This window comes from Schistosoma haematobium, chromosome 6 (genome assembly GCF_000699445.3).
Source record: "Schistosoma haematobium chromosome 6, whole genome shotgun sequence".
NCBI classification, from domain to species: domain Eukaryota; kingdom Metazoa; phylum Platyhelminthes; class Trematoda; order Strigeidida; family Schistosomatidae; genus Schistosoma; species Schistosoma haematobium.
The window spans coordinates 11,727,066-11,871,244 of record NC_067201.1 but is presented as its reverse complement, the minus strand read 5'-3'; the positions used below and the strand labels follow the sequence as shown (position 1 = coordinate 11,871,244).

The 144,179-nt window shown below is 34.5% G+C and overlaps 3 protein-coding genes across 4 annotated transcripts in view; 1 reads left to right on the top strand and 2 right to left on the bottom strand.

Annotated features, from left to right (window-relative positions):
* The window catches only part of MS3_00008527 (uncharacterized protein), a 39,868-nt gene extending 12,392 nt beyond the window's left edge, over window positions 1–27,476 (top strand). Inside the window, exons 6-11 of one of the 2 annotated variants that reach the window (XM_051216856.1) lie at window positions 1,523–1,885; window positions 6,258–7,317; window positions 11,696–12,507; window positions 16,213–16,509; window positions 18,388–18,834; window positions 21,004–27,476. In XM_051216856.1, the coding sequence (XP_051065476.1) occupies window positions 7,041–7,317; window positions 11,696–12,507; window positions 16,213–16,509; window positions 18,388–18,834; window positions 21,004–21,654 (2,484 nt within the window). In that variant the 5' untranslated portion in view covers window positions 1,523–1,885; window positions 6,258–7,040 and the 3' untranslated portion in view covers window positions 21,655–27,476. Of the gene's footprint in view, window positions 1–1,482; window positions 1,886–6,257; window positions 7,318–11,695; window positions 12,508–16,212; window positions 16,510–18,387 lie in introns of those variants that run through there. The other variant, XM_051216857.1, reaches the window with a different exon arrangement.
* Window positions 27,477–78,029: 50,553 nt separating this feature from the next.
* MS3_00000590 (uncharacterized protein) lies at window positions 78,030–84,131 on the bottom strand. The gene has a single exon (XM_051208298.1). It carries the CDS (start codon window positions 80,186–80,188, stop codon window positions 79,826–79,828), a length of 363 nt encoding a protein of 120 aa, XP_051065474.1. The 5' UTR covers window positions 80,189–84,131; the 3' UTR covers window positions 78,030–79,825.
* Window positions 84,132–84,645: 514 nt separating this feature from the next.
* On the bottom strand, window positions 84,646–142,820 carry TEKT3_2 (Tektin-3). The gene is made up of 8 exons (XM_051216855.1): window positions 142,765–142,820; window positions 141,224–141,751; window positions 138,006–138,229; window positions 120,564–120,634; window positions 111,851–111,994; window positions 110,499–110,721; window positions 104,343–104,497; window positions 84,646–86,325 (listed from the first exon to the last, which is right to left on the bottom strand). The coding sequence occupies exons 2-8, from the start codon at window positions 141,735–141,737 to the stop codon at window positions 86,109–86,111; spliced, it is 1,548 nt and encodes a 515-aa protein (XP_051065473.1). The 5' UTR covers window positions 141,738–141,751; window positions 142,765–142,820; the 3' UTR covers window positions 84,646–86,108.
* Window positions 142,821–144,179: the final 1,359 nt, after the last annotated feature.

Genomic DNA, 144,179 nt, shown 5'->3' with positions numbered 1-144,179 from the left:
AAGTTGCAAAATCGGATGATAGTTCGTCATAAGTTGTAACTCGACGAATAGTGTTCGAGTGAATGGCCTTCACACGGTTTATGTAATTCCGAGGTACGTCTTTCAGTGACAGACACTGCCACAGAACCTCTTGTTCAGCAGAGTCAAATGCTGCTTTCAAGTCTAGGAAAACTATCATTGTCGGACGCGGGTAAGGATGCCTGTGTTCTAGAACCTGACCAGTGGTTAATATGTGTTCGACGCAGCCACGACCAGGTCTGAAGCCAGCCTGACTTTCTCGTGTTTGCAGTTCACGAGTCTTAGTTAGGCGTCCGATAATTATTGATGCTAGTATTTTAGATGCTATATTAGTCAAACCAACCGCTCTATGGTTATCACAGGATGATTTTGACTCCTTATATATTGGAACACTCAGTGATTGCGACCAGTCGGGTTGGATTACGTCCAACTCCCAGATTTTAGCTAAAATATTAGTCAACCTAATCGCTAAAACTGGACCACCATCCTTAGAGACCTCTGGAGCCAATCCATCTGGATCAGCTGCTCCTCCTTGTTTCAGACTAGTTACAGCTTTTTAAACTTCAACTCGAGTCGAAGGACCTACTTCAATGTTCCATTCAGGCTGTTTGTGAATGTTGGGTAGTTGTAGGGTAGCTGAAGGCCAGCTGAACTGCTCTTTGAAGTGTTCCGCCCGTCGTTCTAAATGTCTGGGCAGAGGGCAGATAAGAGTGTTGTCTTTTTCTGAGATCGTCTCACTCACTCATGACTTCTCAATTCCAGTTTTTGAAAAGCTGTCTGGTGTTGCCCACAGCCATTGCCTTTTCCATCTCTTGCTTGCAGTGATTAAACATGGGGAATCACTAAGAATTGTTAATTTGAACCGACCAAGTTCTTGTTTATCATTGTCACTCATGTAACCTGATAAACAAACTTCCTTTTACAATTCACCTTGAAAAGTTAACACTAATACACACCCTTCTCATTTGCACAAAATTTTTGTATTCAGTTTGAAAGCTAAGATTCTGCTATAGACCTCATATCTAGTATTCTCCATCATTATTACTATGAACCTGTCTTTTCGTTTATTGTTATTTTGTTCTACACTAACCCAAACGTGTTGTATATTAATAGCCATCTTTTCTAGAAACACCAAAACTTCTTATAAACGATTGATTTTTTATTAATTCACATTTCGTACCAGTTGCGGAATTAAAGCTTGATGTACACCCTATTAGGTGAAGAATGTATATTTGTGTATATCTCCTGCTGATTGCATAGCGTAGCGTAATGTAACAAAGCCAAGTTGGTTGCCTAAAGTTTATTCCATACTCGACAGGGCAGATTCTTCCATCTTACCAGAAATCTATGATTAAATGTTTAATAGGGAGTTATAACTGCCTCGTGCTTGTTTTAAGATTTACCTATATATTTATCAGTAAATAATATCCGATTTCAAACATTTATAGCTGTGCTCTCTGTTTGTTTTGAATATACATATTGTTCTCTTTATATTTTGTTTCAGTTAGTACCAGTGATCATTCTGGAAGATGTTCTCATATACCACCAAACCCTATGACATCAAACGTGATATCACCTCTCGGTTCAGCGCCAAATCAATCGTGTATTCGTGGGCGTCGTCTTGCTCGTTGTACATCCCCCCGTACAACAAGTTTGTGGCCCACGTTCAACTTGATCGCTAATCCTGGTAATGATAGGCAGCATTTTACTCAATTACCAGGTCCATCAAATTCAGATGCTAGAATTGGAGCATGCTCTTCCTTGGGTGTTTTATCACCCAGTGCAGTTAGTTCAACTTGTTCTCCGATTCAGAATACTCACTTTTCACATTCACGAAGTCGTCCTATACCTGGCCAATTTCATAACGGTAAGTAAGCTTGTCAAATATTGTTCAGAAAGAAATTTGTTTATCGTTTTTTTGTTCAAAAATAACTGGTTATCATTCAGAAAAGATTGTTTAGAAAAGTCGGTAAATAATACACTTTGGTATATATAGTAGTAGCACAATAGATCCCATGTTATGACTGATTAACACTGGTCGTGTTCATTTTGCAGAAGCGTTTTCGTTATTCGAATTGTTAAAAATACTGTACGCATGTCATATTTAGGTTACTATCCTAGCTGATGGTCAGGTGTACTATTATTTTTTTATCAATAGTCATTTTGGAACTACGAAATAGTACTACTGTAGTCTGTCATATGTGGTAAAATTTGGAATCTCAACGTAAACTTATCTTTTTTCTCTTATTTATACTTCACCGCTTCAGTATATGGAAGTATATATAATAGAGACAATGGTGTTGGTAGTGATGGTTAATATCATTACAACATTGTAATGATGCGTATTTCTTTTAGCTTGTTGGCTTTAAATCCAAATCGTCAGTCGTCTTGATTTTTTTTTCAACGTTCAAACTCTAAGTTGGTTATTTTGATCTGACTTTAAATACTAACTCTATTTTTTCTTTGTTTTTGTTCGTATGCTAATGCCACTAATAAGAATAAGGTGATGGCCATTAGGGATGGTTAGTAGTATTAGTGATAAACAAATTATCGATCCTATCAAACAACAACAAAATGTATTTATTACTACTACTTTGTACTTCTCTTTTCCTTTGCACTTTTTTGCACTAATAATCAATTATTTTGTACTTGAATGGTTTTGTTCACTTTCCTTTTCTTCCTATTTAACTAGTGCTTTTTTGTCTCATGTGATTTCCGTTATTATGATGGGTTTTTTGTCTATTAAGTTTAGTTTTATGTAGATTATATTATTATATGACCAATAGTATAAATTAAATTTTGATAGAAAATTTTCACATAGTGTATCTGTGACAGAATATAGTTGTTCTCGAGTGTTGTTAGGAGAACTAAAGTGGTTGTCACTTCCTAGTTGTTCACACTGTAGAAGAATATTTCTCTTTGAAGTTACGAAAAAGAGAACTTGGTTAGGAGAGGTCGGTTATACAACTTTTTGCGAGTACTTTTAGATCGTGTTAGCTCTGTACTTTTCCAATTTTACTATCATACAACACTTTACTGTCATCACACGCGTGAATAGTCGGGAGTACAACCCCTCCCTTGGACCATGAGTTGGCTGAGTTTCATCGTACCAATTTGTTAAAGGTTAGGGAGTTCTTCAACCACTACGTAGTAGGTTCAAACCTCATTCTACCTACTTCGGTTTGGGCAACCAGATAGTATCACCCTCGCATAATTAGAGCATTACTCGAAGCCCGTTATGCAAATCCCTAAAAACGTTAAATAGTAAAAAATAATATGACTAATGCTTAGAGACCTGAAGTTATGTATTTAAAATTGTATTTTAAACCGTTTATGGTGAACAATGTTAGTGTTTTTTCTTATCATTTTTACTATGTTTACACAGATTTAGCTATTTGTCTTTTGTAGAAAGGAACAACCGTGTGATGAAAGATAGGCTTTTAGATGTTGTATAAATTATGTAAACTGTAGTGTTAGTGTCATCATCATCTGGATCGAAATGAAAAAGAGTTAAGTTATCATCAGTCAGTTCCATACTCGTATGTGTAGCTCTATGCCATACTGTGGATATGAAGGGTAATAGTGATACTTATTTATTTGAACACAAATATTGGTACAGATGGCCACCAGTTACATATGCGCCACACAATAATAATAATGAGAATGTGAAGAGATAAAGAATGTAAGGTGCGTATAAGAAAAGGGAGAACAATAACGGATAGAAATTAGTGTATGATAATGAAATAATAATAATGGAAGAGACAGTTCAATTAGCAAAATACGGCCAGAGAGAATTCTTTCAGTTAAACGAGTTACGTCCTTTTTATGGAGAAAGTAAAATAAAGTTACTGCAGGATCGCCACTTGCCTCTATTCTGAACCATATCCGATAACGTCTCTAGCCACTGTGTTGCACCATCTCTAGGACCCCGACCAGGCAGTCGTGAAGGACCTAAAGAAGCCAGCCCTTTACAGCTTTCTTTCATACCACGACACCATGTCATACACTGACCACTTCCCCGCTTTTTCCAAGCAGTTCCAGCATCGGCAAATAATTCACGACGTGGAATTCTCTGGGACGACATTCGTAGAACATGTCCAAACCACCGAAGTCGATGATTCAAGATAGTGACACCAAATGAATTATCGTCACTGTTCCCGAACACAGGATGCCGAACCTCTGCATTACTAATATGGTGTCGCCACCGGATGTCAGCAATCCTTCGGAGACAACGATGATCAAACACAGAAAGTCGTTTAACATCCTCAATTTGGAGAGGCCAGATTTCACAAGCATAGAGCAAAACTGATATCACCGACGCGTTGTAGCTTCGACCTTTTACAGCCAGACTAACATCACGAAGGTGCCAAAGATGACCCAGATTGGCATAAACCATTCTGGCTTTCACTATGCGTGAATTGATCTCACAACCCATGCTACTACCAGCACTTATGCAGCTACCCAGATATACGAACTTCTCGACCACTTCTGTCTGCACTTCAAGACTTGGAGTTCCTTGCGGACTACTGCCTCATTTGGTGGATCAGTCGTCACAGGCCATAGAGGGTAAGAAAGTCTAATCGATGTTGCCGGAGCAACAGATCATTCGAACTGCCCCTCGAAAAACTCTACCCATCCTGCAAAACATCGATAGATGTTAGTAGTCAGTATCCTGCCATCTTCACAGATTGTTTCGCTTACACTAGACTTTTTGGTGCCAGCGGCTTGGATGAGTTGAAAGACGTTGCTCCGCTGTCTAATCCACAAGGCAGTAGAGCAACTTTAGGAGATGCAGTCCCATGGTAGCCGGTGACCAACAATCGTTTCATACGCCGTTTGTTTCCTTAGGATCCTGGTGACCATGTGCACTATTGGTTTGGAATCAGGGTTCTCCAACTCCCTTAAGTAGATCCTGTATATCCACTAACCCAGTTGAAGCCCCAGATATTCTCGCTTCGTCCTCTCGATTTCGTAAACAACACCCACACCGAGAGAAGGCAGTGAGTAGGACTTCCCTGATCGTGGTCTTATACACATGGCCATATGTAAGCATTTGGAGAGGAAGAGCTAACTCTCCCCGCCCTCCGTCGTACCAGGGGGCAATTTTTAAATGTATCCGATATAATGAATAAAATGTTATGGTTGTTACATACTTTTCATTACGTGATATAATCAAATATTTAGTCCCATGTGTACAATGTAAATCGTTATAGGTAAACTATATTAATATTAGATAACTATAAGAATGAATCAACCAGCTGGGTTTTTAATAATCGTCACACTAACTAAATTTTGTTAACCCTTTTCTATCGCATGTGAAACTAATATCAACAACTGACCACTTTTTTTCTCAAATTGATGTTTGAATTGTCTTTTTTAGTCATTTTCATTATATAGTGAGATATGTGTTTGTGTATATCCATCTTCAGTAGGTCTACCTCTGTTCATAATGTGGCAATCATAGACATCATTCTTTACATTTTGTTGCTTTACCATGTGAATCACATTCAACTAGCACATGACTACAAAATAAATATGCATTAAACAGGTTCTTTTTTCTGTTAGTGTAAACCTAGTTGATGTAGGTGCCTTGATATTATACAATTAATATATCAATCCACATATGAATGTTTATTAATAAGTAGTGGTGTCCATAAAAACTAGTGGATATGATACGATGCTATAAATTAAATGTATTCAGTGGTTAGAACATTCAACCTTCAACCATGTAGGTCAAACGTTCGAATCTCATTCCTATCTACTTAAGTTCGAACAGTTGATGAATATCATCAGCCCTCACATTAAATGATATCCCTCAAAGTTCAGTGATGAAAAAGATTGGATGTTTTTGTTGATAATATATTCTTTCACCTAGTGTAAGTATGAAGATTTTATTGTCTTGCTGGACAACATTATCATCACCTACTTCGTATAAATATGAACTTTTCAGTTATTCATCAAGTGTTAAATCATTTCTTTCTGACGGCTTTTTTATATTTGGTCATCTTCGTGAGCTTTTTTGGTCTTCATTTGTTCTTTCGTTTCTAATGACTCAACGATAACAATTCTACACCCTGACAAATTTCATTTCGCCATGATACATTATATAACATTGATTTATTAACAAAAATTTTGGGTGATTTAACTTAATTCTTTCACTTTTTCTATTGTATTTCCAAGTTTAATTTCTACTAACTATTAACTATAATTTCAATTTTATTTATTGTAATTTTTTTCAGTAGTTTTAACTCATTCTATGTCAACAGCTGGTTATACACGAGATACTAATAATAAAGGTCGTCATCGTAGCGGTAGTTCTATGTCCTCTGAAATTGGACAATATTCTATGAATGTTAAAGAGTTGACTTCTCCTCCTACTGCCTATCTGGATTCAACTTCAACTTATCCAGGTCGATGTGGTTCTTATAGTGGTGGTTGTGTTGTGGGTAACTTGAATAGAACTGCTACTTCCTCGGCTGTTGTTACAGTTGGCGGCGGTGGTGTTAGTTTACCGACACCAAATCAGAAGCAGAGTTTGATGGGTGCGGCTACTTCCAAGCCTGTACTGTTAGGACAGCTCTCTGGGATTTATCAAAATGTGGTCACTCGTAAAAAGCAACAACAACCTAGTAGGTGTTGTAATTACATACATTTCGTTTGTTTTAATACTTATCCTCACCTTATCGCTCCTCCACCTTATGCGTTACTAGTTTAAATTATCGTATCAAAAATAATGACTTCTTACATCTCCGTTATCGTTTATATCATTTCCAGTAAATAGTAACTTCGAGGTTTGTATTTTACTTTTGATGTATTTAGTGTATAGTTATGGAATAAATGAATACAGCGTTATTTAAAACACACTGGGACATAGTCAGTCAGCTATATACACTCCCGTGTTTACTTTGTTACATTCTTTTTACTTTGAATAATTACTACAGTTTTTATTACATTGGATTGTTTTTTCTTAATCCATTGATTTATTGTCGTAAATTTGCTTATTCTTCTTTTGTGTTTAAGATATGCTATGGGATAATTTTGAATCGACATCTAGTACAGAACAACAATACTTCTCGCCTAGTTGTCCATGGTCTACAATGAACATAAGTGGTACTGGTAATAATGATAGTAATGATGGGATTAATGAAACAGAAAATGATTTCAACACTTTTTTGGATCAATATCATATGCCTATCGGTATTGCTAGTACATCTTCTGTTAGTAATTGTGATGATACTAGTCGTGATAGTGGTTTAGTTCTTGATATGACATTGCCTCCAACTTCACCGCTTGAATCAAGTAAGAGTTGGTTTTTTCCAAATCCCTCTTTAAAATAACCAAAACTAATTCTAGTTGATTGTGTGAAAGTAGTGATTTTTTTTCGTTGTAAGCATTGTCTAGATTACTATTGCGAATATCGTGATATAAAAGACATCCGAGTTAACTTTTTAATTGGTTAAACCTAATCATGTAAACCAATGAATCCCGGTTCAGTGGCCTAAAAATTGAAAACTCTCCATGAGGTATGAAGGTACTGGGTTCGATCTCTTTTGATAAGGTCCAAGATATACACTTAATGAAGTGGAGTCCCATATATGAATGGAACAATTGTTCACTGCTTCTAGTTTATCAATGGTTGTTTAGCTAAAATCAGTTGATGATGAAGACTATTTAATTTTTATCAACTGTTAAAATGTCAGTTTTAGTTCATAGATTCGACGGATGTCGTACACAAATGTGCTCCATTGTATGGTCTGTACAGTGTGCTGTCATTAATTTCTTGTTTGACCTTTTTAAGCCTCACAAATTTGTATCTGTACTTTATCTATTTATTTCTATGAAATACATTACACTACTGAGTCTTTAAAGAGATTTTTGCCTGTTTAAGTAGGTAAAAGTATGTAATATCTAAAGTAAATGTTTAGTGCCCCAGAGCTTTCAGTATTTATTTGACTGATTTGACCACTCTTATGCTGAATTTTCTGTAAGTCATTCGAATGCACAAATGTACTATAGTAAGATGGTGGTTTCGTGAGAATTTTCTATAGTTTGGAAATGATTTCACCATAAGTTAGTCAGTTTCAAAGCCATTTTGAATTAGGAAGATTTTATTGCTCTGTAGTAGAATCGGATGCCTCTTATAATATTAAGAATGTCAAATCATTGAATTTTGATATATTGGCTAAGTAGTATTATATCCTCCTTGAAATCTCAGGCCTTTGTTGGGTTGAATTTCGAATTGTATTGTGGATGCATATTGATGAGGAATTCCACAATACAACAGAACAGCTGTCTTATGCTCTCTGATTTCAATTCTTCATGGAGTCGGATCAGTTATATCTCCCATTCTTTATTTCTACTACAAATTTCGTCACGTGACAATGATGATATCACCAACTGTGTTATTGATTTGCAGACTTTTTTGTTATTATTTTGTGGTATGATTTGCAAGATATATATATTGTTTTCGTTATTGTTCCTTTGTTCTTTGGGTTGTCTGTATATATGTTTCTTAGGCCTCGTTAACTCGGAGATATACGTAACTTCACAATTTTGTCAATTAATCTTTTTTCTTACTCTGTCCTTTCTTTAGCCTTTGTTTATCATGTTCCTAAACACTCATTTTTATTTACTGACGTGTTTATAGGCATCCCAAGTATATATATATATATATATATATATATATATATATATATATATTGAGAAAACCATGTCAGCTATTTTCCTCGTTATGTGTTAAGTAGGTATATACACCTAACTTGATGAATTGAGATGTTCTTATTCGGTGATTGTTTAAAACGTTTAATACAATAATGGGCATATCCTAAATTCTCCATTATTTTGTTAATAGGCTCAGTTATCAATTATTGTTGGATTAAGACAATTTTTGTAACACTCTCACAAACACCTATTATACTCGTACACAAGTTGTGTATGAAGCATACACATAACTACTCTTGTGCTTCAGAAATTGAATTCCTATGACAGATTACTATATTAGTATTAATTATTATAGTTTGTATCAATCATTTTGGTAATTTCTTTCAACTAAAAAAACGACTATAAAAATTAGTATGGAAATTCATCTTTAAGCAATTTTCTCGGAGATTTAACTGGAATTTGTTTTTGTAATTTTTTCCCTCCTCATCTGATGTAGGTTATACTACTACTTTAGGCTCACTAATATTGTATTTAGTAGTGTGTATGAGATAGAAAACTTCACCTTGATGATATTGATCTGTTACCCATAGAACCGCTATTTATTTAATACATTTTTAAAAGAAAATCTAAATGATGAAAGCGCAAAATTTAACATAATACTGTACAGATGTATTTTATTTCGTTACTTCTATTTGAAATGCAACTTCACATATATTTAAAATTTCAATAGTTGAGATCATGAGTCAATCGAAGCTAGACCCCCATGGAAAACCTGAAAGCACTGGACAACCATCTCGTCCTATTGTGGGACTCCTCAGCACTGCACATCCACAATCCCGCCTCAGGAGATTCGAACCGAGGACCTATCAGTCTCGTGTGTGAACGCTTAACCTTTAGACCACTGAGCCAGCTGGCATCCAACATTGTTAATGTCTAACTGCAACTAATCCACGAAATTGAGCGACACATCCACCGTTGTCTTTAGTGAGTTACTATCTCACAACAGACCCAGTTGAACTCCTGTGGTCACTGCTTCTCATTATAACTCCAGGAAATACCTCTTGAAGCCAGTCACTAGTTTGCATGTGTTGATTCATATCAGAAGGGTTTTTGTGGATAGTGTAGTAATTTAATAGTTGAAATCATGAGTCAATTGAAGCTAGACCACCATGAAAAACGTGGAATCACTGGAAGGCCATTTCGTCCCATTGTGGGACTCCTCAGCAGTGTCGTCCAGTGCTTCCAGGTTTTCCATAGTGGTCTAGCTTGAATTGACTCATGATCTCAACTATTAACATTACTATAATATACACGAAAACCCCTTCTGATATATATAAGGTCATTTAATACTAATTTAAAATGAATATTTTCTGAAGTTAAGAAATTTTCTCCCACCATAGATATAAGACTTATTAGTAGGAAGTGCGGCAAATTGTCAGACGTCCTCTTGTGGTTCTTAAAGTCTGATTAAGAAGACAATAGTTTTAATCCATAAGCTAAGGGAATTAACAGAGAGAGAGGGGGGGTAGGTATAGATGGTAAAGTTTAGCGTGTTAAAATCAACATGGATATTGATCAAAAATACAAAAATAAATGAACTGTATTTGAAGAGAATAGTTGATATATTATTTTCTGTATGTAGAGATCATATTGTACTATATCTGTTCATATAATACGATTGAGTCATGTCAACCATTACATCTCCGTTAGTAGATAAGTTTACACAATGTATTTGTATTTAGAAATGTCTTCATGAAAATATTTTTAGAAATAATTAACCAAGTTTTCATTATCTCCATTATTACTTACTCCTGTTACCCCTCATGAAGGCGCATAAGCCGCCCACCAGTATTCTCCATCCAACTCTTTCCTGAGCAATCTTTTTCATGTCTGCTTCCAATTCTCAACATACTGTGTTCTTCGACCTTCCTCTTTTCCATTTACCTTCGGGATTCCAAGTTAGGGCTTACCTTGTGATGCAGTTTGATGATTTCCATAATGTATTTTCTATCCACTTCCAACGTTTTTTCCTAATTTCCTCTTCATCTGGAAGCTGGTTTGTTCTCTCCCACAATAGACGGTTGCTGATGCTATCCGGCCAACGGATATTGAGTATCTTGTGTAGACAACTGTTTATAAATACCTGTACATTTTTAATGATGGTTGTAGTAGGTCTCCAAATTCTAGCTCCGTACAATAGAACTAACTACTTTGACGTTCGTATTGAAGATTCTGGCTTTGATGTTGGTTCGCAGACTGTTGTTTTTAGTTCTATGTGTTCTTCAATTATTTGAATGCTATCCTTGCTTCGCCAATCCTCGCCTTTACGTCTGCATCACATCCTCCACGTTCGTCGATAATGCTTTCCATGTACGTGAGACTTTCCTCATCTTCCAGAGTTTCTCCATTATGTGTGATTGGGTTTGTGTCCCCCATGTTGTATTTGAGATTCTGGTTTTCTCCCTTGTGTATGTTGAGGACTACTGACGCTAAGGTTTCTGCTTCACTTCCATCTCCATTATGGCAGTCTATAAAATATGTATATATTTTTGTACATTTCTTGTCCGTTTATTTTAATAATAATATGCTATAAATTATATGATTGTTTGGGATAAAATACGTGTCCATGAGTTTGTAGCACATTTACTTTTCTATGTCAAATATATATGAAATATCTAATATTCTTCTGTTCATTTAGTCAATGAGTCGTAAATATAAGAACATAATTTTCGATAGAGGTTTCATTTCAATCTACAAGTTTGCTTTACTTGAATTTCTCATCTGGCAATTCGGGACGCGCTACAGTGGCGTGTTCATTAGGGACATATAAAAAGCTTTAAATAATTGGATTGAATTCCCCATTAAAAATTACACCTATTTGTAACGCTGTCTGACACGTTAAACAAGCGAGAAAAATGTTTGAAAATGACAGATATTGCAATTCTACTAAACATTGAAAAAAAGATAGTTATCATCCTCATATGCGTGTCTACATAAGTATTTCTCTATTTTATAGATTGTGGTGGATTTTTAAACAGTAATCTCGATGTCGATCTATTATCTCAATTGACACAATCGCAACGACAACAACATACTTCATCTAACACTGCTGCGTCTGCTGCTGCCACCGCTTTCTTCGATGATATTAATGCAGTTTACCCAACATTTTCTCAAGATATGGTTTTTCATTCACCATCTGATGATGGTTTCATTTCGACACATTCTACTTCCGAGGAACTAGATCATCCTCAACATCGTCATCATCATTCTTCGTTTTTAGTTACTGTCACTACAAGTAGTAATGTTGGTGTAAGTGATTGTTCATCATTGCCAAATTTTTACGCATCGAATCCAGTTAGTATACCTGGTAGGGGAGGAAATAATAATAAAGATATAAAAAGTTTACAAATGCGTTGTGAATTCTTGGATTCTATCACATGTCAATCGGATAATACTTTACCGCAATATGATTCAGCGCAATCGACTAATTTACAACAGGCTGGTAGTAGTAATAGTAGTATTATTCGATCGAGTAATTTTATCAAATCAAATCAACACATAGTAGGCTGGCCTTCAACTTTTATTGATGAAACTGGATATCATCGGCACAGTTCTCCTATATCTTCTCCAGTATCACTAAGTAGTAAGAGTAATAACAATCGATTTTCATCAATTGTTGGTACACCCCTTGGACGCGTTAATCTGCCAATTTTGGCGGCGGCAGGAGTCGATTTAAATGCTTCTGGATTAGCCAGTAGTGCTAGTAGTAGTTCTACCAGTGCTATATCATTTGGTACCATTGGTTCCCGTGTTCATCACTGTTCAATGGTTAGTTCTACTTTTTGTCATATTCACCATTTTCTTGTTTTGATCACAATATTTGTATTGATCTTGTTATTCTATTATTATTTAACTAACTAGGCTACAATTTCGAAGGGAAAACTGAAGGTGTTATTCGGATATGATGAAGTTGGGGATCCTCATCAACTAAGTTGAGACATTATTATGCAATGCCTAACTATCACTTACCTCGATACGGGATGTTTACTGATTTCGAAGTAGGTTAAAAGAAAACTGGAGATGGGCAATTTAAAACGCGCCATCAGTCCATAGAATTATCGACTGTCGAAATGAACCATGTTGGTATTTGCAGACTATCTGGTTGGGGTCCGCGCTACCATTGTAACTGATAGCTGATGATGTCAGATGAGAAAGCCTAGAATACGTCTGAGTGACACGGATGCATTCATCCTGCCTCTCCTTAAATGTTCAGTTTCAAAATTATCTAATACTTCCACAAAACAATTGTTTTTTTCTCGAATAATATTGTCCCTAATGTTTCCTACTATCATTGATGCTGTTACTACTTCTACTCTCGTAATTATTTTGATAATTTCATCTTTGTGCTGATGTAGCGTAACAAATTGAACCGGGGCGTACATGCACGTAGTTCTACGTTACTTATGACTAAATGACTAGTTATTTTGAAGACATTAATCGAGGTCAAATGAGTATTAGTAGTAACATTACTATCTCGTACACAATATATATAATTTTGTGGTACTATAAAGTTATTTAAATGAACTAATCCATTTCATTGGGATTAACCACTTCTGTTTCTTCGTATATGTTATTTTGTTCAATTATCACAATAAACTAACCACTAGTCATGTTACTGGTTGGCAATCAGGGTTCTCTTTTAATCTACGGACAGCTCACTGTGAAACGGTTTGGACGGTTTTATTAAATCCTGTGACTTACTTTTAAAGTAATTTATATCAATATAGCTATGGTGTTCATGAGTATTAGTGGGGTGATGGCTTAGTGGTTAAGTCATTCGTCTGTTAATGACCGACTAGATGGCTTACTTAAATACTTTTGTAAACTGAATTATACTGAAATTTTATTAGTCACTTGAACTAACATAACTGTGTACACGGGACTATTTTATTCCACAGTGTAAAATTCTATGTTAATAATGCATATTTCTAAACATTAAGTCATGCGTAGTCTGTAAGTTTTTAATCATAGCTGTCTTCGAAGTATTGCTCGTGTTTCGTGGAATCATCGATTGAGCACTGGTTGAAGTTAGGCGTATACCACTTGACAAAGATGAAAAGTCGCTTGGTCAGTTAGTGTGTCTTCATTGACTGAGGTGTTTAGGACTTGTGTTAAGTATGACTAACTACCGCCTACCTTGAGAAACGATGCTCTATGTTGATGACACCCGTGTCTGTCTATCTAAAGCATAAATATAATATTACATTTTTTGTAATACCAGGTTTTGAACTGTAAACAGTTCCACCTAGAACTGTTGGAGCTTTTTAACTTAGCATAGTTATAAAACTTTATATTTAATGACTTCTACTTTAAGAGCAAGAACAAAGATTCTAGCAGAATAGCATAAATTCTTTTTTATTTCGTAGGTTCTCGTCAGCTGCTTACAACCTGTGGTATTTAAAATTATAATTACATAATGGGTTTAAATTACTTACATGAATGAGTTTTGTTGGAAGTTAAATTGAATACATATTCGTGTAGTATAGTAAGGGTGTAAATAAAATTAATAGACTGAATATTGTAAATATATACCTTATAAAAATGGATTCATACTATTTTACTAGAATCTTTGTTCTTGCTCTTTTTAAAATAATAAAGGGAACTATATGTATGAAACTTCTGCTTTACTTAATGCCCAATTTATTCTGGATACTACTCGTTTAAATTTTGATGATTGTTTACAAAATAAATGTTTTATCATCTAAATCCTTCCATCGACATTTCCTTTCTCTCTGAAGTCCATATTTATGTTTTAAGATATTTAATAAGCATATGCAATCAAACATTCACATAATGAAAGATTAAAACTATGAATATAACAATTGTTATTATCCTTCTTACAATAATAACTTGTATTATTTTCTTTCTCTTTAATATTCATAATATTTCTATCGTTATTGCTTGCTTAAAACCACAAAATCTATTAAATAAATATAATATCATACAACTTTATTTTCCTTTCTAAACTCCGGATACTCAAAACAGATTCCTTTTTTTATTTTTTTATTTCACATATGAACAAATGTTGTTTTTTTTTAGTTGAAATCATTTTATTTTTCGTATCCTTGATGAAATTATTGATCACAATTATTATTACTATTAACGTCCTAGTGATAATAACAGATTGGTCATGTGATCTTGTGTTTGAAGGTTATTTTATTTCGTTATTATTATTGTTATCGTTGTCCTTCACTGTCCATTTTATCTCAATTTACTTGAAGTTGATTGGACTATTCAATACGTAGCGAATGATAGACAAACTAGCAAAAAGAGACATATTAACAATGCACTTTAAATCTTAGTCAATTTACGTTGACTTTATTGATTATAATCGATATTTATTAGAAAAAATAAAGGCCAACTTTGTGACATCCTACCTAACCATTATTATTATTATTATTATCATTATTATTATTATTATTATTATTATTATTATTATTATTATTATTATTATTATTATTATTATTATTATTATTATTAATCATGGTCGGTTTTCATTAGAGTACGTAATAAGTACATTTTTACAGTTTCAGTATAACAGATTTTGTAAGGAACAAATGGTGATCTAACATCAATCGGTTCATGATCTGAATGAAAAACTTAACAATCTCCAAAACCCTTAAACAACTTAGTAGTTTGAATTTTTCAATCTCTTAAATTCTGAGGCATATGTAGTCAGTTTCATGATGAATTTTATTCACATTTAGTTTTTGTATCTGCGTTTTTGTATACAAATTACTTTCACTATTGGCTTTATTTATGAATTAATGAGTCATTCATAAGTTACTTGTAATGAAATTTTGTCAAACTACTCACATGTATGTAATATTGAAATTGATATCTTTCTTTTTTAGGACATAATATATTACAGCTGTTTTGTATACTTTTTTATTACAGTCAACTTACTCAAGTGTTTTTTTTCATTATTATCTCAATATTAAGTAATCCTTGCAATACATTGTCTAGTTTTCTTTAGTAATGATTTATAAATAACTTAGTTTCCAACTCTTGTATATATCTGATGTTCTACCTTATTAGTTTAACATTTGATTAAGAAAGCATTTCAGGTTCAATTACCAATAGTTGAAAGGAAGGATTAAAAAAATGTGCCATAAATTTTATCGTCACTATATCGCTTGGGACTCATATTTCAATATTATTTACGGCCAAATCGAATCTAGTATCCAACCCATTTATCAAGTACAGATTTGTATACTTGGTTACGAGCCACGCTATGTTTAAAGACTAGTGATACTATCCAGTTCCCCTAAGTTGGGCAGGGTTCTAGTCTACAACTTAATGGCTGAAAGTCGCATGCATCAACCTCTGAGCTACCATTCCACATAGCTCTTAGTGTTCCATATGATCATGGTCGTGTTAATTTAATTAAACTTAGTTTTTTTAACCTTGTCATCGTCATATTCCAAAACCCAATATCTAACTATCTAATGAAATTGTAACTTTCAAATATAGACATCGGAATCCACAGACCAACCGGACAATAACCAGTCAACTAGATCACAACAATATTCAGAATGTTCAACTCAGGGTGGTATTTCTAATGTGTCTTCAACTTCATCTCCCAATCAACTGGATCTTGGTGGAACTCGAACAAGTTCTAGGATTTTCTCACATTCAATAAATGATAACTTTACCAACTTACCGCAGTCACCTATTCTTTTATCGTCTCCATTCAGTAATCCAGGTTGTGATCTAGAGCGTATAACTTTACGTCGTGAATTAGATGAAGTAAAACAACTTTTAGATTCAGTAAGTTGTCTTACATCACCATAGTCACGTTTTGTGTGTTTTGAATTTTTTTTTGTCTGTGTTCATATTTACTAGCTTAAGTTTTGGCAGATTAACTTTCTAGTCGAGGAAATACTCACCTCATCTTTCAATAAACCATAACAGACACATTCAGATAACATATGTATCAGACCAGTAACTTTTACATAAATAAAGTTATTGGGTTTTTTTATTCCTCATGTTTATTTTAATATACGATGATTGAAAACAAGTGGTATATGGTACCAGGTTTCTTCCTCTCGCTTCTGTCTGAGAGACAGTAGAACCTGTGCTTTCATTAATATGCAAGTATTTATCACTTGACTAGATGATAAGCGAATTCACTTGTTATCAGTATGAGGATTGTAGAGGTTGTTGAATGTTGTTGAGATCGCGAACAGAGAAGAAGATATTTATCCTAGTGTAGGACTCCTGATTGACAATGCACACCCACGATCTCACAACCGGGAATCTAACTTGAGACTTTCGTGTTGCGCGTGAACGCTTAACCTCTGGGTCACTGAGAAGGAATTCAGTAGTGTACATGTCGAACGTTGATTATCGCTCAATATCGCGAATTTATCGAAGTAGAAGTTTTCGCTCTGAAGAATATGATTAAACCATCCAGCTCAGAGGACAAAACTACAAAAATAGTTCACCTGATTTAAAAATCTACATTTTACAAGTATAGATAACTTTTAGTGGTTAGTAAGTACTTCGCATAGCAAATCGTTTCGAAACCTCTTTTGATCAAGTGTGTAGTGGGTTTTAAATCATATGTAGGTTAAAATATCTACGTTAGTTTTATTGGTGTTATATTTTGAAATTGGATTACGCACAGGCCCATGATACGAAACGATTGAACGTATTCTTATGCAAACGTGTTCGATGGCGAACTCAATAGAACAACACACAATAACATTTCAACGTCAATATTGCACGTGCTAATATATGATAAAGAAGCTGAGACTTTCAGAATAGTTTTTTATTTAGAAAAGGAGTCAAAAATTAAAGTAGAACAAAAACTCAATTTATACAGTAATCAAAATTAACTAGATATATTGAGCTCTCTAGGAATGTTGAACTGCATTTACCCTCTGGAAATTGGGATCGTGCAGAATTTCATCTGGATATGGTGGAGATTTTTAGCTCAGGTGGATGATTTTGATTGAGTTTTGTTCTCTGAGTTGGATGATTTGGTCGTGGAGCTTTCATCATTCTTCTGAACGACATCATCAGCATAAACTTCATGTAGAAGTGAGGTGTTCGAATTTCTCCACATGTGACCCACAGTTTGTCCTGTAGACCTCGATTTTGGTTGGTTATTGTTGACCCTTAATGTGTCATCGTTTAGTTCTTTATTTTGATTGTATCTTCTACTGATGTCATGGCATGGCATATCCTCACTTTTATCAGTGTATGTGGACACCCATTGGATTGGGGAAATGTCGAGACCTTCGATAAAGGTAATTCTAAAAACACCAGTGAATTTTTAAAAGCTTGGTACTCAGGTCAATCAGCAGTCAACAAATACACTGAAATCGATCCAATCTATCAAATCAGAAAAATTATGGACAAATAGGACCAAGAATCAAATAAATGGGAGATACAATCAAAATAAAGAAGTGAACGATGACAGGCTAAGGGTCAACAATAACCAATCAAGACCGAGGTCTACAGGAAAAGCTGAGGGTCATATATGGCGAAGTTCGAAAGCTTCATGACCAAGCCATTTAGCCCAAAGAAAAAAAAACTACCGAAATTCTGTCCACTATTAAACAATTACACACTCATGCACAGGGGTTCAATTATATTACTATTAATAATTTTACATTCTCTGTTTTTCATTTCAATTTGTAGAAGGAGGGTGAAGTGGAAGTTTTAAAAAAGCAAAGAGATTTTGTTACAGAACATTTACGTGATTCGCTTGGTGTAATTCGTCGTTTATTTCATTCATTGAATATATCGCCATCAGCTTCGACTGATTTATTTAAACCATTATTTATTGATACCGAAATTAATAATATTAGTAGTGAACAGAGTACCGGTTGTTGTTATGCTCAAAGTTTATCATCAGAATCAAATCCATGTGAGAAATTTAAAACGTGTATGCAAACTTCACCTATGAAAAGTCCTAGTCCAAGTGGACCAATTGATTCAGTTAGTCGAAACCCTCTACAACAACAAGAAGCATTAGCAGCTCTATTCGCTAACCCACTTGTATCAGCACTTTTGAATAGTCATCATAATAATGATATTGATACGACAGATGATGATGGTTCCAACAAGACAAAGTCTGAAACGCAGGTTTGTTGTTATTTAAATTAAATAAATTTTTGTTAGCTATTCCTATGATAAATGGTATTGGTCACAAATTGAACTCATTTGGTATACTATTGAAAATTAGGGAGTGCTTTATAATCATTGCATCCTAGTATGGAGCTCCTCTGCAGTGCACACCTATAACCCTATCAGCGATCGATCTGAGAACCTTCAGGGTTTGTAGTAAATGCTTAACTTTTAGAATCATTGTGTTGACGTCCATCACATCAGTTAGTGGCTCTATAATCTCACGTGACATCTCGGTTTAGCTTCTCATGATTTTCTTCTGGCATATTCCTGCATCAACAAATATCACACATTGAAGTAGTTAGTGGTCGAGGATGCATAATACACACACAGATAGGCAGTATTTGAGCATCTGTGACACATATCCCAACCATTTTGGTGAATGAGGATTTACTAACTGATCAACCGATTCGCCACCTAATATTTTACGTCTAACTTCAGCATTGATCATTCAATACTCTCAGCATACCTGAACAATGCTTTTAAAATATGTATGATTAAACACTGGTAACCTACGAACACCCTTTCAGTCAGTCGCAACATTGAACTTGATATGTATATACATCGGTTCAAGTTGCTATACCCCATTAGCACAGAGATGAAAATATCAAGCCAAACCCATAATAGTAAATGGGTTTGGCCTGATGAACATTGATTCTTCAAAGAGCCACGACTATCACAACTATCAAATACCAAAGAACAAACTATTGGGTGATATACTTGTCCTTTGACTAAGAGAAAAATTAATATGTCTCATGTGTCATAAAAAGTTATATAATTTGATATAAAGCTCATTAGATTTTCTCAATTTGTATTGAGATTTCATCTGATCTTATTCCTCTTTTAAATACTAACTTCAACAAGGTGGGCTACTGGCCGGTCATAGTTTCCAATGCGTTTCCATCCATTTCATATAATACTACTACTATTCTCTCTAGTTGGTTATATTACTATTGTTTGCACGAATCTATCTATTCGTGCAATCTGTAATAATTTCGTATACACTATTCTTAATTATTTATATTTGTGTGTATGCCTATGATAGTACTTCCTAATGTTATGTGTTGTATAGGTAATATATGTGTATACAATAATAATACCATTATAGAATAAATTAGTTTTCTGATGTTTGTATGTTATGTTGAGTGTATTGTGTTACACATGATTTTCTATTCTTTCCTCTACCTTTTTTCGATAAATCTAGAGAGATATTTAAAAAAACGTGTTCACTTAATAACAACAACATAATTATGTACTTTTTAAATATATATATGATTCTTTTTTTCATAAGTACATTGCACATGTTTGCTTTGTTTATTCATTCGTTCACGTGGTGATAAGTACTCTCCTGTTATAAAGAAAAGGATATTGTGTGTGATTACTCTGGTCATTCCGTCCTTTTTTATAAAGTAAAAACTGTAATTATAATCATTCCAATCAATTTTTTATATTTGCCTGCATTTTTTCGTTCCCCTCTCCTTCTTTTCTGGTAGGTTTTTATTATCGTTGTATAGTGTTAGTGATTAAAAGTTATCAAACTATGTCCTGTTATATGTGAAAAAAAAATCAGTATTTCAGCTCTTATTCTTACATGAACTTGGTAATCAGTCGCCTCACTGTTATCGTTACTTTAGTATCTAATTGTTTGTGTGTAGTATTCGTCAGGGATTGATCTCATTTAGGATAGTAATACTGAAAAACAGTGTTGTACCGGACGACCCTTTTGTACTTCTGCGGAGTCCCATGCTAAGACGAAACAATTGCATAGTGGTCCCTAGCTTTCAGTAGTATCTCAAGTCGTTTTGACCCTAGCAAGGTAGGTAGTCATTTCTAAAATACTATCTCTAGTCTGTTTCTGCCGTATCGTAGTTTCACTCTATTTGTCTCTTTTGTTAAACGTATGTAATATGAAACCAGAAATGTGTGTGTGTGTGTGTGTGTGCAGTTTTTCCTACAAGCCACTAATCTCCTATCTTTCTCGCTTTGGACACCGCATTCATTCCTGATAGATAATAAAGTTTTCTTATATTTTCTCATTTATTCTAATTCATGATTTTTTTCCTGCAGTAAATAAACGTTTATTTTATTAATATTTCTTTTCTAAAAAATATCTATATTCAATTTTAGTTTCAAAATTGGAATTTACCAAACAGTAATTATAATACAGATTGTATACAACATGATAATGAATCATCTGTGCACGAACTCAAAGAAACTTTCAATAATTCATGTTTATTATCATCTACTTGTGCTGGTGTTGATGATGGTGGTACACATAAAAATTCTGATTATAATGATGATGACGATCTATTCTCTGCATCAGGTTTGCTATCATTATCTAATCAAGAATCTTGTGATTTAGATCAACAAATAGTAGAAGGCAGTAATACAGAAGAATTGTTAACACATCATCATTCGAAGATTTTTGATGTGCCCACTATCGCTAGTACTTCTGTTTCTGAGTTGACAACAACCACGACGGCAGATACATTGACAATATTAACTAATAATACTACGTTTGAAGAATCTATTGTACCGACCACTGAAATGACAGTTATCGAAGAAAACTCATTCCGATCGAATACAATAATGAATACTACTACTGTCGACCCTGTTACTACTTCTACCAGTACTAGTTTTGTATTTCAGAATTCATCCCTAGATATACAACATCAGGAAAGTAATAACAATGATAACAATAAGAAACAAAACAACAACTGTTGTTTATCAACCTCATCGTCATCTAAACATATAACTAATGAAAAACAACCTGTCTAATGTTTGTTGATATCACAAACACACACACAAAGAGAACTACATCATTATCATGCTTAGTTTTTTTTCTCTAGGCCCTGTTCCACAATATTACTATTATATAATGATCATATATAATTCATAATTATTAGAGAATAAAAATAAAATTAACAAAGGATAATTCTAGTGGACGAAACCGATCAAAAGTATGTGAGGTGAAACAAGCTATACACAATAAAATGTAAAAGATGATCCCTAATTAGATTCAGATTTATTAGACAAGATTCTTTTTGTTTTCTTAATTTATTCTTAGTGAAATATTTGATTACAATATTAACTATTAGCATTGTTATTCTTACTTATCGTTCGACATTGTTTAGGTGTCTATCTGATTTTACGTATATTATTATTATTAATACTATTACTATGATCTATTTTCATAAACATTTTACATATATACACATGGTTTCATTTAATTAACTGAGCCGACAATTAATTCATTGTAACAATATTTTCCCATTGTTGTGTTTTCGCTGGCGTGTATATATGTGTATGTTGCGATTTGTACCTTTCTCTCTCGTCATAAATCATACTTTTTCTTCTTACTTTCAATTAGTGCTATTCAGTAGTCTGTCACATTTATGATAAGATAACAGAGATAATTAAGAATAAGGGTGGGAGGAATGGTAATTCTCTCTCTTTCTTTTTCTTTTCTACTATGTTTATAAACAAACAAGCAAGTAAATATTATCACCACCCTGAACATACATCATTTATTAGTTGTAGTTGTAATTTATTTATCCATTGTGCAAATTCAATACAATAACCATACAATACACGCGCATACACATAGACACACATAAATGATAATTTCTTTTTTTCTTTTTATTCGTCTGTTTGTAAAATATCTACTAGTATTGTTTGTTGAGTATTTTCATAGTATCAGTTTTCATATTCATAAATTTCTATGTGCACACATACAACGTGTGTATGTGTATGATAATGAATTGTGATTAGTGATTTTGGGTTTACATAATTAGTCACTTTATTACATGTTTATTTGGGATAATTCTATACTTGTTTATAACTAACAAGCTTTTTTTCGAAACAATTCATGCCTCAACTACTATGAAAACATACATCATATGTGTTTGTGTTTATTATTCATAGAAGATGGATGGATGATTACAATAATAATATTGAAAAGTAACCGCTGTAATTACTCCCGACGCTGTCACCGCTGCCAATAGCCTACTAACCAATAAACTTTAATACTGCATACTAACTTACAAGTCATCTTTTAGATATCTTGCGTGCATATATCTTTTCAGTTATGTGTTTATATGATTATTATTATTATTGTTATTATTATTATTTGAATCAGAATATGAGAAAATACATTTTGATAAGTATGTTATCATTAATGATAGCAATTTAGCGCCAAAGCTTACTAGAGATATTACTATTATTCATTGTGTTCTATTTGTTTTATTCAATTAAATCTTTTTTGAGTTTGCTTTTTATAAACAGACACACGCTGAGACAGTGAACAAAAACATGGAAGCAAATCAACTTACACAGTCAAATTACATGATTTTCTTCTTTTAGGTTATTGTTTATTTGTCGCTCACTTATGTATCGGTCTTGTATTATTATTACTATTGTATGTGTGTGGTCTCCCACCATTTTGTTGCATTGCCCATTTTGCCTACACTATTTATAGAGATACTTATCTTTTTTTCGTCTTTTTGTTTGTTTTTCTACATAACTATATCAATTATATTACGAATGATTGTGTGATATGGACACAATTATTATTATTATCGTTAGTAATAATGTGTTAATTATAGTCTTATATTTTACATAAACATACATTCACTTAAGTGTAATGTATCTAATTTCTGATTAATTTGTCCTGTTTTTGGTTGTTTAGTGATTCAAATAGAAATTCTAGTTATTTTTCCTATTAGCAAATTCATTTAGTTGAAAAAATGTTTTTAAAGAGATGTGTATGTTTTTTTAATATGATGATAGACAGGAAGAGACTTATACATCTTTTGCCTTTATTTTTTTGCTCCCCTTTTCTTTGGAAAAGTTATCTTTCTATCTGCTTTTCTTCGTTTTTTGCTAATTGTTTCTTCTATCATTAATGAGCTGATATGTTTGAATGGTAACGAATGATTTTTCATTGTTCTAGCTTGTTTTTACCATCGATTTTTTGCACTTATTCTACTATGGACATCATATTAAATAGGAGTATTTTCTTCGGTTCCATGTATTCTGTTTATTTCTAAATGAAAGGAAAAGATTGTTTTTAATGTTTATCATATTTCCTGGCATAGTTTCCCATTTTTTACTGACGATGATGATCTACTCATTTTACACCTGTATGCACATCAATCTATTCACAGTTATTCATTATCATTTTTACTATTTAATGCCATTTATGTAATCACATTTCGGGAATAATAAAGCTATGTATCTTCACACTTATTCAAGATAATAATGATGAGTTCACAATAGTCTTTCATTTAATGACTTCTGTTTGTTTGTTTGTCCGTTATTGTTATTATTGTCCTTTTCATCATCAAGCTTTTTTTGTAACCATCGTTTTACTATTTTTTTCATTATTCAATTATAATTGTTTATGTACTCTGTTTCCACGCCCGCTTGTATGTGTGTGTGTATGTATGTATAGTATGCTGTTGTTTATTGTTCTTTCTTGAAATTATTATTTATGCTTAATATCACTTACTTGTTCATGTATTTTCTCAAGATTGTTAGTGTATTATAATTTAATGAGTGTCATGTTATATGTGTTCACTTTCTGTCTTTTACCACTCAGGTTCATTTTTTTCGTTTCCTTCCTATGGTTCACTATTTCACCGACCAGCAGTTTTAATTTTGATTCAAACTTCTACACCAAAATAGATGTATCATATTTATTATATTGTACTAACAAATTAATTTATATTCACATCTCGAAGATTTTTACCCTCTTTGAATAATAATTATTGTTTCCTACCAATATGTATCTTTCTTTAAGTAAAAAGAGAGAAAGTATTGTTGAAGATTTGTTTCATTTTTAACTTTGATGGTTAAATTCTTTCTCTAATGGACAACAGTGAATAAATAACGTAATGACAACAACGGAACATGTAACTGGGATCTATCTTGAGTTATACTAATTAACAAAGTATAACATTTAAAAAATATGCCCAAGTCATTTCACCCTTCTTGTCTAATAAGTTATTTTCTTTTAGTCATCATTACTGTTGTTATGACTGTTCTGGTTCGTGTTATTATCCAGAGCCGTTCATCAATGTACTTTTATTTGTGTGTGTGTGTGTGTGTGCGCGAGTAGATGGGTGGTTCAGTTGATCAACAATGATTGAATCTTGTGCTTATACTATTTTTACATTTTATTTTCACTATTACTGTTACTAATACTGTTAGAGTTTCTTATGCCATGTATACGATTTTTAAAGAAATTTTTATGTCTACTTTTCTCTCAGTTGCAATAATTAACAATAAGGTAGGGTAGTGCATTGTATCTCGAAAAGAAAAACAAACAGAAATACATAACAACTTAGCACAAAACAACAGCTTATTGGTCTTCTTTCTGTTTCTCATTTAACAATGTTGGTTTCATTTATTTATTTGTCTTTACTCGCTTCTTTCTGCGCTTACGTATTGTATTTGTGGGATTCGACTTGATCTACCTATTCATTAATTTATTTAACATTTGAGATTTGTTTATTTTTTCAGTGAGGAATAGGTTTTCTGTGTTTTTTTCAACTTTTCACGTCAGTCTGTCATTTGTTTGTTTTTGTCTCATTTACAAAATACTTGATCTTAACAATTTCGTTTTCTTTTATCTATTGTGATTTTTTCTATGCGTCAATTGTTTACTGGGCTTTTCGTTTATTCTACTCTACTTTCCATAGTTGATAATCTACATCTTTTAAATGCTTATTTATTCAAGTCCCAATATTATTAGTACCCTGTTATTCCACTAGTGTTTCTCGTTGGATTGTCTTTTTTATCCAGAGGTGGTTAACATTGTCCGGTTTTGAGTATGTATGCAATTTTGTGTTCGATCCACACAATAATTTTTTCACATTGCCTACCCTGGTATTGATCGTGCTCCTCTCTTTCTTCGTTATTACTGTCTTATTCAATTTGTACATCAACGCAATTACATACATATAGATTTAACATTTTCTAAGCTTTTTAATCATCTGCGGTCTTTTTCTTGATAGTCAAGTATGTATGTTCTTCTTTTCTACCACTTTTTCTTTCCTCTATTTCACAATCAATTGTCTGTTGTATTGAAAAAGATGTTGAGTAACAGCTACCACCGTCACTATAGTTCAATGTTAAATTGTCCAATGTCTCACTTTCACCAAAGTTTTATTTTTGTTGCTACATAATTTTCATTTTCATACATTTTTAATCACTCACTATGTGATTGTTATATTACAATACTTCTGTGTGTGTTTAATAATAAATACATGCAGAAGAGAGATACATGCACATAAACCTAGAGTATACACCATTGTTCGTATTTCTTGCTTACATACAAGTATATATGTGTAGTACTTGTATCAATATTGTTTCTATTATATAGCATCATTTATATTTCTCTGATCAGAATTTAAGAAAACTAAAAGATTATTCTAGATGATACTATATTACTAAAATGCTACTTATTTTCTTTAATAGGATTTTTTTCATTATTACATTCTGTCATTAGACATTTACAAAAATCAAAACAGATTATAAACAATACAATTACATACGAAAAATAAATATGTTCTGACTTTTTGTTGCTCTGATTGGTTTGGATAAATGTAGAAAAGTAGCTATTAAACGGGTGCGAGTGGTGGTTAAAACTTTCAACTATCAAGCTAATTGTTTCGAGACTTTAGTCAATCTGCTTTCGTCTGGGTAACTTCATAGTTGGCTTGGAACCAACTCCTTGATTCAGTATCTGGTTAATGATCTAGGTAAATAGAATAAGTACTATCATAGCGGGTAGATCTGAATGTCCTAGACTCGATTTCTAGCGCGGCCTTGGGTGAGCTAAAAGTTGGACTTCAATAGCTTTTTTTTCTGCATTATAATCTAGTTATTGTTAGGGATAGCAAGTGTTTTAGGATTTTAAAAGATAGCAGTGTGTAATCCCCCTAGTCCGTCGATATTCACATTCGGACTCAAAACCGGCACCCTTCATTTTAAATCTAAATTGTCACCCACTAAACGTGTGGGTCTACATGGTCGCTAACTTGTTCATCGGGTATGATGTATGTGCAATTAGTAAGTTTTAATTATTCTGTCGTGAAGATCACGGATTCAAATATTTCTTACTTATAAGTCTCAAATAGGATGGATTTCGTGATAATCTATCCTATAAAATGTGCGGGAGTATTGCTATGCTGAGTTAATCTCCTCAGGATATGCATATGTCAACAAAGACCGAAATTCAGTCCTAAATGCCAACAATAGGGTAATGTAAACCCTTTCAATGATAATCATACGAAGATGTATTGGAGGTTGATAGCCATATGTTAAATTAACTTAACATCAAGAGATAGACAACCTGGAGGAAAATAATTTATGGATAGCGTCTCCATAGATCTGGCGTTTAATTTGTATCCCTAAACAGCAGTCTAGTTTTATGGTTAATGTTAGTTCGTGATGAGAACCATAACTCTCAATCCTGATTCGTTACATTAATCCATAAGTGTATTTTAATGATAAATGATCAGTTTTTTCAAGGTCGTCCATCAGCCCTTATATCACCCAAATTTATTATCGAACGCAATATTGAACTAATTAAGCTACTAGAATAGATATTGAGGTAACTCTTATTATGCCTCGAAACATTGAGCCACAAAATCACAGGATTATTTGAAATAAACTGGTTAAGAATCGTCACAACGGAATAAATTTCATTTCTACCAGCCTGGTTGAATCATCAAACGTTTAGTTTAGTGATCATTTTTTGAAAACTACCAATGTATTTTTCATAATTCACATCTGGATAGTGTTTACCAAGGTTCTAAGTTTCGCATTGAATAACTTTCTAATTAATGTTAGGTAGCTTGTTATTCAGTTTGTTTATTCGGTCATCTGTACTCAATTCTGAACTTCAGAATAGTGTGCTCACCACAAAATTTGCCGTTTTGTATAAAAGTTAGTAAAACTTTGGTAACAGCTGACCTAAAACTAACCAAACAACGCGTTAACAAATTTTAAAGGTCCTAATCTTTTTAAAGGATGATAAGTGTAACATCCATGATAAACGAAACAAAATGACTTAACGCTGAGAATTTCAATGATACCAATAACAGGAAAAATATTTCATTGGTAAGTATTTTCAAGAAAACGAATAACTGGATTGTATGTCTTTCAATCTCAAATTCCACTTCACATTCCTAACAAACATTTCCTACTTTACCTAACAATGGTACATGATTACTGTTATCGGTGCTTTTATCCAAAACAACATTAATTAATTATACTATTTAAAAACATCATAACCTGCGCATCATCTAACGGGTGTTTCAGTTTGTTAATCATATTTTCTACTGTTACATGCTGCCAAATCACATCAGTCTGCCAACCTTAACTTTTATAATTCCATTCAATGCGGAATGAAAACTGAATTAAATTACTAGAGGGTTAGGAGAGTCCGCTCTCCCTCTCCAAATGCTTACACATGGACATGCATATACGACAATTATCAGGGAAGTCCTGCTTACTGCCTTCTCTCGGTGAGAGTGTTGTTGAGAAAAGGGAATGTCTGGCGCTACAACCGGGTTGGTAGATACAGAGGATCCACTTAAGGCATTTGGAAAACACTGATTTCAAACCAGTTGTGCATATGAACCCCTGGATCCTAAGGAAACAAATGGTGTATGAACCAATTATTGGACACTGGCTACCATGAGACTGCATCTCCTGACGCTGCTCCACTGCCTTCTGGATCAGACCTTTGGGTCGAAGGCTCCGGGTGTGATCCCCTAAGAAAATCACCTGCTTCGATTTGGGCACCCGAGCAGTATCACAGCTTACACATAAATCAAGTGACTTGTATAGTTGTATATGTATTCAGTGCCCCTTTGTACTAATAATAATCTAGACGAGAATATATGAGACTGTTTCGAACGCGACTATTGTCATCGTTTCTAAATGATTATCAAATCTTAATTAATCTCGGATAACCTTAATTAACTAAGTTAGTTATTAAGTTCTGTCATATATTATCATGCTGACAAGATGATAATTTAATTAATTAACTCACTGGTTGGTTCTATTGATTTGATTAAATGAATCATTACTCATAAAAAAAACAAGATTACTAAAATACCTATTTATAGCTTTTTATGATAGAACAAGTGTATGAGTCAATGTTGACATTTGTATTCAGATAGTCTGCCTGTTAAAAGATTTCCTTCAAGTAATACCAAGATACATATGACATAATTACATATATAACTTTATTCATCGACTCCAGGAAATAGCTAATCCTACGCTACATACATTATCTAGGAGCATTTCCAATGTAGCGTTGACCGAAATATATGAGATACAAAGAAAAGATTCATGAACAGACAAGTTTGTTTATAACTCAACATGTGAGACAACCTCATCGGATGTTTTCTAAAAAGCTAAATTTATTCAAAACAATGACAATTTCTATAATGATCAACATGGTTGTTGTTTTCTGGTAAGCTTTCACCTATTCTCTAAATGTTCCAAGGAAGGATAATAATGTGGTCACTAGGTTAGGATCTGTCAAAATAGTAAGTCACTAGATAGTGTAGCTTCGACGTAAGACTAAATAGCTTAACCATTCACATCATTTCAGTTAACTATAGTGTATTAATACTATTACTCAAACAACATAAGTAAATTCATTATGCAAATTATTAGCCTAGTACAAGTCTTATTCTGTTAGCAAGACTTTATTAAATATAAATGTCTGTCTCAGTTAATCCAACCTTTTAAGATACACTTCAGAGACAAGCTATTATATATTAATTCATTCACTGATAGTTTGGCAAAAAAAACAAACGTCAACAACTGTCAGGTAATTAACTTTATCCGATCATCAGTAGTCATAGTATGCTCTACTTAATTTGCAAATTTTTCAACTTATAATTCACATTAGTAATTTCTCTAAAAATCGACTTTATATTGTTCAATTTAGAAATCACTTCTAATCGGCTGATATATTTTTTATACTGTGAATTATTAAATAATAAGGTTAAACTGTTGACAAAATACTAGAGATTAATCTATTACATAATAATTAGGTTAAGAGTTTTTGTCACAAATTTTTTAATGTGTTAAGATTACACCTACAGAATAATCGGTAAAACGTTTTATAGCTTAATTAGTACGAAAAAAAAAATATTTTTTCACTGTAGGGTTGTGGAGATTGTTAAGTTATTGATTGAGATCTTGGACCGATTGATGTTGGACCACCATTGAAAACCTGGAAGCATGATCCGAATCAAAAACTTAATAATCTCCACAACCCGATACTGATAATCACCATGTGCTCACTAGTGACTAGCTACGTGAGGGAATTCTCGGGGTTCTAGTGAGAAGCCGTGACCAGTGGAGCTAATCCGTGTCGGGTAGAGACAGGTATCTACCTCAGTACAATGGAAGTTGGTCGCGCAATTTCGTGGATTGGTTGATGTTAGACATTAACACCATTGGATGCCGGCTCAGTGGTCTAGTAGGTTAAGCGGTCGCGCGCGAGATCGAAGGCCCTGGGTTTGAACCCCGCGCACTGCTGAAGAGGCCCACAATAGAACGAGGCGGCTATCCAGTGCTTCCAGGTTTTCAATGGTGGTGTAACATTAATCGGTTCAAGATCTCAATCAAAAATATATTTTTTTAAATATAGTTGAAAAAATTATATTTAATCATACATTTTCTTAATTGGAATATTGGAAAGTAAAAATATTGAAAAAAAGCTAAATTTATCAGATAATGAAAATCTGATTGTTTTAATTTTTGATGGAGTTTTGTTCTCTGAGTTGGATTGATTCTTGTTGACCTTAAACTTGTCAACAAGAACCAATTAATATCGAGGTCTACAGGACAAGCTGTAAGTTATATGTGGAGAAATTCGAACACTTCACTTCTACTCGAATTTTACGCTCATAATGTCGTTCAGGAGAACGATGAAAGCTTCACGACCAAACCATCCAGCTCAGAGAACAAAACTCCACCAAAATCATTCACCTGAGCTAGAAATCTCCACCATCTCAGAATCATATGGGCGTAGATTGTTTGAACCTTTAACTTTTGGGTAGTGTTTTAGTTAACAGTATTCTAGATTATGAATTGTATTTTAGTCATATGCGACATAAAAATTGGCACATATGCGCACTGGTCCAAGTTGTCAAATGAAATCAGCACAGTGAGGTGAAATGATTAAGACAAGTGATAGAGTAGTAGGAGTAATAACAGTGTCAGTGATTGTGGAAAAGGTTAAGTATAGATAATATTATTCGAACATAAGTGATAAATTTACGGAATGAAAAGAAATAGTATTTTAAAAGACAATGAAATGAATGAATCTGTAGTCGATTTTGAACGATAACGCTCAACTTCTATATCAATCGGTTACGATAATCGCTCAATCCCCACTCAGGTAGTCTGGGGTTTTCCACATGGTTCAGTCCAGCAACAAGCAATTTCGCTGTCTGATATCAAATCTTGGTTCAGCCTCTCCTAGTTTCCTTCCAACATACTTCTGCAATAACAAACATTGCTCATCAGGGTGGTTGGTGGTTGATCATACACAATACATATCCCATATCGGTGAAGATTAACTAACTGATTGAGCGATTTGTCATCTTTACGTTGCACACTGTATCTAACTTCAGCATTGCTAACCTGATAGTCTCAATATACACAAGCAATGCTTCGAAGGCAGGCCATTCCTGAAGGAATATTTCCCGCTTAGAGGGAAACTCATCCCAAACATACTCGAATGGTTGCTCAAGGCCGTCGGAAGACTGAATTTTGTTAGCGCCTTCATAAAACAAAGTTATGTCACCTACAGATTCTTAGTCGACAAGTAAGTCTCCTGGTACGAGATCAGTGGTACACGAAAACATAATGGATAATTTATGAAGCTTATTTCACTGGTTTGTGAAGTCTAATTAAATCGTTTGTAAGGTGATCAGAGGTAATCGACAGCAAATTTTAAATCCTGCTAACGAGTACGATAACACTAAACCCATATGTAGAGTTTCCTTTAGACTATTTCTGATAACCTAACATTTCAACTAAGTGCCTGCAACGTTGAGTCGCCTAGACTTGTTGTCCTACTACAGAATAATCAGGACTGAAGGACTAGAAAAACATGACATTGATCACCACTCAGTGATCGATCGGTCGTAAATGAAATAGGTAGACCGTTTTTATTATGGATTATTATTATCTGGAAAATCATTTTTTGAGGCCAACTAAACACTGGCTAGATATCTCGTCCTAATTCAGCACCCTTTAGTGGTCCATACATTACGTTTGATGGAAAGCAGTAATACTATTTTTCATAACGAACGCATTACTTTAAGATCGTCGAGTTGGAAGTTGTCGTTAATTCCAACCACATCCATTAACTTTGGGTCCGCTAACAGTTGTTGTATCATGCTGATTCTTTATTGACCACAAAAATATTCTCATACTTACGTAACTGCAAAAGAGGAAGATCAAGGAACACACTATGTCGGAAATCAGAAGCAAACGTGAAAAGGATGAATAGCAATTGGAAACAACTGGAAAGGATTGATCAGAACATAGTTCAATGGAGAATGCTGATGAGTGGCCTATGCTCCTCCACGAGGGTTGACAGGCGTAAGTAAGTAAGTACGTAGCCAAACTAGCCATCCAAGTATTTGTATAAAATCTAGGACCACTATCACCTCATAAACAATAAATCTCAATATGTACATAACTTAGACAAAACCTAATAACAAGATTTTTGTCTGATGTACTGTCATTTAGGAACAGTAGAAAGGAAGATAGTCAGCTCTCTAATAAAGATTGCTATTATAGAGCAATTGGAGTTTTGATTAGTGCACGTTAGTAAGATTAATCACGGTCATAAAATGAACAATTTTGTTTTCTCTACTTGTCAACACCAATGTATATAAACACAAATCAGACCAGAACACCGATTTTTTACTGAGCTTGAAATAACTGTATTCTTTTAAAATAATTTATTAACATCCAGATACAATATCGATGACTTAAGGAATCTAATTATTTATTGTAAAATCACTGGATTATGATTTATCTAAGAAGTCGTGTGGTTTTTGTGTGTGATAGTTTACCAATAATTACAAATCTTAGCCCAGTTGTTGAGTTAACTAATAATTAACATTGTATTAGGACGTCAAACAAAGTAGTACTTTGGATTACTTCACCATCATACATAAAGCAAGCTATAAGAAATAAAATTTTACGTGATAATCATCAAAAGTATATAATTTCTTACGAAATGAGTTGAAACTCATCTAAACAGACCATTAGTGAAGTTTTTTTAAGTAACGTAGATCGCGAGAGGGATACAGAAAAAAAGAAAGGCCGAGGTGGAATTTAAATGTCCGTAAAAGGCTACAGGTATATCATGCTCATAATCACCACTAAAATTAGCAAAATTTGCATCAATTTATACCCATCATCAAAAACTAAAAACATGAATACCAAACCTTGGAACAATTAACAATTTTGACCAATCTGGTCACACATATACTTGTCAGGGCATTAATAAACGTCAATTAAATTATCTAGTCGATCATTATTCATTAATTATTTTAAGTATAAATTATCTCATCTGACCAACTCAATGTGCACTTACCAATTTACTTGCTCATGTGGAGCCAGGTATTTAAGCCGTTCTACGCGTGCTTTATCCAAAAGAATTCAAGAACATTACCCGGCGTGGCTAAATGGGAAAAACGACTCAATAAGAAGTTCAATAATCGAACACCTTGTAAACACAGATCACTCAATTAAGACAAACTATGCGTTCAAAGTCATCTACAAGGTAAGTAGAAGTCTTCCAAATGTAATTATATTGCTTCTTCTTAACATTGCCGAAGCAATAGCCATACATCTGGGAAAAGCAGAATTGTGTCCGAAAGAGATTGGTACAACCTTTTCTTCTACCATGGTTTTAATGTCTCATAGTTTGATTTTCTTCATAGTCTTCTTCTATTACAGCCATATGCTTCCCCTTTGTTGTAACGGGTGATTGCAGATTTCGATAAGCAGCGTTTTATTGATCGATTCGGTGACAGTGACACGTAAACACGTACGGACGACCTAGAGTCCCGATTGGTCCCGCTTCCCTGTCTAGCCCAGCCAGTTGAGTCCAGAACACAAGTCACAGCCTCTGAGTTATGAATCATTATATTTCAAACATACTTTGTTTATATACCAATCAAGCAGACCACAACGTACCATAAAATAGAAAACAACATTTACACAATATTTAACAAGTGAAACAAACATCGACCAATGGGAAATGTCCATTTAACGTTCAAGGACACCATTCGACTTAACACGATAATTATTGGCATATTCCTTTGCATACCTAACACCTCCCTTTTTTTTGAAAGATCCGGAGTTGATATCCGGATTTTAAAATTTTCTGCGTCCGTCCTCCCCCGCGGAATAATGTTGGGTCCTCATATACCCAAGTAACAGTTAGTCTGATTCTATTCAAAGCATATTTCCCTCATTGAGTAGAGGGTCCACTAGAACTGACTAGATAATGAGAATTAGCGACACCAGACATACCTAACACCCTTCCATCTTCTCCCTAAACTCTTCCCCCACCAACTAATTTATTTCTATTAACTGAATTTCATAATTTACATTATCGACTGATTATAGTTAGAAAACCATTGAAAGCCAAGAAGCAAATTGATTAAGGTTAACAATTTAAACCATTGTATACCGGCTCAATGATCTGAAGGTTAGGCTTTCACCTTGATAGTTCATGTCCCTAAATTCAATCTCTGGTACAGTTATGGATGTACACTATTAAAGAGTTCCAAACTAGAATTCTATAGTTGTTCAGTACTTTTTTTATTTTAATGGTTGGCTAATTAAAGTCGATCTGCAATCCAGAAATACAAGGCGGTTAATTTATAATAAAAAGAAATTCTGGACTCAGAAATTTTGTACTATAATGTATGAAATTATTTAGTTTTAAGTACTTTTTTCTTGGCTAAATCAAAATCTCTTCATTAAATCACGTTCAATTTTAGATTGAGAATAAAAATGACGTTCATTTAGTGTAATTCGGTTGAATATTTAAAATGTTTCTAAATTTTAAAAAAAATAGTTACCAGCTAATTGATTAATCAAAAAAAACCCAGTTGATTGTAAAAGTAAGCAGTACGCTCATAGTATGACGTATATAGAAGAAGGAACACGGTTTTTACGCTTTGTAGTGTACCGAATGTTTTAGTTGGTGTTAGAAATCTTGATTAATAAGTTAACAACCTGTCGGTTTGTAGAAAAGTTATGAAATGCAACAAAGATCATTATATATATAGTAGTAAATAGAACACGAGTAGGGACAATCGAATGTAATTAGCACAAAATTACAGGACTTGTTAGTAAAATCTTACAATCATAAAGTAAATGCTTAATTTGTAAAATGTCCACCAATTGTCTCAAAATGACTCAGACTTCATTGTTCTTGCATTTTCATACAAATTTCATTTTGTTTCCATTCTTTACTGTTCGATCCTCTTGTCTCTCTGCTTCCAGACCTTCTGTTCACGACTAACATCATATACTACTTATGTCAGTATAAGTAGCACACATCATATATATATATATATATATATATATATCACGCATCGAGGTACATCGTTCGATACATAGGAGAGTACCTGTCAGGTTGATTCGAGAAAGGACAAGATAAAATTATAAAATCATCTATTCTATAACATACCATTGACCATGACCATACAGCATAGGACTTCATGTTCGAAATCATTTATAAGATCAAAGTGCATTTATCAGATTTGGTACATACAAAACCAGGTTATATGATTTCTTTCTTATCATGGTGCTAGTTTTCTCGATATTTTCATATTTTCGTTTAAGTACAAGTTAACTGTTTTGTTTTCTAATTACTACCATTTTTATCTTAGAATAACACATTATCTTATCCTTAAATATTTTTTCCATCAAAATACAATTCACTAAGATTTGTTCATTAGCTGAGGTTACACATAAGGGTTTCAATGTATTCAATATGTTTTATCAACTACCCATAACCATTATCTCCGTTTGTTTTCATGAATGAGTGCTGCATACTACAGTGTTATTTACATTCAGGATTTCATTTCATGTGTGAACAGTTCATTATATTTATGTTTTGCACCCAGACGGTTAAACGGTGTCAAACTGGTACATTTATGGAAGACAGTGATCGTTGACTTTAAAACACTTGAAATACAGCTTTTAGTGAAATATGCACTCAGATATTCAGCCATCACTCACTAAATGAATAGATAAATAGCTAAAATTGTCTTATACAACATATTGATCTTCATTAGCAAAATCATGTTAAAATCTCTCATTTTGTAGTTGTGTCTATGACCTTTAGTCTAATATGTCCATTACTTTTAATCAGTCTGATGATACATTTGTTTACTATGAATCGCCGTTCAGTGCTTCCTGGTTTTTCGTATAAACTAATATATTCCCTGTGATTACAAACTCATTCCATGATCATAGAATTTCAGTATTACCCACCTTCTCATTTGAAATACGGTTGCAACTGTAATGAACATGTACCATTAAAGTTTTGCAGCCAGGATGTTTCATTTCATTAATATTTGGTAGGATATTAGCAGTAAATGCGACAATCTTGTTAACATGATTATATGTTCTAATTAAAAGTGGATCCTGGCTGCAAAACCTTAATGGTACATGGTCAATTGAACTGTATATTAGAATTTGTTATTGAATAAATACCCTGGATATATTACTTAGTCACTGATATTCATTCTCTTGATTTCATTTGTAGTTGTCGCTTTAAAGAAAGATTTGTTTGTAAGGTTAACAATAAACTAAAAATGTATTCGAACCAAAGACAAGTTCAGTTATCAAATGCAAAAGAAGTTTTTTCTAATACAGATAAATCAATGCAATTAGTTGGTGATGAAATAATGAACTGTGTTGTTAAAGCATTAGACTTATTTGGTTGATATTTGTAAATCACGTATTGACTGAAAATCATTAAAATTGCAACTCTACAGACATCAGGGCTATTAATATTAACATTTTACTAAAACTCAATACAGTGTAGGAGTTTCTAATCTGAAAATCAAACAGTGCATCAATGAAGGTTTTTTTAAGAATTTGCACCCGAACACTTAACTTCTAGACCACTGAGCTGGCATCCAAAGGTGTTAACGTTTAACTTCAAACAGTTCACGAAATTGCGCGACCATCTTCCATTGTCTATGGCAGATATCCCGCGTGCGGGATCGTGGATGTGCACTGCCGAGGAGTCTCAAACTAGGACGGGCAGTGCTTCCAGGATTTCAATGATGGTCTAACCTTGACGGACTCATGATCACGATCAAAAACTCAACAATCCCCACAACCCCATACTGATAATAATTACTGAAAAGAAAAGAAAAAATCCATTTTTTTCTTATCTGATACCTTTCTTTAATTTTACTCAGTCACAAGAAAATTAAGTCCCAGTTATCCACAACTTATCAACAATATTAATTACAAATGTGGTATCATTCACTTTTAACCCATTTTTCCCTATAATTTTTCAGGGCTAAGTGCTGCATAACTTTTCATTTCATTTATTTGGAATTATTCGAAATCACTTTTGCTGTGATCATGGCAATATAGTGCATACCAATACTCTGTATTAAAAGTACAAATACAATACATGTTAGTGATTGAAATGAAAACTCTATTGAGAAATTATTATCTAATTTCCAGCATTCATTCACTAAATGAATGGAAAGATCGCTAGAAATTTCTGTACATTGTTAACGTTGTAGAGAACTTCGTCCAAAGATAATTTTTGTTAGAATTAATTATAAAAGTCGAAGTTAATTGGCTGATTGTATTCATTTTCTACGTATAGTGTAGATAAATAACTTATTAACAAACTATAATATGTACACAGAAATATTTATTCCAGTATTTCTTACCTAACAAATAAGCCTTTTTTTTTAAAAAAGAAATGGGCTAAACAACCCTGAGAACAAAAACATATACCCAACATTTTCTGACGTAGTTACTGTACTTTGTGAATATGTACGGTTTATTGGAATGATTAATTTTACTGCTCATATGAATTACGTTTACGTCATCATTATTAATTTAATAATGTTTCATTTCAATAATGTTTGATAGGATATTAGCAGTAAATGCGACAATCTTGTTAACATGATTATATGTTCTAATTAAAAGTGGATCCTGGCTGCAAAACCTTAATGGTACATGGTCAATTGAACTGTATATTAGAATTTGTTATTGAATAAATACCCTGGATATATTACTTAGTCACTGATATTCATTCTCTTGATTTTATTTGTTGACATCCATATTAATTTATGCTTAGAGATTAAGTTGACTTTTATTTGTATTGAATATGATATTTCTGTGATGATTACACTGTGCATAAAGTTATTTAGTTAATGGATAGACTAATAGAAACATGTATTGGTCGAAGTCACCATACCGCATTAGATATGAAGAAAGAAAACTAATAAGATATTATTATAAGTAGAGATGGATGGTGGCTAGCAGTAGAATCCAGGACGCGCGTTCGCCTATTTGGAACTCGTCAGCTGGATGTACCTGAATCATAGAGTTGGTGTTCACCCCGGACTCGAACCCAGTAATGTTCGCTTCAAACACCATCGGCCTTATCCACTTAGCTACCGAGTCCAGATAGCCGTTAGCTTGTGCAGTAAGGTGAAGTTTATGTCATTTTTTTGGTTATTTGAATCTTCCCAATGATATTTAGGACTGCAATTGATTAGTCCCTTATAAAGATAAATACTTGAAGAGTTAAAGTAATTCGAATAGCGGTGATAGCAAAAAAGACTAAACGTTGTGATAATACTTTGAGGAGATGTGAGTGTAAAGGTATGTATGAAGAATTACTGAAACTTAAAATCTAGATCAAAATAAGGAGTCGTTGCATTTGTGCTGCTTTAACTGATTTTGATCGATATGGCTCAAAGTACTTAACCACTGGTCACAGTAATCTGTCAGACCTCAACCGGGTTTGTCTGGACCTATTTACTTGTCTAAATGTCAGTGACTTCACGAACCGATACCATATTTTGGTTTGACTTCTCCAAGCTTTCTCCTTACCTAGCACTACTCTAGCCAACATAACCTGTTGGAGTAGGTGGTACCTGGTCATATATAAAACTTGTTGTAGTTATTTGTTCTTCAAGAATTCATCAAATGAAAATGTGAACTATCAAATTATATAGTGTTCATCATGAAACTTAAAGATATTGTAAGTGAACACTACTTTAGAGGTATAAATCAATTAAATAGGAACTATTGTGATAGATTAGGTGATTTGGCAAGGTGTTCAAAAACACTAGATGTCCACATAATCGAATTCTAAACGCTTATCGAATGGAAATCGCGAAACAGATTCACTTATTATAGTATGAATACATATTATAAAAGTTGAACTGTCTAGCGAAAACAGTTTCTTGTTAGTTAAGAAATAAATGGTGTCGAGTGGAACTCGACGTCAATTAAAAATCACTGATTATCCACTTCTTATTCACTGTTCATTACAAAAATATGCGTTTATAATATTTTACATTTTTTAGTGTTTCTGTAATTTATTAAGACTACCTTTATACATTTATGTCTTTGAGTAATTAATCAAATATTTTTCATAACGATTAAAATAAATGCTGGTACAAGTTGGATTATTATATTGGACAATACACTTGTGACAAATTAGTATACAGTTAATTATCGTATAAAGTTGGATAATGGCTAGAAGGGGAATGCAGTACCAGAGTTTAATCGAAGTTATAACTCACCAGCTGAGTATATCTTCATTTGTGTTGATGTTCACACTGAGACTCAAACTCAATGATTTCCGTCTCAGACTCCAAAACAGTATTCACTGAAGTACTGAATCTAGATTTCCGTTACCCTGAAGAACGAGTTTGAAATTTATTGGTAAGGGTCTTTATTTTTGGTTTAGAATGTAGGTACATCCATCCGATGAGTCTGAAATAGGACTAAACATGAGTCCTATGTTCCACTGCTACTCACTATCCGACTTTATTAAAAGTTTGTGGATAAATATTGGTATCGAAGCCCTCATATTTGGAAGCGCGTATATTAAAGAAGTTGGAATCGTTAACACTCACAATGAGAAAGTACAAACTCTTATAAATAGATATTTAAGCAGTTGGTAATAAAAAGTAGAAAGTTCTGGACCTATTTCTTGTGTCTGTTATTAGTTTTAATTAAGATTTATCTAAATTATAGCCAAGAACTTATGTTCCATAATGAAAGACATTCTTTTATAAGACTGAGCTACTTAGATTTAGACTACTACTCATGTATTTTAACTTAAAAAATAGAATTCGATCAGCATTTAAGAACTAGACACACATAAAATTGTTTGCTATTCAGTAGTCAATCAATGTACATAACAGATAGACTTGTATCCAACTAAAATATCTCCGTTGAATCCTAAGTTTGAAAAATACCTCTTCTAATGATTACTAAGTTTTAGTTCGCTGTTAATAAAATAGGTACTTATTTCATCCATACACTTTTTTGTCTCAGATACTAAATTCAAAGTGTGAGAGCTATTCTAATATGTCGAAGGCTATAAGCTGCTTAATATCCGTACTTTTGAATAACTTCATTGATTATAAACAGAGATGGGTGGTGGCTAGCAGTGAAATCCAAGACGCGCGAACGGTACTGGATTGGAGCGCAGGAGTGAACATCAACTCTGGGATGTAGGTACATCCGGCTGACGAGTCCCAAATGGGACGAAACGTACATCCTGGACTCCACTGCTAGCTACCACCCATCTCTATTTATAATACTTGTAACTTCAGGCAATATCGAGGTAATCCGCACAAGATGCATATGTACTAATATGAGACTGATCAATCTCAGTCTTAAACATCAATGGGAAGATTCAAACAATCGATACAAAAATGAATTTCACTGACTTTCTTTTAAAAAAAACCAATTGGTTGCATTGTTTGAACAAATAAGAGTGACGCTTTCAATTACTTTGTACTTTAGGCACATGTTTCATAATCCTTTGGGTTTTTTCATAAACTTCATTGATCACTGGCACAAAAATTCAATCCATTATACTAGTGATTAGAATACACATTTCATGGTAATTACAATTCATTAGTTTGATGCATACGATTTCCTGTAGATTTAATGTATATATATTTATCTAGACTTTTTCCAAGGAATGTTATTCACTGTAAAAAGGTTTTGAAAATATAGTTTACTTGACGAAGTGATCTTAAATAACTGTTTAAAATACCTATTTCGTCCTAACACAGGGCTTCTGGGCAGTGCGTATTCATTTCCATATCGGTGATTGAATCCAGGACTTTCGTGTCTCACGACAAGCATTTAATCTTTAGATGGCCTTATCGTCATCTAATGGCTTATATTTTTAACTGAAGCCACCAATGAAAAGCTCCATATTAGGACGACATGGACATCCGATTCTTTCCACTACCAAACGGTTGTTTAACTTGTAGTGACTCACATTTATCACGAGAACACAACTGGTTTAATAAAAACAATTATTATTATAACCAACTGTACCAGTGTTTGTTTTAATGTGCTTTTGTTTGACAGTGCTAATGACAGCTATATTGTGCTTCCATTCTTATTCTTACACTTTGATTGTGACTTCGCGCGAATTCGGTTACGTTCTGTAACCAAGCTTGTATCCTGGCACGATCTCGGTATCCTTTCGATACCACGAGATCGCCAGCAAATATATCTCGACTTGGTCCATTAACTGCCTTCTGATATTTGGCTTCTCGGGGATTTTATTGATTTATTTGGTTACGTCCAACCTTCGCCTTCTGATTTACTTGGCACGTGTTTCTTGGTAGCGGTGTTCATAGTTAATCTCGACTCGACGCCACGCTACAAACTTTTATCAGTTACTGATGTAAACTATGAATCTCGACAGTTTCCACAACCTCTTACATTGTTATGATAATTGTTGTAAAAATATACTGCATAAAATAATATTGTCATCTACTTAACAATCATATCTAAAAACGATTGGATCTCATAATGTAGTCGAAACTATGAAATCGGTTAGCTAGAGAAGGCAATTTAGAATTAGTTGTATTATTCAAACTGATTAAACAAATATGCTTAAATTTATCACTTATCAATTGTCAAAAATCAGAAATTTTCACAATCAAGAGATACACAATACCTAATTTGGATTTTTGTTTGAAACAAACAAATTATGAACCGATCAATATTATACCACTAATGAAAATATAGAAGCACTGGACGGCCGTTTCATCCTATTATTGGACTCCTCAGCAGTGCACATTCACGAACCCACATGCAAGTTTTGAACCTAAGACTTGTGGACTTGAGCGCGAACGCTTAATCTCTAGACCACTGAGCCAGAATCCATTGGTGTTAATACTAAATTTCAACCAATCCACGATGTTGAGCGACCGTCTTGGATTGTCTTCAGTGGGTGACTGCCTCATGCCCGACACAGTCGAACTCCACTGGCCACATATTCTCTTTAGAACGGTCATCCAGTGCTTTCTCGCTTTTATTTGTGGTCTAATGTTGATTGGTTCATGATTTCAATGAAATTTGAAAATCTCAACAACCCCCTGCCGAAAACTTAAGTCTATTTTATTCCGAAACTATAAATAATCATTACTTGAATACAAAATCGCTCATTAGTTGTTGCCATTGTTAACGGTTATTACACAGATAAATCAACTGAATAAAAACAAGTCACAAATAAACGAATTCACGAAAATCAAAAGTTATTTCAAAATATTGATGATAACTTTAGTAAATCACATAGTGAACGAATCAGTAGCAAACTTAATCAGGTACATCCAGCTGACGAGTGAAAAATAAGACGAAATGCGCGTCCTGGATTCCACTGTTATCCACTATCCATCTTTGCTCATAAAAAATCATATCCAGTAGCAAAACCATCTTATTAAAGCAAAGCGTAAAAGCACAGTTTACGGTACCATTTTTAAGTACGTGATTTTAGAGATTGGGAACAATGAGAAAAGAAATATGCATTAGACGATAATAAAGTAGAAGAGGTATAAAGCAAGAGAACAAGTGAGTAGATCGATTGACTTATTGTAGATCATTTGTCATGTTAAGAGATTAATGTTACTTTAAGAAAAAATAAACAAAAGGTGAAAATAACCCACAAGATGAACTGGAATTATATGAGGAATGGCTGGGAGGGGAGGAGGAGTCATTAGACCATTGGAAGTATGTTTCACTCTTGCTTAGGACTCACCGGCCAAAAATATGTATGTATAACTTCGATATAACTTAAGACTTTCGGATCGGGTGACATTACTTTTTAATAGAAAGAAGGAGCAATCTAACTAGATAATAATCCATCATATTCGTTGGTGATCAAGTTCAAGATAGATTCTCATATGTTCTAATACAAAACGTACGATCAGAAGATCGAAGTAAATCAGAACGACACTTATAACAGTGAACGATATTGTTTTCACTTTAATGCTCACTAAACCTTACTTTTATATATAGAAATATTCATGTTACTTTACGAAAAACATAAGACCAATCAAGTCAGTTTATGAATTGATGATAGCAATGTAAGTATTCTATGACTTTTTTCCTCCTCATAACGTACTAATCCATTTAGGTTTTCCAGCATAACTTCGATTCCCATTTCCGTTAACACTGTTATGAGTAAATATCATACGAATATGTTTTGGGACTTCTAAGTGAAAGCATGATATGCATTGAAATAAATTGTCAGAGTGATAGATGTGAACGAAACGGGATTAATGATTTGAAACCACAACTAACGAATATCAGAAGACAAGACAGTAGATCTTTATATTCTAGCAAAACAATCCTCTTTTGGTATAAAATATAGATAGAGAAATAAACATGTCACAAGACCTTGACCGTCACATTATATATATATATCATGTGGTTACGATTATATGTCGTTGAATACATACATACATACAATATATAAGAATAATGTTGAACCAGGGATATTATCAACAGACTTGAAACGGATTTTTTGTCACTGTATAAGAAGTAATATATTTTTACGCTGTATGAATGCGTAATTACCTAAGTAAGAATAAATGTGGGTGTAAACATACGAGTATACAAAGTTGTTTGTGTAAACTAGATTCAAACTAGGTCAATTACCCTAGAAATGTCTATTTTTCACAAATTCATTTTTATCGCGTGATTATATATTTTCATGTTGCCTTAGTTAATTCCTAATTGTGTGTGTGTGTGCGCGCTTGAGGTAGAAGTTCGTTTCTGTTAATAAATTTAACAATATTTTAAAATATTACTGATTAGGTAGAACAAAACTTGGATGTTTGAGGTACTAATCCCAATGAGGTCGCAATTACTCATTAGTGAAGTTTTATAAATTTGAATGAAACAGCTAACCAGTGTTTTTTTTATTTCCAATAGTCCTACATTTTCCACATAAATAATGTTTAACCTAAAATAATGATAACATGTTAGTACAGTGTGTAATTTCCTGGAATCTATGATCAGGCAATATCACCTAAATTCCACAATGATTAGATCAAATCTGATGGAAGTTGATAACAAATTTTTACTCGACCTTATGTGGTAATAATAAAATTCCTAATAGATATTTCATTGACATATTATTATCATATAATATCTAAAGAGCAATTAGCCTATGATCATGGGACTTGTCTATCGATATTCTTTTATCGAATACTCATGGCCTTCAATCTTCTACCTTAGGTCAAATAGAAATATAATAGGATCTAGACCAATGTGCAAAAACTATGCTGAACTAGTACTTCGATTTGATGACCTTCAATTTCTTCCAGAAAACCATAGTGTCAGATTAGCCAAAATATCCATGAAATATCTGTACTGATTTGCTCATTAGTGGCAAGTTAGATATCTAAACTATCATTATACGCTATTGACAAAATGTCCCTTATGTATAAAGCATTCCTCGTTATTAATAGAAAATAAACATTTTGTGGTCAATTTAATGGATTTGGTGACTCCGTTAAAGTGGAAACTTTATATTGATTGATCACTGTAGTAACCAGTATCGTATTTGTCTAGCCATTAGCATTAATTAAGAACGTTTTTCTACCCTAGTTTGGAAGTTTGTTCCTGATATGACGAGAAGAAAAGTCAAAATTCGATTGATTTACTCATTGTTCAACATTACTTCCGCTTTGATTCAATGTGATGATTATTCAGTGTATTTTTTTGTTTTCTCGTATGATATTTTATTCTGTATAATATACGATATTCTTGTATTCGATATACATGAACTATGCTCAGTATGTGATTTCTTATAACTAAGTATTTTCTTCATATATGTGATTTCATCCTAGTTATTAATCAAAATGGGTGTACCATCAATATATAAATGAGTGTGCTTTCGACTAGGTCATCGTCATCGTCGTGTTTTGGGGGTTAATAAATCTTCACTTATACCAGTTTTGTGTTCTTAATTTCGCGTCGTGTGAATTCCAGAGATCCCTCGTTCCGAGTATAAGTGATATGCGTTTCCAATACAAAAATCAGCGACAACCATATATAACAAGTAGCGTTCAAAACAACAAAACATATCAGTTCCAATGACTGCACACTAGAAGAAGCCTGAAGATGCCACAGGTATTCGGAGTTTGACAACGCTTTAATCATTAACACCTAATATGAATCATACCCACCAAGTTAAATCAAAAGGCATAGGCGAGGAGGTTCGAAGATATAGTTGATAGGCTATCAATATATCGAGGATCGTCTGATCTAATCTGGCTAGCGATTGCAGGGTTTGTTGAGCACGACGTTCCCACTCGTGATCTAGTGCGAATGCATGACCGAGCGCCTTCAGCTAGGTGAGTCCACTAAAACTAATGTGGTCAGCATCCAATGTCGAAAACTTACAGAGCTATTTATTTTGGGGATTTATTTACCGCTACAAGCCCAAGTGAAGTAAATAAAAGGCTTAACTCCAAGGTTAATTTATGTACAGAAGGAGAGCTGTTCGTTATTGACTCTGATCTACTAGAAGCGTCTGGAAATACAACGAATTTAGTAACAAAATAATTATCTAACTAAAATATGACACATGATCTTTCGTTTATCTAGATGTTTCTGAAATACTTCTACTTGATGTTAATTGAATGAAACGTTTCGGTCTTTTTGGGCTTATAGAGACTTCATTGGGGAATTATTGGAGGCTTTTAGGAGGAGTCTTACAATAATTTAATGACTTCCAATATACGATGTTGCTGAATGTTGGGTTTGACTGTATCATGACAACAACGTTTGATATTAAATCACTTTAAATCTTATTATGTATATCAAAAAATTAATAAGACAGTGGGAAATCAAATAAATTAAAGACGATAAATTATAATACATACAAATTCAACTCTATCCTTTCGCACCACAAAAGTCTGATTCTTTTCATCCTTTAACATACATGTACACACAAGTATACAGACATGCCTCACATAAATCACCTTGATCAGAATGACATAACGCTAACTTGGTCAGACCTATTTTGTTATTAATCACATCAAATATTCTTGCTTCGCTCCTTTGTACTAGTGAAACTTGGTTTAATTTAATTCGTTTACACAAGTTGAAATCATGAGTCAATTGAAGCTAGACAACCATGGAGAACCTGGAAGCACTAGACGGCCGTTTCGTCCTGGTATGGGACTCCCCAGCAGTGCACATCCACGACCCCGCACCTCGCGGGATTCGAACCCAGGACCTACTGGTTTCGCGCGCGAGCACTTAACCATTAGACCACTGAGCCGGCATCCAACGGTGTTAATGTCTAACTTCAACCAATCCACGAAGTTGCGCCACCGTACACCATTGTCTTCAGACATTAACACCGTTGGATGCCGGCTCAGTGGTCGAATGGTTAAGTGCTTGCGCGCGAAACCAGTAGGTCCTGGGTTTCTGGGGATCTAGCATCCCCAACAGAAGCTTACCAGAGTCACGTCCTACATGACGTAGAATGGATTAGTGGAGTACAGTGTGCATTTGGTTATTGCAAAGTACAAACAACTGAAAAATTATTTTAATACAAAATGGGATCTATGTAAACTAGATAAATCGAATAATAACACTCATATGGTAATAAATAAAATAAGAGAATCTATAAACGAAGGATGCATCCAATATGTGCATTCACTTATACCATAGATCTTATATTACATACGAATAAAGCTGGTCTGATTAGTAGAGTTTCAAACTGAACAAGTTTGTTATTATGATTAACTCTCATTGTGTAGTCTATTCGTTCTTTGGTAAGTAAGCTACACCACAAGATGACTCAAATATATAGAATGTTTCACGATCGATACAATCTGAAATATGGATAGAGTTCATTAGGTGAATGAATGGTATTTTGTCTTTTACAAGAACTAAAATATTACAAGAGAAATGTGGGCATCACCAAAACTTCCCAATAATCTTATTTATTATCTAATAAAGTGTTTGACAAACCATTCATATATTTACACATTATATTCAATAACCATTTGAAATGACGCCAATCCATTTCAAAGTAAATTAAAACAAATGGTACAATTGTTTACCATTACTTCTACTAGCGTCCACTCATTTTTCATTTATTCTGTTTATTGTCGCAAATCATTAAGAAAGTTTTGAGCAGAATAAAGCAATGATAATACCATAAGTCAGATACTTTAAACATGTAGATAGTTGACGGTAATTTCAAGGATGATGCTACCATAAACGTCTTGAATACTGACAAATTTTTCAGTATCATCAACCGCCTAAATGACCGGAATACTATTCAACATATCATAGTGCTTTTTTATGCATGAATTTAAGCTGATTTCATCTATCCAAAATGGTGTAGTTGTGAATAACTATTTTTAGTATTTTCTTGAATTAAATAGAGAAGTACATCTTGAATTCCAATAGGAATTACATACCATTTTCAATCAAAACAAATGGGAAATGTAATAATTAATCCGAAATGTTAATTATTTCTATCAACAGTAAAGCGGGGGTAGTAGTAGAAAAGTCAATATACAACTCATGACACCGAAAAACCAAATCAAAGCGATCTTTGAAATACAAAACCAGTTATTATCCAACATTTTTTATTCAATAGTTGAAATCATGAGTCAATTAAAGCTAGACCACCATGGAAAACCTAGGAGGCCGTTTCGTCCTAGTATGGGACTCCTCAGCACAATTCCATGGATTGGTTGAAGTTAGACATTAACACCGTTAAATGCCGGTTCAGTGGTCGAGAGGTTAAACGTTCGCGCGCGAGACCAATAGGTCCTGGGTTCGAACCCCCCAGGGCGGAACCGTGGATGCGTACTGTTGAGGAGTCCTGTACTAAGGAGAAACGACCGTCCAATGATTACAGGTTTTCCATGGTGGTCTATCTTTAATTGATTCATGATTTCAACTATTAAATTACTAAGAATTTCCACAAAACCCTCTACTGATAATACTTATCATTCGCCCAGAAGTAAAGTGTTTTCTGATAATAGATTTGATTCAATTTCAACTATGATGTTACAAATTATTTTTCTCGATTTACAACGACATAATTCAACTTAAACTTTGTATTTTGTACTGTTAGTATAAATAATTTATATCTGTGCATTTTAATGTGATTACTCCATTTAAAAGTGAACTTTTACAATGTTTCTCACTAACTGAAGATACAATACTGATTGAACATAAATAGTCTGGTTTAAATAACTCATAGCCACTAGATATTGAAATATCTGTGAATTTTGATAATGTAATAAGACGAAGATTTATTTATTTTAACACATAGATATTGGTACAAGGAGGCACCAAATACACATGCGCCACACAAATCTCATTCGATATGTGTGAGGGCTGTGATACTGCCCGGGTGCCCAAACCGAAGCAGGTGGTTTTCTTAGGGGGTCACATCCGGAGCCTTCGACCTGAAGGTCTGATGCACAAGGCAGTGGAGCATCGTAAGGAGATGCGGTCCTATGGAAGCCGGTGACCAACAATTGGTTCATATGCCATTTGTTCCTTCAGGATACTGGAGCCAGCCCATGTGCACCATTGGTTTGGATTCAGGGTTTTCCAACTCCCCTAGGTGGACTCTCCATGTCCGCCAACCCGGTTAAAGCTCAATTCCGTAAACAACAGTGATGCCGTGAGAAGGCAGTGAGTAGGACTACCCTGGCAGAGGCTATATACGCATGTCAATGTGAGAGCATTTCGAGAGGGAGAGTGGACTCTCCCCACTCTCGGCTGTACCAGGGCATTTGGGGGTATTTATATATAAAAACAAAAAGTCCACTAGATCTCAAAAATTAGCGTGTGGACATGTACCAAAACGGTTGCAGAAACAGATACAATCAAGTGACCCAATAAGAGCAGAGGATAAACATCCATCATCCTCTATTGCTAAACATATAATTGAAACAGGCAATAAGATTAATCTTAACTCGGCTTTTATGGTGTTGTATAAAAGTGTAAAAGCGCCTATACTAAGGTTTATTGAAGCCTTAACCATACGAAAATCCAAACCCCATTTGTGTATTCAAAAACAGTTTGTTCTCACCTTAAACCTACCCTGGTAATATTGTCTTATTATCCAGAATGATTAGATTTCAAATTATGTTCACTCTTATTATTATCCTTGTCTCCTCTTATCCTCTATTTCTAGTCTAGTAGATAATTTGTTTTTATATATAAATGTTCTTAACAAGTATGTAATGTGTGATCAGTTTGTTCGAAATGTATCGCGCTAATATATTATCACATAGTTTTGATAATCTTCGTCTTATTACATTATCAAAATTTATCCAAGTGACTAATTACTTTAAACTTGTGACAACAAAAAGGAGATAAAGGGCATAGTTACTAGGTGATTTATATGAGAACTAAATAATATTAACTTAGATTTTTTATTACTCTGTTTATATTTTTTTGAGAGGATTAATTATCAGTTTTGATGATCACGTGATAGAAATAAATATGTTCTATTGAATTATAAATCAAGGTGAAATTACCATGTGATAATACTCGTGAATCAAAACAAGTTTATGCATCTATTTAATTCAACTCATTACCTTGAGACAATGTCAACTTTGTAAACATTAAATATAACTGACCTAGAAATTAATCCTTTCATTGGTTGCTTAGTTTTCTGATTGGTTATTATAGATAACCTTGATAAACGAATAAAGGCTTATGACGTACTTTTGTCTGTAGAATAATGAAATGAATTTATTATTTTGCCTGATGTAATGAGCAACTAATGTTAATGAGTCATTATAGACAGAACTATATAAAATTAGATAAAATACTATTGAAGTTTGATATATTGGGGTTATTATGTAAGTTATAACTTGTGACTCATTTTCATCTTGTAAGTAAACCATATATATTTCATTAGAATGGAATATTTAGGTAGATAACTTGATATGATTTCTCTATTAGATTGCAATTGAATTCATTCGAATATTATTCTACTTTTCGATGAAAAATCAAACTAATTCGGTAAGCGCAACATCATTTGTTTCGAGATACAAAATAACCATCAAAAGTGTAAAGAGAGAAAGAACTATAAGGACAAATCAATCGGTTCATGATCTCAATCAAAAAGTTAATAATCTCCACAACCCCTATACTAGTAATTGAAAGGTATCCTAATCTATTCGATGTTATCAAACTAAACTAAAAGATTAAAATCTTTTCTAATAGTGAAATAAATATCATGCCCGTTGCACACAACAACGGATATATGTACTCAATAACTCAATGGACAATGAGTTGGAGTTTACAGATAAAGGTATTGGGTTTGAGTCTCAGTGTGAACATCAACACTTGAATGTAGGCACATTTGGCGGACGAGTGCAGAATATGACTGCATTCCAAATATCCATCTATTCTGTATAAACAAAACTATTCAGTTTATAAGTAATCTGAACTCTTTTCAGTGTAATTAATTTGTTGGAATTTACTGAAATGAATCTGTCAGGAAAGTTGTTAAGCATGTTGATTTATGTCATAATCAAACAACTTGTTAATTGGATATAACATTGATCTATCCGATGAAAGATGCTTTTCTTATAATTATGGCAACTCTCAGATTGAACTGTTAAAAGTTAGGAATGTAAGGATAAGTATGTGCGTAATTTACAGCTTAAAGAGAGACAGTTTCAAAGAGAATTAGTTGGATTGGAATGCCAAAATTTAAATGACAACTAATTTATATTGCGTGTATCATCAGTGACTGTCAATAAGGTGGATATTTTCAAGTATTTTTAATTGGCTTTTTAGGTATACTGCGAATCACTTCGTCGTAGGGACACACATACTTACTCAATGATAACAATCAAAATAAATAGCGTCACGAATTGATTATAACTGAGAAATTCCCAACATCTCACACAGTTACTGGCATATTTGAAGCTGTCAGGTTGACTTTTGGGGATAACATGATATATATACTTCTGAGTAGTTAAGAATTAGTGTGAAAGTACCTGTGTTACTAGATTGCAGATAACTGCCAGGAAAGAATGGATATTTATTTTTTCCAACTGAAATGTCTTCGACTTTAATGAATCGTTTGACCCCCACTTAACTTATACTTGCATCGCCTAGTACCACGATCGAGGACCTCAGTAACACTCTATTCGGCCTATGACAATCTAGCTGTAAGAGTGTGATGTTCGCACTAATTAACCACTGAATAGCAGTATTCAATATCGTCAGTTACAAAAAGACTCAGGTAAGCATAAGCACCTATTCTGTGTTCTTTGATACAGGTGACTATATAAAGCAATATAATTCTAAAAAATGGAGTCCGTCATCAAATTTTTCATATTTCCATTGCATACTAATCACAGTAAGTTGTAAGTGAATAGCTGACAAGTCTTTCTAAATGGACGCTGAATTTGATTACTACCCGGTCCTGATATCCCCAACTACTTCTGAATGTCAGCTGGTACACTAGAGAGAAGGTGCGACATGTGAGTAAAAGCTTTACCCCAAGGTTAGAATATATCTAGAAAAAATAGACTATTTATAGGATTTCAGAGGGCCTTTGGGTTCTGGACGTTTTTGTAGGCCTACTAAATATATTATTAGTACAAGTTGATGTCCGATTAAAACGGCGGCACGTTATCCTATATTTTATAGACGTCTCTGTGAGTACTCTATTCAACTCTGATTGGAAAAAAAGGTTTTCTAGCATTTAAGGACTTGAAGAATGATATTTTAAAACTCCCTCAAAAATGGCTTGAACAAAATGTTACTCTGTGCTGGGCAATTCTTTTCTAGTTCTTTCCAGTTGCTATTCATCCTTTTCATGTCTGTTTCCAATTCCCAAAGTAGTCTGTTCTTCGGCCTCCCACTTTTCCGTTTCCTTTCAGGATTCCAAGTTAGGGCTTGCCTCGTAATGTAGTTTGATGATTTCCGTAATGTATGTCTTATCCACTTCCAAAGTCTTTTTCTAATTTTCTCTTCATTTGGAAGCTGGTATGTTCTCTCCCACAATAGGCTATTGCTGATTATATCCGGTCAGCGGATACTGAACAACTTGTGTAGAAAACTGTTTATAAATACTTATACATTTTTGATGATGGTTGTAATAGTTTTCCGAATTCCAACTCCGTACAGTACAACTAACTGTATTGACGTTCGTATTGAAGATTCTGGTCTTGACGTTGGTTCGCAGACAGTTGTTTTGAGTTCCATATGTTCTTCAATTATAGAAATGCTGCCCTTGCTTCGCCAATTTTCGCATTGATGTCTGCATCAGATCACCAGATCAGTTCGTCGATGATGCTATCCAGATACATGAAACTTTCCACCTCTCTAGAGTTTCTCCATCAAGTGTGATTGGGTTGTCGTTCTGAACTCTGTGTTGTATTTGGGGACCTTGCTTTTGCCTTATGTATGTTGAGGCGTACTGATTCAGTGGCTGCTGCTACACTGGTTGTTTTGATGAGCATTTGTTCGTGTGTATGGGATAGAAGGGATAGGTCATTTACGAAGTCCAAATCGTCCAGTTGCATGCAAGCTGACCATTGTATTCCATGCTTCCCCTCAGATGTCGAGGTCTTCATAATCCAATCAACCACAAGAAGAAAGAGGAAGGGGGAGAGATTAAGCAGGCTTGTCTGACTCCTTTCCTCACTTGGAATGCTTCTGTCAGCTGCCCTCCATACCAGACTTTACACTGTAGTTCGTCGTGTGAATTCCGCATGATGTTGATGATCTTCTCATGTACACCATAGTGTCGCGGAAATTTTCCATGATGTTCTCGCATCCACACTGTCAAACGCCTTAACAACAAGGATGTTGGTGTGTAGTGACGAGTTCCACTCAACTGATTATTCGACGATGATCCATATTGTGGAGATTTGATCTGCGCAAGACCGATCCTTACGGAATCCAGTCTGTTGATCTCGAAGTTGAGCGTCCTCAGGATCTTTCATCCGGTTCATCAACACTGTGGAGAATCCTTCTTGGTATTGACAGCGGTGTGATTCCTCTGTAGTTCGCACATTTACTCAGATCTCCTTTCTTTGGTATCTTGATAAGGTGTGTTTATTTCCAGTCCAACGACTCTTGTTTCTCTTCCCGAATCATCCAGAATAGGATGTGGGGCATGTTTGCAGTTACTTCTATGTCTGACTTTAGTGCTTCGGCTCGTATATTGTCAGGTCAGACTGCTTTCACACTCTCGATTTGTCCGATTACCATCCTGATTTCATCCGTCGTTGGTGGAGTGACATCTATAGGGTTGTCTGTGTGTGGTGATTGGATGTTCGATGGATTCAATGGATCTGGATCGAAGTGTTCCACCCATCTGTTCCTCTTTCCTCTAATTTCAGTGATCGTCATGTCTTCTTTGTCCTTGACCGGTCTATCTGGTTTACTATATTTCCCTTCTAGTTTTTTCGTTGTGTCATATAGTTGTTTCATATTTCCTTCACTTACCGATTTTTCCGCTGTCGTTACTCAAACACGAGAGTGAAGAATAGCATTGGAGCCGACAAGCAAGTATTTCTGCTTGGTTTTGGTAGAGATTCGTTCCTTATTATGACGCTTCTTACAACTCAGAATCTCATGACACATTGAAATTAGTACTGCTTCGATCCATTTCTTGTTGTCCTCGTTCATAGTTTCTTCTTCTTTGAGTAAATTCTGTAAGGCTTGGAACCTGTTGTTGAGAGTTATCTTGAATTCGTTGAGTTTGTCAGCATGTTAAAGGAAAGCTGTATTGAATTCTTGTAATACTGTTGCTCCAGTTGTTCAATGCTTCTTTAGCTACAGTTTCATCTTGACACCCACCGATTGGTGGTGATTTGTAGCTATTTCAGTTCCTCTTCTGGTTCTCATGTCTTTCATTGACCTTGTGGATCTTCTAGTGATGCAAATATGATCTATTGAATATTATATAGTGTGATCCGGTGAGACTCACATAGTTTTGTGTTACGTTTGTGTGGGAATATTATGCCGTCCATAACCAATTGTTGAATGTACATAGATTTGCAAATCTCTCACCATTCTCGTTATTTTCTCTCTCCAAGCCAGTCTGTGTCGTCCCAATATATCTTCACACCCTGTATTCTCCATCCTGATTTTGGCGTTTAGGTCTCCCATCGGGAAGGTCAGGTAATTTCCTGAGCCTTTTGCTATAATTCATTGCAGCCTCTCATAGAACTGATCTTTATCGTCATCGTCGATATCATTGGTGGGTGCATGACATTGGATAATATTCATCGTGATTTGTTCCTTCTTCGTTTTGAAGGATGCTTTGATGACCATGGATCCATGAGATTCCCATCCTTTAAGTGCTTCACATGATTCTTTGAACAGTATCAGAGCAATTCCCTGAGTGTGTGGGGCATTTCCTTCTTCGTGTCCAGAGTACAGCATCATCTCTCTCGAATCTATTCTTTTCCGTCCAGTTTGGATCCAATGGGTTTCACTGAATCCAATTACTCTCATGTTGTATCTCTTCATTTCTTCAGCTATTTGGTTGGTGTTCTCGCTCTCCCACATTGTCTGAACATTCTATGTATCTGTATTAATTGTTGGTCTGTTTGTTAGATGAGGCATCGACCTCGTGACTTCTGAAGAATCTCGGCTTTCAATATGAGACATCATAATTCTTCGTTCAAGTGGGAGGACAGAGTTAAAATGGTTTAAATTGTTTAATCTGGTTAGCGTTTTTTTTAGCAATGTTGTTTTCTATGATATGGGGTTGCCAACACCACTCTCAACCGTTTTCCTTTACTCGAACTTGGGACCAACAGTAGCCCTAGAAGAGCTGCAGTTAGAGCTAAGGCAAAATGTCACTTGTATCGTATTGTGAAGAATTGTCTCTGTGACAAAGTTTCTTTTTACAATACTATAAATCTACTTTAGAAATATTTGGATATCAGTCAAATATAAGTGATTAAATTTGTCAGATTGAAATCATGATTCAATTGAAGCTAGACCACCATGGAAAACCTGGAAGCACTGGACGGCCGTTTCGTCCTAGTATGAGACTCCTCAGCAGTGCGCATCCACGATCCCGCATCCTGCGAGATTCGGGCCCAGGACCTATCAGTCTCGCGCCAGGCGCTTAACCAACTACACCACCGAGCTGGCTGGCATCCAATGGTGTTAATGTGTAAAATCTCCACAAACCCCTTCTAATTAAATTTGTATTTATTTTCGATTACATAATAATCTGAATAAAATACATTGAATTTAATTTATTTGTGAATAACAGAAAAGCATAGACTTAATGCTGAATAGATTGATCAAGGTCGAAAAATCGATGTATGTATATTTAAGAACAGATCTCAAGGTCACTTGATCACGAAGCTTAATGTTTAGGACAGTGGAGAGAAGAAAACAAAATGGATCATATTTTTCTAACCAAATCAGAAAAAAATGAGAGATTTTTTCGAAAATTATTTTTATAAAAAATCTATTTTTGGAGAAAGAGAGAGAGAGTAAAAAGAATTTCCACCCATTATAAGTGGATTTCCTAAATTATATCTATTCCGATCATGAATCTATGTATTTACTTAATTATTGTATGGACCTTTGCAAATATAATGTAACACGTTTTCTTTAAATAGATTGAATTAAAGAGATGAAATATCAATGCCTTAATTATAGAGAATCTACTTGACAGAAATGATCATTCTTATACATAAGATACTACTGAAGATCACATGTATCTGTTTAATGAATGGCAAGACAAAACAGATATTCATTCAAATCCATAAATCAATTTAAAGGGCGTAGTATATTAAGACTCACACCAGTTTTGACATCTATAAAGTATATCTACGTCACTCTACCATTTTGATGGAGAGTATAATAGTCTCATGTTAAAATGGAAGCTAAAATCATTTGAAATAGTACACTACAGGTAAACAGATAGTCAAAACAGGTTTCAGTATTGATCACATCTAAGAATTTGTACTATTGTATAGAAATCGTCTACGACAAATACCTAGATTGAGTGAAGCCTTAGCAAAAAGAATACCCACAATCACCTTGTGTATCATAACGCAATTTGAATTTCATCAAAACTAACCTGGTAATATTGATTTTAATTTAGTATCTGCTATGGTGATGTGATTTATTTTCTTCTTTGTTAATCTAGTTGTTCTTATATCTTTATTTGTGTAGTTTGACCTTTTACATTTCATTTAAATAACATAAAAAGTTATTGTATAACAGGATTATACCATCAATTTCACCATCTCATTGTACTATCCTGACATTTTAATGAAACATTGGTGAAATTCAGCTCACTGATTAGAAGTAGCTCATTTTAAGTCATATTTGTATTGTTATTATTACTATTATTATACTAATTAAATACTGAAAAAGGTTTGTAACAGATAGACTTTCATACAGCTAAATATATTGAAACATTTCATTAGAATGATGAACCGATCTAAGTTAGACCGTCATTGAAAACCTGGAGAAACAGAACAGCCATTTCGTCCTATTAACGAACTCTTCACCAGTGAACATCCACAATCCTGCATGGAGGAATTGAATGAAGGACCTTCAGTATAGAAAGTCAAAGTCTAACTTCTAGAGACCGAAGGTCCTTGGTTCGACTCCTGCGTGTAGGATCACCATGAGACTTGAATACAATCAAGGAAGTTGGTTCCAACTATTGTTACAGATGCTGAAAATTATTGGTCATTGCGGTTCATTTCAGTTTTTTTATTTAAATTGTCGAAACTAGTTGACATTAAGGATTGAATCCAGTCGGAAACTAAAGATCACCATACAGTTATACGGCCATAATGTTGAATTCACCAATGGGAATGCATACCCACCAGGTCACCGGGTGTTGTTTTCAGACAGTTGAATTTAAAATTACAGGTCCAAATTTTCAACTTCAAGATGATGTTACATGACCAGCTCTCATTGTCACCAGTGATATCTTTTACCCCGAAAGTAGTTGAACTCCACTTGTAACAACATCTCGCTGGAACTTCGAATATTGTTCTTATAATTATCGTCAGTAAATAAAGTTTGTATAGATTGATTAATGTGAAGTTTAGCTAAAATCACTTGTGAAGTAATCTTCATAAATATCTTATGCTAAGTATTCGTCGGATGTAAAGTACATTTTAGCTAACTAATATTTATTTATTTATTTGAACACATATATATTGGTACAGGAGTGCGCCGAATATATATGCGCCACACAAAACAGTGAGAATCTGAGAAGAAAAAAAGTGAGGAACGTAAAAAAAATAATAAGAAGAAACAATAACGAAGAGACTGGTGTAAGGTAGTGTAATAATAATAATAATAATAGCAATAGTAGGGGAACAGAAGGGTACAATCAGAAGAAATCTTTCAGTTAAGGAAGATACAACCACTTTTTTCTATGAAGAAAGTAAAAGAAGGTTACAGCAGGATCGCCACTGGCTTCTATTCTGAGCCATATCTAATAACGTCTCTAGCCACTGTGTTGCACCATCTTTCGGACCCCAACCAGGGAGTCGTGAAGGACCGACAGAAGCCAGCCCCTTGCAGCTTTCTTTCATACCACGACACCATGTCATATACTGACCAGCTCTCCGCTTTTTCCAACTAGTCCCAGAGTCGGCAAATAATGCACGACGTGGAATTCTCTGGGACAACATTCGTAGAACATGTCCAAACCACCGAAGTCGGTGTTTCAAGATGGTGACACCAATTGCATTATCGTCTCCGTGCCCGAACACACGATGCCGAACCTCTGCATTACTAACATGGTGTTGCCACTGGATGTCAGCAATCCTTCGGAGACAACGATGATCGAACACAGAAAGTCGTCTAACGTCCTCAACTCGGAGAAGTCAGGTTTCACAATCATAGAGCAAAACTGCTCTCACCGACGCGTTGTAGATCCGACCTTTTACAGGCAGACTAACATCACGAAGGCGCCAAAGGTGGCCCAGATTGGCATAAGCCGCTCTGGCTTTCACTATACGTGCATTGATCTCATCACTCACACCCCCACTAGCACTTATGCAGCTACCCAGATACACGAACTTCTCGACTACTTCTATCTGCTCACCATCCAGGGTGAGTACAGGATTGGAATCCTACCAGTCTTGTAGAAGTACTTTGCACTTCGAAGGTGCAAAGCACATACCATACCTACGGACACTGATTGCCAACTGATTAAGTGCGGATTGCATGCCTTGGGCATTATCGCACAGTAAGACAATGTCGTCCGCATACTCAAGGTCGAGAAGTCTTTCTCCAGGCAACAGATCTACACCACCATTACTTACGTTCATCAGAGGTGTTTCCAGAATGTCATCGATGGCAAAGTTGAAGAGGAATGGTGAGATTAGGCAACCCTGCCTAACCCCACTGCTTGAATGGAACAATGGAGAGAGGTGGTTGTATGCCCTCACTCTGCCTAAGGTGTTTTTATATAGGGCTTTTAGGATGTTAATAAACTTCTCAGGCACACCCTTCTTCAATAGACAATCCCAGAGAACAGTCCTGTCCAACGAATCGAAGGCAGCCCTGATGTCAAGAAACACTACGATTGTTGGCCTTTGATAAGTATGGCGGTGTTCTAACATTTGGCGGAGGGTGAAGATATGATCAATACATCGTCGACCAGAACGAAACCCAGCCTGCTCCTCGCGAGTCAATCTTTCTCGGGTTTTGAACAAGCTACGAAGTATGACGGAAGCCAATAGCTTGGACGCAATCGGAAGTAGACTTATCCCCCGATAGTTGTTACAGGAACGACGTGAACCCTTTTTAAAGATAGGGACAACTATCGACTCATTCCATGACGTTGGTACACTCTCTAGTTCCCAAACCTTTGTAAACAACGTCGTCAATTCCTTAGTCAAAAGTCACCACCATCTTTAAAAAGAGCCGGAGGTAAGTCATCTGGGCCAGGTGATTTGTAACGCTTCAAGAGTTGGAGTTCCTTGCGGACTTCCTCCTCGTTTGGTGGATCAGTCGTCACCGGCCATGGAGGGCAGGACAGTCTGACCGATGTTGCCGGAGCAGCAGGCCAGTTGAACTGCCCTTCGAAAAATTCTGCCCATCGTCCAAGACGTCGATGGATGTTAGTGATTGGCATCCCATCATCCTCGCAGATTGTTTCGCTCACACCAGACTTCTTGCTGCCAGTGGCTCGGATGAGTTGGAAGAGCTTCCGGTAATTACCAGATGCAGCTGCTGCTTCCAGCTCATTAGCACGCTTCGACCACCAGGCTTCTCGGTCCTTACGCAAGCTTTGCCCAATTTCATTACGTAACATCCTTCGTTTGTGGTCAAACTCACGGTCACCCGGAGTAGACCGACGGGCTTCAATGAGTTGTAAGGAACCTGCAGAAACCCAGTGCTTAAAAGCGGGACGTTTCGCGAACCCACAACTGACTGTACCCGCCATTTTCATGGCGTCATGCAATTGCAACCAATGCTCATCTATACTTTTCGGTGGAATGGTAGCTAGCTTAGAAGCTAGCTCGTTTCGATACTTACTAGCAACAGAAGTTGCAACCAACTTGCTGACATCAATCCCTTGGTGACGGTCACTTCGTTGTTCACTGAAAAGTAAGGCAAGATTGGCGCAGACCAAGGCATGGTCAGAGTCCATATAGGTACTCCAAAAGGAGCGGCAGTCTTGTACACAACCACGCCGGCGGTAGCTGATCGCGATGTGATCAATCTGAGTCCAGGCTTGAGATGCAGAGGGAGGACGCCAGGTGGCACATCGGCGATGACTGTGCCGAAAGTTAGTGCTAGCCAGAAACAGGTTGTGGTCTGTGCACAGTTGCAGTAGACGGTCCCCGTTATCTGTCCTGTGACCAACAAGTCCTCATCGGCCACCTAAACGACTCTCTTCTGTGCCTAGACGCCCGACCTGAGCATTCAAGTCTCCGGCTAGTACTACAATATCTGTCGAACGTACTTTCTGGAGAAGAACAGATAACTGGTGGTAAAACTCATCCTTGATTGCATCCGGGCTGCAATCTGTCGGAGCATAGGCGGAGATGACGAAAAGACATCGTTTCTCACGCCGATTTCTTCTCACTTTGATGGAACTCTCTAATCTAACAGCACATAACCGACTGTTAATGGGGATTCAGTCGATTAGTGCTGCCTCAACTCTAGCGCTTAGTGCAACACCAACGCCAGCAAGACCAGACGAAGATGCCACAGGGCCCCCGGATAAGCGCACGTGAAACAAGCTTTTTGAAGCGACAGATGGAGAGCGAATTTGTAGTACTTCACCAGAGTCTTGAATACGGGTCTCGGAGAGACAACAGACATCGATATTAAGACTTTCCAAAGACATAGCCAGCCCTATCTGTTGTCCGACCTGCATAAATGTGCGAACGTTGAAGGCAGCCAGTTTGAATGGTGCACGTGGTTTCAGAAAAACTGCTTTAGTATTCGTATTCGGTGGTAAAATACAATTTTCAACCGGACCGTGACTCGAGAACGTTTAGATACAGTAGAATTTCCACCATAGACGAGCTGCTGTATAAGTCGAAAAAATAAGTATAAACAGAATGGGAATAAAAGAGGGTGAATAATGACGTAGTAAATAATAATAATAATAATAATAATAATAATAATAATAATAATAATAATAATAATAGAATCATTTGAATGTTCGTCGAAGCAAGAGAATTAGTTTCCATGATCATAGACAGTTCAGTTCATTAATTGTTTGTGGGCTGTGATACTGCCCGGGTGCCCAAACCGAAGCAGGTGGTTTTCTTAGTGGGCCACGGCCGGAGCCTTCGACCTGAAGGTCTGACACATAACGCAGTGGAGCAACGTAAGGAGATGTAGTCCCATGGTAGCTGGTGACCAACAATTGGTTCATACGCCATTTGTTCCTTCAGGATACTGGAGCCAGCCCATGTGCACCATTGGTTTGGAATCCGGTTAAAGCGCCGGACATTCGCTTTTCGTCCTCTCATTTTCGTAAACAACACCCCCGCCACGAGAAGGCAGTGAGTAGGACTTCCCTGGCAGAGGCTGTATACGCGTGGCCGTGTGGGAGTATTTCGAGAGGGAGGGCGAACCCATCCCGCTCTCGGCCGTACCAGGGCATTTGGGGGCCAACGTCGAAGTCACACCTCATAGTCAGCACCTTACGTGGACTACCCCATCGACGTATCAAGGTGCCATAGATGCTTTGAAGACTGTACAACACAGAGGACGTTATTACAGAAATATATTAGTCAAAGTAGATACAATCGAAAGTGAGACCACTGCACCATGGGCCAGTCCATGGCATTCGATTAACTTATGCGCGTTGGTTGTCCCTGACCTTGACGACGATCGATGATTTGCTCGATATTCAATGACCCAACTGCCGGATGATTTGGCTAGGGCTTAGCGACATTTTGCTGGCCCTACATCCTTATTTTATTAGAGATAAGATAAGAATTGAATCTAAAAATTAACAAGATGGTTGAAGGTATTTCTAAAAAATACACAGGTCTAGTAGAATTTTTTTTTCCTAAATCTCCATTTTATCATTTAACCTTAACTAAACCTATTGTTCAGTTAGAAATGACCTTCATTATAGATCCGTTCACTAAAAAGTACATTTCTATCTGATAATCTACACTCACACTAATAATCATGACTAATTAGAATATAAGCTCTATATATTCTTTTAGAGCTAAGCTAAACCTACAGTCTAACTTATTTATTAGTTTTGTGGCTAATTCATTGAGTTTTACGCTTTTCTGTAATTCACAAAAAGATAATTTCAGGTGATTGTAAATAAATTCCCAAAATAAATAACTTTGTAATTCTACGACACTAAAGTTGATCTGACTAGTCTTACTGAAAAGAATCGTAACTGAAGGCGCTCAGTCAAATATATGCACCAGATTACGTTAGGGTACACCATATATTGTATCTCCCACGATAAAGAGTTAGCTTAGTTTCCATACACCAACATACATCGACCTTTATCCCGAATATAAGTTAATATTCCATCATTCTCGACTTCTGGTTTTATTAGCTTTGGAATCACTGTGTAAGAAGAGAACAGTAGCGTTGTTAAACCCTGACTATATGTGATATCTTTAAATACTTACATTGTTGTTAAAAGTTTGAATCGTTTTTATTTGAAGCAAAAGGTACTGGGTCTAAGGCCCAGTGTGAATTTCAACGCTGCATTCTAGGTACAACCAGCTAGTTAGTCCCAAATGGGACGAGACGCGAGTTCTGGATTTCGCTGCTAGCCATAATTTATTTATCGTGTGAAAGTTGTTTTATTTTCGTAACCATTATTATATATAAAGGCGACGATCGATTGCTTTCTCATAAATATGTTTAAAGTATTTTCTCATACTATCAGAATTCGCTGATAGTTTACATCATAAATAAGCATCATTTTAAGAACCAGTGAAAATAAAGAAGCATTACATTTGTTTCGTCCTAGTTGGTGACAAGCTATAATTGACACTATACATTTTATCCGTTATCGGAATGAAATTAGAATGTGTAGAAATAACAAGGGCGCCTATATTTTTGTAGCTCGAACGACTACATCTTCGGGAAAGAAGTGCTTAATGACAGACTTTTCAAAAGTAGAGGGAAACTGATTAATAACAATAAGATTTGGAGATGTGTGGAATATTGTACGGGGAATCGTATGTCACGTTGTCATAACAAAGTATGAAGTTATTGTAAAGTAGCCAACAGAATAAAATTATACTCTCGATAAAGGTAGATACAGAAGAAGCAATCAACATAACCACAAGACTGAATAGCTTAATCAACAGAAATGACATGTCAAATCATAATTACGGTATCTGCCGGTGTGTCAGATTAAGTGTTAGCTCAACTTCCTGATGTTATCATAATAGTGCTCTAAAAAAGAAACCGAGTGTAAGTAAACTGAAAATGGAATAGTTTATTGGAGGGTTGCAGCAACAGCATTCAAAAAGCAGAACATAAGAGGGCTGAAACACTGAATAAATTGATTGTAGAGGAATATAAAAACTGATCAATACTAGACTGTTTACGTGTTACAACTGGTAAACAGCTTGGATTTACCGATTTAGACATACTAAATTGAGTTACGCAAACTTACAGATGCAAACAACAGTTATGTCTACATTACGCTAATAATGTTTGCTCTTATGCGAGTCATCTCTTTGAGTCCTCACGTTTATTTATATGTGGGCTTCTGCTTGCATCCTTATTGAAGAATGCCTTCTAAAATGACTCTGTAAAGCCGTACATAACTCTGCCTGGAGTCCCTTCGGTGGCTACTGCCGGTCCCAAGCCCGGATAAAGAAGGAGGGATGGGCATGGGGTTAGCGTCCCCATCCCGTAGAAAACTAACTCGCTAAAAAAACGCTAACCAGAAAAAATTATTCAAACCCTTTAAACTCTACCCTGGGAGTCAGAAGGTCTTCATTAAGAACTATGACGCCTCATGATGAAAGCCGAATTCCTTCGGAAGTCACGAGGCCGATGCCCCTTCTGACAACCAGAGCGACCATTTATTTAGGTACATGGAATGTTCGTACAATGTGGGACACCGGGAGAGCCTTCCAAATTGCTGCAGAAATGAGGAGATACAACCTAGAGGTACTTGAGATCAGTGAAACACATTGGACGCAAGTTGGACAACAACGACCAACTTCAGGAGAGCTTCTGTTACACTCCGGCCATGAAGAAGAAAATGCTCCACATACACAAGGAGTTGCATTGATGCTGTCCAAACAAGCACAAAATGCACTTATAGGATGGGAATCTCATGGACCAAGGATCATCAAAGCCTCCTTCAAAACAAAGAAAGAGGGCATTTCAATGAACATCATCCAATGCTATGCGCCTACCAACGACTACAATGAAGACGCTAAAGATCAATTCTACAATAGGCTGCAGTCAATCATCGAGAAGTGCCCAACAAAGGACCTGACCATTCTGATGGGAGATTTCAATGCCAAGGTTGGAACGGACAACACTGGGTATGAAGACATCATGGGACGACACGGACTGGGAGAAAGGAACGAAAATGGTGAGAGATTTGCAAACCTATGTGCTTTCAATAAACTGGTCATAGGCTGCACCATATTCCCACATAAACGCATACACAAAACCACATGGACTTCAACGGATCACACCACGCAAAACCAAATCGACCATATTTGCATCAACAAAACGTTCAGGAGGACTATAGAGGACGTGAGAACCAAAAGAGGGGCTGATATAGCATCAGATCATCACTTGCTGGTCGCCAAGATGAAGTTGAAACTCAAGAAACACTGGACAACGGGGCGGACAATATCACAAAAGTTCAATATGGCCTTTCTTCAGGATACAGACAAACTCAACAAATTCAAGATAGTCCTCAGAAATAAGTTCCAGGCCTTTCATGATCTACTCAATGGAGAAGGAACTACTGTGGAGAGCAACTGGAAGGGGATCAAAGAGGCAATCACTTCAACATGTCGTGAGGTCCTGGGTCACAAGAAGCACCATCACAAGGAATGGATCACTGTTGATACACTGGATAAGATTCAAGAAAGGAGGAATAAGGAAGCAGCAATCAATACCAGTCGAACAAGAGCAGAAAAAGCCAAGGCACAAGCTGAATACACAGAAGTAAACAAACAAGTGAATAGGAGCATCAGAACCGACAAACGTAAATATGTGGAAGATTTAGCAACGACAGCGGAAAAGGCTGCAAGAGAAGGAAACATGAGACAACTGTATGACACAACAAAGAAACTCTCTGGAAATCACCGTACACCAGAACGACCAGTGAAAAGCAAGGAAGGCAAGGTAATCACCAACAATGAAGAACAACAAAACAGGTGGGTAGAATAATTCAAAGAACTCTTAAATCGACCAGCCCCACTGAACCCACCCTACATCGAAGTAGCACCCACGGACCACCCAATCGATGTTGGCCCACTAACAATTGAAGAAGTCAAGATGGCCATCAAACACATCAAGAGTGGCAAAGCAGCAGGACCAGACAACATTCCAGCAGAGGCACTAAAAGCAGACGTAGCGGTAACTTCAAGGATACTCCACATTCTCTTCAATAAGATTTGGGATGAGGAACAAGTACCAACAGACTGGAAAGAAGGACTTCTGATCAAAATACCGAAGAAAGGCGATCTCAGCAACTGCGATAACTACAGGGGCATCACTCTTCTCTCAATACCAAGAAAAGTCTTCAACAGGATATTGTTAAACAGAATGAAGGACTCCGTAGACGCCCAACTTCGTGACCAACAGGCAGGATTCCGTAAGGGTAGATCGTGTACAGACCCAATCCCAACTCTACGGATAATTGTGGAACAATCAATTGAATGGAATTCATCACTCTACATCAACTTCATTGATTACGAAAAAGCATTTGACAGCGTGGACAGAACAACATTATGGAAACTTCTTCGACACTATGGCGTGCTTCAGAAGATAGTCAATATCATACAGAATTCCTATGATGGATTACACTGCAAAATCGTGCATGGAGGGCAGCTGACAAAGTCGTTCGAAATAAAGACCGGTGTCAGGCAAGGTTGCTTACTCGCACCCTTTCTCTTTCTCCTGGTGATCGACTGGATCATGAAGACGTCAACATCTGAAGGAAAACACGGGATACAATGGACATCTAAGATGCAGTTGGACGATCTACACTTCGCAGACGATCTGGCCCTTCTATCCCAAACGCAACAACAAATGCAGAAGAAGGCGACCAGTGTAGCAGCAGCCTCAGCAGCAGTAGGTCTCAATATACACAAAGGGAAAAGCAAAATTCTTCCATACAACACAGCATGCACCAATCCAATCACAATTGACGGAGAAGATTTGGAAGATGTAAAAACCTTTACGTATTTGGGCAGCATCATTGACGAACAGGGTGGATCTGATACAGATGTGGAGGCGCGGATCGGCAAAACAAGAGCAGCATATTTACAACTGAGGAACATCTGAAACTCAAAGCAACTGTCAACCAACACCAAGGTCAGGATTTTCAATACAAATGTCAAGAGAGTCCTACTATATGGGGCGGAAACCTGGAGAACTACGAAAGCCATCATCCAGAAGATACGAGTGTTTATTAACAGTTGTTTGCGCAAAATGCTTCGGATCCGTTGGCCAGACACTATTAGCAACAACGTACTGTAGGAGAGAACAAACCAGATTCCAGTGGAGGAAGAAATCAGGAAGAAGCAATGGAAGTGGATAGGACACACATTGAGGAAAGCACCCAACTGCGTCAGAAGGCGAGCCCTCACATGGAATCCTCAAGGCCAAAGGAAAAGAGGAAGACCAGAGAACACATTACGTTGAGAAATGGAAACAGACATGAGAAAAATGAACAAAAATTGGATGGAATTAGAAAAGAAGGCCCAGGACAGAGTGGGTTGGAGAATGCTGGTCGGCGGCCTATGCTCCATTTGGAGTAACAGGCGTAAGGAAGTAAAAGTAAGTAAAACCGTACATAACTAATTTTAGTAATAGTACTGAGAAAGGTTTATATATATATATATATATATATATATATATATATATATTATATATATATATATATATATATTATCATCAGAATATCCGATAGAAGGCCACACCTTTATCTTATCATTTACTGATACTTTTTAGTACTTAATGATCTGATGACATCAGTTATGTCAGTTGAAATAATATTCACCTACATTTTGAAATGACAGCTTATGATTACCCTCTTTAAACAATAATATAATTACTGTAAATACTTAACTTGTTCGTGATATTTATTTAAGAAAATGGCATACTTTAATTATAGTAGAATCATTAGGTTGTTGGTAGTTAATAGAAAAACAACATTCTTATCAATCTAATCAACGATGATTTTAGGACTGAATTAATTATCTGTATCTTACTTTACTGGATACAAGCTATATATACATTTTGCTAAAGGAAGAAGTTTAAGCTATTTAAAAGTCTTCAAGTTAATGGAATAGACTCATAGCAAACGTATTAAAAGCTTATGGATAAGGAGTATCTCAAAGCAATCCATCTAGAAGGATGATTTAATGAAGACCTTAATATCAACAACGAAAATGCGAAAACCATTATGAATAGAATTTATCTCCATTGAACAAAGTGAAATCTGTTCTGACCCAGTAAATTTGTGAATAACATGTTGACGTTTAAATAGAAAAGTACTGGGTTCGATTACAATGAAAATAACAAAACTGATACGTAGACACATTTGAAATAACGAGTCCCAAGTGGTACGAAAAGTAAGTTCTGGGATTCAGTGCCAGACACATACTAAATAGAGACTGGTCAATAGTACACCTTAAGATTAGAAATGGCAATTTAAAAACCTGTATAAATGGGAGAGAATAAATTGTTCTACAAATATTATTAATACTATACATCCAATCAGGAATGATATCTCACTGGTTAAAAGCACAACAGTCAGACATTGAGCTTCGAGTTCGAGCTTATCTACACTTATTTCATTTCGAATCTAAGTAATCAATCCAATATTGAAAAGTTCAGTTGAATAATTAAACAAAAATCTTGTGGTTGGGATTATAAGGCAATAATTTATCAGTATATCATCATCTCTACGTGTTATGAACTACAAAGACAAGCAAATGTTTAAAAAAATACAATTCACTAACATTTTACATTTCTTATTGAAATTATATTAACTAGAAGCATTTCATGAGGAAAAAAGCAGTTTAATTTATGATTAATTTTAAATTTAATAGTTGAATTCATGAGTCAGTTAAAGCTAGACCACCATGGGGAACCTGTAGGCACTGTACAGCCGTCTCGTCCCAGCATGGGACTCCTTAGCAGTGCGCACCCACTATCCCGCCAGCGGGACTCGAACCCAGGATCTGTCGATTTCCCACTCGAACACTTAACTTCTAGCCCACTTAGCCGGCATCCGACGGTGTTAATATCTAACTTCAACCAATCCACGAAATGATTGCACAAGAAATTACCAACCTTAATAATGAGGTAGACAAGTTTATTAGCAAATCTTTGAACTTAGTCACACAACATCCATGTGAATGTTAACAATACTCGTATTATAATCTAACATTGTTGAACAGTCTTTTCTCTTATTTAAATAGTAAATATTACATATTAGAGTATAACTTCCACTAAAGATTTAAATATAAGCATTTGACTCTGTAGACCAAGAGATTTTGTGGCAGTGTCTGTCACTGAAAGATGCACCTCAGAAGTACGTAAACCTTGTGGAGGCAATTTACTCGAACACTATTCGTCGAGTTACAACTTATGACGAACTATCATCCGATTTTGCAACTTCAAGTGGTGTCCAGCAAGGCTGTCCACTATCTCCATTCCTGTTCAACTTCATCATAGATCTACTGAAAGAAATGACTTTCTTGTCGACTGAATTTTCGGGCACTGATCTCCTTCCAGGAGGTCCTTTAATCCACTTAAAATACACAGACGACATAGTCCTGTTTGGTGAAGACGCTGATGAAATGCAGTCTTTTGGTGGCACTGAGCAACAATGCCAGGATGTTTGGAATGAGTTTCTACCCCCCCCCCCAACCCAAATGCAATATCTTGCTTCAGGACTGGCCAACGTCAACACCTGAACTAAGGATATGGAGTGAAGTAGTCGAACGCGTCGACAACTTCAATTAACTTGGAAGTCTGATCAGCCCATAATGGGTTGATATCTAACGAAATCTCTGCACAGATTCAGGAAGTTCGTTTGGCTTAAGTCAACTTACGTCACCTATGAAGAAGGCGAGATATCCGTCTATCAATTAAAGGACGAGTGTACTGAGCAATAGTTTGTTCTATTCTACTTTACGACTGCGAAACATGGTCATTAAGAGTAGAAGATACTTGTAAGTTACCAGTATTTGATCACAGATATCTTAGGGATATTGCTCTCATCTGCTGGGATCACCGGGTAAGTAGTAGTAGTGAGGTTAGATGCAGGGTATTTGGGAATGATGGTAAATCAGTTGATGAGGTTGTGAATCTTCATCGACTGAGATGGTTGGGCCACGTGTCACGTATGCCTGAACACCGATTACCATGACGAGCAATGCAGACTAGTGTTGAGGATGGTTGGATGAAAGTTGGGGGCGGCCAAACCAAAACGCGGCATCAGTCCTCGAAGTCATTAACTTCTAGTCTGAGCCATGTTGGTAGATGCAGACTACTTGGTTGGGGTCCGCGTGACTAACGTAACTAATGGTTGGAAACTCTTGGTGATATGGCTCAGAATCGATCACAGTGGTGTAGTTGTATATACTCTTTCCCTTCCCTCAAACCGTGAGAATGAAATTCCTTTATATCTTTCTTTCTACGAACTAATTCTTTCTTCCTGCATTATATCCTTATACACAATCTTTGTTTTATACATTACCATCATTGAAGTGACTACTTCTATGAATTTGGTGTTCATCTTGTTGTGCTAATAAGGTGTGTTAACTTGGACCGATGTCTGGTACTACGTTGTAACTGACTAACATTTGAAGGTATCCATAACTATCTGCTATGATCTTTTCAGTTCGGCACAAATTAACATACTAGTTGAAAAAAAATCATTAATATAACAAAAAGTAGGCGTTAAAATGAAATTTTTAGTCAAAATTGTATACTTTTATTCAGGATTCACTAAGTAGATGGATAAATGTCAAAACATCTGTAATATAATACATATTGAACATTTAAAAAAACAAACATAAAGGATAAGCTTATGGTGTTTTTTTTTTATCATTTCATAAATACATGTTCATTTGAACAATTTTTTTAATACTATGACTTAACCTTATTAAACTTGATTGTAATATAACTATGTTGAATAGATTCATTGAAATATGTGATCATCGTTCACTTTTAATCTCATTTATTATTATTAGTATTAGTATTAGTATTAGTATACAATGTGTATTAAGTGAGAGAAGAATAGTGGTTTCAATATTTATCACATTCATATTAATCCATTTTTGAAGGTGTCCTTTTAAAGTGAGTAGTGTTCATTGTTACTAATTCCTAATTCAGGATTTTCTAGAATACTAACATGTAAATGGGGAAACAAACTGTTGTTCAACATTCCTATTGATATTTACTAATGTAATTAATCAATTACTTTCATACACATAGTTTCCTTTATCATTTTGAAAAGAGCAAGAACAAACATTCTAGCAGAATAACATGAATTCATTTTTATTTCATTGCCTTGGTGACTAATATTCCTTCGCTGTATCTTAATATATATATATATATATATATATATATATATATATATATATATATATATATATATATATTCTTTTTCTTTAAACTGTTTCTTGCATTTATTTCAACTATCTTCCAAATTATTAATCTTATTTTATCAACTGAACTCTACTCATTTTATTCCTATCAATGTTTACTTGTTTCTAGCCGTTTGAACTGTTGTCACAATGTTCTTTTACATAAGGTATATATTTACAATATTCAGTCTATTCAATTTATTTACACTTTTGCTATACTATAGGAATATGTCTTTAATATAACTTCCAATCAAACTCTTTTATGTAAGTAATTTAAACCCATTATGTAATTATGATTTTTAAATATCACAGGTTGTAAGCAGCTGACGAGGACCAACGAAATAAAAATGAATTCATACTATTCTGCTAGAATGTTTGTTCTTGCTCTTTTCAATAATCAATTATTTTTGGTCTATGTATGCATTCTATATTGATATAAGTCAAAAGCACTGTCAAGCTAAGTAGATTGCAAAATGTGTAGTTTGAAGCAAATAGCACTAGGTTCGAATTCCGGAGTGAATACCAAATCTAGGGTGCATGCACATTTCATTGCCAACCGTAATCCATCTTTGCCCTAAAAGAACGGTTTGTATATACATGAAAGGACATGAGGGTGTTGAATCTTCATATGGTCAATGCTTCAATAAACCCTAATATTCACCGCTAGGCCCTTTCATATATCAGCACCAGGGCTGATTAAATATCATCCCTGTGAACAATCTCAACTAATGGTATTGATTAAATATGCAACGGAGTTATGGATATCATTTACAAATAACTGAAATGAAGGTATCAAATTAGCCTTAATGCTCGTATATATGTATTCACTGTTCAAAACGAAATTCAGTAACATATTTTATTCATTACACATCACTACAAATTTGTCAGTATCTGGTTACAGAGATTATTAACTACTATTGAAATAACGAACCGATCTAAGTGGGACAACCATTTCATCATCTTCTTCCTCATCACTGAAAATCCACCCCTTCACAACCGGAAATCGAACACAAGAACTCAGGTCTCCGTGGTCTATAGGTTATGCATTCACGCGCGAGATTGGAAGCCCTGCGTTCGATCTTCGGTCGTGGGATTCTCGATATGCACTGTTACGGAGTCCCAGCATTTCGAGATTTTCAATGATTATCTAACTTGATTCGGGTCATGGGTTCAATGAAACAGTAAAAACCTACTGAATTACGTATATTTGCCATTACAAACTGATAGGTGATGGAGAACTAGGGAGTAAAAGGGAACGAAAAACCAGGAGTAATGTTGTCTAATAATCATGTTGCTACAAATTAGTGACATTTAGAAATTCGAATGATTACATCCTGCAATGGTGGTTTTAAAGTATAGTGCTCTTTTATAAGATTAAAAGACTTCAATTTGAACCCAGTGTAACTTCAGTAGTTCTATACTAGAAAAAGAAATCTGTGCAGTATACCCTGGTTAATTTAGTGTAACTTTCAATCTCAGTATCACCACTGAACTGATAGCACATACTATTTGTGGTTTTGCTGCGTTAAATGTTCTCTTCATTGTTTTACCTAAGTTCAGTATAAACAGTAATCTTTTTGTTAATTATAAGCAAAGATGAATAGTGGCTAGCAATGGAATCCACGACACGTGTTTCGTTCTATTTGGGACTCGTCAGCTGGATGTACCTGCACCTCAGAGTTGATGTTCATCCTGGAACTCTAACCCAGTACCGTTTGCTTCAAACACCATCGCGTTATCCACTTAGCTACTGAGTCCGGATGCACACATGCAAATATGCCAAATAAGAGACTGATTAATTGCAGTCCTAAATAACAATCGGATGATATAAGTAAACAACATCAAGTGAATTTCTTTCTGTTAATTGTTTCATTTTCACGGTTTAACTGCTCGTTATCAAATTAAGGCTCTCGAAAATTGACTACAGTAGTGAAAAAGATTCTCCATTTCGAAATAAATCATAACGTAGTAAAATCAAAGAATGAAAAGAATTCAATGATAATTATTAGTCTAATGTGTAAAATGAGAGTGAGTTGATGTTTATCAGTTAAATCTTGAATTTTGGTTGAACTGAAAAATAGTTTGATCAACTGATATTGTCACTAAGTATACGGATTAATACAGAGTTCAACCGCAATTAAACCTACCTTCTATCAATTAAAGTATTGTTGTGACTTTGAACTGCAGATTATGGAGCAGCGTATTTAACGATCGATTCGGTGACACGGAAAACATGTACAAACGACCTAGAGCCCCGATTGGCCCCGCCTCCCTGTCTAGCCCAGCCAATTGAGTCCAGAACACAAGTCTCAGCCTCGGAGATATGAATCGTTATATTCCAAACATACTCTGTTTATATACCAATCAAACAAACCATATCTTACCATAAAATAGAAAACATTTGTACAATATTTACCAAGTGAAATAAATACTGACCAATAGGGAGTGTCCGTTTAAAGTCCAAGGACACCATTAGACTTAACATGATAATTATTGGTATATTCCTCTGCATCCCTAACAAGCATCTAGTTTCGAGATCTTAATAACCAATGATAATAACCATCTAGATTGTGTCATCGTTCAAGTCTTTATGTAAAAGTTTTATACTGTTTTGAAAGTTTCTGGAGATTATTCCACCAGTTTTGTTTACATCACTAACTGATCTTAATTAGATCATCATTGAAACCAAGATCCTCTGGACACTTCTTTCATCCTAGTATAGGACTTTTCAGTGGCAGTACCCAACGACGACCTCGCAACTGAAAACTGAAAACAGAACCTTAAAGTTTGCCTGCAAACGCTTAAATCTTAAAATACTAAGCTGGCATCCAACGGGTTTAATGTCAAACTTCAATCAGTTCGCGATATTGAATGACCATCTTCCACTGCCTGTGATGAATGACTGTCTTAAACTCTATATGGTTAAACTCTACTTATTATGGCTTCTCACTAGAACTCCAAGTGTGACATCTCGAAGCTAATCACTAGTGAGAACATGACTATTGTTATCATAAGGAGATTTGTCGAGATTGTTCCAAAAGAGGTTATCCGGTATTTTGCAATTGTATTGTATAGATGCTGAACAGGTGAGATAGTAAAATTTTAATACTTAAAATACTAAATGAACAAAGTTTTAATAGTGTTACCCAACTTTAAATAATGTCACTTATGGCAAAAAAGCGTGAGATACCTGACTTAATAGTGTCAATCTCTAAACTATTCTCATTAGGAATCTATTTTTAAATATTATTTTCATTACATTACTTTTTAAAGTTATGATAAGCCTTATTAAACCAAAGGGGTGGAAATAGTATAAAGTACATTAAATATTTTGTAGATCAAGATATACTACTGATGAAGAACGATTCTAATACTTATTCACATTTCTCAATTAATTTCTATGTTGACGTGGGTATATATTAGATATTTTGTTTAATTAAAATAAAATATAACATTTCTAACTGATATTTCTGTTTAATTGTACTTACCTAAATTAGTTAGGTTAATATCATTAGTAAGTTTCATTCAAATATTAGAACTGTAAATTACAGATCACCTTAAAAAGTAGGTAAAAATGTAGTTGGGACTACGTAAAAAATATTTGGCTTAGTGAAAACAAGAAATAAGAAGTTAATGCATAGTTTATAAACCATTCGTATGCCGAAGTTGCCATTATTATTTTTACTTCCAAAACTATACTACTCACAAATAGTCTACCTTATTTTCGAAAAATGTAGACCTACCTATCACAAAAAATAGGTTGTAGTCATGAACCGATCTAAGTTAGACCACCATTGAAAACCCATAGGCACTGAGTGGAAGTTTTGTCTTGGTATGGGACTAACCAGCAACAATATTCACAACCCAATAATAACAAAAATATTCTTGATTAAACATTTAGTTAAAGCCATATTACTTTACCACCATCGGCTCTACAAATATGTGTATTTCAATACAAACGATAGTATTACATCATCATGGTACTTTTGAAAGCACGTTTTAGGCGAATGAAAGTTCACTTTCGAAAACATCCTTTCGACACTAGTCAATAGTAAACATATGGTAATTATCAGTATGCGGTTCATAAATATCTGCCACTAAGGAGTTCTATAATAGTATGAAACAACTGTCCACTGTCCCCAGGTCTCAAATCTACACAACAGCTATATTGATATACATATATCTATTTTTATCTCTGGTTTGACTGATATTTCGCAACCATAATATAAGAGTAACGGATTGTCCAGCATATATATGCCTGAATCGAATCGTGATAAATTGGCTTTATCTATTTGATTCTGGTGTTTTACCTACATGAGTGACTCTCATAAACACCGTAACATTTTATTTCGAATGCATACAGTTTCCATGGTATCAAATACCAAAATGCCAAGTAAAATTTAAATAAAAAGAAAAGAAAGTTGCTGGGTTCGAGTCCAAATGTGGTGGCCAACACCGGGATGCAGGTACATCCAACTGACGAGTACGAAATGGAATGAAACACTCATCCTGAATTATTCTCCTATCTATTGTCCAACACTGCTGGTTTTGACATACCGTCATTATCACCATCGATCTAAATAAAATTTCGCTTACAATACTAGAAAATCTATGAAATAACAAAATAACTGGAAGATATCAACCAAGATCAGTGAGTGTATATTAGTTGATTAGTCCATATGACATGAGTGCATATTATTGATTTTTATTTTCATGCTCTAATTAGCATTGCGTTCGATTAATTGTTTAAAAGTATGAAGATTCATTACATGTTGATTTTAGTCAATTCAAGACACTTGGAAATTCAGAATACTCTTACCAAAACTCGATACTGCAGAAAATGAATGCTACAGTAATTTCATTATTTAAAAGCCATAATGCCTTATAGTAATGACGTGGAGAATAATCGAAGTTGAAACATCTTGTTATTATGACGTAAAAAGGGATAAATGTATAATGACCCAAAAAACGATGACATGATATTCTTAAAGAAATAACTAGCTTTAAACAGAATTCTATAATGATCTTAACTTTTTCTTACTAGTATTGTACTCTTCATTTCAACGGTTGAAATATGAAGATTCCATAATCATTTCAGATAACATTACTGAAGTTTACTTAAGAAAGAAATATATTTCTATAACCTAACATAAGTCCCTAATCAGTTTGTTTTTACTGATCACTTTCAGAAATATAGTTCCTAGGCTCAAACATCTGTATAGTTAACTTTCTAGACTGATCTTTGTTAAACAACCATTGAAAACTAGCAAAAACTGAACAGCTATATCATTCTGCAAGCTAATTACTTTGCGAATATGTACTTATTCTTAAAATCAATAATTTGTTTACAAGGCAAATAAATGGAATTAACCTTAATAACTGATTCTAGCAGTTTCATGATGAGATGTTTACATTTGTTACTAATCTTGCTTATCATCATAGTTTGTGTTAGTTTCAATTTAAATTTATTTACTCTCCACAATGTTACCTAGGTAACAAGAGCATAAGTTATCATATGAAATCTGGTGACAAAAATGATCAGAACAAATAATAACTTATGACCCTGGTGTAGAGATTTATTTCAGTAAAGAAGTATATATGGTTTAGAATACCCGTGACGTTTGCAATGTTCAATACGTGTATTATATCTGGTACTCTCCTTGAATTTACTGTTCATTTATTGAGCTAATAATTTGTGTTCTAGTGAAGTTTTCATCAAAATTTCATTTTAAGCCCCAGTTTTCACTATACCTATATTTTACATCTAACATATATTGGCCCGTACTACACTGACGTACTCATCACAAACAGTTGTGGATAACTTCAGCTGTTTGAAATAAAACATTTAGTGACAATTACAGTCTGATATTAAGCACTTAATAAATGGGTTGAAAAATTATTGAAAATAACTGAGTACAACATACTTGGTGAATAACAAACATATATTTGTTATAACCAAATAAGTAGAGAACTTGTATTTCTGACACTTTGTGACTTAATGTAAGCCACTTCTTCAGCGTAAATAAATAACCGACATTAAATGAGCACAAATCTAAACAAAAGTTGTTAAAAACATTGTAAAAGACATAAATTACGTAAGATAACCACATACATTTAAATTTCGTTTTAACAATTAACATATTCATTGGCTAATCGAACACATAAGAGTTATAAAGTCATTTTCAGTGTTTCACGAAGTTTTATTCATAGAATTTAGTATCATAGTGGAGGTTTGTGGAGATTGTAATAACTTAATAGTTGAATTAATAACTCGATTTTTAAGCTAGACCAAAGGTTCTGGGTTCGAGTCCCGCGTGCAGGATCTTGGATGCGTAGTGCTGAGGAGTCCCATACTAAGATGAAACGGCCTTCCAGTGCTTCCAGGTTTTCCATGTTGATCTAGCTTAAATCCACTCATGAATTCAACTATTAAATAGATTATAGTCTCATCATGAAACGGATGATGATTGTAACATTGTTAAATGATAATAAGTGATCTAGTTTTATATTTATCATAACTGCTGAATACTCATTGTTATTTGCTTCTGGAGACTGTGAATTATCCAAAATCTAAATGAATATCTCAATATATACATGTTCTTACATGAGCAGTATATAACAACAATCAATGAGTAATTCAATGTCTGAATATATATTAACAATATCATATAAAAATATAACCAATTTACTATGGTACGTACTTATTCCTTCTTAAGGTTCGATTACACGGGAAAGATACTTGTAAAAAAAACAATTTTTTTCATATCACTCTCACATCGATCAATAACTCTCTGCTCACTATATCAATATCCACATCTCTATCACTAAGAAAATAATTTGATATGGATTTATGCTTAAGAACTTAAGTGACTACTGACAGAACTAAACAGTAGTATTATGAAAGGTAGCAAATTAAATAAACAACAGTACTTCATTCAAATGTTGTCAGTGTGGAATTCTTTGGCTTCATATATATATATATTTGTCATTCTATAAAAAAGTTTTGATTTTGATATCATAAAGAAGCTAGTTAACATTCAAAATACTGAATCAATTAGTTCCTTTGATAAATTTCGATAATGTAATAAGAAGACGAAGATTATCAGAACTATGTGATAATCAAACGTCAAAATCACATATTTGATAACCATTAAAATATAATTCAGTGTTTTTCATGAGATAGTGAAAATTAGTGTTTTGGGTTACTAAATCAGTCAAAACGAAGGTGATCACTATTAATATATATGTTCACATGGTTGTTGTAGATGGCTGTTGCTGATGGTATCCGGCCAACGTAGACAACTGTTCATAAATGCTTGTACATTTTTGATGATGGTTGTTATAGTTCTTCAAATTCCAACTCCGTACAACACAACCAACTGTACTGACCTTAGTATTGAAGATTCTGGCTTTGATGTTGGTTCTCAGACAGTTGTTTTGAGTTCCATATGTTCTTCAATTGTAGGGATGCGGCCCTTGCTTCGCTAATCCTCGCCTTTACGCCTGCATCAGATCATCAGATCAGTTCGTCGATGATGCTATCCAGATACATGAAACTTTCCACCTCTCTAGAGTTTCTCCATCAAGTGTGATTGGGTTGTCGTTCTGAACTCTGTGTTGTATTTGGGGACCTTGCTTTTGCCTTATGTATGTTGAGGCGTACTGATTCAGTGGCTGCTGCTACACTGGTTGTTTTGATGAGCATTTGTTCGTGTGTATGGGATAGAAGGGATAGGTCATTTACGAAGTCCAAATCGTCCAGTTGCATGCAAGCTGACCATTGTATTCCATGCTTCCCCTCAGATGTCGAGGTCTTCATAATCCAATCAACCACAAGAAGAAAGAGGAAGGGGGAGAGATTAAGCAGGCTTGTCTGACTCCTTTCCTCACTTGGAATGCTTCTGTCAGCTGCCCTCCATACCAGACTTTACACTGTAGTTCGTCGTGTGAATTCCGCATGATGTTGATCATCTTCTCATGTACACCATAGTGTCGCGGAAATTTTCCATGATGTTCTCGCATCCACACTGTCAAACGCCTTAACAACAAGGATGTTGGTGTGTAGTGACGAGTTCCACTCAACTGATTATTCGACGATGATCCATATTGTGGAGATTTGATCTGAGCAAGACCGATCCTTACGGAATCCAGTCTGTTGATCTCGAAGTTGAGCGTCCTCAGGATCTTTCATCCGGTTCATCAACACTGTGGAGAATCCTTCTTGGTATTGACAGTGGTGTGATTCCTCTGTAGTTCGCACATTTACTCAGATCTCCTTTCTTTGGTATCTTGATAAGGTGTGTTTATTTCCAGTCCAACGACTCTTGTTTCTCTTCCCGAATCATCCAGAATAGGATGTGGGGCATGTTTGCAGTTACTTCTATGTCTGACTTTAGTGCTTCGGCTCGTATATTGTCAGGTCAGACTGCTTTCACACTCTCGATTTGTCCGATTACCATCCTGATTTCATCCGTCGTTGGTGGAGTGACATCTATAGGGTTGTCTGTGTGTGGTGATTGGATGTTCGATGGATTCAATGGATCTGGATCGAAGTGTTCCACCCATCTGTTCCTCTTTCCTCTAATTTCAGTGATCGTCATGTCTTCTTTGTCCTTGACCGGTCTATCTGGTTTACTATATTTCCCTTCTAGTTTTTTCGTTGTGTCATATAGTTGTTTCATATTTCCTTCACTTACCGATTTTTCCGCTGTCGTTACTCAAACACGAGAGTGAAGAATAGCATTGGAGCCGACAAGCAAGTATTTCTGCTTGGTTTTGGTAGAGATTCGTTCCTTATTATGACGCTTCTTACAACTCAGAATCTCATGACACATTGAAATTAGTACTGCTTCGATCCATTTCTTGTTGTCCTCGTTCATAGTTTCTTCTTCTTTGAGTAAATTCTGTAAGGCTTGGAACCTGTTGTTGAGAGTTATTTTCTCTCTCCAAGCCAGTCTGTGTCGTCCCAATATATCTTCACACCCTGTATTCTCCATCCTGATTTTGGCGTTTAGGTCTCCCATCGGGAAGGTCAGGTAATTTCCTGAGCCTTTTGCTATAATTCATTGCAGCCTCTCATAGAACTGATCTTTATCGTCATCGTCGATATCATTGGTGGGTGCATGACATTGGATAATATTCATCGTGATTTGTTCCTTCTTCGTTTTGAAGGATGCTTTGATGACCATGGATCCATGAGATTCCCATCCTTTAAGTGCTTCACATGATTCTTTGAACAGTATCAGAGCAATTCCCTGAGTGTGTGGGGCATTTCCTTCTTCGTGTCCAGAGTACAGCATCATCTCTCTCGAATCTATTCTTTTCCGTCCAGTTTGGATCCAATGGGTTTCACTGAATCCAATTACTCTCATGTTGTATCTCTTCATTTCTTCAGCTATTTGGTTGGTGTTCTCGCTCTCCCACATTGTCTGAACATTCTATGTATCTGTATTAATTGTTGGTCTGTTTGTTAGATGAGGCATCGACCTCGTGACTTCTGAAGAATCTCGGCTTTCAATATGAGACATCATAATTCTTCGTTCAAGTGGGAGGACAGAGTTAAAATGGTTTAAATTGTTTAATCTGGTTAGCGTTTTTTTTAGCAATGTTGTTTTCTATGATATGGGGTTGCCAACATCACTCTCAACCGTTTTCCTTTACCCGGACTTGGGACCAACAGTAGCCCTAGAAGAGCTGCATTCGGAGTATAATCCCATTGATCGTGATTGTTATGACCTTGATCTGTCTACTCTAGATTAAGACCTTGACGCAATAGGCTGGCCGGTTTAACCTTGAGGCTAGTACGCGTGAGTTCGAGGTGGGGTAGAGAGAAGGAAACTATTCTAGCACCTGACTGACTGGCAAGCATAGTAGTGAGAGAAGACAAGACAGTTGGAACACTGTTGGTTCTATTGCGATATCCCGATTTCCTGTGAAATCTCTGAATTTAGATTAGTGCAAAAAGGTACATGAATAAATAGATGATTTACCCAACGACAACGTACAATAATGTGGGAAAATACAATTATGTCCAAAACTGGGAACTAGAGTAGAAAATAAGGTGCAAAATATGTTTAAATTACAATAGCCTCGGAACAAAAAGGGGTATGGCAGTGAATGATACATCAAACGAAAGCTCATGTTCTGTAGAATAAAATAGGGACAAAAATAAATGTCAGTGTTTTGCAAGCTTTGAATAAAATGAAGTAACGTCCCGAAAAATAGCTTACGTAGTTTGTCAGGGCTTCTTGTTTCCCTGTTCACATCAGTGATATTGAAAGTTGATTCATTATTTATCCTCATCTATTTCACGAGTTTTTTTAGCATATTTTCATACTTTTTCTTTATTAAACTAATTTGTAATTTTTGGTCCATGTTCTCGACATGTAACTTTTTAAAATGAATAAAACTAATGTTACTTGGATTGTTTGTTTTCCATTTTAGAAATTTCCTTTTACTATGGTGATATGAAATGAACCAACTTTATATTTCTATCCCCGGTCTAACTGATTGACTTAAACATATTGTAATTTCTTACTAGGGTGCTATTACTGCTAACGGTATTAGTGTTTGTTACGACTGTAGGATAAACTGCTCCTAATTACTTGTTCAAATGAAAAAGAATGATATGGCTCGATTAAAAAGAAGAATGCAATACTGTAGATAAAGATTGTATTATGTTTCGACCACTGACTCCAACTCGTCAACTGGATATCAGAATGTTCAGTGACGTATATATCCTCAGTTAACACATAAAACATTGATTACCTCAGTAAACGTGTATTGTCAGTGCAAACCAGTTAAACAAATGAACAATAAGTGTGCTTAATTCACTTATTTAAGCTATAAGTTACACTTCGTAAGTTAACATTTAACCCAAATGACTTCGGTACTTCATATCAGGCATCTGCCACAGACAATGGATAAATGGTTGCGCAAGATCATGGATCCACTGAAGTTAGACATTCACACTGTTGGGTGCCGACTCAGGGTTTTGGAGGTTAAGTGTTAGCTCACGGAACCGAAGGTTCTGGGTTAGAGTCCCTCGTGTGGGGTCGTAAGTGCGTACTGCTGAGGAGATCTATGCAAGGCAGAAATAGCCGTCTAGTTCTTCCTGGTTTTCATCTTTAGATTTGTAAAAGGAAATTAAATGATTTTCTTGACGTAATATACGGACTTATCTACATAAATCCTATATGACATTTGAGATTGGTGAAAATTTTTTAGTAAATCAACAGTCATGAACTCAATGACATCTATCTGGTTGTACATTTCGGTACCTCTTTCATATCACTAACCATGGAATTACTTCTTTGTTAAGTGATATTGATGTGTTCTAAGCCCCTAAGAACGCATCAGAAACAGTAAAACTGTCAAAAACACTACATCTGAGCAAAGTTCAATGAAAATTCAGCAAACAATATAAAAAACGATGGTTTATGTGTCATAACTCGATTGGTTAATTACGGATTTTACTATTAATCTAAGCATAGTTGCAAAAGCATCCAGGATATTCACGTCACAAATAAAACGATAAATATCCAGATTTTCTGTATCTTGAGCAAAGGTGTGTAATGAAAGACAGATGGAAATGTTAGTAGTAACAGGCACTAATAAATAACTTTTCAGACTTACAAAAGAAATAGGTATTCAAAATTTAGGAGTTGGTGATGTTATTTCAGTGAAGGATGGGCTGGTAATTTACTCTCAATCCGACACACTGAAATGATGGGCGCAGTACTTTGAAAAACAGTTTGACTGGTCCCTAGTTACGTACTGTTATCAAACAACCTATGTTGGATTCTTATTTAAGCTGTTCAACTCTGAAGTTTCGAGAGCCATGGTTAATCTAAAGAACGGTAAGGCAGCAAACCCTGATGTCTTAACCCGAGGTGTTTAAGAATGCTAGTCTAATTTTAGTAGTTGTCTTGGTTGAGATGTTAGACGGAATCTGGAAGCTAGACTTTATCCAATTTGAATGGTCCCAGTTGTTGTCTGTTCCTGTTTATGAGGAGAGACAAAAATCCTCTTGTGACAACCGAAGAGGAATCGGCTTGACTAACATAATGTCGAAAATATTAGCTTTAATAGTGAGCAAAGTTTAACTAGGGCTATTGAAGAATGAAACAGGGAAAACCAGATACTCACACCTCTCCAGGTTCCAAAACATAGATACGCCTACTAACGGTCAATCATAATTTTGGTTGCTTTTTACTCCGTAGATCGACAGGTTTTAAGGCGGTGTCTATCCCTGAAGGGCTTACCAAAGAACTACATCAATTCTGTATAAGCTCTCTACTGGGATATTATTGGTCGAATCAGAGCATATTGTAAACCATCATCAGAGTTTATGACATTAAATGGTGTTCGTTAGGGCTGTCCGCCTTCTCTAATCTCATTTACTATGTCATCGATATACTTTTAGAGATAACGTTCCCGTCAACTTAATTTTCTAGAATTGACCTGACATGAAATTAGCTTGTCGACACACGGATCCCTTCATATATCTCGGAAGTGTCGTCAACCTTGATGAGTTGGTATTTAACCAAATATCGGCACGGATACAGAAAAACGGGATGGAATTTCCTAAACTGCATCACATGCGACTATAAAACGTAACCCGTATATTCGTACTTTACTAGTATTTCACCATAGATGTCTTTGAAGTAATGCTTATGTATGTTTGGGCCACCGAATGAACAATACTGAGGTTGGATACAAGGTACTAGGTTAAGATGGTAAATTGGTTGGTCAAGTCGTTAATGTTCATCGACTTAGGCCCATGTTAATTGATGTAAGAGTGAGAAAAAAGTCAGTAGCCAGGTAAACTGAACAGTGGCATCAGTTCATCAAATCATTGACTTCTTGGACAGAGCTGTGTTGGCAAGTTCAGACCACCTGGCTGGAATCCACTTGATTGTCGTAATTAGTGGTTAGTGACTATGGTTGACATAATCTAGAATTGTCCAAAATGGGAGAAATGTCGAGCTATCAACAATAAATTTACTATTTCTTCCATGGTATCTTTTTGTGATATTGTGATGTGGATACTTCAGTTGATGCGCATATTTCGCAGATTCGACATTGCGTATGACCGACTAATCTTAGAAATATGTACCCTATACAACCATCTATAATAACATATACTCATTCATCATTTGTTTTTCGAGAAGACGCGGTATCAAATACGACTATAAAACGTAACCTGTATATTCGTACTTTACTAGTATTTCACCATAGATGTCTTTGAAGTATTGCTTACGTATGTCTGGGCCACTGAATGAACAATGCTGAGGTTAGATACAAGGTACTAGGTTAAGATGGTAAATTGATTGATCAAGTCGTGAATGTTCATCGACTGAAGTTGTTGGGTTACGCATCGCATATGCCTGAACATAGTCCACCTCTATGGCCCATGTTAACTGGTATATATATATATATATACATAACAAGTGCTTCGTAAGAAAAACCTACAAAGTGTGAATCAAAATTAACTCTCCGAAGGGATTTCAATGAATAAGTTAGATAATGATTACTTTATTATCTATGAAGAAGTAATTCACAATGTCTCATGAATTAAAAATTCATTTGATATATATATATATATATATATATATATATATATATATATATATATATATATATATATATATATATCTCCAAATACTTCAAATGATAAAAATCACACTCTTATATGTAATATTCATCTCCTGAATAAATAGAAAGTGATCAATCTTACTCAACATAACACTTTACTAAATTATTGAAAATATTCAATATAACCTCATTATTGTTTTTTACTCATTCAAAACTATACAACCATTTCCTTTATTATATATAATTTTAATTAATTTTTATTGATAAAATAATTAATTAATTAAAGTGCTTAGTTTCTAGAATTGAAAACAATTAAACTAATTGTAATAATCATTATTACATTTAATGATATGTATCTATATAGATTGTTAATTATTTAATGACTATTCAGTTCACACAATTGTAAGTACTAACAATAGTACTATTACTTGTAATAATAATAACAATAATAATATTAAGAAAGACATTATTTGTCAAATCGACAAAGATATATATACGTATATATTTAAAATAGTTTTTGTTGTCAAGGCCGACGGCATGACATGAATATATTCATGAAAGAATTAAAATTAAAAAAACAAAACAAACAAAACAATATAGTGAGTTCATGAATATCCAACATCAATATATATTATTACTAATCAAAACTAAATCAATATAAAAGTAAAAGTAAATTGTAAAGAATAGATATAACACACAATACTTTATAACCTGATTAGTTAATTCATTGATAAATCAATATTATAATGAATCAGTAATCAATATTATCAATTTTTTTAAATATTTTTTTATATTCATGTCACGATCAACAATGTTGTTTGTTATATTGGTTATTTATAATCATTTTGTACAATTATCACAGTTGTGCCGGTGTTGTATTATATTATTATATTGAATAAGAGAAAAATAAAAACAAAACAAACAATGAATTATATAACACAAACTATACTACTAAAACTACTGATAATAATAGTAATAATAGTAATAATAATGATTATTACAGAATAATAAAAAGTAATTGAAAAAAGAACACAATGAATATTAACAACATGAATTCAAATAAAATTCATGAAGAAAGCGATGAAAAGTGCTAATTTGTTTTTGGAAAACAAAAATGGTTGTAATAAAAATAGTAAAACAAATAAATGAAGAGAATTTTCTGAAATTTTTTTATTATATAAAACTACATATGATCAACAGTTACTATATGGATTGACGTATATTTGAACACAATTACTTATTATTTTTTACAGATCAATGTATGTATGTGTGTGTATGTACGTATATGTTTGTAAATGTATTCTTCAATCCGTCTGTTATATTCTTTAAATTCCCTAGAACTAACGGAAACATGGATCATCCATGAGATACAATAAATAGTACAACAAATAAATATGAGTACATTCATGTAGTAAAATACATACACAGATATAATTTATCATGTTACTACTAATCAACTAATCAATAAAGATTGAGAAAAAAAAGATAGTGCGGAATTGATTAGGTGGGTAGTTGGTTAGTAAAATTTTGGGGTGTATCATTCTTTATTACCATTACTATTATTAGAATAGACTTAGTAACTATTTATAACTATTTATAAATAATATAGAATTAAAAAAAGACTGTAACATTAAGAAAACAAAAAAGAACTTCTTGTCTATAATAAGGAATAGTTACTAGTATTTTCTTTTTTTTAATGTCTCTTTTTTTTCTAAGAAAAAAAGAAAGAAAGAAAAAGTGTATTATACATTAAACTGGTGCAATTAAAGAAGGATTCATTGGAAATGTTTTACGTAAACCTAAACATTTTTCACGATCAATATATATACTATTAGCTTTAATAGATAAATCCATTTCTAAACGACTTTTATTATTTAATAAATCTTGATGTGCTGTTTGTATATCTGTTAATTGACTGACAAGTTGATCAATTGATTCTTGTAATTCTGCTATTTCACGTAATAATCTATTGGGGTGAGAAAAAAGAGAAATAATTAAGAAAATAAAAAAGAGATAAAGAAAAGGAAAATATATTAAAAAGTATATTGCTATTTATGGTTCTAAATAAACTCGTGGATGCGCACCATTGAAGAGTCCCACAATAGGACGAAACGGAAGTGTGGTGCTTTCAGGTTTTTAATGGTGATCGAACATCAATCGGTTCATGATCTCAATCAAAAAATAATTAGTGTTGGAATAAAATGAGAATTTGGAAATTTTTGCGATTATTATGTGATATATTAGGATTTCTAGTTTTACTAATGTAGTTATCAGGCAATTAAGTTCTAGTATTTTTAGACTGCCCCATTTATAAGCTTTCATTTAGTATATTTATTATTGACATTACGTTACACTATTTTTAAATTATTTGTAATTAATTACTCGCCTATTATTTATGGGTTGTTTGTGAACAAACGATGATTTCTTATTTGTGGTGTAGCGATTAATGTAAGAAAGCCTTTTGATTGGCTACTGCGGTATAGGCAAAGTGTCTTCTGGACCAATTGAAGTAATGCTATTCCTTGACAGTCAAAACAAGTCATCGGTTAAGTTCAGGAGTCTAATAGACATGGAGCGTAAATATCATCAGTTGACTTTAAAGTCAAGCTGCCCAATCGTGCGAATTTCTAAAAATAAACGGAATTATTAATTTTCTCAAAAATTAAAGTATCTAGACTGTGACTAGAAGTAAAAACTATGATAAGTTATTTGTTCTATTTGTGACTCATCAGCTTGGTGGACCTACATTTCAGTGTTGATACACACCCTGAGTTTTAAACGTAACTCTTATTGTTTCAAATGACAACCCATAAATTGCTGAACTAATGAGCCTATACAACTTATAACTTGTTCAAGGGTCATTAAAATACTACCCAGTCTCCCAACTTAACAGAAATTTTGAAGGTTTTGGTTGCATCTACCCCAGTATTTCTAATGAAACTTCCAAAAGCTTCTTCAAGATTTAAGAAACTTCCCCCAAATTTCGGAGATTGGGTACTAGCTGTTTAGAGACCGGTCAAAGACAAAGAAGGCAAGCCAATCACCGAAATTCAACAACAGCGTAACAGATAGGTAGAATACTTCGAGGAACTCCTGAATAGGCCGGCTCCAATGAATCCACCGGACATCGAAGCAGCACACATAGATCTTCCCATAGACGTCAACCCACCAACGACGGAAGAAATCAGAATGGCCGTCAGACAAATCAAGAACGGGAAAGCAGCAGGACCCGACAACATACCAGCTGAAGCACTGAAATCAGACATCGAAGCAACCACAAGCATGCTTTATCTTCTATTCAAAAAGATTTGGGAGGAGGAACAAGTGCCGATGGACTGGAAAGAAGAGCACCTCGTCAAGATTCCAAAGAAAGGAGATCTGAGCAAATGTGAAAACTACAGAGGCATTACACTACTGTCAATACCAGGAAAAGTCTTCAACAGAGTGTTGCTGAACCGGATGAAGGATGCAGTAGACGCCCAACATCGAGATCAACAAGCTGGATTCCGTAAGGATCGGTCGTGCACAGACCAAATTGTAACACTACGGATCATCGTCAAACAATTAGTTGAGTGGAACTCATCACTATACATCAACTTCATTGATTATGAAAAGGCATTCGACAGTGTGGATGGGAGGACATTATGGAAACTTCTTCGACACTACGGAGTTCCTGAGAAGATTGTCAATATTATCCGGAACTCATATGACGGAATACAGTGCAAAGTAGTGCATGGAGGACAGCTGACAGATACATTCCAAGTAAGGACCGGAGTCAGACAAGGCTGTTTACTCTCTCCCTTCCTTTTTCTTCTGGTGGTCGACTGGATTATGAGGACCTCGACATCTGAAGGAAAACACGGAATACAATGGACAGCTCAAGATCAATTAGACGATTTGGACTTCGCAGATGATCTAGCCCTCCTATCCCATACACACGAACAGATGCAGACAAAGACAGTCAGTGTAGCAGCAGTCTCTGCATCAGTAGGCCTCAGCATACACAAAGGGAAAACCAAGGTCATCAAAGTCAAAGCGGAGAACAGCAATCCAATCACTCTTGATGGAGAAACTCTGGAATACGTGGAATCCTTCACATACCTGGGAAACATCATCGATGAACAAGGAGGTTCAGATGCAGACGTAAAGTCGAGGATCGGCAAAGCAAGGGTCGCATTCCTACAATTGAAGAACATATGGAACTCAAAACAACTTTCAACCAATATCAAAGTGAGAATCATCAATACGAATGTCAAGGCAGTTCTACTGTACGGAGCTGAAACTTGGAGAACTACAACAACCACCATCAAGAAGGTGCAAGTATTTATAAATAGTTGTCTAAGCAAGATACTCAACATCCATTGGCCGGATACCATCAACAACAGCCTACTGTGGGAGAGAACAAATCAGCTTCCAGCTGAAGAAGAAATTAGGAAAAGACGATGGAAATGGATAGGACATACATTACGCAAATCGTCAAACTGCATCACGAGACAAGCCCTAACTTGGAATGCTGAAGGGAAGCGGAAAAGAGGAAGGCCAAAGAACACATTGCGTCGGATAATAGAAGCAGATATGAAAAGGATGAATTACAACTGGACGGAGCTAGAAAGGATTGCCCAGGACAGGGTTGGATGGAGAATGCTGGTGAGCGGCCTATGCTCCTTCACGAGGAGTAACAGGAGTAAGTAAGTAAGTAAGTAAGGTAGTAGCTGTTTGCAATTTCCTATTGTTGAAATTAAGAACTGTGAACAAACAGTCTATTTTGGTGAATTGTGAATTGTTTTAATATAGCCTTTGTGAAAAGTTCTAATGTATACATAAAACTCTCGCTGTGGTTTCTATTGCTGGTTACGATCCATGTATAGTATCTATATCGCAAAAATACGCTTAAACATAAAGTAACAAAGACTGTTCAGTTACAGTCATGAATTTCACCAACGAGAAATTACAAACTGCTACTAGGTATTTCGAATATTTAACATATAGTTACTATCAGTGAGCGGTTGTGAAGATTGTTAAGCTTTTGATTGAGATCATGAATCGATAAATGTTATACCGCCGTTGAAGAACTGAAAGCACTGGGCGGCTTTTTATCCTAGTATGGGACCTCTCAACAGTGGATGCCGACCCAGTGGTCTAGGTGTTAAGCGTTCGCGCGCGCGAACGAAAGTCCTGGGTTCGAACCCCGCGTGCGGGATCGTGGGTGTGCACTACTAAGGAGTCCCATATAGTTACTCATCATTTTGTAAACGAATGTACATTACAATCATTAGTGACTATATAGTGCAATAATATAGCTTAGTTTCGTATTTCTAACTCATTTCTATACCATGATATGCAATATTTAGCACCCCTTGTTTAATTCTAGATAGGCAACACTTACTAGATCGTGCTAATACACTTGTATGAAAGAAGACATTAAAAATTTATATCCTATGGACAACATAATATTATTCTGTCCTCAAGTGAGGTTTTTGATAACTGATGTGTTGTAAATTTTTTTATTAGTTTAGTATAAACAGTTTTATGGAATGAATTTTATGTTTACAGAATTATCAATGAAATTCTTTAATACATACATGAACGAGGATACAAGTAATTAGTAATGTACATGATATACGCAAACATCTGGAACTCAACACAACTGTCAAACAACACCAAGGTCAGAATTTTCAATACAAATTTCAAGACAGTCCTACTATATGGGGCGGAAACCTGGAGGACTACGAAAGCCATCATCCAGAAAATACAGGTGTTTACTAACAGTTGTCTACGCAAAATACTTCTGATCCATTGGCCGGACACTATTAGCAACAACCTACTGCCGGAGAGAACAAACTAGATCCCAGTGGAGGAAGAAATCAGGAAGAAGTGCTGGAAGTGGATAGGACACACATTGAGGAAAGCACCCAACTGAGTCACAAGGCGAGCCCTCACATGAGATCCTCAAGGCCAAAGGAAAAGAGGAAGACCAAAGAACACATTACGTCGAGAAATGGAGACAGAAATGAGAAAAATGAACAAAAGTTGGACAGAACTGGAAAGGAAGGCCGAGGATAGAATGGGTTGGAGAATGCTGGTCGGCGGCCTATGCTCCATTGGGAGTAACAGGCGTAAGTAAGTAAGTAAGTGATATACACATTCATTGAATACAATTATTATACTATTCTTAAGTTAATTAGTAAACAAAAAAAAAGAATATTGGAATGAATAAATAAAATTAGTTAAGTGAACAATAAACATATTGGTATGAATTGATTGGAATGTTTATTAATGAGATGTATACGTATATAATAATTGTATTTGTACTATGATGATTGAATTACCTGCATATTCTTCAATGTGTGAAATCTTTCTATTTATAATTTTGAGTTCAAGCTTAATTGATTTCTCATCCTTACTTAGTACTCTATTTCTAATCTAGGCGTTACTTTCTGGGTGGATTTAAAATAAATGAGCGATATTTCAAAGGCACTTACGATCGAATATTTGTAGACTATCCTAATGCCCATGTTTCTCATCCGTAAATTTCAGTGGCGAGAACTGATGCACAGCAAACTCTTGCTTTGGTTGACACACGGATCATATATGACATTGAGTCATATTTTGTATTATTATCACCGATAAGTTTAACTAACTATTTAAATGGGAACTTTTTTGACAAGCATTTGCTGCTGTGTTTTTCGAATTGATATATTGGAAAATTTCTTATTCCTAGTGAAGTAGAAGAGTCAATTAGTCATCTAAACGTAAGATCAGGCATATATATGCATCGGCTCAAGTCGCTAGTAGTGTAATGAATTATTCATAAATTGACATTCAAATAAGAAACTTGATCGTTAATAATAAATTTTATGATATTAGTGAACGTCCAGTCCATATTCACCACTGTTTTTCTAACGAAAATTATATACACTGAGCTTAATGAGCATTGTATGGAATTCCTATCTTCAAATTAAGAGAGGCAGTCTTTCTGGTGAACAGGAAATGTACATTTTTGGTTCAGTTTTCAGTTTTACAGATAGTTGGATTAAGTTGAAATAAAATACATAATAATAGTTACACGTTAGTCATGTGTGACTGATGAATGGAAAGACAAGGTTGTGTTGACATACATCACAGCTTCTATGTGACTTACAACTGTCTTACTCAGAAGTACTCACACCACTCAAAATGAAAATATGAACCATTGTACGCTGATTTACTTGTTCAGGAGTATTGTACTTTTAAGTATGATAATTGGCGTGGTGTCGAGTGAGCACTGCGTATTAGTCTTAAGGTCGTACTACGATGACATACAGTGTTCTCTGGTTTTCATATGTTCTTCATCTTATATCAACCTCATGCTGAGCAAAATCCCAAAAAATTGTTTCATTTAAAAAGATAATTGGAGAATATTAAAAGTAATCAAAGAAGAATAAGTTTGATAAAGAAGAGAACTACAGGTTGTTTAATTGGCTAGTTTAAATAGAATGTACAAAGTAGACCACCGGAACTTATAACCGAATAATCACTGAACAGTGACCAAACACAGATTTAATTCCCATAAAAGGCATCGATTCTGTCGAGATTGTATGTATGCTTTACTGATGAGTGACAAGTAGCCCGAAACCTAGGTTTAGTGTTTCCTGTTGACTACCATCAACCACTTAATACCATTTTAATTATTTAACCTTTTTATTGCCTAAACTTCTTTACACTGTAAATAGAAAGCTAACTCTATATCAGTACGTAAAACAACTGAAATCACTTTTGATATGATAATATTAATCGTGATCTATTGATTATTTTACTCAGTAATATTATAGACATTGTGAATATGAATAAACCTCATTATTAATTTTGACTAGAATAACTTCTACATTAAAGATCCGAAATTAGACGAAATATATATTTAATAAGTTTCTATAGTTGAGATCATGAGTCAATTGAAGCTAAACCACCATGGAAAACCTGGAAGCACTGGACGGTTATTTCGTCCTATTGTGGGACTCCTCAACAGTGCAGATCCACGACCCCGCCTCACGGGATTTGAACACACGACCTATCTAGCTTCAATTGACTTATGATCTCAACTACAGAAATTACTACAATCTTCACAAAACCCCTTCTGATAATATTCAATAAGCTAAAAACAATAATGTACTCATAAAGTCGAGTAATCGTTATTTATGATAATTTTACTTGTGAGATGTAACTGTAAAAAATTCTAGTATCAAGTTAACAACACCATAAGAATAAAAATAAAGGATTACCAACAACACTAAGTAATATTTCCTATGTAAGTCGAAAAGAATGATACCGTTGGAAAAGGTGAAGAAATACGAATTATCGGTATTGTGATTGCTACACACACTCAAGCATATTTGTGAAATTATAAGTATGCTCAATTAATGATATTTCACAAATGAAACAAACAACCTGTTCATTGTTATGTGCATTTCAATAGATTTTCAACCCTATATTAATTAATTGATGATTAAAGATAACCTTAAATCCAATGACTTTTTACAAAGTACTTAATTGAATTGATTTGCTATTTTTAAGTGAAAAACCCCAACACAGTATCCAAGTCTAATCATGCATTGTTTATCAACTGAAATCATTAATCATAATAAAGTTATGATCACTAAGCTGAACTGTCTAGTTATAAGTTGTTTATTGTTATTTTGAACGATATCATAAACAGGTATTAGAAAAAGAAGTGAACTAATAGATCGGGATCGTGGATGTGCACAACAAGACGAAACGGCCGTCTAGTGCTTCCAGGTTTTCCGTAGTGATCTAGCTTCAATTGAATCATGGTCTCAACTATTAAAATTAATAGAATTTTACCATAATTATAAAGAAATACATTCTCATTCTGAGCTATCCATATTCTATATTATCTTTATGTATCCATTTTTTAGTAGTTTAACAAACCATTAATTTTATAATGTATATACTATTTAATCTACAGTGATTGAATTACAAAATTTATGGAGGATATTTATTATTTCTGTAATGTAAATCACACAGAAGAGTCCATGTATGCCTAATATCGAAGAAGGTTTTCCGTCTGACTTATTACATAAAGAGATTGCATGCTCTTAGGATTTCTCGTCATTTACTCTTACAATTTGTCAATTCTTGCATATTACCTATTATTCTTTACTGTTTTCCATTATTATTTCCCGGGCTTTTGAGAAAAGACTTTGCTGTACTGCGGGGAGCGCTAAAGGCAGTTAGCAAGATGTGTGGTGAATCTTTCGAGGTCACAATTAATATGGTTGTGGATAGATATCTAAAGTCATGCAAATTCCTGGCAGATGTTATTTTATCAGATACTAACCATCCCCTTCACTCTTATCTTTCTCCTTCTATAGTTTCTGGTAGAACGAGACGTAATTACATTAAAATCCATGCACGCAGGTAAAAGTATAAAAGTTCTATAATACCTTACCTAGCAAATATATTCTGTGACGAACAGGTTGTTAGAGTTAACCTAATCAATAACCTGCATTATTAACATGTCTCTAATTTGAAAAGTTGTACAGTTTTTCAGATTTTTTTTAAACCTTTTTCCCGCTTTTTTTGTCTTTGTTTCTGATCTACTTTTTGTGTAAGAAACTTGTTGAAATACCCTGTGCTGAGAGTTCTATATTTTACCAAAATGTAATATTGAATAAAGCCATTAATAATAATAATAATATAACTGACCTACTCTTAATAAATTTACAAATAACTACATTAATCGAAAAGAAATAACTTGATAGAAATGTGTAATTATAGCACATTGAGCACGTACCTCATCTAACCGAGAAGATTACATTTTTGAAGTTATACATAAACAGAATATATATATATATATATATATATATACTTGTGTATACATGTGTATACATATATATACTCACTAAAGAAAATAACAAACGGACAAACAAACAAACAAACATTTATGTACACACACACATACACACATAGAAACAAACAAACAAATTGTACCACTGAATCAAGTTAACTATAAAAGAATAAAAATAGACAGTTTATTTATTCATTTATTCTTTTGTAGAAGCATGTCAAATAAAATAAATCGATTACACACTTATCATAATAACACAATTCTTTTGTTTCTATTCTCTGAAATGATAAACAATTCAATTGATTGTTTCTCTATTTTATAGCTAAAGTAATACGGTTATGTTCTTATTATTATGATGATGATGATTAGTAATAGTAATTTAACTGCTGGTCAATGTGTATATAGGTGTGTTTTTGAATAAATCATGAAATCATGAATTAACAAACAATGATGAACAAATTTAGTACCATCATCATCATCATCATCATCATCACCAACATATCGATTTATCATTATTATTATTATTATTAGTTTGAAACTTAGTATCTATTTAAACAAATCATTATGATAATAGTCTGGAATAATTTGGATAATATATTTCTATTGAATATGAGAATGATAAGGACGAGCTGGGCATGATATTTCATATTCATTATTCTGTAGAGATAATTGTTCATATGAAGCATAATATTATTATTGGTAAATGTCAAATCCTCCTCTTTCTCATATACATTCTCTCATTGTCGGTATTTGGTATGATGGTAATTTGGACAAAGTTATTATTGTCTATCTAGTTGCTTTTATTCTACTATTTAGTATTTTCACTTTGTCCCATTATAATTCTGTTTATTACTGGAGGGGTCTGGTGGTAGTGATCATGTTAATGATGATGTGGTAGTGGAGTTGTTGAAAGCAATCATGTTGATTGCGGTGATAAGGTTCTACTTATATCACTACTAATCATTTACTTTTATTTTCCAAAAAGTATAACAATGGTGATGTATAATAATAATAATAATTCTAATGAATATATTTCTGACAATAGCGCACGTGTATTAGTAATGATTATACAATAAGTGTTAAGACGGATAAATTGAAACTACAATAGTAATAATAATAACCAATTTGTAAGTGTATGGATATTTCAGATGACACATATTAAATACCGAAATTGATTATTTTCTGTTGGTATACCGGTTGCACAAGTCAGTGGTTACCTAAACTCATTAGTTCAGTAAACCAAGAGTCGCTTGTTTTAAATCAAAGTTAGTTCGAGTCCCGGTGTGGATATCAACCCAATCGGATACAGATACATCCGCTTGATGATCCTTAAATAAGTCGAAACGCATATTCTATGTTCCATTACTAACCAACATTCCAAATTTAATCATTATTAATAATGTTTATTAGGCCTAGAAGATTTCTTTGCTATGATGGAAAGAAAAGTCAAAATCCGACTGGTTTACTCATTGTCAGTTTTGTTCAACATTACTTCCGTTTTGATTCAATGTGATGATTATTCAGTGTAGTATTCGGTTTTGTTTTCTCGCATGATATTTTATTCTGTAGAATATACGATATTCTTGTATTCAATTGACATGAACTATGCTTAGTATGTGATTTATTATATATGTGATTTCATTCTAATTATTAATCAAAATGAGTGTACAATCAATATATAAATGAGTGTGCTTTCGACTAGGTCATCATCATCGTCGTGTTTTGGGTGTTAATAAATCTTCACTTATACCAGTCTTTGTGTTCTTAATTTCGCGTCGTGTGAATAGCAGATAAGCGTTTCCAACACAACATATATAAAAAGTAGCATTCAAACAACAAGACAATTCAGCATTCAACTAATAAGTCATAACAATTATTAATTACATATTTACGAATTTGTGATCATACCAAGAGTGTGTACACACGTGTACTGTTATTCTTAAACACAAACGAACACTTATGAATATATAGATATACGAATTATTATTATTATTATTATTATTATTATTATTATTATTGTAGTTAAGAGACCAAAACACATTGAATAGAACACACTTTAAACCACTTAGAAAACATAAATGAGTTTATATTTTTCAGTCACTATATATATTTCTTCTTCTATAAATGATTATTCATTTCATCAATCAAACTATAACTAATATGATAATAATACTGATAGAATATAAATTGAATAAATAGTATCTTTTATTGATTTAAATCAATTAATTCTTTCTCATTTATTGTTATTATTTCTTTTGAAGTATTTCAGAAGTATTCAAGGTTCATATAAATTATATTCTCTAAGTAGTTTTAATAGATTCATATATGAAAATCAAGTAAACAGATGTTGTTGATGATAATAGTGCTATGTTGATGATATTGTTATTAGTGTACATTTATAATAGAGATTATTCAGTATTCTATATGAACTCACTAAGTTATACAAAATAAGAGAAATTATCTAATAGATTTTCATATGATTTTCCTACTATCTATTAAATAATTAGTTAATTTGACTAGGAATATATATATATATATCTTAAGAGCCTTCTATGAAAATTCATGCATCCTTAGGAAACTTTTTACTTAAGCTAACTATATTCAATGATGTCTAACAGTTATTATTTATTTTATTTATCTGAACACATAAATATTAGTAGCAAGGGGCACTGAATACAAATGCGCCACACAAGTCACTTGATTTGTGTGGCCTGCGATACTGTTCGGGTGCCCAGATCGAAGTAGGTGGTTTTCTTACAGGGCCACACCCGGAGCCTTCTACCTAAAGGTCTGATCCATAAGACAGTGGAGCAACGTTAGGAGATGCAGTCTCATAGTAGTCGGTGACCAACAATTGGTTCATACGCCATTTGTTCCTTCAGGATACTACAGCCCATATGCATCATTGGTTTGGAATCAGGGTTTTTCAACTCCCCTAGGTGGATACTCCATATCCACCAACCCAGTTAAGGAGCCGGACACTCGCTTTTCGTCCTCTCAATTTCGTAAGCAACAGTAATGCCGCAAGAAAACAGTGAGTTGGACTTCCCTAGCAGTGGTTGTATACACGTGGCCATATGAGAGCATTTTGCGAGTGTGAGTGGACTCTCCCCACCCTCGGCCGTACCAGAGAATTTGGAGGCCCTATATCAATAAAGACTTTGAAATAATAAAAAAGATTTATATCTCAGTTGGATAAATTAGGGTTTATTGACTTTTCTAAGCTACACAGTTTAATTGAAGAGCTTACATCAACATTCTGAACGATATTATAAGTCCTTACTTTATATCGATGTATGCTACCATAAAATCTGATCAATTTTTCCAAATACACATATGAAATATCGGACAAGTTCGGGTTTAGAATAAGTTAGGGATTTTAAAACCATTGTTTAGTTTCGGTTTTACTTATGCTAATTTTAATGCTACACCTAGTTTAACCTAATTGAGTCTAGGTATTCATTTTACCTTAAAAGGGTTAGTATATATATATAATAAAATTATAAATTCCCTTAATTGAAGTGTAAACTTATCTAGGTTAAACTAGGCGTATCTTTGTTTATTGTCTACAGATCAGTAGTTTTAATAATAGCAGATAAGAATAATTACTTTGTGAATATGACCTAACAAATATTGATTAGCAAGTAGTATAGTTTGGTAATTTTCACTATTTTATTTGTTTTACAAAATACATTTTAAAACTAATAATATGGTAAAAAGAAAAGAACAAAACAAACAAACTTAATTTGTAGAAGTATAAAGAACGCACACCCTAATTTATTACAACCTTAACATTTAACATTCATTGGAAAAATGTTTTCTTTTTTTGGGTTACTTAAATGACAAGGGCTAAAAGATAACTTAATATCCAGTGCTTTATAATTGATTCCAAGTAATGTATTGATGAATCAATGCAATGTATAGTATTTAGAATTTTACTGCTATATTCGTTGTAGATTGATCCGGGAAATATTGAACAGTTGTTTTGTTTCAGTATGGAACTCGTCAGTAATGATCATGCACAACTTTATAATGCGGTGAATCTAGGACCCTCAAGTTTTATGGTGAATACGGAATCATTAGAACTATTTGGTTGACACTCAATGGAACAATTCCAACTGTATCCATACTAGAAGGAAAGAGCCGTTCAGTGCATCTAGGATTTCTATGGTGATCTAATTAAGATCAGTTTGTGATTTAAAACCTATAAAATATGTTTTTCTATAGCGGAATTTTTCCACTTATATGAACAGTGGTAAACCGTGAATAATACTTTGAATCACTTCAACATTTTTAGGTCGTTCGATTCTGTGAATATTTATTTAAAAGTATCCAACATTCTTTTGAACAATGCGAAACTGATGATGTAATGTTGATCATCCTTTCTTCAATGATTGATAAAAGTAAGACATCTAGCATTTCAGAGCAACTTTCTGTTGATTTAGTGTATCAGTCCTGCATATGTGAGTGCAATTTTCACTGAGGACTTCATTTTAGTCATTTAAGGCTATCTGCATATATCTTCTATGAACATACTATTGTAGGCGATCCTAACTTGCAAATGAAAAAAAGTAAATTGAGTGAAAGTTGGAGCTGGAGCTGAAATCCTCAGTGATAATTATGTTATTGTATGCTTCACTCAATTACTAAATGAACAGAGATATACCATGAAATGCTTAAGATCTTACACACATTAAACATTGAGCATCAGATGCGCTACAAATTCGTGGTTACGTATCTTATCTCCTAATGACTAGCTACTACTACGATTACTAATACTACTTATGATAACAAGAATTTCATAATAAATGAATCAAAATTAAGAAATATCGAAAGTGGAACAATGACCTGGTGGTTAAAACATTCAACAATTAATCTTTTCACTGTATGTTAAAATCCCTTTCTCTGTTGGTTAACTTTTAGTCAGCCTAGAAATATTAGAAAAACATGACACTTAAACATTTTCACACTATTTGGAATCTATTCAAATGTTTGTCGAATCAGTAAGTAACTAGATAAATGATTTGTTCTGTACTAATTATTTATAGGACTGTAAGACAATATGTCAGTCAGTCAGCTACAACGTAGGACCAGGCACATACATGCATCGGTCCAAGTTGCTATACATCATTTCTGAAGTTCGGATAGCTTTCTGTAAAATTCATCTTTCACTTCATCTGAGCTGCAGTCGGTGGGAGCGTAGGCAGAAACGACAAAAAGGCAACGACGTGTGTCCCTATCCTTCCGAGTTCTTACGGAGCCGTTTAGCCGAACAGCACATAAACGACTGTTAACGGGGATCCACTCTAACAGTGCTTGTTCCGCCCTCATACTTAGTGCTATCCCTACTCCTGCCAGTCCACGAGAGCTGGCCATCGCGTCACCAGATACACGGAGGGTGTATCTCGTTGGCTCTCCTTGTTGCCGAGATGAGGTCAAGTGAATGACCACACTGGGATCCTGTATGCGTGTTTCAGAGACACAGCATACATCAATGGTACGAGATTCTAGGGTTCTAGCCAAGAAAGCCTGTTGACCGATTTGACATAGGGTGCGTACGTTGAAGGCTCCAATGTGTGGTTTGGAGCGAGGTTTCAGTAGACCTGGGACAGTGTTTTGAGCACTAGAATCATTGGCTGTGGTGACACTTGAGGGGGAAGCCGAAAAAGGAAGTTTAGAGGTGAAAGTCGATGTAGGAGGAATAATGGGAAGTAAAGACGGAGGTTGATTATGAATACAGTGGTCTTGAGTGCTGTTAGAGGTATGAGGGCGGTTATCACTTCCCAGTTGCCTACACCGTGGAAGGGTTCTTCTGGAGGTACCTGGAAAGGAAATTGGATTAGAGGTGGTCTTAGTGACCTGGGAGCGTGACCGTAGTGCCCAAGAGACAACTGCTTGAGGTCGGTCACACACGACCTTTTAATGGGTAATTTTTGTGTTAGCTCCGTACTTGTTGAGACCTTACCGTCGGAGACGGATATCCGTGTGATAAGGCGAGGAGTGCGTTTCTAGGGTCGACCTTTTCTGACCCCACCCCTCCTTGTGGGAAGAAAGCATCACTGTCATGCTGGTTGTCTGAAGGAAACACCTTACTGCTGTCACACCCTTGTACAGTCGGCAGTAAGACTTCGCCTTCGGACCTTGGGTTTGTTGCTTTTAGTCTCACCGCTCTTCAACTGACCTGTCTGACATGGTAGGACCTTGGGGAACGGTTGTTTCAGCCAGTATAGCTCGGTTGCTTCATCATGATAGGCAAGCCCGACCAACGCGTCAAGGTAGCAACAACTCTCGGCAAGACAATATGTTATTAAATAAGAAGGTATTCCATGTTGGATAATGTTATTTTTAAATATATGTATTTGTACGGTCAAATATTCAATAACGATATTGGCATTACAAAACTAACTGATGTAGATCGATCCACTAACTATTTGTTCATGTTTCTCTTATTATAAGCTTTATTTTGACCAATAGATTATTATGATACGATCTACGGTTCTTGCGTTATACCCAGTCTATTAATTACAGTCTCCCACATTCACAGCCACATTTGGCAAGATCTTGTACAAATGTTATTTTCTATTTTATAGTGTGATGTGGTCTGTTTGATTTGTATATAAACCCAGTATGTTTGAAACACATGATTCATATCATGGTGGCTGAGATTGGTGTTCTGGACTCAACAGGCAGGGCTAGGCAGGAAGAAGGACCAATAAGGACTCTAGACAGCTCGTATGGGTTAACTCGCCATTGATCCGGTCGATAAGCCCCTGTTCTTTAATTGGCGGTGTCATTACGTTGTATATTAATAGGGCACACGACCACAAGTCATAACACACATTTAGATTGTGAAATGACAATAAAATCTAAGACACAAATTTTATGCACATACTAAAACTTTTGATAAAAATTATAAACAGGAACAGTCAGATTAGACAGTAAGCATAACAATAGCGATTGATTAATTACAGTCCTATATTTCAGTAAGCGAAAACTACAAACCATTACTAATAAATTTATATCCGTTGAACAGGCTAGTGGCTAAATAAACTCAGTAGCATAGTGGACAATATATCTGGATCGGAAGAGAAAGGTACAGGGTTTGAGTTTCAATACGAAAGTCGACACTAAAAGATGCAAGTGAGTCCGACTAACTTACTTAGGCCTATTACCCCTCATGGAGGAGCATGGGCCGCTCAACAGCTGACTAATGAGTTTCAAATGAAACGAAATGGATATATTGAATTTTACTGATAACCATCAAATAAATATAACGAACTTCAATATTATTATTACCAAAATAACTGACTAATCGTTATTAAGAATAATCATTCTAGATAGATTTCCTAACATTTGATTTAGTCACTGTTCTTGATTATGTATGCTTATCTATACTGTTTTCATTATTCAATAAGTATACAATACCCGTAACCTATTTTTATTCATTTATTAGATAAGTGTTACACAGGATTGTTATGTTCACTTCAGATCAATTATTCATAGTTATCTACATCGGTCTGCTATGAACGAACCAGTGTAGAGCGTATCAACTTGGTGGATGACAAATGCTAGAATAATGAAGGTTAAATCTTAAAATGAAATTTTCAGTGAAAATTGCACTCTCATATCCAGTACTCATTCACTTACTGAATAGTAAAGTGCACATAGTGCTATACTTGTGGCCTGAGTGCCCTGTTAATGGATAAGTTATGATACCGCCAATTAGGGAGCAGTGAATTATCGACCGAACCAGTGACGCACAAAACACGTGCGGGCAGCCTAGAGTCCTGATTGGTCCTGCTTTCTGCTTAGCCCAGCTAGTTGAGTCCAGAACGCAAGTCTCAGCCTCCGTGATATGAATCATGTATTTCAAACATACTGGGTTTATATACAAATCAAACAGACCACATCACACTATAAAATAGAAAATAACATTTGTACAATATTTGGCCAAAAGTGACTGTGAATGAGGGAGGTAGTGATTAACAGACAGGGAATAATTCAAGAATGGTAAATCGTATAATAAATAGTTCATAGGTCAAAATAAAACTCATAATAACAGAGACATGAATATGAACAGTTTATTTACGTAACAATTAAACGATAAAAATATACTCATAGTATTGTTCCATAAATGGATCCCAAAAATTACCATTCATTATTCAGATCGGGGTATAACACCTAGATTGTGAATACTGTACTGAACACTAAAAGCCAAACCTTTAATGTCACATAAATTTTGGTTTTCTAAACGACATAGACTATTATTTATTATTCTTATTAAAAAGAAAGAACTTCATAACAAAATTGTTCTATATGCTTGCTAAGATAATTAGGAAAGTAATTCCATGAAAATCATGTTCAAACTAGCATTATTATGATTATTATATTCATAACAATTAATATTTGATTTAGTATTAGTTGTCAAAGTTTATTCGATTCTAATATCAGAACAGAGAAAACAATAACTTAGAGAACTATATCCTGACTATTTTATTATTATAAGAAAACGAGTTCAAACTAGAACAAATAATTAGTATACGTTGAATAAGTCAATTGAATGAATCATGTATATTCAGCTTAATAATAAAACAGATATTATAGTTTTTATAAATGTAAATGTATAAATAACATATGAAATCAATCAGTTATAATCCTTATCGGTATGGGGTTGTGGAGATTAGTAAGTATTTGATTGAGATCGTGAACTGATTGATGTTAGACCACCATTAAAAACCTGGAAGCACTGAAAGACCGTTTCATTCTATTGTTGGACTCTTCAGCAGTGCGCATCCGCGATCCAACCTCGTGGGATTCAAACATAGGGCCTGGGGTCCCGCGCGCGAACACTTAACCTCTAGACCACTGAGCTGATCGGCATCCAAAGGTATTAATGTCTAACTTCAACCAATCCACGAAATCGCTCGACCATCTTTCATTGTACTGAGGTAGATACCTCTCTCTATCCGACACGGATTAGCTTTACTGATCTCGACTTCTCACTAGAACTCCGAGAATTCTCTGACGAACCTAGTCACTAGTGAGCACGAATCCAGCAAGAGGGACCATGGAAGTGCATTGCTGAGGAGTCCAACAATAGGACGAAACGGCCGTCCAGTGCTGGTCTAACATCAATCGGTTCACGATCTCAATCAAAAAAATTATAATCCTTGTAAAACTTGGTAAGTATGTGTATTTGTTCGAATTGCCATACCAAATCATCGAAAAAGAGAGGTAAATTATCAGTGACAAATATCAGAATATTAGATGTAGTAACCATAACAGCGATAGTTGAAAAGATGAAGCATAAGTGATATGATTCCAGAAGAAATAATGAATTCATGGAATAAAAAGTATAAGATAATTTTAAAATTCAACACCTAATAAAAATAATGAGTGATTGTAACTGAGCTATGATCATCGATTCTGAGTTATGTCACTGATTGTTTTAATCAGTTGGTTATGATAATTGTGAGAAACCTAATCTGGTAATCCGTACCTGCCTACATAGTTCATCCTAACGGTTATAGACTTTTAAACTACTTACTACTATTTACTTACATGGATAGCATAAGCTTCTTCAATATTGACGATATGCCTTGTCAACAAATGTAAATTAACATGGAACTTAGGTTTAGTTCTTTATGTATAATAAATCAGAGTAATTGAACTTATATGTTGATTGATTGATTGATTTGAATTAACTTTTGGATAACTATACAAATCGGTTTACAGACATACTTTTAGAAATTGTACGATTCATGTAATCACTACAACATACTTGAAAAGAACAAGTAGACTAGTAAATCCACAATAAAGTGGCCTGAAGCTGTACTTTATTCTTAATAAATCTTTGTATCAGATATCTACTGGATTATACAAGCTGTAATACAAATGGACAGAATTTTTCTCTTAATGTAGTCAAAAGGTAATTTTTTAGTCTTTACAATCATATTCCATCTGAACTCAATCTTAATAATCCAAGAATGCAATAAAGACAAACAATGGTATCGGACCATTTGAATGTATATCTACTAGTTTACTTGTTCTCATCGAACAAACAAATGTGTTCTCTTCAATTACATGTTTGGTAAACTGTTACTAATTTACAAAATTGACTCTTTATAAAACATGATTACCTTTCATGTGGATCATCATGACATAATTCAATATTTGGACGTCGATTACGTAAATCTAATCTTGTTCTAGCCACTTTCAATGGTGCTTGTTTATCAGCTATACATCTTTTTAAATATTCCATATTCTTTTCAACATCAAATAATTCTTGATTAATCTAAAATAATGTTTAAAGAAAACAAGATAGAGAGAGAGAAAGAGAAGTGATGAACAGAAACAGTATAAAATACAAAATTCAATGATCTGAGCAAGAGAAAATGTAATAGGAAACCAGTAGATCCTGGGTTCGAACCTCGCAGGGGGCGAGATCGTGGATGCGCACTGCTGAGGAGTCCCACAATAGGACGAAACGGCCGTCTAGTGCTTCCAGGTTTTCCATGGTGGTCTCGCTTCAACTGACCCATGATCTTAACCATTGTAATTGGATGAGTTTAAACTTAAGACATTGAATATTTCAACAGTTAATCGGTAATTATATACAAGTGCAAAATAATTACAACTAATTGTTTTGAGATGAGTATAAAGAATTACTGATTGATACCAACCATTAACATAGTTAATAATACGTTCATCGATTCATGGAAATTATAGATAGATCAATGTAAAAAAACAAAAACAAACAATGAAACAACTTAACTGATTATGATAAAACGACCTCGGAGAAAATGGACGACCTTTACACGTACGCATACACGAGTATTGACTACTAGTATAACAACACTATAAATTATCATTGATATTGATGCAAATAGACAAACATGGACAAAAATCCGATTAGGAAAACAGGGAGTCTCTAAAAGCATAACATTCAAACCAACTAGCAATCAAATGATATATCAAAATAAACTCAATCTATCAACTTATTCGAGAACGGTCAGTCGACAGTATGGTCAGAACTCAACGGAACAAACACAGTCAACTTCAATACAAGAGAAAAATGAAAGCAATGAAATCTATGACGACAATAAACAAGACAATCAGAATAAGCTGATAGTTATAAATGAAATAACTATGAAGCCCATTTCTACATGAAGTAAGAGCTGATGATATTGTCTAAAACGGTAATAAAAGCTTCGCAACTAAACCATCTAGCTTAGAGAAATCAATAAAAACTCCAAAACATTTTGATGTACCATAAGTTCTTTACGAGACTCAAATCTGTGTTTATTCAAAAATGATTTTTAAAAAATGTTGTTTAGATGATTTTTTAACACGGCTTACCTACAATCTTGAAAGAACTAATGCCATCAGTTGGATTCGAACCTACATTATCTAGCATCGTAACATAGTGCAAACGATGACAAATCACTTAGATCACAAAGTAAATTGATCAGTAAAATATGATCAACACTAAGAACTAGACAAATATGATATTCGTCACTGTTTAGTGATCGACTAATGTTATCATTTCTTCACAACAGATTTGAGTCAACGTATTAATACATATATATAAATTACCAACTTCATATTAAGTATTAAAAAGAAATTCAGCTTAGAATACCATTTTTTAAAAGAAAACTATTGAGAAATACTCTATACTTAGAATAAAAACCGCTAATACTCTAGAACAAGATTTATTTATAGATTTGACAATTTTCATGAACCAACAAGATCGATTCAATGTCAACTGTCTTCTTGTTAATGAGAACTAGTCACTTTATAGAATGAGTCATTCAATTGTTCTGTGAAAGAAACTATATCAATATACTCTAACTGATGCCAGTCGTAATTATATAGTGCTTGTATTCAATAATATACATATATATTCAATATTTGAAGCTAACTTAACTAGTAGTGTTTGTGTGTCTGTAAAGGTTCAAATCAACAATGATATTTGGTTTATAGTTTTTTTGAGGACTGATTTAATTTGGAATCGACTTTCAAGAAGGATCGATATCAGTTAACACATCGTCAAAAACCAGGGAGCATAACAGTTATTACTGATGATGATGACGATGAAAATGTGTACCATTGAGTTCTTAAAAATTCATCTAAAAGTATGGTGTTCACTGCTATTTAGTCGAACTCGTGATAACGGCATATTGAAAATTTAAAAGTAGGTGGAAACAGATGTAAAGTATTCGTCAGTTTTCATGTGATTTCAGTTAGTAATGAAAATTTTTATTGTGATACTGAGAAATAAACGTACAACCTTCTAAAATATATATGGGTCTGAAGAATGGTTGTCATTTGTATACTGGTCAGTGTGTACTGAGCCATGCTCTCCTTAAAGATGAAAGATGGTAAAATTGGTAATATCACTTCTTTTTAATGTTAAGATATAGAAATAGTTGTTACAGTCAGCCCGAACCAGTCTTATTATGACGTGTTTATATTCATTGAGCCTTATCACACTTCTATATCATCATAACATTCATAACATGACAATATCATTAGTCTTCAATTGTTCTGATTGGCTTCCTCGTCTTATAATATTGACACATATACTAATCTCATTGTTCTTTCTTGAAATATAAAAGCTATCCTGAAAGTCCATCTCTTCACTTTTTTTCGTGTGTGGTTGATCGTCAATAAGGGATTGTTATATATATACATTACTTACTTACTTACGCCTGTTACTCCTCGTGAAGGAGCATAGGCCGCTCACCAGCATTCTCCATCCAACCCTGTCCTGGGCAATCCTTTCTAGCTCCGTCCAGTTGTAATTCATCCTTTTCATATCTGCTTCTATTATCCGACGCAATGTGTTCTTTGGCCTTCCTCTTTTCCGCTTCCCTTCAGCATTCCAAGTTAGGGCTTGTCTCGTGATGCAGTTTGACGATTTGCGTAATGTATGTCCTATCCATTTCCATCGTCTTTTCCTAATTTCTTCTTCAGCTGGAAGCTGATTTGTTCTCTCCCACAGTAGGCTGTTGTTGATGGTATCCGGCCAATGGATGTTGAGTATCTTGCTTAGACAACTATTTATAAATACTTGCACCTTCTTGATGGTGGTTGTTGTAGTTCTCCAAGTTTCAGCTCCGTACAGTAGAACTGCCTTGACATTCGTATTGATGATTCTCACTTTGATATTGGTTGAAAGTTGTTTTGAGTTCCATATGTTCTTCAATTGTAGGAATGCGACCCTTGCTTTGCCGATCCTCGACTTTACGTCTGCATCTGAACCTCCTTGTTCATCGATGATGTTTCCCAGGTATGTGAAGGATTCCACGTATTCCAGAGTTTCTCCATCAAGAGTGATTGGATTGCTGTTCTCCGCTTTGACTTTGATGACCTTGGTTTTCCCTTTGTGTATGCTGAGGCCTACTGATGCAGAGACTGCTGCTACACTGACTGTCTTTGTCTGCATCTGTTCGTGTGTATGGGATAGGAGGGCTAGATCATCTGCGAAGTCCAAATCGTCTAATTGATCTTGAGCTGTCCATTGTATTCCGTGTTTTCCTTCAGATGTCGAGGTCCTCATAATCCAGTCGACCACCAGAAGAAAAAGGAAGGGAGAGAGTAAACAGCCTTGTCTGACTCCGGTCCTTACTTGGAATGTATCTGTCAGCTGTCCTCCATGCACTACTTTGCACTGTATTCCGTCATATGAGTTCCGGATAATATTGACAATCTTCTCAGGAACTCCGTAGTGTCGAAGAAGTTTCCATAATGTCCTCCCATCCACACTGTCGAATGCCTTTTCATAATCAATGAAGTTGATGTATAGTGATGAGTTCCACTCAACTAATTGTTTGACGATGATCCGTAGTGTTACAATTTGGTCTGTGCACGACCGATCCTTACGGAATCCAGCTTGTTGATCTCGATGTTGGGCGTCTACTGCATCCTTCATCCGGTTCAGCAACACTCTGTTGAAGACTTTTCCTGGTATTGACAGTAGTGTAATGCCTCTGTAGTTTTCACATTTGCTCAGATCTCCTTTCTTTGGAATCTTGATGAGGTGTCCTTCTTTTCAGTCCATCGGCACTTGTTCCTCCTCCCAAATCTTTTTGAATAGAAGATAAAGCATGCTTGTGGTTGCTTCGATGTCTGATTTCAGTGCTTCAGCTGGTATGTTGTCGGGTCCTGCTGCTTTCCCGTTCTTGATTTGTCTGACGGCCATTCTGATTTCTTCCGTCGTTGGTGGGTTGACGTCTATGGGAAGATCTATGTGTGCTGCTTCGATGTCCGGTGGATTCATTGGAGCCGGCCTATTCAGGAGTTCCTCGAAGTATTCTACCTATCTGTTACGCTGTTGTTGAATTTCGGTGATTGGCTTGCCTTCTTTGTCTTTGACCGGCCTCTCTGGTTTACTGTATTTCCCTGCTAGTTTCTTCGTTGTATCGTGAAGCTGTTTCATATTTCCTTCTCTAGCAGCTTTTTCCTCCGTCGTCGCTAGTTCTTCCACGTACTTCTTATTGTCGGCTCTAATGCTCCTCTTCATTTGTTTGTCTGCTTCTATGTATTCAGCTTGTGCTTGGACTTTCTCTGCTCGTGTTCATCTGTTGTTTATTGCTGCCTTCTTGTTCTTCCTTTCTTTGATCTTGTCCAATGTTTCTGTAGGGATCCATTCCTTATGATGGTATTTCTTTAGACCCAGAGCCTCTTGACACGTTGAAGTTAATGCTTCCTTGATGCCTTTCCAGTTGTTCTCCATACTAGTTTCTTTTTCTTTCAGTAGATCTTGTAAGGTTTGGAACCTGTTGTTGAGAGCTATCTTGAATTCATTGAGTTTGTCAGTATCTCGAAGGAAGGCTGTATTGAACATTTGTAGTGCTGTTTGTCCACTTGTCCAGTTCTTTTTTAGCTTCAGTTTTAAATTGGCTACAACTAGGTGGTGATCTGAAGCTACGTCAGCACCTCTCCTGGTTCTCACATCTTCCATTGTCCTTCGGAATTTTTTGTTGATGCAAATATGATCTATTTGGTTCTCTGTAGTGTGGTCCGGTGAGATCCATGTAGCCTTGTGTATACGTTTGTGTGGAAATATTGTGCCTCCTATGACTAATTTGTTGAATGCACACAAATTTGCAAATCTTTCTCCATTTTCGTTCCTCTCTCCCAGTCCATGTCGTCCCATAATATCTTCATATCCAGTGTTGTCTATTCCGACTTTGGCATTTAGATCTCCCATCAGAATAGTTAGGTCCTTCCTTGGGCATTTCTCAATGATTGACTGTAGCCGCTCGTAGAACTGATCTTTAATGTCGTCGTTGCTATCATTGGTGGATGCATAACATTGGATAATATTCATTAAGATCCCCTCCTTCTTTGTTTTGAATGATGCTTTGATGATTCTGGATCCGTGGTATTCCCATCCTACAAGTGCATTTCGTGCTACTTTGGACAGCATTAGAGCAACTCCCTGAGTGTGTGGAGCATTTTCCTCTTCGTGACCGGAGTATAGCAGCATCTCTCCCGTAGCTAGCCTTTTCTGTCCAGCTTGGGTTCAGTGGGTTTCGCTGATTCCCAGTACTGCTAAGTTGTATCTCCTCATTTCCATTGCTATTTGACTGGTCTTCCCGGTTTCCCACATTGTTCTAACGTTCCATGTACCAATAAAATTTTTTGCTGTGGTTGTTAGAAGGGGCATCGGCTTCGGGGCTTCCGAAGGAGCTCGGCTTTCACCATGAAGCGTCATAATTCTTCTAAATGAAGACCTTCTAACTCCCAGGACAGAGTTTTAATTGTTTGAATCATTTTTTCTGGTCTGCGTCTTTTTAGCGAGTTAGTTTTCTACGGGATGGGGACGCTAACTTCATTCCCGATCCTTCTCCTTTACCCGGGCTTGGGACCGGCAGTAACCCTATAAGAGCTACAGGCGGAGTTATATATATATATATATATATATATATATATATATATATATATATATCGTTCAATATACCTAGTCACGTAGACCAGCCTTTGTACTTCAGTTGTTTTCAACAGTCTCTGTTTTAAACCTCAACAGTATATAAATCGCAATATTAATGGAGGTATTTAACCAGCAATTTATAAGATAAATAAAATTTTAAAGCATAATCTTAACTACTTAAAAACTTTGTTAGCAGAAATAGTGTTAATGAATTTAGACGATAATCATGACGATAGTATAGTCATTTAATTAGTTAAATATCTTAGAAATTATGAATATTTTATAATTTAATAGTGTTTTTTTCTAATTTTAGTATTTGCAATAGTATAGAAGCGACAAAAGATGATAATTAACATACTTTCTCTAATTGAACTTGTATTCTATTCTTAGCTTCCATTGTTTCTTGTATACGTTGAGATAAACATGCATTAGTTGAAGACCATAAATTACGTATTCTACTGAATGTTGCTCCTAAACAATGTTCAATTGCTTCACGAATAGATCGACTTGCTGCACGTTCAGCTTGGGAACGTTTTAAATTAGCGCTTGTGTGTTCAGCCCATTTTTCCGGTACACTCATCCTAAATATTCAAATATATGAGGATAGAGGTCACATATATATGTACTTAAATGTGAAAATAAGTCTAATATAATTGTTAGTACATTACAGTTTACAATGAACTGCTTACAATTCACAATACACTACAAATTGCTTAACTGTACTGACAACGAAATAAATTAAAACAAAAGACCATACGTAATGTATTTATCTAGAAACATTTGAAAATTAATTCAAGATTTAAGTTTTATCGGTCACATTACGGGTACCATTGAAGACAAGATAACAGTGGATGGGCAATTTGTCCTACAACTGGACTCAATAGTGGGGACATATAACTTCCATAAAAGTTGAACCCAGTGTCTTCATGTCTCATGGCAAACGCCTAACCATTAGAAAAAACAGGGACAGTAGAATTGTCGATGTGTTCTATTTAGGAACCCCATACTAGAACAAAAGAGTTATCCAGTACTCTTTGGTCTTCAATGGTCCATTAAATTATACCAATCTTGAACAAATACAACATAGAAATCAAACTGATATGGAATATGGTCCATTTCATCTATATCCTCAGGATTCATCTCTAAATTAACCGTGAAGCATATTCATTTGCCTCCATGCCATCCTCAGTTAAACGATTAATCAGGAAGAGTAGTTGATACATTAAAACAGACGCTCCCATAGACAAAGGGGAAGGGAACGATAAGTGAGATTCCGGATAATTTTCTTCTAGCTTACCGAACAATGGCATATTCATTCAATTAGTTAGTCATTTGCAACGTAGAACTTGACACATGTTGATTGGTTCAAGTTGTCAAACCACATTAGCACAGTGAGATAAAATTATCAAGGTAGTATCTATAGTAATATTTATGATAGAAAGACTTAAGTATAGAAAAGAGAAAAAAAGGAATGGTGAGATTTTCCGACTCAGATTGTAATCTATCACGGTTGAATTAGTTGTCATTTACTTAGTAATTTCCGTTGGCTGGGTAGATACACATAGTTAACAGATACTACATTCATTATGGTTATCTGACGGATTTAAAGCTTATCACACAATAAAATTGTATAGAAATTTTTTCTTGAAAAAGTTTATTCTATGAAACATAGGGTAATAATAATTTATTTTTAATATCTTTTTCACTTACCATTTTTCTAATTTCTCAATATCACCATATAATGCAATATTAGCCGATGAATTACGTAATTGATGAGCTAATTGATCCAATTGTAATGCCCTAAATTTATCTGAACTATCTTGTTCTAATTCATGTTGAACACTACGACATAAACTGGAAGAAGAAATTGACTAGTTACATTGAGAAAATGATTGAAAGATAAGTATGTGAAATTACAATAAAATGTTATTAATACGTTAGTTATTTGTATCCTCAGACTTTATGTTTCCTCTCTTGGATAACAATCTGCCATAGTCAGTCGGTTAGTTAGTCAGAAATAACACAGAGCCTGATACATATTTGCATCAGTTCAGGTTGTTACATCACATCAATACAACAAGATAAAATTATCAAGAAAAACAATATGGAGTAGATTTATTAACAATGTCACTTGTGATAGAAATGATTGGGGGTGAAATATATGATATGAGGAGATGGAATGAATCCATGGAATTAAATAGTGCAAGTTGATTTTGAAACTCAGAGTTTGGACGAAGAAAATGAGCGAATACATCTGGTCCAGTGCAATCAATTCAGAGTCATGTCATTCATCGTCTTCAATAATTGATTACGTTATTCATGCAGACCCTAACAAGATAATTTGATGCCATTTACATGACTCAGATCAACTGTCAGTGACTACATAGATTGATACACAGTGGTTTGGTTGCCCATATCTTTCAACTTACTTCTATACCGGCCATCATCACATATCGAGCTAGACAGTGGCTGTTTATATGTAATAAGTGTTGCAAACACCTAAGACAATAAAGATGTACAGTTTTATCAATCCATTTTTCACTTTAAATAGTATGCTGCATTTTACTCCAGCATTCCCCACTCATCGGAAAACGAAACTTGTGTTTAATCAAAACTGGTTTTTTGCATACCAAGGAGAGTTCTGATCAACAAATCATCATCAAATCTGAAGGGTGACTGTGAATTCCGTGTAATTTCTGGGTGGAGGTGGACAATACTGTGGCACACGACATTTATGTGACCGAAAATAAAGTGTCATTTATTGGTGTTGGATATGTCGAATTAATAGTCAATATTTTGCTTCACTTTTTGACTACTCACAAACTACAAGTAACATAAAAAATACAATTAAAGTGGGATGTGCTTGACTGTTCCAACTATTTTAATTGTGCATACGATTATAACGATAAATTCTTTATTATCATTTTGTGTATTTTTCACAGGGACCTGTGTGCAAAGATATTCTCAGCAGCCTTCGATTTAAATCATTAACAGCTGGGGAGCCGTTGTCTCTATGTAACTATTGTAAAACCGTTTCATCTTCATGCTAACTACCCAGAGACTCCCTAGTCATATGACAGTTCAAATCCATTATGAAAATGAATCTAAGACTCGAGCAAAACGAATATCGAGTGTTATCTGGTCGAAAATAACTCTTCGAATCCCGCGAGGCGGGGTCGTGAATGCGCACTGACGAGGAGTCCCACAATATGACGAAACCGCCGTTCAGTGCTTCCAGGTTTTCCATGGTGGTCTAGCTTCAATTGACTCATGATCTCAACTGTTGAAATTACTACAATCTCCAAAGAACCCCTTCTTCAGATAGCGTTAGTTCAGTAAATTCTCTTTATATATATATCACAAAAATATGAGTCATAATCTATTGATGTGATGGTAAATGAACAAGAATGTTAGAAATAGTCAAAAGTACATTATTTTTAGTGACAGTTCCTTCTGTTATTCCGTCACTGGAATGAACTTTTAGTATTGAAGAACAATATTAGTTTTGTAGATTTTATTTACTGAGACACAATATGACTAGATATTTTTTACAGTGTAAATAAAGGAATAGTAATAAGTTTCATCTCGAATATATAAATACATGTTCCCACATAATTTAGAGTAGAATATTGTTTAATCTTAATGAAAGTATGTAAAAACAATTTATTCAGTTGCTATTACTATAGGAGAGCGTTGTAAAGATTGTTAAATTTGATACTTTACATTATGGGTTGAGAGAAGTTAGACAAACATTTGAAAAATTATGAAGTACTGAACAACTAACTAATGTCTGATTTCCGGTGGTAATTTTTGGAATTCTATTGAGCAATCGTAATAAATGTAATTTAACCATGTTGAGTGTGAGGCATTTAAACACCGCAACCACTGGAAGATGGTGGTACAATATTGTTAGTTGATTGTAATTTAAGATGTAAACCAAATGAATCCCAACTTAGTACTCTTAAGATTAAATGCTCACCAAATGATCTATGATGAGGTTGTGGATGTATGTTGTTGAAGAGTTCCATACTAGGATAAAGCAGCTGTTTATTGGTTCCTGATCTTCAATACCAGTCAGAATAAGGTCAGTCTGTAATGTAAACTAAATGTTTTATTTGTGTCCGTCAACCATTGAGTTATTCGGTAGTTTCTAAAACAGCAACGCTTATTAAGGAATTCCTTAAATGCTAAAACGACTGAAGTATCAGAACAACACCATGGAACATACATTGGTGGAAACAATTTCAATCATAATTAATTTATTATTAGTTTAATATAATCTAAAATTTTCATAGTATTAAATTCCAATAAATTTGTATCAATCTGTGCGTTCTTCCTTTATCAATACCAAAATAACGCCTTTAGTTAGGAATTCATGTAAACAAATATTGTACCTCTATCTTGTCACCTTCTGGGGTTACTAACTGTCTCAATCCTAGATAATGTAGGATGGTTAGACATAGGATTAACAATCTTATCTCGTAAAAACGAACCTTGCTAAAATTGTTAATAGGTATCATAAAACACTGTTCATTTTAAATTTGATCAAAAGTAGAGACGTATGGTGGCTAGCGGTGGAATCCAGGAAGCGCGTGTTGTCCTATTTGTGAATCATCAGCTGGATGTACCTGATAACCAGAGTTGATGTTCAGTCTGAGACTAAAACCCAATATCATATCGCGTTAACCACTTAGATACTGAGTCTAGATAACCGTTTGCTTGTGCTAAGTATAAAGTTTAATTCATTTTTGTATTGGTTATTTGAATCTTCCCACTGATGTTTAAGACTTCAGGTGATCAGTATCGAGACAATTTTCACAAGATGCACATATAACAATAAGAGACTGATCAACTATTATCCTAAACATTAATATGAAGATGCAAGCTACGAATACAAAATGAATTAAGTCAAAAGTGTTTATATCAAAGGATTTCAGTTAGCCATAAATAAGACATAATCTTTTTAATCTAACCAATGGTTCAATGACATTTTTTTATCAAGTGAATTTAACGTTTATATGCTAAATATTATTCATTATAAACTTCTTAGCCTGGTTAAAATAGACAGTACAATTTTGTTTAATTAATATATGACAATTAGAATAAATGCCGCATATAGTTATTATTCATTGTAGGTTTCTATAATCATGAAAACATCAGTATCAGATTATGTGTTAGGTGAAGTATTGAATCTAATCAATCAATTTGTTATTCCTAGTTACACAATGAAACGTCTGTTTGTTTGTAACTTTTATGGGGATTTCATAGTTTTCTCTGACTTTCGATTATCAGCATGATAAAACTGATATATTATAATTATTGTGAGACAATAATCCCATAATTCGATAATTTTGTGCGCTACATAAACAATACAGGCTCTTTCAAAACAGTAATCCAAATCAGACAAACGTAAATTAAAGAATACGAAATATGGAATAAAAATTATTCCAATATTTAAAGAAAGATAAGGAATGAATGTAACTGGGTTACTCCGATGCATTTCAGACCACATCTGTCAACATCAAGCATCATATCTTGAACTGTTGCATAGATCTCGACCTGCATATACGAGCTAGTTTAACAATAAGTAACTTTATGAACTTATCTTATGTCCTTAGTTTGTCGCCCATGATAACTTTCTCTTGATCTACTTGCACAGTACCCAGCAATTCGGTTTAAAGTCATCAGCGTGAGGTAAAAATCTACTTTTAATTTAGAAATATTATAAGTACCATAAAACATGCATTTCATATTCACACGAATTACATCATTTCTATTCAATGAAAAATACCTATTTGTTTTTCTTCATGTAGAAAAGAATCAAAATAGACTTATTTCAATATATCATCACTTGAATGAATGAATTTGGAATAGTTAACAATAATGAAGAAGAAAACACTCAATATTTCAACAGGAAATTTGTAATTCTTTGCTCTTCTTTATTATCAACTTTTAATGCTATAATTGTAGCTAAGCAACATAAATGAACTTAATAACCTCCCACCCACCCCCCAAAATAAAATGTTACATACATATTATAACCAAAAAATAACATATATCTAGTAATAAACATGAGGTATTCTTTACTAATCATAAAATTCAATCTTCAACAGTGAATCGAACTATTGAAATATATGATAGTAAACGTGAAAATCTTATGAGATGGCAAAAAAAAACAAAAAACAAATGGGTTCCTATGGCAACGGGAAGATCAAAGAAGTTCAAAGAGAATTTAATGATTTTATTATTTTTTGTTTTCGTTTTGTTTTGTTTTTAATGAGAAATAATATGAAATAAAATATAAAACTAATTGATTTTGTGAAAAAAAAAAATTTTTTTTCTAATATAACTTCGAATTCATCTGAATTTTAATAAGTTTACAACCATCACCACCACAACAATAACAACAACAACAAAAAGATTAATATGATTTATTTGAAAATTACTCTTCTTGTATCTAGATATGAATATCTAGTTACTATTGAACAGAAACAATCTAAACATAATAATTTTGTGTATTTTTGATAGATATAAATAGATTAATGATAATGAATTTTGGACAATTTTATGATTGTAGAAATTAACATCGATCATATCAACATATATATATATATATAATAGATTAATAGTTTTTTTTCCTTTTAACCCAGGACCCTATTAATTTCCTGAAATCTTCCCCAATCTTACTTATAAGATATATTAAACATTGGAATTGATTGACATGATCAATTATTTCACTCAATATGATGAGTCTAAGTGATGACGTAGATCAGTTCTTAAATAAATACAAAATGTTGTTTAAGGACTGGCCTGTATCGGTGCCAGTTTTAGTGATATGAATTTACTCAATTGAGTTTGTCGATCACCACAATTATCTTTGAAATTTCATCAGCCTTGATAGGTTGATGAATGACGAAATTTTGGCACGAATTCAGAAATACTAGTTGCTACTGCTAACTTATATCACATATGGCGTAGAAAAGATAGCCCCCTTCCAAACAAAGGGTAGTATACTGTGTAACTATCAGCTCTACAATATTCTGTCTGTAAAATGAGGGCTTTAAAGAATATATGTGTGGGCAGAGCGATTTCGATCACAGGTATTTTGAAAGCACTGCTCACGTATTATCGAAAGACAGTTTAAGCAAGTCTGAGATTAGACGCACTGTACTAGATAAAGGGAGTAAATCGGTTAACGCGGTTAGAAACTACCAGTAACTGAGATGGTTGAGAAATGTCCAACCACCACCTACCTCGATGACCGATTTTAGTTGGTGTAAGAGTAAGTTGAAAGAAAGCTAAGGGCGGTCAAACCGAAATGTGGTATTAAATCACGAGGTTACTGACTGCTGTTCTGAACTACGTGGGTAGATGTAGATTACCTAGCTGAGGATGCTGAGTGACATGGCTCATAAATCGTTGCAGTGGTGCACAAACATTCTTTTTATCTTCCTCTGGATCTTGAGTTCCAGTATTCTTCCAGACAAAACTTTACATTTAACCCTTTCAAGCCATATATTCATTGTTTAGTCTGTCTCTTTATCATTCCTGCTACAGTTATTTAGACACCTTCGAAATTCATCTAGCTAACTTCGACTCGTCGTCCTAATCTGGTATGAGAACTTAAGCTAAAGCACATTTGTTCCAAGCTCTAAATTGATTACGATTGACTGACCGGCATTCATAATTAGTATATATCTCTTCTGATTGAATAAAATTTATTTTAATTGTGTGTATAAATTAAACTGAGTAGTTTATTACCTTTTATTCTTTTCTTCTGTAATTTCTCTCAAGTTTATCTATCGTAATGACATCTACTTCTGTATAACTTATTTATTGGTACCCCATTACAGTTTAGTGTATCATAACCATACATGCATATGCATATATAGGAGATAATTTATTACTAATATGATAAAATAAATGTAAACTGCTTGTTTGTTTTAGAGAAAGAAAGAAAGAGAAAGGAAAAACGCGTTTATATTATTTCACAACAACAAAATTGGAGAAAAGAAGGCAAGAACTTCATTAGATCAAATGATATCACCAATAGCAACCATAATCGATAAGTAGTTTTTTTTGTTCTCCATCGTAAAATATTAATTATATTATAAATTAAAATGGTGGAATACTGTATTTTTGTCTTTTAACAGGATGTTTTATGATGTATACATGTATTAATGAAATAAAAAGGATCATCAGTCTTTCGTAGTAAATAAACGTTTTTGTGAGAACACCTATAATATGCCAGAACAGGTTAAAAAGAAATAAGAGGTGACCAGACGAAAACTTGGTATTGGTCAGTATATAAAGTCATTTGCTGTTAGATTAAATTATTTAGAAAAGTTCAGATAACCTGATCGAGACTCTCAAGATTATCGTAACTTATTATTGAAGATATTGAAGGTCACAATTCAAAATCAGCCACAGTGGCATAAATGACTTTACTGTTTATATTTCCTTAGATATTGAGTTTAAAAACTATCTGATACTTTTTTTATTTGACGACTATATTCCTTCTTCTAGATTCATACTTTTTATACTAAATCTTTTTTATTACCCCAGATATTGCTGATAATTTCAATTATTCGATATCATTCTCGATAATTTATTCTCGACATGTTGATATGTTGTACCAACTTGAACCGATGCACATGCATGTTAGGTTCTGAGTTGCTAATCACTGACTGACTGAATGACCGACTGATTATAAGAGATTATTATAGAAAGGAGAAAAAATGACTGAGGAGATTAATAACATGCTTAATATCCTGAAATTATCATTAATATTCTCAAAAACGTTCATCTTTTCAGAATATACATTGTTGCCCAGTAAGTACTCATACAACAAACATTAAATTTATATGGAATATGTTGTTTCTCGTTACTAGTACAACAAGAACCAAGTTTCGGAGGCTTTTGTTTTATAATAAAATAATTAAATTTCTTTCTGAAAACCTACAATTGTGTAAATATGATGTCGAAACTGTTTATTTTATCTCAAAAGTAGTAAATCAGCCTTAACCCCATGCTAATGGCTTTCTTTGTTGATCAACAGAATGTAATCTTATAGTTTGCACGACGAAATGATCTTAATTCCGACATTACTGAAATCTAGGAAGCGCTGGTCACTTATTTTGCCTCAGTATAGGACTTTATTAGCAGTGTGTATTCATGTCCACGACGTGTATCGAATCCAGGGCTCTTGGTCTCGTAGAGAGCTCAGTAGCTCCGACGATGTATGTGCTTAACTTCGATCGATTCACAATATTGTCCGGCAATCTTCCACTAACTGAGGTGGATATATGTTCTCTCAGCTTCGAAACCTATTTGCTCCCAAAAGGTATGTATTTTGTTCTATGCGACCGGAAAGACATGTGATCAGGCCCTCAACTCATTATGGATAATGAGAACAAATATAATTTGAATTTGAAAAAAGTTGGTAATTTTGTCGTAAGGGAAAATAGTTCTACACTACTGAAAAGTATGTTAAGTAACCCATACAGTTTATAACCATGAAGTAAAACCAAATGTCTATAACAATAGATACAAATTATCATTAGATTATGATGAGCGTGGTGTTTAAAAAAAGGTCTTTATGAACGAATCTATGTAAGAATAATGTACATTTCAACAATATCTTAAGTTAACAACTTTCGTTAAATCCATTTGGAAGCTAGTTAATATTGGTGAATAAACTGCATTATTGGTCATATTATTTAGCGGATTGACCATATCTGTTGTGAGACAGTTACTCACTGAAGACAATGGCGGATGGTCGCACAATATCATGAATTGGTTGAAGTTATACATTAACATCGTTGGATGACGTCTCAGTGGTCTAGGGGTGAAGTGTTCGAGTGCGAGACCGAAAGTCATGTGTTCGAGTCCCGCATGTGGGATTGTGGGTGCAGACTGCTAAGGAGTCCCTTACTAAGACGAGAGAGCCATCCAGTGCTTCTAGGTTTTCAATAGTGATCTAACATAGATCCATTCATGATATTAGTCTAAACTAAAATTGTAAGTTTAAAACGAAAGAATATCGATTTATTGGCTGAATAGTTTTATCTTGACTGATAAATCTGTTGTTGAATGATTCAACTTAGTGTGAAACCATGGTTATACATAAGTTGAAGAGCCCAGTACACAAAAGAAAAAAAGTTTATCATATCGTTTGTTCTAAGAAAAAAAATGTTGACGTCAGCTCATGGGAAAAAATACCTTGAAATAGATGAAAACAATTTCAACATAGTAATTTAGTAAAACATTTCAGTACTTTGTTAGATTTGAATAATAAATTATTCTTTATAATAAAGGATAATATCTCTTTGATTAATGAAAAAATCCGATCTACTTGTAAGTAGTCACTATTGAATACAAATAAAATAATAATGAATTATCAATCATTGAATGAATAGCTTACTTTAATTGTGCTGTAGCACGATTTATAATATTTTTAATTTGTTCTTGACAAACTTTTATTCCATCAATTTCCTATGAAAAGAGGAGAAAATTTATTAGAATGAATAATAACAATATTATGGTAATGTAGAATTGTAGTGGACAAGAACACATGTGGGAACAATCGAACGTATTTGACACGACATTACAGAACATCTCAATAAAATCTGAGAACCATGTAGTAAATAGTTAATTTGCAAAATATTAATCCATCGTCTCAAATTTCATTGTTCTTTTTGTAAATATCAGTCGATTGTCTCAGATTTCATTATTCATGCATTTTCATACCGATTGCGTTCCGTTTTCGTTTTTTCCTTATTGATCTTCTACTGAAATACATTCTAAACCTGACCATCGTTATATAGTACTTATATGGATATAAGTAATCCACACCAAAGAATTATACAATATATATCAAACGGTGTTACACAAATATTGTGCATATCTATGCATATACTAATTAGATAATGATTTTAAATAAAGCCAGATACAACAAATAAGGTAGAATAATATGAAATCCATTTATTTTAAGCTTTCTTTTTAACTATTTACAATCGTTAAATAAAAGTAAAAATCAAATCACAATGGGTTTTGTGGAAATTTTTAGAAATTTCACTTGTTGAAATCATGAGTCAGTTGAAGCTAGACCACCATGGAAAACCTGGAAGCACTGGACGGTCGTTTCGTCCTAGTATGGGACTCCTCAGAAGTGCGCATCCACGATACTGCACCCCGCGGGATTCGAATCCCAGAACGTACGGGTTTCGCGCGCGGGCATTTAGCCACTAGACCGCTGAGCCGGCATCCAACGGTGTTAATGTCTAACTTCAACTAATCCACGAAATTGAGAGACACATCCACCACTGTCTTCAGTGAGTTATTATCTCATAACAGACCTGGTTGAACTCCACTGGTCATGGCTTCTCACTAGAACTCCAGGATATACCTCTTGAAGCTAGTCACTAGTGAGCATAATTCGAATTAATATCAGATGGGTTTTGCGGATATTATAGTGATTTCAATGGGTAAGATCATGAGTCAGTTGAAGCTAGACCACTATGGAAACGGCCATCCAGTGCTTACAGGTTTTCCATGGTGGTCTAGCTTCAATTGACTCATGATTTCAACAAATGGAAATTCTAAATATCAAAGATATAAAAAGATAAAAGGATAATTATTTTGAATTCCGAACTTAACAAAATGAATTACTTAGTAACCGTAAGAAACTTACAGAGTTTACATCAATTGAAGATTTTTATAACTGGAAATCATCGACAAATCAAAGTGTACTTTATAAACGAATGAAAGAAAATTTTAACAACTTAAGTTATGCCATATTTTTATCTTGGATAATGAATACACAATACAGTCTTTGAAAAATACGTCTTGGACATTTATTGTTTAAAGAACAACTATTATGTGTATAGAATATTACGTTAACTGTAATGTTCTTTTTGTTTTAAAGTCAAATAATGAATTCAGTATATATACTACTTATAAATGATAGCAAATATTATGAAAGCCTAAATGTATAAATGTTCAAAGAATTGCTTTCAAATATTTTAAACATTAAAACCTGACTTCTACCTATCGACAACAAGGATTGCAGCCAATCACTAATTTTTGATATATACGAGCTCTGAGTGGATTACCTCAATATTGTGAGATATCCACAGGATATTGGGTTTGAGTTCCGGTTTGACCATCACTAATATCTGGGTACATCTCTCTGAAAAATGTCGAATAGGATGAAATGAGCGTTCGAGACTACAATGCTTTCCATTACCCAATACTAATCAAACAAAAATCTAATTCAAAATTCATATCATTATTATTGTAGCATATATATTATCCAAAAAGCTGTAATTAGACTAGTTATCAACCGTTTGGTAGAAAATGACATAGAATGGTATTAGTTGGATAGAAATACAAAAAAATATTCCCCATGGCAACATAAATACTTGCTTCATAGATAGACAGATATTAGGTAAAAGTATAAAATGCAAAAAAAATTAACAGCTCAGCGATTAATTTGTTTCTATTGTGAAAATAACAATAATGGTAAACCGCATAAGATTGTTTGTACTTCACATTGATGTAAAAAGAACTTAACGCCTAACTATTGACTTTTTTTGTTTTGTATGAAAAATGCCTTAAACAGAATATGTGGCATCAAACTGTTCGAAATGTATTGTACAAATATGTTTTATATGTCTGATAACCTACTTCTTCTAATTGTATTATCCACGTTTATCTAAGAGACTTATTATTTTAAATTTGTAGAGGTTGTCGAATTTTCTTTAGTTTACACCATGAAGTGACCATAGTTAAGCAACCATTGAAAACTAGTAAGTTCTAGGAAGCTAAAGACAGTTCGTCATGTTAACTAAAAACACTGGAATTACATAGGGAAAATGATTGTTTTTTTATCAAAGAAAGGCGTATATTTAACTGATACCTAAGATTTCAGTAATATAGAAACATAATTTTAAGATATCTATTTACAGACTCTCGAAAAATAGGGTGTAAAAGAATATATTTGAAATTTCACACGCTCTGTAGAAACAAGACGTTAAACGAGTAACATTCTATGATGTGTTGAGTTCGTATCAAAGTGATAAATGTTTTTTTAATACCTCTGTACATTAGCTACATACTTCTAGTTTGGAGTTAGTATAAATTATTATTAACGAAAAATTCTTGAAACATAGTACGTTTTAAGGATTAAAATAAATGTTATTTCATAATATTAGATAGTGTTTAGTAGAAAAATTCAGAGTAAGTACTTCTTTCTATTTGGTATTCATCCACTCAGTTTATATGAAACTCACTGTTGTTGTTTATTCACAGAGAGTCGAACCTAGTATCTTGCACTTCCACTGAACTACTAAGTCACCTTTACCTATCTAGGCAGCATCACTGATGAGTACGGTGGATCTGATGCAGTTGTGAAGGCGCAAATTAACAAAGCAAGAGCAGCATATCTAAAACTGAAGACTATCTAGAACGCAAAACAACTGTCAACCAATACCAAAGTCAGAATTTTCAATACAAATGTCAAGACAGTTCTACTGAAAGGGGTGGAAACTTGGAGATTTACGAAAACCATCATCCAGAAGATACAAGTGTTTATTAAAAGTTGTCTACGTAAAGTACTACGGATCCATTGGCCAGGCAGTATCAGCAACAATCTACTGTTGCCAAACCTCATTAACACAACAAGATGAATAACAAATTCATAGAAGTAGTTAATTCAACGGTAGTAATATATAAAAGAAAGATTGTATACAAGAATATAATACAGGAAGAAAGATCTAGTTCGTAGAAAGAAAAGCATAAAGCAATTTTAATCTCACAGTTTAAGGAAAGATAGAGAATGTATACACCTACACTATCGGGGTTGATTCTGAGCCATGTTACATGGAGTAGTTTAGTTTAGACAGAAATACTTACATTTAAACTACTTGTAAAAGATAGAACCATTTAGATAATATTAGACAATAGCTTTTCTAAAATTATTGTCAAAATTATCATTCCAGTTTAAAATCTTAACATTAAGTTGTAATGATAATAACATTGACAACAATAAGAATTATAATAATAATAATAATAAACACACATTTTTCATGACTAAAAATCCGGCAAACTAGAAAAAACTCAGACTAAAATCTATCAGTTTATGGGTTAGTGAAGATTGCTGAATTTCATGGTGGACATTAAGAATTTACCACAGTTCAACATATATTGAAAACCAAGAGATAATAGACAATTAACTCGTCGTACTTTGGAACTCTTAACCAATGTTCACTCATAACTCTGCGGATAGTCAAACATGGAGTTACCATGAGAGAGGGGTTTTGTGGATATGATAGTGATTTTAATAGTTGAATTCATGAATCAATTGAAGTTGGCCGACCATAGGATATTTGGAAGCAGTGGACAATCGTCTCGTCCTAGAATGAGACTCCTCAACAGTGTGTGTCCACGATCCCGCCTCGTGAGATCCGAACCCATGACGTATCGGTATCACGTGCAAACGCCTAACTTTTAGGCCACTGGGTCAGCTGGAATCGGACGGTGTTACTGTTTAACTTCAACCAGTTCACAAAATCGCAGCACCGTCCACCATTGTCATCAGTGATTTACTATCTCACAACAGACTCGGTTGAACTACACTGATCACAGCTTCTCTCTAGAATGCACACTGCCGATGTGTTCCATACTAAGACGAAACGGCCGTCCAGTGTTTCAAGGTTTTCCGTGATGGTCTAGCTTCAATTTACTCATCAATTCAACTCGGAGTTCTAGTGGGAAGCTGTGACCAGTTAAGCTAATCCATGTCGAGTAGAGAGAGGTATCTACCTCAGTACAATAGAAGATGGTTGCGCAGTTTCTTGGATTGGTTGAGGTTAGACACTAACACCACTGGATCCAGGCTCAGTAGCCCAGTGGGTTAAGTGTTCTCGAGCGTGACCGAATGCTCCAGGTTCAAATCCCGCAAGCGGAATCTTGGATGCGCACTGCTGAAGAGTCCCACAATAGGACGAGATGGCCGTCTAGTGCTTCCAGGTTTTCAATACGGATCTAACATTAATCGGTTCATGATCTCAATCAGAAACTTAATAAGTTCCACAACCCCTATACTGATAATTATTAAATAACAATAATATTTTTTGTTATAACCTTGGTCATATAGTGATATCATGTAATTCATGACTACTGTTATCAGTTACAATAATACATACTATACTATGTAAATGTACTGTACTGTTTACCTTTCTCAGTTTTTTCTTGATGTATAACGATAGTTTCAATATCATACTAGAAGTAATTGTTAGTTGTCCATAAATGAAAATAAATAAACTCAGTTGAATGCATAGCGTCAACTTAAATTGAGGCTTAAATCTGTGAGAAATACAGTTTTTCTCTCAAAAAATAATATTACAGTTATAACGTTAGTAATATGATAGTCATAGTAATAAATCATCAGAGGAGGACTGATGTAAAATACATTTAGTGCCCGGATGTTTGTACCATCTAATCATATTTATTTTTGTTTTTATAATTGGCCTTCTAATATGTCATTTTATTATAACAAAAATTTATTGAACTGGACAACCATCTTATATTCGGAATATCAGTTCACTGATGGCTTATTTAATGATTTGGTCTAGTGAACAGCAATTAATTAGCTACATTATATCAATGTATATAACCAGTTGATCAACATTTTATATTATAAATCAATTCGGAATCTATCCACTAATTAAATAAACTATAAACGTTCTTTATAATAAACGATCAGTTTATAATTTATAACAGTGTTTCTGAAATCCTATTGTGAAGTTGTGACTAGTTTTCACCTATTCAAGAAGTAAAACCTCTATCACAAATGATATTGGCTTATTGTAGTTCAATATGAAAAAAAATTGACTAAGAGTTCAAATTGTACCATCGGACATCAATTGATTAGTTTTAATGATTAAGATCCTTCATGAAACCCGAAGATCACGTCTTAGGTCCCTGGTGAGACTGTAAGTGCATACTATAGAACAGTATCATACTAAGATGAAATAGTTATCCAGCACCCCCACCTCCTTATTGATTTCTACTTATACCTCAAATACAACCTACAAATTAAAGTCAACTCCAACAAAACTCCCTCCATTAAACTTTTAAAATAGAAATTCAAACTATTGAAAATAGAAAATTAAAAAATAGTAATAATAAATAAAATCTAATTAAAAAGTTTAACCACAACTACTTTTATTCTGTTAGTTACAAACAAACAAACAAAAAAAATAGTACAATTAAATAACAACAATAACAAAAAGTAACTATTCACTTCACACTGTTATCAATATAAAGATAAACAATATTGAAACTATCATTTAAATATTATTCTCTGTTATAACATACTTTTCTTATTTTAATAAAAGTGCATGATTAGAATGATAAGTGTATCATTTTTTTTTCTTTTTTAATCAAATAAAGTACATTTCTCTTTTATTGTATTATCTATCCGAAAATAAAATATGAAACAATTTGATAAGAAAAATGATCTAATAGTTGAATTAATGAGTCAATTGAAGTTAGACTGCCATGAAATATTTGGAAGCACTGGACGGCCATTTCTCCCTACTGTAGGACTCCTCAACAATGTGCATCCACGATCCCGCCTCGTGAGATTTGAACCCTTACGACGTATCTGTATCACGTGCAAACGCTTAACCAATAGACTACTGAGCCGGCATCCGACAGTGTCAATGTCTGACTTCATCCAATTCACGAAATTGCGCCACAATCCATCATGGTTTCTCATGAGTTACTATCTCATAACAGACCCGGTTGAACTTCACTAATCACAGCTTCTCACTAGAATGCACACTGCCGATGTGTTCCATACTAGGACGAAGCGGCCATTCAGTGCTTTCAGGTTTTCGATGATGGTCTAGTTTCAACTTATCAGTTCAACTATTAAATTACTATAATATTCACATAACCCCTCTTTGGTTAGAAAGATTGTCGTTTAATTTAATTTTAATTTTAAATCAAAACAAGAAAATTGACATTTTAACAGAACTTTTGGAAGAAAAAACAAACAAACATTATATTAATAGTTGAATTTATTAATCGATCTAAGCACTGGATGGTTGTTTCATCCTAGTATAGGACTCTTCAGCAGTGCGCATCTATGATCTCATACTCGAATGCTTACTTATAAATAAAGGTTGGTATATAGGTTAGAAAGTGGATGGATTGGATTTTTTGTTTCGATTGTAAATTAGTGACAGATTTAATTTACCACTATTTTTCTCTTCAGATAAACTTCACATATTTAAATGTAGCGTCATGATTTAATGTACAGTTTTTATCGTTCAGAAATTAGATGAAATAGTAATAACATAAGAAATCATCTTACGAATTCACTTGGTATTGTTTGCCTTGTATCTTCCCATTGAGGTTTAAGACTGCAATTGATCAGTCTGTTATTGGCATATGTGCATACTGTGCGTATGCCTCGATATTGCCTTAATTCACAAGCTTTTTGTAAGCAATGATGGATAGTGGCTAGCAATGGAATCCAGTTTGACGCGCGTTTCGTCCTATTTGGGACTCTTCAGCTGGATGTACCTGAATCTCAGAGTTGATGTTCACTGTGAGACTCGAATGATTAAAATGTATCTTGAAATTTCAATTTAAAACAAAATTTAATCTTAGAATTTACTTCTTATCCATTAATTAACTGTAAGTGATTATAAACATTTTAGGAGTTAAATAGCCATTACAGGATGATATTGCTTTAGAGTTGCATTACATTTTGAATTGACTAAACATAAAATATAAGAGTCATTGTACTCTGATGTAACAGTCGTAAGATATTGTTTTGAGTTAGAAATCTTATTTCTTTAGATTTGATTCTGTGTGAGATTATGAGTACACATAGTGGATGAGTCAAAAACAAATATGAAACAGTTTCTTAGTGTTTTCTAACTATGAATGATCCAAAACTATGTTCGTTGTATTCGATTTTATAATAAAGAACATTTACGAAAACATAAAATTCATATATATATATATATACTCTAAGGTTCTTTATCTGTTCTTCAACTCTGAAAGATGTGGAATCCTTCACGTACCTGGGAAGCATCATCGATGAATGTGCAGGATCAGATGCAAACGAAAAGGCGGGAATCGGCAAAGCAAAGACAGCATCCCTACAATTGAAGAACATACGGAACTCAAAACATCTGTCAACCAATATCAAAGTCACAGTTTTCGATACGAACATCAAGATGGTTCTACTATACAGAGCTGAAACTTCGAAAACTACTGCAACCATCATCAAGAAGGTACATGTATTTATAAATAGTTGTCTACACAAAATACCCAACATCCATTGACCGGATACGATCACAACAGCCTTCTGCGGGAGAGAACAAACCAGCTTCTAGCTGAAGAGGAAATTAAGGAAAAACGATGGAAATGGGTAGGATATACATTACGGAAATCACCAAACTGCACCATGAGGCAAGCCCTAATTTGGAATCCTGAGTGGAAGCGGAAAAAAGGAAAGATAAAGAACACATTATGTCGGGAAATAGAAGCAGATATGAAAAGGATGAATAAAAACTGGAAGGAGCTGGGAAGTATTTTCCTGGATAGTGTTGGATGGAAACTGCTGATGGGCGGCCTATGTTCCTCCACGAAGAGTAACAGGCGTAAGTAAGTAAATAATCACTCTACTTGTCATAAAATCTATTTCAAAGGAAGCTTGAGATCAGATACACTTCACGAGAAATGCATTTTCTTGACACATATTTCTTTAAACACTAAACGTTCAATTAGCAACTAGTATTATTGCATATCAAGCATCCTCACGATGGATTAGTATATCAAATGAAAACTTCATTTAAATTATGAAAATTGTAATTGTATATTATATTTCCATTGAATTATAATTATTCAACCAATATATTTTTATTATGATAGAATATTTGTGAAAACTGCGAAAGAAAATCTAAATTATGGATTGATTTCAATCAACTGTCTTATCTTAATATAAGTTGTGTTAATGAGTAGACACAAATCCACTAAAAATTTTACTCAGAACCAATAGGGTTTAAAGACAATGTAGTTTGTATACAATTATTTAAATTATTTATTGTAATCAATTCAAAATGTTGTGTAACCAATAGACTTTACCATTAAAGATAACTGTCTCTTATAGAATGTAATTTGATTGAGCTGGCTTATCAATAGCTCTTTACAAATTCATTATGAAGTTATTTATTAGTGAACGAATGATTATCATTAGTATATAAGGTTTGTACAGATTGAATATGGCTTATAATACAAACCAACCGTAGAGACGTACTGAAAACTATCGTAACAGTAATTAAAATCTAAGCTACAATGTTAAATGTAGATATAATCTATATATATCACACATACAAATAACCCAGAAATAACAGCCTGTAAGAAAACCATTAATAGATTTTAATGACCAATAGGAATAATCATTTCAGGAAATTAATTAAAATACCAGGATTTAGAAATTTATTGATTTTACTAAAATATACAAAAGATAATAACATTTATAACTATAAGCAAACATGAATAGTGTCTAGCAGTGGAATCTAGGACGCGCGTCCCGTCCCCCTTGGGACCCGTCAGGTGGATGTACCTGCATCTCAGAGTTGATGATCACTTTGGAACTCGAACGTAGTACAGTTCGATTCAAACGCCATCATGTTATCCACTTAGCTACAGAGTCCTGATATTTATAATTGTTCATCATAAGTAAATGATGGTAAACAAAAGTATAGAAATATTGAGGCTTGATTCTGATTTATTCATTAAAAAAAGGTTAGAAAATAAACAAAGTAATCCGAACAAGAACTGAAAATTTATTTATCTGAACTTCCTTTTTCCCATTAATAAATCTAAATCAAAGAAAAAACGGTATATCTAATACGATACCATGAATTCATTTATTTTATGGACTTTTCTCAGCTGGTTACAACTTAGAACCAATAATGGTTATAATTTTGTCGAGAAGGTTTCGCCAAAAATTATCAAATTTACATGCTGTATTCAACATAGATTGATCTCAGCCAAGGACCCGTTACAAACCAGGGGGATTGGATAAACTTTTTGTTTAAGTATAGAAATCCTCATAAATATGGACCTTTAAACCCAACCAGACATCTAACCCAAGGTTTTCAGATCTCTTAGTGAACCCCTGTCCTACGATAAAATTTCAGCTTCAGTCAATTCACGACATAGTATGTTAGTCATACGGAGCCAATAGTGACAACCGGTTTGCTCTCACTATGTATTAAGCTTCACCAGTCACAAATTCTCAGGAGAACTTGAGGAATATCTTCAATTAAGTCAATTATGAGTCAGACATTCCCGAGGAGTCCCATACTAGGATGAAACAACTGTCAAGTCTCCCTACTTTTCAATGGTACCACAACTGAGATCAATCTTTGACAAATACAGCCTATGAATTGCAGTAATAATTTAAAAATAGTGTAAATACCTCATAACATGTTAATGCATCTTCATAGAATAACAGCATTAAATATGGAAGAATTGTAAAATTGTTCTGGTAATTGAACATTTTTATGTCAGCTAGTGTGAAAATTTTAGACAAAAGTATTTTAAAAACACATGGAAACACGTTTCTAGAAATCAAAAGTGAAAATTGATATTAAAAACTACGTAGTGACAAATACAAGAAATGTATAGATTGAAAAAGTGATATAAGAACGAAGAATAATAATATCTATTAGAGAACATGAAATAAGATATTGTGCAATTAAATGTTGGAAACTGAAAATCACTAGGGTAATGAAAGTTGGAAATCTGTATCTCTATGAATGTATAAGTTTGGCTTCATCTTTTCAATAATGATAATTTTGACAAAATTTAATAAAGAGGAAGTCATTTCCATGTTAATAATTTCGATATCTGAACAGCTAGAGTGGTCTACAGAAAACACACCACTACGTACTACTGAATAGTCGCATACTAAAAGGCTGGATATATATCTAGTGCTTCTTAGCATTTATAAACTGTGGTTAGCGGTGGAATCCAGGATCCTCATTTTGTCCTAACTGGGACTTATTAACTGAATGTAATGGTATCCAAGTGTGTTGATGTTCATATTGGAACCAGAACACAGTATCTTTCTTTCATAATCTCAGTGCGTCACTCACTGAGCTAGTGCATCTACATAGCTATGTTTTGGTCTGGCCGCTCCTTCCACCTACCAGCCTACTCCATAAAACATTGCACTTCGGGGCAGTCGGTGGTTGGGCATATGTAACAAGTGTCCTAGCCATCTCAGTTGATGAAGTGGTGGAATTTTATCAATTGATTTGCCATCCCTACCTAGTACCCGTTTCCTAACAACTGCACTACTTACTCGGTGGTCCCAGGATATACGAGCAATGCTTCGAAGATACCTATGATCTAATACTGGTAACTTACAAATATTTGCTACTCTTACCGGCCATATTTCACTGCCATGAAGTAGGACGGAACGAGCTGCTGCTCTGTAAACCCTTTCTTTGGTTGGTAGACGGATATCTCGCCTACGCTATAAATGACTCAAGTTGGCAAAAGCTAGTCGAGTACACTGAAAAAACACAATCCCCTTTCTGATAATAATCATCATGTGCTCACTAGCGGCTGTCTTCAAGAGGGATTTTCTGGAATTCTAGTGAGAGACAGTGACCAGTGGAGTTCAACCGTGTCTGTTGTGAGATGGTAACTATGTGATGACAACCGATCCACCTCGTACCTAATCAGTTGGCCGTCAGTGTCCGTAAGTGTAGAATGTGATATGCACCTTTTAAGTGCAGAGACTTGGGAGAAAATATGCCTGCACTTATTCTTGGCGGAGAGCGGTTAGAATTAGTCAAAAAGTCCGTGTATTAAGGTAGTTGTGTAAGTGCTGGTGTCAACTTGATGATGAGATCAATTAACGCATAGTGAAAGCCAGAGAGCCCTATGCTAATCTGGGATATTTTTGGAGCCTTCTTGACGTTATTCTGTCTGTAAAGGATCAGATCCACAATGCTTTCGTGAAAGCAGTTTTTTCCTACTTTCGTAAAACCTCATCTTTCCAAGTTGAGAATGATAGATAACTCTCTGAGTTTGATCATTACTGCTGGCATTCAATGGCAGTGCCATGCTATTAAGGCAGATGCTTAGCAAGATGTTTTCAGATACAGTGATCATAATTCAGCCTCCGGTGGTTTTTGACATCTGCTATTCATGTATTCCCGGAGAGTTCCCCACCGCGCATTATTTGCCAACGTTTGGACTGGTTGGAAAAAGCGGAAAGATGTCCAATTTCTGTTATGGTATCTGAGTATGAAAGGAATCTAAATAGGACTGGCATCTTCTGTTCCTTCATGGCGCTCTGGTTGGAATCCTAAAGACATTGTAACAAAGTGAAATGAAACGTTATCAAATAAGGCTTAGAATAGCAACCAGTGCCGGTCCTACTGTTATTTTTATCTTATTTCTTACGAGTGGGAGGAACTACTTTAGGTGAAAAAAAAATCTTTTTGGTTGTATTTTTCTCGAATGAACTAACTCTCCTATTATTTATTGTTCATGTTCATTCATCTTTACTTATTTATATACTTTCTGTTATATTCACCTTCCTTTCTTTATCTCTTTACAATCACATTTTCTTATTGTATACTGAGCATATATTTCTGTGCCCATATATGTCAATATTTATGTGTTAAATAACTAGGTAATAAATACACGAAAAGTTTATTTGATAGATGGATATTGATGAAAAATGTCGGGTAATATTTTTAACTTCCATTTAAAGGTTTCTGAATGCTTAGGCCATTCAAACCGAGAAATCTTTTTCAGAATGAGGCAGGCTTAATATAAGGCCTAATTAACGAACTAATTTCTCAAGAAGTCACAGAATTTACCCTTATAAAAGTTTATAGAATAAGGTTCCAGGTGTTAGACTATGAAAGGACTCGACTACTTAAAGCAAAATACAAATTCACAATTGAAAAGCATTTAATACCATGAAATAGACTCAATATGAAGTTGTCTGTAGTTTCTGTTAGAAAAGACACCGTTCGCTGATTGTAGGAGTGACAAGCTGAAGAATAACTCAGACTTTGGCTGGAATCCAAAGAAAAAGATTTTACGATGGTAAATTTTCTGGTAGTTAAACTTCGGAAGTCAATATTTTCACGTATAAGTTAAATTATTCCGTCTTGTAGCACATTATTTACATAAAAACTAGTGAAATTACATGGTTACCCAAACGGAAGTAAAAAGACCAGGGTTTTACCTTGAAACTCATCAGCTAAGAAATTAAGTATTTTAACCACTAAGCCAAAACCTAAATGAAATACATTTTGCAGTGTCAATCATGAACTGACTGCATCTAAACAACCACTGAAAACCAGTATTTACTGGACAGTTATTTGATTCCAGTATAGAGCCTCTCAGCTGTGTGTATCCACGACCACACCCAGGATTACACAGAAGACCTTCACATCTAGGAGTGAGGATTCACCCCTCTAATCACTGAGCTGGTATCAGGTGGCGTCTACCTCTAACTTCAGTCATTTCGCTATATTTCGTGACCATCATCTAACGTGATTGGTAGGTAACTGGCAGACTCATTTAAACTGGCGATAGCATATCACGGTAACCCTGGTCACTGCCTTTCTGAATTGGTAACAAGTGAAAACATGATTACCATCAGTAATAAGCAGATGAGGTACTTTTGCAATGTTGAGGAGTGACTGAATTTCTAAATGTAAACTATTGGATGTCAACTCAATGGTCTGGATATTAGATTTTTATCACCTAATTTAAAGGTCATGGAATTAATCTCTGCCAAGTTTAGAAATCGTTACAACTAGATAGATCAATGACAGTATAAAACACCTGTCTATTCTTCTCTTGTTTTCTGTCATTATCTAGTGACAGTCAGTCTCCAGTCCAACAATCTTCACAAATTTGTAACCATACGGATTATATTCATATTTTCAGAGGGGTTTTGTTGGATATCATAGTAATTTAATAGTTGAATTCATGGATGCCGGCTCAGTGGTCTAGAGGTTAAACGTTCACCCACAAGACTGATAGGTTCTGGATTCGAATCTTGCGAGGTGGGATCGTGGATGCGCACTGCTTAGGCGTCCCATACTAGGATGAAACAGTCGTCCAATGCATCTAGGTTTTCCATGGTGGTCTAACTTCAGTTGATTCAACTATTAAAATATTTATATTTATTTAATGTTTTATTATTATTATTATTATTACTATTTTTATCACTATTTTGCATAATAAATTTCCGTAGAAGAAAGGAAACAATTCATTTTCTTTGATGAATGAACATTATCCTAACATAGAATAAGGTCAAGGATAATTTCAATGACAATATTAATTAATAACTTAATTAAATAATTAAGGTGAAACCCTATAAATATACATTGAATATACCTCAAATAAATGTACAATAATGATATTGTTTATTAATTATTCATTATTATTATTATTAATAATATTATATACTAATAGTATGATTAGAAATACTTATCCTTATTGATATTCTATTGCATAAATGTACGATTCTAAAAGAATGCTGAGGTGAAAATAAAACAAACAAACAAACAATTGAATTTATTAAAAGATATGATTGTTATTCCATTCAATGTTACTGAGGGGGGGTGGTTGATAAAATTATTTGAAAATGTATTAATAACGATAATAATAATATAATGAATGAATTAATGAACTTCCAGAATGTATGTGTTAATAATTGCACTTTTGTTTTCCTAGTAAATAACAAATAAAGTGAACATTAACAGAGTTAAGTATAGTGTTTATTGGGTGAACAATATTATTCTCAATTAAATCTTGGATCGGCTTTAATTATACAGTAATAAATGGTTGAAAGCAATGAACAACTTTTTCATCTAATGACACATGAATTAAATTAATAAAATTAATATAATATCCACAAAACGCCTTATTGATTATAATCATCATGTGCTCAATAGTGACTAGCTTCAAGAGGGATTTCCTAAAGTTCTAATGAAAAGCCGTGATCAGTGGAGTTCAACCGAGTCTGTTGTGAGATAGTAAATCACTGATGACAATGGTGGACGGTGGTGCGATTTTGTGAACTGGTTGAAGTTAAACAGTAACACCGTCCGATGCCAGCTGACCCAGTGGTCTAAAAGTTTAGCGTTTGCACGTGATACCGATACGTCATGGGTTCGGATCTCACGAGGCGGGATCGTGGACACACACTGTTGAGGAGTCTCATTCTAGGACGAGACGATTGTCCACTGCTTCCAAATATCCTATGGTCGGCCAACTTCAATTGATTCATGAATTCAACTATTAAAATCACTATCATATCCACAAAACCCCTCTCTCATGGTAACTCCATGTTTGACTATCCGCAGAGTTATGAGTGAACATTGGTTAAGAGTTCCAAAGTACGACGAGTTAATTGTCTATTATCTCTTGGTTTTCAATATATGTTGAACTGTGGTAAATTCTTAATGTCCACCATGAAATTCAGCAATCTTCACTAACCCATAAACTGATAGATTTTAGTCTGAGTTTTTTCTAGTTTGCCGGATTTTTAGTCATGAAAAATGTGTGTTTATTATTATTATTATTATAATTCTTATTGTTGTCAATGTTATTATCATTACAACTTAATGTTAAGATTTTAAACTGGAATGATAATTTTGACAATAATTTTAGAAAAGCTATTGTCTAATATTATCTAAATGGTTCTATCTTTTACAAGTAGTTTAAATGTAAGTATTTCTGTCTAAACTAAACTACTCCATGTAACATGGCTCAGAATCAACCCCGATAGTGTAGGTGTATACATTCTCTATCTTTCCTTAAACTGTGAGATTAAAATTGCTTTATGCCTTTCTTTCTACGAACTAATTCTTTTTTCCTGTATTATATTCTTATACACAATTTTTCTTTTATATATTACTACCATTGAAGTAACTACTTCTGTGAATTTGTTATTCATCTTGTTGTGCTAATGAGGTGTAGCAACTTGGAGCTAAGATATTGACACAGGTGAATGAAAGTAATTGGAATGACAAAGGTTATATATATATGCAAAAACAGGTCGAAGGTCATTTGGTGCTAGAAAAAAAACATGAGTTTTGGGTGATGCAATAATCAAGTGAGTTTCAGAGACAGGTATGATAGATTGTGTGATCATCTTAGAGATGATGAAAGATTAATACAAGATTCCTGGAATTAATAGACTGACAAGATGGATTACATAATAATTGGACAGGATTTGGACAGTTTACGTATCAGTGAAAGTTTGATTATAATGTACATAAAATGAGAATTTAGTAAGGGAAGCCTACATGATAGAGTAAACATTATCTAAAGAAAACTAATGACGAAAAAAAAGATCCAAACAATTCAAAAAGAGAAATAAACCTATTACTACCCTGGTAAACCACGACATAACTAAAGTAACATTAACAATAATAGTTTCAATTAATCAGAAGTGATTGAAGAAAATTGAAGGGAAACTCACCAATAAGTAGGTTTATATATTTATATTAAACCGTAAATCATAATTCACAATACAATAATAGTAATAATAATAGAATAAAAATTGCACTAATTTATGTTCTAAAAAAAGTTACATAACGAATAGTAAACAACTTCTTTGTTAACTGATTTTGAATTTGATGGAAAAAAAAAGAAACGATAAACTTATATAGCCTCATAAGGTAAATTATTGACAATGTAAGCATAATTGTCTACTATTATAAATAAGAAAATCTTATTATTAATATTGAATAGAACTGATCATATATACACTACTATAATGTTCTCGTTCCTTTAGTACAAAAAGTTACAATTAATAGTTTTATATATGACGCTTTGTATGTTCTTGTTATTAATGTTAAGGACTGTAATTGATCTGTTTTTATTTTCATATATGTAATCTCTGTGAATTCCCATGATGTTGAACTTTAATTAGATTTTTACTAAATGATAACACCGAATGAATTCCGACGGGATACATATATATGGAAATAAAAACTGATCAGTTTCAGTCTTCAACAATATCGACGAGTAAGTACAAACTATTGAAAGTAAAATTCATACATGTTGTACAGGTACAGTTAGACAAGTGGATAATGCATTAGCGTTTGATGCAAAGGTTACTAGGGGACAGTCTCTGTGCGAATATGAACACTCATATGTAGGGACATCCAGATGACTAGTCCCAAAGAGGACGAAATATGAGTTCTAAAGTACATACCCAGCCACTTTCCAATCCCAATGGTTTTTAGACTTTAAACATTTTAATAATAGCACAAAATTTGTATATCAGTATCAATTAGGTTATAAAATTTCATATTACACTAAGTATATATATATCATCGCTGATTTTGATCTGACTTCCATTAGATGTCATAGAATAATCAACTGCTTTTTCATCCTAGCTAAGAATGACTAAGTAGTGTTCAACTAAGACTTTTACAGATATGATACTCAGGACCTTCAGACCATTTAGCAAGAACTCTACCTTCATACTACTGAGGTGACGTTTAACTCAAATTGCGAAACCATATCATCAGGAATAGATTTTAATCTCAGTAGTCATGCTATTATAACATTATACAAACCATAAATGTTAAAAATATCCTTAGCAATAGGTAAAAGTACAGTTCAATTGCTTTGAGTACAAATTAAACACGTGTAAGGGTATGATTCATTACAGCTACATTCTAAACTTTTGGTAACTAAGCCAGAAATTTATAGATAATTCACAATAAGATCACATTTAAAACTAACATAATACACTAATAACAAATAAATTATTTACTTTTAAAAGTGCTTTTTCTGGTTGATCATGTACAAGGTCAGTAGACTGACGTTTTTCCCGATGATATAAACATTCTTGTGTAATATGTAATGGATTTTCAATTTCGGCGAATGCTTTTTCAGCAATTCGTTTAGATTCATTTAATTTATTCATTTCATTAATAAGTGCATCAATTTCGTTATTTAATTCATGTTTCATATAATTGATATCATTAATTCTTTGACCTAATGTTAGAAAAAGAAAATAAACATATTTGACAATATCATTGTATTAAAACCTTGACAGCAAATTCGGACACAAGGCCTCCTCCTGGCGCTGTTGGGGTGATAGAGGCAAATTTACTGAAAAAACTGGACGGTCAGACTAATTCACCACTCAACTTCAGGCTCCAACCCCGATGCTCTAAAATCTTACGTGCTGCCTGATGTGTATGCTTGTACAAATGAATTTCATGAGTCTCAGCATGTGTAATTGTGTATATAGGTATACACAGAAGGTATGTGCCAGACTGGAATGTTAGCTGTATATCTAGTGAGAACAGAGGCCTAAACCAACAGGTCGAAAACAAAAAAAGAAATATTGGCAAATACTGAGAAAAGATGACCATCAGTTCTCTCTAAGACCGCTCAAGATTATGTGTATGCCATGAAATGAATGACCAAAACTCCATGTACTAGTGGCATGCATCTAATTTGTAAGAGGTAGTCAGTTGCAGCAAATACATTTGAAGGGATTGGTGACCATCTGCCCTCTCAAGTGAGTAAATATGCCTATATCTATGCCATGGGATGAATGGGTGAAAACTAATGTATTACCAGTAGGTATGTAATGTATACTTGCTCTTGGTAAGACGTCCATACGCCAAAACCCAAGAATACCGATTTCCCCAAGAAATAAAATCCACGCAGTAGGTTTGTGAGCCTTGAAACAAGAAAACCACTCAGGTTTTGTCCGATCGAGTTTGAACAACCCCCTTAATAGCTGGAATGCTACCATCACCGTTAATCCCTTCATAACAATGGCGTTAAACTGAAATGTTAGGCTCACTAAGATGCGTTGGCATTCAATGAATAGGTTTCAGATAGAACAAGTTCGACAAGTAAAATAATGTTATGAGTGTATCCGAAAAATTGCTTTATTTTTCATAATTATAGAAACAAGGGAAACTAATCACAATGCAACAATTAAATAAACTTGAGGGAAATTTCTGACTTTTTAGACAGAAACAGATGTAAGAGAAATATGCTTCTGATTTGTGTTCTTTTATTATGGTGTAGAAACAGATGCAAGTTGATTTGTAGTGGGTCTGAGATATTCCAACAAGTTTCAATTTATACCACACATACCTTTACAAGTTTGTTTTCATTTTCTAGTCTCTAGCAAGGAAACATATTCTTCTGAATGTCAGTTTGACCAGTTCGTGTCACCGCTAATGAACGTTACAATGTCTTAATCTAACCACTATTCCGTTTCATTTAATTTGCTTTTTCATAGACTAACACCTTACAACCAGAATGAAACTTATATGACCGGCTATCAAAAACATATTATCTTAACATAACTAATGTAGATAATATGTGACATTTTAATGAAAGTATACAAGCCGATTGATTTCAAAGCATTTAGTCAATAATAAAAAGTCGTGATTACCATCAACAACTGGTCACTGTTGTCAAAAAATAGTTATGAAAAATAAGTGGATAAGTAAATGACAATGAACTTTTGAAGGAGACAGCCAGCCAATTAAAATTTCTGTGGGAACATCAATTACTCCCTGGTACTTGTTACGTGACAACAAAAATTGATATAAATTATTTTTTAGACACCTGATTTTAATAAAGAATAATTATACCGGCATTTATGCAGCTAGATAATTACGTCTTATTGATCAAATAAGTAAAACGTCACTCTTGCAAATGGTTAAACTAGAAAATGGTGACTAAGACAAAGACGCCCATTACTCGCTATTAATGAATGTTCATGAGAAAAAATTTTGTGAAACCCTTCGCTTGTGAACTACAGTTGATTCAATTAAGACACGTATGTTTAGTACAAGATGTGCTCAACTCAAGTTGATTTATTAAAACCGAGTCACATCGCAAAATGATGATTACCAAGCTCAAAATAACCGGAATGATGTTGGTGATATCATCCATCCTTAGTGCTATCAAAACGCTAGTCACATTAAAAGACGTCAAGAGAAGCAATCAGTGAAATAAATTCTGATCTTTCCTCGTAAAACATCACCTCTTCCAGTTAAAAATGTCCAGTGACTCTCTATTCTCTGCCTTAGTATTCCCCAAAAAGTTCAACTTGTCCGTTGGCAACACCACGGCAGTCATTCATATTTCCGTGAATATTGGTTTGGATCCAGTAATAATAATTTATTCAATGTCAAGATCTTAAAATAATAGCTTAGTTGGTTTGGACATGGTTTTTACATAGGGATCCAGAAGTTGACATACTGAACAAACTGCAGACTCTACGGGGTTGTTTAGCCAAAGGCAAAGAGGTGCTCAGTTTAATAAAGCGATAATTTTACCATTTTATTTCGTATAGTGCGCTCTTTTGTAACTCCACCTGTAGCTCTTCTAGAGTTACTGCCGGTCCAAATCCCGGTTAAAGAATGAGGGTCGGTAACCCCATCCTGTAGAAAACAATCTCGCCGAAAAAACGCTGATTAGATTATGCACTGTTTTGTTTCCCACCGTGCCACTATATTTATGTGATAAATAAATACAGCAAAACGAGAGGTAATATTTAAGACGGGACCAAAACTCCAACAAAGTTAAACAAACAAACAAATCGTATTAATTTATGTATTCCAACAGTAAATCACAACAGCCTTAAGGCATTGAAACTTTATATGTCATACAAATATTTAAACTAAGAATCTGACCAAATTAAAGCAATATTATATGGCGTTTTGTTTGACATTCATTTTTCAAGGCACTTCTTTGTAGTTTAAAAAAAGAAGCAACACTAACCAATGTGGACCTTTTTATGGTAGGAAAACTTAACGGAACTTAACGGAACGGTAGCCTGATAGATGCTTTATGAATCAAAGTCAATATTAAAAAAAACAAATCCATATTTCTGAGTCGACTGTGTACTTTACACCTCCATGAAATTCCCGACAAACGAGAAATACTATGAAAGAGTGTATGTTCATCAATGATAAACGAAAAAAAATCGCATATAACCATACTGAAACTCACCAAGTAGTCTGCCAACTTCCTGTTGTGCTCGTTTAATTCTGTCATCTGCTTCAACTCCCAAACGTTCTCCATTTCCTCTTATATGTTCAGCTCTCTTCATTGCCTGCTCTGAGTTTGACAGCCGAGTAAAGTTACCCTTAGTCCAGTCGGCAGGCGTATATCTTGTGTATAAAGCGTTGCGTGCAGCTGAGTATATAGAAGGAATTCTTAAACCCTCCAGTTCATGTAAACCTAGCGAATCTCCAGTAACGTTGACAATGGGACCCAGTGATTTTGCTGACTTGTCATCATTAAAATAAGATAATCGGTCCGGGGAAAAATGAGACTTGGGGCGCCAGGGTGCAAATGATCTGATATTCCTGTGCGTATAAATAGCTGGATAACTGCCTTCTGTTATATCATCAAACCTTCCTGAAGATCCTGATCTTGCATATTGCAAAATATCTGGTAAATTTGATGCACTATGACTCAGTCGTAGTGGTTTTTGAAAATAACGTTCTGTCATTAACTCCATTTGCAAATTATTTGCTAGTAGGATAAGGAACATGATTATTTGTTGTTAACTAAGAACTTCTAATCAATAGCATAGGAACACGAAATTTTAGCTCCGACATCAATGTCAACAAGACTGTATGACAATAACAATTAAATTCACAACTTAGAGTGAAATAAATGAATACTATTGTTCTTTTTCTTTTTATGTTAAGAAAGTTAAAGGCGAGTAGAACGTACATTTAAGATAACCTATTTATTCCATTATCAAATTCAGTGAAACATACTATAAAAGTTTGTGACGGAAATAGGGATGATTTCCATGATAACGTCGTCAGTTGTTTTCATTTGACATGTAACAGAAACAACTCGAAAACAAAAGGTTAAGATAGCTTCACAGATCAAACTCATGACACATAAAAGCTAAAGTTCAGAATACAAATCATTTCATACAATGGCCACCTTAAACACTGTTATCCCTAAACCTTCTTATTTCTACTTAACAGGAATATAATTCTATTATAAATAAGCTACAGTAGCTACATATATTCAACCAAGAGTCAGCTAAACGGAATCTCATCAAAATGATTAGATATCTAAATGTGCACACCTTAGTATGGGGATTAGATATTTCGAAACCCGGCATTTCAACCTCATTCTTTTTAACGTCAGTTCCAGGACAGTGTACTGGTAAATTGCTGAACTAATATTCGATAGCCACCTGTGAACATAGTCTTCAAACAACATTGCATATATGCATTTGAGTGATCATATATACATATATATTTATTTCTTCATACTAAACGACGGGTATAAAAGCTTCTTTCAATATCAGATAAGTGATCGTGCAACTTTGATAGCCAATTGATTTTTGATGCCTATTATTAATTGGGAGCTCGCAATTAATATTTGACTAGTCTAAATTATCTTGACCAGCTAATCTTTGGGAGTTTCATGCCATTTAAAGCACTAAAAACTAAGCGCTTAATAGAGTATCAGCGAATAAAACACTAGGCTTCAGATGAACAACATTACATAATTAAACCTACAGGCAACTTTTGAAAATGAGACTAAATATCCAGTCTGGTTTTACCGCTGTAGCAACGAGTACATATGACCTTCAGTGAGTATAACGTACGAGTTTCAATAAAAATAGACTATTATTCATTACTTCAAACGTCCCAGTACCTCTTTAATACTTTTTTGTTAGTTCTGATTCGAAACGTGTCGACACTGAGTATTTTTAATCCCAATAGAATGAGTGTGACATTGCTCAAATCATTCGTATGTGATGTTTTGAAACTTTGTAACATTCACACTGACATATTCGTGAGATTTTTAACTAATAATATGAACAGTGTCATTATACTTCAGCTTCATAAAGATTCGACGACTTCGAGTGCCTTCTAAAATGCTGAGTAAATCCTTGTGGGAAATAAAATCAACATCTGATATGACGACGACTAATCATACCCCTGGTAAATAATTGCGTAACCACAACAAACGCTCCTTATTTGCTTATCTTACAGATGAAGCGAATATATGTAAGACAGGGTTAAAATTCCGATCATTTGTTTGGTAACTAGATAGAAAACACTCAACTCAACGCGCCATGTTATCAAACCGTTTTACTAAAATGAATGCTCACCAGATAAAGTGGTGAATTTCTAAGACAGCTCTATAAGATCAGTGAAGTGAAATAAATCTTAATAAAATCTGTTTACCATTCTGAGCCTGGTACAACCTCAAAAGTCCTTGAATTACTTATCATATTCCGTATAGGCCAAAGATACCTAACGAATGACTGTAGCAGTCTAATCGCTCACTGTTTTTTATTATCTCACCATTTACGCTTCCATATAGTACAAATTCCCGCTAATCTTTTTTTCAGTCTTCTAAGCACTAGGTCAGGAAAGTAAGGCTGGCAATTTATTGAGAATTGTAGCTTTACTATGACATTAAATAAGTTGGACGTATGTACACTTCTGCACAAACTCTATAAGATTAAAAATTTTAATCAAACAACGTATAGAGAATAATCGAAAAATATAATTTAAATCATCGATTATTCCGAAGTCCCATCATTATCACACAAACAGCGTTGACTGCAGAGGATTCGAAACCAAATACCAGTTTACCAAGCAAAGGAGCCTGAAAAGAGGGAAGGAGAAATTCACGCGCCATTAAATGTGCATAGAGGTAACTAACTTGACGCTGACAATGTTTAGCAACAATCTGATAGAGTTCAGTTTGAAGTTGCGCTCACACAAGTAATAACTTACGTTTTTGATATGTACCTAATGTTCATTCGTCACATTCATATGCATAAACCAGATTCTCAAATTTTCTCATATTTAAACCTAATAACATTTTCACTGCAATAATTTCTAAGCACTGAACTTGAGACCCTTTGGAACATGCTCATACATATTCGTTATACTTCCGTTTCTTCGACATCACAAAT

Bases quoted from the DNA above. Each gene is read 5' to 3' on its own strand.
- MS3_00000590 (XM_051208298.1), bottom strand. From the start codon at position 80,188: ATGTGGGAGAGCGAGAACACCAACCAAATAGCTGAAGAAATGAAGAGA.
- TEKT3_2 (XM_051216855.1), bottom strand. From the start codon at position 141,737: ATGGAGTTAATGACAGAACGTTATTTTCAAAAACCACTACGACTGAGT. The intron at 120,635-138,005 runs GTAAATAATTTA...CTCTTTTCATAG, and splicing joins CAGAAAAAGCACTTTTAAAA to GAAATTGATGGAATAAAAGT. The intron at 104,498-110,498 runs GTATGTTAATTA...ACATTATTTTAG, and splicing joins TACAAGTTCAATTAGAGAAA to ATTAATCAAGAATTATTTGA.